General features: G+C 39.1%; 2 protein-coding genes across 2 annotated transcripts; both read left to right on the top strand.

Annotated features, from left to right (window-relative positions):
* The first annotated feature begins 73,417 nt into the window (after positions 1-73,417).
* On the top strand, positions 73,418-132,473 carry LOC149010896 (extra-large guanine nucleotide-binding protein 3-like). Its single transcript, XM_089161792.1, has 8 exons — positions 73,418-74,849; positions 74,939-75,076; positions 86,414-86,518; positions 86,624-86,809; positions 93,139-93,316; positions 93,834-94,078; positions 113,731-113,900; positions 131,306-132,473. The coding sequence occupies exons 1-8, from the start codon at positions 73,797-73,799 to the stop codon at positions 131,886-131,888; spliced, it is 2,658 nt and encodes an 885-aa protein (XP_089017918.1). The 5' UTR covers positions 73,418-73,796; the 3' UTR covers positions 131,889-132,473.
* Positions 126,110-128,707, top strand: LOC149010897 (uncharacterized). Its single transcript, XM_089160794.1, has 2 exons — positions 126,110-126,996; positions 127,151-128,707. The coding sequence occupies exon 2, from the start codon at positions 127,766-127,768 to the stop codon at positions 128,705-128,707; it is 942 nt and encodes a 313-aa protein (XP_089016920.1). The 5' UTR covers positions 126,110-126,996; positions 127,151-127,765.
* Positions 132,474-144,179: the final 11,706 nt, after the last annotated feature.

Raw genomic sequence — 144,179 nt, 5'->3', positions numbered from 1 at the left:
GCCCACTGCCTTCTTAATTTATCTGATATGATATTTACTTCTGTACTCTGATTATCTTTGGTATCTCATTTCTGAATTCTATTATTATCAATTGTTAGTTTAATATTGATTGTTCATAATTGTGTTATCGTCGATGTGGATGATGTGGTCCCTGAACTACGGATCTTCGGGGCTTGGGATCACATCCCGGGTATGCTAGATAGGGTACCGGCCGGGTGGATGTGACAGGGCCACTAATAATAGAGAATATTTGGTTGTGGCAATCAATTATTTCACTAAGTGGGTCGAAGCCGAACCCCTCTCAACCATTACTGAGAAGCAAATGCAGAATTCTTCCAAGAAAGGATTATCTACAGATTTAGAATTCCAAAGATCCTTGTGACTGAAAACGGAAAATAATTTGTCGGAGCCGATTTCAAGCCTTTTTGTGAAAGGTACCATATCAAGCATAGAACGTCATCTGTGGCATATCCACAGAGCAACGGGCAAGTTGAAATAACCAATAGAACGCTTTTGGATGGAATAAAGAAGCGTCTGGAGACAAGTCGGGCCAAGTGGGTAGAAGAACTACCTAGCGTCCTTTGGTCATATCGCACCACAGCCCGAACTCCTACAAGAGAAACTCCTTTTCGGCTGGGTTACGGCACGAGGGCACTTGTCCCAGTAGAAGTTTTAGCAGAATCGAAGAGGTACACAGACTTCGATGAAGAAGCAAACGAAGAAGGCTTGAAGAGTAACTTAGATCTTATTGACGAAGTGTGGAGCATGTCTACCGAAATCAAAGATATCAGAACCAAGTAGCTGGATACTTCAATACTCAGGTAAAAAATAGGAGACATCGTCCAGGTGACTTGGTACTTCGCAAAGTCGCGGCATCCGACCCAAGAAACCAAGGCAATCTCTCACCTACATGGGAAGGGCCGTATGTCGAAAAAGAGACGAAGCCAGGAACCTACAAGCTAAAAAAATTTAGCCATAGGTGAGACGATAGACCGAACTTGGAATTCCATGAATCTTCGAAAATTCTATTAGTAGGGTTAGTCAAGATATGTAGCACTTGCCAACAAGTCGAAAGACCATATGATTTTCAATAAAGTCTACGTCTCCATTTTTTATACCCTTTTTCTCAAGAAGAAAGTTATAGCGAAGAATACACAAGTATTTCTTTAAATCAAGAAGAACCCAAGAGAGTTCTTGACTTATGACAAGTTCAAGAACCCAAGAGCGTTCTTAAAGACTAAGAAGAACCCAAGAGAGTTCTTGACAAGTTCAAGAACCCGAGAGCATTCTTAAGATTAAGAAGAACCCAAGAGAGTTCTTGACAAGTTCAAGAACCCGAGAACGTTCTTAAGATTAAGAAGAACCCAAGAGAGTTCTTGACAAGTTCAAAGAACCCAAGAACGCTCTTAATATTAAGAAGAACCCAAGAGAGTTCTTGACAAGTTCAAGAACCCGAGAGCGTTCTTAACATTAGGAAGAGACCAAGAAAGTTCTTAACTTATAACAAGTTTGAGAACCCAAGAGCGCTCTTCAACGAAACCCAATAAAGGTTCCACAAAGGCTAGATTCCTCTAAGGCATTCCGCTAGGGGAATCACTCGGGTAGCCATTCGGGAGAATTTCACAACCTCTTATAAAACCAAGTAAGGCTTTCATAAGATAGTTTCATCCAAAGTACTCAACTCAGAATTCACTCGGGTAACCCTCAAGATAAAATCCAGGCATTTTTCATCTAAAAGAAGACTCAAGAGAATGCTCTAAGGCCTAACACTCGGGACGTCATTCGGGTACACATTCGAAAGAGAATTCACAACCCCCTATGAACACCTAAGAAGGTTTTCAAAGAATAGATTACTCTCATAAGTGTTACACTCGGGAAAAAGTTTAGGTAGACACTCTGGAAAAGATCTCACGAAATAAAGCGCCAAGGGTTCAATTCCGCTAGGGGAGTGACTCGGGTAGATACTCAGGATTCTTATCTACCCTCTCGGGACTTTTGGATCTGGGTCTTTTGGTTACTCTTGGTGGAGTCTTCTCTTGATCTTGTCGCTTCCTTTGAAGATATTTTTCAAGATGACCTCCTTGGATAAGTTTCTCGATCTCAATCTTGAGATTTCTGCATTCATCTGTATGGTGGCCGTAGTCTTTGTGAAAGCGACAATACTTAGTCATATTCCTATCTTCGGGTTGGGCTCGAAGCTTGCCCAGCCATTTCAAGAGATCTTTATCTCAGATTTGTAATAGGATTTCTGACCTCTTAGTATTGAGAGGTGTAAAGTCCTCATTCGTGAGTCTTTCCTTCCAACCTCCTTTTTTGTCATCCTTTCCCTGAGCATTTGAATTCTGACCTTTTTCTCCATTGTTCTTCTTCTCTTTCGCCCCTCTTGTGGATTCTTCTCGGGCTTCTATTACTTCTGCAACTGTAGCTTGCTTTTGGCATTTCTTGAGAAGGGCTCCGTAAGTCTTTGGCTTATCTTGGAGTAATACTTTTAGCAAGCGTCTTTGGGTTATTCCACTCCATAGTGCATTGTACGCCATCGTATCATCCAACTCCTCGACTTCGATAGCTACTTTATCGAATCTTAGGAGATAGTATCGAATAGACTCATTCAGCTTTTGTCTAATGGCGAAAAGGCTATCTGCTGTCTTCTTACTCCCAATACAACTTCGGAATCGAGCAATGAATTTTCTCCCGAGTTCTCGGAAGTTTCGGATGGATCTTAGCCGTAGGCTGGAAAACCATTTTATAGCTGGGCCTTTGAGAGATGCCGGGAAAGTTCGGCATAGTAACTCATCTTCTCAGCTGATCACGGCCATGACCGACTTGAAATAACTAATATGTTCACGAGGATTAGACTTACCTTCATAAGGAGTGAACGTCGGCATGATGAAGTTGGGTGGAAGAGGCGCTCTCATGACTTCCTCTGAGAAGGGCTCTTTGTCAATGACATCATAGTCGTCGTCAAGGTCCGAATCATCTAGCCTTCTTTCCATGGCATCTAATCTTCTCCCGGGACCATGCGCCTCTTGACATTCTTGTGGAGACCGAACACTTCCAAGATCAGAATATTGGGAAGTTGGTCCATGAGAAGATCCAGACTGACTGACTGATCCTCTCTGGTCATCAGATCTGGAATGACCTCTTCCTTGGCTTTCGCCCTCGTGTTCTCAAATTCTTTCATTTCGATGCTCTCTTCTTGGTAAGTCTTGAGTCTGCCTGAGACCAGCCAAACGGTTGAATACACTTCCCCTCGTCCGATCCCTTTGGGGAAGTGGTTCTTCAATATGAACTCCTTGAGACCTTTCTCAAACCTGTTCTGTGAAATCCAGCCCAAACCTAGCTCAGGTTACCCTATTTGTTTTGGGATAAAGAAAGACTTGTTTAATGTTAGACCTTGAAGTTGGACCTTGATTTCATTGTTGTTATACTTGAAAGCCTTAGGAGGCCATGTCCGGCCTTATCCTTACCCTGACCCGGCCCGGAATTTGTATTGTCTGTAGATCCAATGACCCGAAGTGGTGGGAAAAGTCCTTGTGGACCCTTTTGGTTGATGATTTGGTGTCGGAGCCCAAGCCCTTGGACATTGACAATGATGCCCCTCACTTGAGAGCATTGTCAGTGTTAGTTTTGAATCTGTGCACCGAAGAGGGGTGAATTAGTTGAAATACCTAATAAACTCCTGTGCTCAATCCGATTATATTTCCAGAAACTAGACTTCTTGATGGACTTGCAGGAGAAAACCCCACTCAATTTGACCCCATATAGCCCTCCAAATCCTTGTCCGAAGTTGCTGAACTATGTCTGGCAAATCCTGCTTGTGCATCGAAGAAGGTGAGCTTAGTTTGTGGACCTAATGAACTCCCATGCTTGATCCAAAGGTATTTATGGAAACTAGACTTCTTTATTGACTTGTAGGAGAAAACCTCACTCAATTTGACCTTGTATAGCCTTCCGAATCCCTGTTCGAAGTTGCTGAACTATTCCTGAAAATTCTGTTGAGACCCTGTTGGTCGATACTATCAACCCAAGGTAACGACCAACAAGCCCAGAATCGTGAAAAAGGTGCTTTTTGGATATTCCTTTCTCTTTTTTAAGTGAAACCTCGAACCTAAAACGTTATTTCACTCATTTCAACATCTGAGAACGTGGGAAAGCTCCTCTAAGCCTCCTCCTTGGCTTGGGTGTTGATCTTCTTCAAGAATCATTGTCTCTCTTCTCTAATCTCTTCTCCAAGGTATGTAATCTCTCACTCTCTCTCTAATCTACTTCTACCTCATCTTGTTCTTGCTACTGAGTTCGTGAAGAAGGTGCTGCAACCTTGCAACCACCTCTTCTACAAGCTCTTTTGATTTGATTAAACCTCTCTTCACCCTTTCCATGCTATGATTCTCATACATGATGTTCTTGCTTTCTTATTTTGATTTTTCTCTTCTTTACAACATGAATTCATCTCTTAATCTGATTCTCCCTTTCAATTAGGTCTGATTATATGTTAGTATGTATCTCTAATGTACTGCCCATCTTTCCCTTAATTGAATTCCTAAGTTCTCTTGCAATTGCAATTGATTTCATTGAAGAACATGATTCTTGCAAGTTTGAACCTAGGACCTCAATTTGAGGGTTTTCAATTTGACCATTCAATCATGTCAATTCTTGCTACATAGCCTCCTGCTACTGTTCCTAGCATTCCCTCCAAGTTTCGTATCGATCCGAGACCCGGAAGACCAAATTTGGGCCAAAACCCAAAAAGCCAGCTTGCTGTCCGAGATTCTTTTGGTCGATGCTTGTTGGTCGATACTATCGACCCAATGTATCGACCAACAAGGTTGCTGTCAGAAACTTTTGCCCAGTTTTGATCCGTTCGATCTCCGATTGTTTTGATTTCTTCTTTAATCCTTCATGTATGTTTGTTTAGGGCTTTAAGACTATAATTGGACCATTCTCTTGTGACTTCGGATCATCTTCTTCACAATTTGAGGTAAGGACGGTTATTGCCATATAACATGGACTGTATGACTTTTACACTGTTGTTGGTAACTTAGTAGACTTAACTTATTAGTTGACTTTAGACATCATATCACTACTGTAGTTACCTTATGACAGTAGCACCATGCTTAATTACTTGGTTTATCATGTTTACTTATTCTTGTCATTTATTTATACGCTATATTATGAGATGTTATGACATGTTTTCAATATGATAATGTATTGTTGATATGTAATGGATGGAAATAAGCATGTGATTGCTTAGGTATGATTTGGGATTGGGGAGTGCCCTACTGGTACTTCTGTCCTTGGACATCGGAGGGAATAGTATAGGATGTTCTCCGAAGATGCCCATCGACGCTTTCCTGGATCATTGGATGACATACATAGGACTTGTCTAGATGTATGGATAGGATGTCCCTGAAGGGCATTGAGACCAAACGACCCATGGTAGTAGTGTGGATTTGTGGGTGCTCAAGACCGGTAACCACTCCGTGAGAGGACATGAATTGCATTGCGGTTACCCGAAAGGGGTCATTTATTGGTAGGGTTGCAAATGGCTAGACTTGGGCTCACGGGCGCTCAAGACCGGTGAAATGATCCGTGAGGGGACGTGAGAGCTTCCCGTCTACTATTTGTGGATGACCAATAGGGTTGATGAGTCCAGTGAGTAATATCCGTGACTCTAGTGTGAAGGATACCGGAAAGGATCCCGAGAGGGGAGGAATGGACGTATCTGGAACTGACATGATATGACTAAGTAGATGACTTGCATTGGGCTAGGCTTTACCTTGACATGTGCCAATACTTAGACCAAATGGTGATGTGAGAGAGTGGTGACCGAAACCCCTAACCATGGATTTGTCCAAGAGGGATGCAGGACCCAATTCCCCCCGGTGATGAGTGAATGAGACTACCTAAAGAAGTATGGTGCTATGACTTAAAGCATGTCTACCCTAAATGACCAGCATACTTAGAGTTAGAATCATATATCATCATTGTCTCATATCATATTGCATCATGCTATGCTGTACATCATATGATTTGTGTTATTATGGAATAACTTTCCTTGCTGAGTTCTTTTGAACTCACTCCTTTTTGCAACATATTGTGTTAGACTTTTCTACAGGTACTACTACTGTTGATTATGACGGTCAACACTATGAGGACTAAGTTGGTGACTCATACCACTTTGGCTACGGTGACTACATCTGTGAAGGCTATCAGTTCAAGACTCATATTTGTCAGGAGTAGATCCGGCCTGGCTTAGTTTCTTATGATTATGTTATTGAGGAGACATTGTATAAGTTAGAAGAAACTATAACTTAGTTGCTTACCTTTTTATTTTCCTTCTTTGGAGATTTGGTTGTAACCTTTACCTTATTTCGATCTACCTTCCACACACATTTGTAGAGTATGTTTCCCCTATACTATATAGTTGTCTTTTATTTGGTACTTGTTATTCCGCACTCTGATTTTCTTCATGATCCTTCTGTGATCATTTCTTAACTTTTATTATTAGATTACTTGAATACCATAATTTGTTCTTGCTTTTGATTATATTATTGTGCTAGGTGGATTTGATTGTTCCTAAACTAGATCTGTTGGGCTGTGGATCACTCCCGAGTAACCCAGAATAGGGTACCCCCGGGTGGATTTGGGGTGGGATGTGACATGTTCGGCTATTTGTCTGGGGCCTTGGGGATTTCGTCTTTCTCAAACTTCATTCACTGGGCATTGCCTATCCCGAGTTTGTCGAACAGCTTCACGCCTCCGTCCTTCTTGTGTATTTCTAGGGGGTCCGGATGATACCCCTACTTGATGGACTAAGCCTCGAACAACTCCTTGGAGTTCCAACATTTGTTGTTGGACTTCCCTTTGCATATTTTATAAATCGGCCACTGTTGCTGGAATCGGGGGTTGATTCGAACCTCCTTCTCTAAACGGAGTTGGAATGGTTATCGGGGGATTCTTTGGAATCCCATCTCGAACTTCCTCTGAAATTGGAATTTGTCGATCTGGAGAAGGGAGAATTTGTTCTCAACAAGTCCGTTTTCTATCTTCCTTTCTCTTGCTTGAGTGATAACTTGATTGGAACTTGTCACCTGATGAGTGGTACGTCTTGTCATGATTTTTTGTGACGTTCCCACAGACGGCGCCAATTTGTTGCGTCTAGAACTTTTTCGAGAGCCGAATAGATGAATAATCTCTTGGAGGCTTCTCTAACTGAATAAGAATAGCTAAGATACCTGCACTTACAAAGAAAACAAGAACGGGCCAGCCAAGTTTTGGCCAGGGAACCGCCTCTAACTCCCAAGTTAGACTAGGCAACAATAAGAATTCTTGAGAGAGTTCTCAAGACGTAATGAATAACTGGTAAGATGAATCTCATATCTTTCTCCTTGTAGGATGTGGGTTTATATAGAAGATACCTGGAGGTGGCATTTCCTCGGATCTCGCATAGTTAGTTGAAGAGTGGGTGAGATATCTTCGGAATAGTGATCCCTTCTTTGGCGGGCTAGATAGAGCCGTTATCCGCTTGTTTATCCCCCCAATTCTCGGAACGGGTATGTTGAGTTGTTGTTTGTAACTAACTCTCTTGACTTAGTCTAGAAGGTCTTTTGAACTTACTTCAAGCATGGTTCCTAAGGGAAGAGAGTGCACTTTCCTGAGTGGGGTGTGTCTCTCCCGAGGAGGTCGTCTTGAATCTTATGAAGGAGGGAGACACACCTACCAGAGTGGGGGTGCGTGTCCCTCCTGAGGGGGTCCTCTTGACCCTTATAAAGGAGGGAGACACACCTACCCTAGTGGGGGTGTGTGTCTCTCCCGAGGGGCCCCTCGGGCTACATGCTCTCCACAACATGTATAAAATTGGCAATTGAATTATATGGGAGGCTTGGTTTAATGTCTTTTGGGGTGGAAAATCTAGGAAGGCCTTTAATCCAGGGATCATTCCAAAATGAGGATAGGTTTCCATCACCAATTTTGTAGATTACAGGATCCTTGAGTGAAGGCCCAACCTTAGCAAGACTATTCCATACACAAGGTCTTTTTTTTTTTTTTTTTTTTGGACTTTAGGATTGGAAATATTTTCCCTTTAGGATCTATTGCTCCAGAATCCTCCTACTCTGGTTCAACCAAAGGATGCTTCAAACTAGATCTGTTTTATTGATCATATTAGTAGTCAATCGCTGTGTTTTCTTTACAAGAGTTGTAACCTATCAATCTCTAGTTCTTTCTTCTTGAACATACCATGCTTTCTTCGAAAACCATTACTGATACATTTATGGTAAGTTTTGTTTCCTTATTTGTGTCTTTAGATTTTTTATCAATGATAGTGTTAGGTTTGTTCCTTAGCACTAGAATACTATCATGATAATTCCTTTCTTGTTTGGTGGCGATTTGAATCACAAAATTCGGATTTCGGATCAGAAATCCCTGTTTTTGTCTCTCACTGATCCTGTTGGTCGACTGATTGGTCGACTGGCAGTAGACCAATCAATCGACCAATGAGGATAGCAACCTCATATTTGGTCTGTTTTGGATGACTTGATCTCTTACCTTCTAGGTTTCTTTCCTAATATGATATATATACTTGTTTAGGACCTTCTTGCCAAGTTTGGGAAGATTCTCCTTGATCCTTGGAGATTTTCTTCAAGTTATATAAGGTAAGGATGGTTACTTCTATAATAGCATAGATTGTGTGATTTTAGTTTCTATATTAGAATGTTTCGGATTTGTTACCATAAATAGATTCTTGTATGGATATACTACTGTTGCACTTACTTTAATTACAGTAGCTTTATTTACTTGTATTCTTTAGTTTATGAATGTCTTTATTTGTCAATTGTATATGAGATGGATCTTATTATGGTATATTTTCTATATACTGTAAATGCATATGATATGATTGATTTGTGATTTTGATTGATTAATTATGGTTCGGGAAGCAGAGGTGTCCTTTTGACACTTCTGTCCTTGGACATCGGAGGGAATAATATTGACACCTTCCTGAATTGTTGGTTGTCATACTTAGGGCTGTCTAGCAGTGTTTGGCTAGGAATACCCCGTTATATCAAACCCGATTCGGAAGGGTATTGAGACCGAACGACCCGTGGTAGAAATGGGGATTCATGGGCGCTCAAGACCGGTAACCAACCCGTGAGAGGACATGAGAGCTTCCCGTTTACCATATGTGGATGACCTACAGGGTTGATGAGTCCGTAGTCAAGGACTATGACGACTCTAGTGTGAAGGATAATGGAAAGGATCGCCAGGGGCGAGGAATGGATGTATCTGGATCTGACTTGATAAAACTAAGTAGAAGACTTGCATTGGCTAGGCTTTACCCTGACATGCGCCAATACTTAGACCAATGGTGATGTGAGAGAGCGGTGACCTATACCCCCAACCATAGAATGTCCAGAGGGATGCCAGACACACTACCAAACGGCGTTGTGTGATGAGACCTCCTAAAGAAGTATGGTGCTATGACTTAAAGCATGTTTGCCAATAGAGACCAGCATACCTAGAGTTAGATTCATACATTCATTGTTTGTCTCATACCATATTGCATTTATGTTTTGCTTTGTAATCCTGCCATTTATGTTATTGTGGATTTAACCTGTCTTACTGGGTTTCTTTCAAAACTCACTCCTTTTGTACCATATCTTTTGTTAGACTTCTCTACAGGTTCGGATTACTATGACGGTACGTACGAGGAAGCACAGGGTGAAGAAGATGAGGACTGAAGAAGAAGAAGAGCTGACTGAAGATGTGGATTAGATTTCTCTTGTTTCTTCTAGGCTTATCTTTTACTTCACTTGTATTAGCTTAGAGCTTTACTTAGATTTTGATCTACCTTCCGCATATGTTGTGGAGTATATTTCTGCTATACTCTACAGTTGCCTTTTATTTGGTATCATGTTTTCCGCACTCTGATATTCTTAGTGATTCTTCTGAGATCTTTTCTTGAATTTTATTATTAACTTAGAATACAATGATTTGTTCTTGCTTTTGATTATGTTATTGTGCTAAATGGATATGATCGTTCCTAAACTTGATCTTTTGGGTTGTGGATCACTCCCTCGGGTAACCCAAATAGGGTATAGGCTGGGTGTATTTGGGCGGGATGTGACAGTTAGTCATCTACGTACAATGTCAGAATGATATAATTACTATCAGATCTCTTGGTGTAAACACAATGGTCTTCCTTAAGAATAGAAAACCCATTTTCCATCATAGCTTGGTGGAAGCACATATTCCACTATCTAGATGCTTGCTTTAAGCCATATATGGACTTCTTAAGCTTGCACACTTTGCGCTCAAGTCCATTAGCTTCAAAGCCTTGAAGTTGACCATATAGATCTCTTCCTCAAGTTCTCCATTGAGAAAACCAGTTTTACATCCATCTGATAAAGCTCCAAGCCCAACTGAGCAAAAATGGCTAGTATGAGGCAGATGGAGGCAAACCTAACCACAGGGGAAAAAGTTTCCTCATAATCAACACCCTCTTGCTGGGTGTAGTGTGAAATCCAGCCCTAGCCTAACCCTAACCCTAACCCGGAATCCTTGATGTTTGTAGGTCCAAAGACCTGAAGTGGAGGAAGAAGACAATTGTGGGCCCTCTCAGTAGAAGACATGGTGTTTGATTCCGAACCCATGGACATTGATGATGGTGCCCCATACTTGGATGCATTGTCAGTGTTTGATAAGAAACTGCACCTTGAAGAGAGGGAGTTTAGTTGATGTGCCTAATGCACTTCCGGACTTGATTCAAAGGTAATTCTTTGACCTAGACTAGTTGATTGAGTTGTAGAAAAAGCCCAAGTGAATTTGAGTTGATCTAGCCTTCCATTTCCCTGTCTGAAGTTGTTGTTCTTACTTGGTCGACTGGGATATTAAATACAAAAATTCTGATTTTTGGATTATTTTATGCCCTACTTAAGTGAACCTTGTAGTTAGAACCCTATTCTATGGCTAAGACCTCCTGAGAATGTGGAAAGAGCCTCTTAAGATCTCTCCTTGGTAGTGGTGAAGTATTCTTACAATATTCCTTGCCTCTCATTCCCAAGATCATCTCCAAAGTATGTAATCTCTCATTCTCTCTCTAATCTACTCTCATCTCATTCTTGCTGTTGAGACTATGAAGATGGTGCTGCAACCTTGCAACCACCTCATCTTTTGTTCTCTCCTTGCATTTGTATAAACCCCTCTCATTCTTTCAATGCTATGCTCCCTATATTGATTCTTAACCTTGCATTTTCATGATTTTCTTCATAGCAACATGATTTCATCTCCTAAACTGATTTCTATAGTATGCTAAGTCTGATTTCATGTTTGTAATTGATTCTAATCTATTGTTCATCATTCCCTTAATTGATTCCCTGATTTTCCTTGCATTTGCAATTGATTTCATTGAAGAACATGATGTTTAGCATTTAGAAGCTAGGGTTTCAAATTGGGGATTCTTAATTTGACTATTGATTGATGTTAAATCATTTCTAGATAGTCTTCATTTATTGTTCCTAACATTCCCTCCAAATTTCGGACTGATCCGAGTCCCAGAAACTAGGTTTCGGATAAAAAATCTCATTTCAGCTCCGTTACTGTTCACTTGGTCGACTACTTGGTCAACTGAGTCAGTGTCACATCCACCCAGCCAGTACCCTATCTGGCATACCCGAGTGTGTGATCCACAGTCTTGAAGATCAGTATCGAGGAAACAACCTCCCACATTCACAATAATATAATCAAGAACAAGACTAAATCAAGGTTAACAATGTAATTAATAAATCAAAGCAAAGTAACAAAATAATCATCAAAGTGCGGAAATGATACCAATATATATATATATATAATCAAAATGTAGAGTGAGGCGGAATCTCACTCCACGAGTACAATGGAATGTAGTTCAAAAGTCAAAAGAAGATTACAACTAGTTCTAAAGACAAGAAAGAAAGATATAACCAAACTAAGCTAGAGTCTATTATACTTTATAAAGAACGTCTTCATAAACATAGACTTCATCAATCAAGCTTGGATGCTCCCACTCCACAGTAGGGCTAATCATGGTACAAAGCATGATCACTCGAGGGATCATCAACGTAATCTTCATAGTTGCCAACACCTTGCGTGTAGTACACTTTTTCAGCTTGCGCTTCCTCATATTGGCCTTCATAGTCATCTACACCTGTAGGATAATCTAACAAAAGATATTGTACAAAAGGAGTGAGTTCAAGAGAACTCAGCAAGGCAAGTCATTCCATAACAACATAAACAACAGAGAGCATAAATATAGCATGATGCGATATGATATGAGACAGACAATGCATGAATGAGTCTAACTCTATGTATACTGGTCTCTATAGGTAGACATGCTTTAAGTCATAGCACCATACTTCTTCGGGAAGGTCATTCACTCTCCCTCAACCATCTTGGTATCTTGGGTTCTGCTGGTGGTGGTTGGGTCTTGCATCCCTCTCGGATATTCCATGGCTGGGGTTTAGGTCACCACTCTCTCACATCACCATTGGCCTAAGTATTGGCGCATGTCAGGGTAAAGCCTAGCCAAATGCAAGTCATCTACTTGGTTATATCAACTCAGATCCAGATACGTCCATTCCTCTCCCCTGGCGATCCTTTCCGGTATCCTTCACACTAGAGTCAACGTATCCTATGGCTACAACCAACTTGGACTACGGACTCACTAACTCTATTGGTCATCCACAAGTAATAGATGGGAAGCTCCCATGTCTTCTCACGGGTTGGTTACCGGTCTTGAACGCCCATGAGCCCAAGTCTACTAAATGCGACCCTACCAATAAATGGCCTCTCACGAGTATCCACAATGTGATTTATGTCCCCTCATGGATTGGTTACCGATCTTGAGCGCCCATAAACCCCCATTGCTACCACGAGTTACTCGGTCTCAATACCCTTCCGAATCGGGTCTGATATAACAAGGAATATCCTTGCCAAACACTGCTACACAAGTCCTAGGTATGACAACCAATAATCCAGGAAAGTGTCAAAGGGCACCGTTGGAAATATCCCATACTATTCCCACTGATGTCCAAGGATAGAAATGTCAAAAGGACATTCCCCAATCCCAAATCATACCTAAACAATCATAATCCCAATTTAGTCATATCATCCACGACAGATATCTCATCAAATAGAAGAGTATAATAAGACAAGATCAAATGAATAAGCAACATACATGAGTAAGTATTCATACATGATCAAGTACATAAAGTAAATAAGGAAATAAGATCCTACTGTACTTGCAGCATTCATATCATAATAGAATCTATCGTAACAGTAGCAAATCTAAGTAGTTCCCAATTTAGAAACTAAGATTCATGCAATCTATGTTAATATGGTAAAAACTGTCCTTACCTTAAATAGATTCGAAGATATTCTGGACAGACAAGAGAATGGATCCAAGGTTAGCAAACAAACCCTAGAACAACATCATACAATCATTAAGAAGTAGTCCTAAAAGAATAAGCATCAACGAATCAAAATGGACAAAGAAATCCCATTCTGTCACTACGGGTTGATTAGCTGGGTTGATTGGTCCAATCGACCCAGGCAATCTACCCAGTGAACAGTACGAGTCAAAGATCAGATTTTTGGTCCGAAACCTATTCTACACAATCCGGAATGCTACGAAACTTGGAGGGAATATCTAACACAGTATTCTAAGACTATCTAGCACATGTTAGACATCAAACGGTGATAAAAACCAATACTTACTAATTTAGAATCATACTTTCTAATTTGGTAGAAAACATAGTTTTCATTAAAAATATGCTATGAATGAAAGAGATGAACTAGAGATGATGAGATCTCATTCTAGTATATGAATACAGTAAATCAAGTATATGAATAATCATGGGGAAGCATCTATAATGCTAGAAGAAATCGAAATAAGAATATGATCATAGTTTTAAGAAGAAATCATAAGAATCATGTTGAGAATGAATATGAAGATCATAGTATAGAGAATGAAAAGAGATTGTAGAAAATATGATTGGATGCAACATCTTCATCATAATCTAAGTTCAGAGAAGAGAATGATCATAGTAAGAATAAATCAATAATATAATAGAGTGAATATTAACCTTTGATTGAAGAACAAGAGAGAGAACTTGCAAGTTTGCAAGGTTTGATCTTCTTCAACACTCTTGGAGGCTTGGAGAGGAGTTCCTTTCGTTCTCTAAGTGTTTTGGAGGCTAGGGATACTAAAAATACAAAGCACTATGGTATATATAGCAACATAGACCTAAACAAAAGATTCTACTTGAATTCTCTCTGCTTGGGTCGATTGGCTGGGTAGACTGGCCCAGTCGACCTAGGCTGTCAGCAAAGCCTGAATCAGGGATTTGAGGGCCTTTCACTTATCGGAATCAAACGAAACTTTAAACACATAAATTATTACTTACCTAGCATAGGAAAATGGCTTCAAATCATATCTAACCAAGCTCTAAGGTCATCAACCAATATTCTCTTCATCAAGGTGTAGTCTCTTTTCCAAATCCAACAAGGTCTTCAAGTATGGGGCATCATCGTCAATCTCCATAGGTTCATAGTCAAACACCATCTCTTCTACTGATATGGCCCATAGTTGACTTTCACTTCTACTTCGAGTCTTCGGACCTACAAACATAAGAGTATATGGGATAAGGTTAGGGTTGGGTTTCATAGTCAGTCAACCAGCCAGTCGACCAGCTGATTACAGCTTTGCTATATTTGTCCGATTTGATCCGTTTGACCTCTGATTTGCTTGATTCTTCTTCTTATATTGCATCTATGATTGTCTAGGGTGCAAGTACTAACCTTGGGACCATTCTATTTGATCTTTGGATTATCTTCAATTCGATTTAAGGTAAGGATGGTTGTTACCATAATTACGTAGATTATGTGAATCTTGCCTCTATGTTGGAAACTTAGTAGATTCACCTTCTTTGTTGTATTCTTAACATCATATTACTGCTGTAAGTACTTCAAGTACAATAGTACCATGTTTATACATTCTTTTTTTATCATGATTATTCATTCTTATTAATTACATATGTGATTGATCATGTTATGATATATCATTCTATATGATGAAGTATCATTTATGTATGATATAATGGAATTGGGAATGTGATTGGATAGGTATGATTTGGGATTGGGGAATCTCCTTTTGACATTTCTGTCCTTGGACATCGGCAGGAATAGTATGGGATGTTTCCAATGATGCCCATTGACGCTATCCCGGATGTCATACATAGGACTTGTCTAGTGGTATTGGTTAGGTTGTCCTTGTTGTATCAGACCCGAATCGGAAGGGTATTGAGATTGAACAACCCATGGTAGCAATGTGGATTTGTGGGCGCACAAGACTGGTGAGTCATTTCCATGAGAGGACATAGATCACATTGCAAATACTCGTTAGAGGCCATTTATTGGTAGGGTTGCAAATAGCTAGACTTGGGCTCACGGGCGCTTGAAACCGGTGAAATGATCAGTGAGAGGACGTGAGAGCTTCCCGTCTATTATTTGTGGATGACCAATCTGGTTGATGAGTCCGTAGTCTGAGTTGGTTGTAGCCATAGGATACGTGACTCTAGTGTGAATTATACTAAACTGAGTTGGTTGTAGCCGTAGGGGAAATATCTGAATTTGACTTGATACGACTGAGCAGATGACTTGCATTGGGCTAGGCTTTACCGTGACATGCGCCAATACTTATACCAAATGGTGATGTGAGAGAGCGGTGACTTAAACCCCAGCTGTGAAACCCAGCCCTAACCTTGACCCGAAAACCCTGTTGTTTGTAGCTCTGATGACCCGGAGTAAAGGAAGAAGTCAACTGTGGGCCATCTCAGTGAAAGATATGAAGTTTGACCCTGAATCCATGGATGTTGATGTTGGTGTTCCAATTATGGAAACTTGCTTAGAACTAGAAAGGAAACTGCACCTGACTGAAGATGAGATTAGTTGAAAGACTTGGAGTATTTATCTGACTTGGTTTGAAGGCATTTCTATACCCTAGTTATGTCACTTGATGTGTGTGTAAAAGCTCTTTAGGTTTGGTGTTCATTTGATCCTCCAAATCCCAACCTTGGCCTTGTTGTCCTGCTTGGTCGACTGATTGGTCGATTGGGCCAATTGACCAACCAATCGACCAATGAGATCGTATTTTGCTAATTAGGTCGTGGCTGCTCTATTTAAGTCCACACTTGTGATTATTCCATCTCCTCTGCCTCCTAAACCTCTGGAACGAGTCAGAGCTCCATTCCAATCAGTTTCTTTGCGCCCTAGGTTGGATTCTTGCAAAGAACTCTCGCATTTCTCTTCTTCTTGCATCGAAAGGTATGTCTACACTCTCTTCTTCTTCCTCATCTCTGTTTTCTTTTCTTTTTGGACTAAGACAGTAGAGTAGATGCTACATCGTCTATTGCAAACATCTCTCCACTCATCTCTCATGGTTTCCTAAGGATTAATGGCTACTATAATGATCTTGATCATGATCATTGCAAGCTTTTGAAGGAACCATGATCTTCTCTTTGATTTTCTTCTTTGATTCATCTCTTGATTTAAATTCTTATAGTCTTAGATCTGTTTATTGATTAGATCAGTGTTCAATGTGTCACACCCACCCAGCCGGTACCCTATTTGGCATACCCGGGAATGTGATCCACAGTCCAAGGATCAAGAATCGAGGGACCATGCCTCCCACATACACGATAACACAATCATGAACAATAATAATCAAGGTAAAAGCAACAAATAATAGATATCATGAATAAGATAAGATTCAATTAATCAGATTGTGGAGATAGATAATATCAATGTGTAAGTGTAATCATAAGGATGAGAGAATAAGTGAAAATCACTCTCTCAAAGCAGTGGAAATGTAGTAATAATCAAGTTAGTTACAATCCCATGTTTAAAAAAAGTAATCTAGAGAAGGTTAATTACATATCGAAATGTTTCATAATAAACCAGGGAAATGGGGCACTAGACAAGGGTTTCTTCTATCCTAATGATCGTCTCCTCAAAGGTGTGGACGAAGAAAGCCCAGCTCTGCCGCTCCCACACAATAGTGGGGCTAACCCTGGTACAAAGAGTAATCCTCTTCGGCACCAAAACTCTGATCTTCACCGAAGCTACCACCCGGAGGGTAGTATGAGGAATCAAAATCCATCTCGTAGAATGTGCCATCAGAGTCTTCTGTACCTGCAGGATAATCTAACAACATTTGCACAAAAGGAATGAGTTCAAAGAACTCAGCAAGGTAGTTATTCCATAATTTAAAATCATACAGATACAAAACATAACATAATGCAATGTGATATGAGACATATGATGCAAATATGATTCTAACTCTATGAATGCTAGTCTCTATGGTAGACATGCTTTAAGTCATAGCACCATACTTCTTTGGGTTGTCAGTCACTCTCCCTCAACCCATTCCGTATCTTGGGACTGCCGTGGTAATTGGGTAAAGTCCTCTCAAACCATGGTAGGGGAATCGGTCACCACTCTCTCCCATCACCGTTTGGTATAAGTATTGGCGCATGTCACGGTAAGGCCTAGCCCAATGAAGTCATCTACTAAGTCGTATCAAGTGAGATCCGGATACGTCCATTCCTCACCCTCGGCGATCCTTTTCGGTATCCTTCACACTAGAGTCGGTGTAATCCCATATTATAGACTCATTAACCCTATTGGTCATCCACAAATAGTAAACGGGAAGCTCTCACGTCCTCTCACGAGTTGGTTACAGGTCTTGGTCTTGAGGGCCTGTGAGACCAAGTCTAGCTATTTGCAACCCAACCAATAAATGGCCCCTTTTGGGTATCCATAGCATGGTTTATGTCCTCTCCTAGGTTGGTTACCGGTCTTGAGTGCCCATCAAACCATACACTACCACGGGTCGTTCGGTCTCAATGCCCTTCCGATTCGGGTCTGTCACGACAAGGACAATCCTAGCCACACAACTAGACAATCCTATGTATGTCATCCAATAACCCGGGAAAGTGTCGATAGGCACCTTCGGAGAACATCCCATACTATTCCCTCCGATGCCCAAGGATAGAAGCGTCAATAGGACACTCCCCAATCCCAAGTTATTCTTAGGCAATCATATATTCAAGTCCATCATTTCTCGTACATTCAATACATTTTCATGATAAAAGTTAAATCATAATATCGAATTGATCCTGTCACATCGACCCAGCCGGTACGCTACCTGGCATACCCAAGTGTGTGATTCACAACCCCGAAGATCAAGTATCGAGGTAATCAACCTCCCACATAGATAATAACATAATCATGAACATAAATAATCAATGTACAAAGTATAAACGAAAGATCCAAATAAGGGAAGAATAAATCATATATCATCAAAGTATGAAAGACAATCAAAATGTCTAAATCAATAAGTAAAGTGAGGCTGAATCTCACTCTACAAACAACGGAAAGTAGATCGCAAGTCAAAAGAAGATTACAACTGGTTCTAAAGACAAGAAAGAAAGATATAATCAAACTAAGCTAGAGTCTATTCTACTTTATAAAGAACGTCTTCATAAACATTGTCACATCCACCCAGCCGGTACCCTATCTGGCATACCCGAGTGTGTGATCCACAGTCCACAAGATCCAGTAGTTAGTAAAATCAACCTCCCACATTCACAACAATATAATCATGAACAAGACTAAATCAAGGTTAACAATATTATTCAAATGAATCAAAGTAAAGTAATGAGATAATCATCAGAGTGCGGAAATGATACCAATAGATTTATAAAATCAAGTATTGAGTGAGGCGGAATCTCACTCCATGAGTACAGTGGAATGTAGTTCGAAAATCAAAAGAGATTACAACTGATTTTAAAGATAAGAAGGAAAGATATAATCTAACTAAGCTAAGTCTATTCTACTTTGTAAAGGACCTCTTCATAAACATAGACTTCATCAATAATGCTCAGACGTTCCCACTCCACAGTAGAACTAATCTTGGTAACCAGTGAGACCACTCGAGGAATCCTCAAGGTAATCTTCATAGTCGCCAACACCTTGCGTATGGTACGCTTCTTCATCTTGCGCTTCCTCATATTGCACTTCATAGCCATCAAGACCTGTAGAATAATCTAACAAAAGATGTTGTACAAAAAGGAGTGAGTTTCAAACGAAACTCAGCAAGGCAAGTTATTCCATAATAGCATAAATAACATAGTAACATAAACAAAGCATAATGTGATATGATATGAGACAGACAATGCATGTATGAGTCTAACTCTATGTATGCTGGTCTCTATAGGCAGACATGCTTTAAGTCATAGCACCATAATTCTTTGGGTAGGTCTCAAATCACTCATCCTCGGTTGGCAAAGGGTCCGTCATTCCTCTCGGACAATCCATGGCTGGGGGTTAAGTCACCTCTCTCTCACATCACCGTTTGGTCTAAGTACTGGCGCATGTAAGGGTAAAACCTAGCCCAATGCAAGTCATCTACTTAGTTACATCAACTCAGATCTAGCTACATCCATTCCTCCCCTCTCGGGATCCTTTCCGGTATCCTTCACACTAGAGTCAGCGTATCTGACTCTCTCAAATACGGACTCATCAACCCTATAGGTCATCCACATATAGTAAACGGGAAGCTCTCATGTCCTCTCACGGGTTGGTTACCGGTCTTGAACGCCCATGAGCCCAAGTCTATCCATATGCAACTCTACCCATAAATGGTCCCCACAATGTGATTCATGTCCCCTCACGGATATAACTCACCGGTCTTGAGCACCCATGAATCCCCATTGCTACCACGGGTCATTCGGTCTCAATACCCTTCCGAATCAGGTCTGATATAACAGGGGTATATCCTAGCCAAACACTGCTAGACAAGTCCTAGGTATGAGAACCAATAATCCAGGAAAGCGTCGAAGGGCAACATTGGAAATATCCCATACTACTCCCAATGAGGTCCAAGGACAGAAATGTCAAAAGGACATTCCCCAATCCCAAATCATAGCTAAACAATCACATTCATAATTCAGTCATATCATCCACGACAGAGTATAATAAGACAAGATTAAATAAATAAGCAACATACATGAATAAGCATTCATACATGATTCAAGTACATAAAGTAAGTAAGGAAATAAGATCCTAATGTACTTGCAGCATTCATATCATAGTAGAAACTAACATAACAATAGCAAATATAAGTAGTTCCCAAATTAGAAACTAAATCTATGCAGTCTATGTTAATATGGTAACAACTTTCCTTACCTTAAATAGATTCGAATATATTCCGGACGGACAAGAGGATGAATCCAAAGTTAGCAAACAAACCCTAGAATAGCATCACACAATCATTAGGAAGTAGTCCTAAAAGAATAAGCATCAATCGAATCGAATCGGACGAAGAAATCAAATTCTGTTCTTGCGGGTTGATTGAGCCAGTTGATTGAGCCAGTCGACCCAGGCAGTCTGCCCAAGAGCAAATCCGAATCCAAGAATAGAATCTTGATCCGAAACCTATGCTACACAAACCGGAATGCGACGAAACTTGGAGAGAATGTCTAACACAGTAGTCTAAGACTAAAAATCATAATTTAGACATCAAACAACCATTAAAACTATTACTTACTAATTTGAAATCATAGTTTCTATTTTGGTAAAAATCATGGTTTTCATTGGAAAACATGCTATGAACGAAAGAGATGAACTAGAGATGATAGGATCTCATTCTACCTCATTTCCTCCAAGTCTTCGTCCAATTTAAAGCCCTTATTTGTTCTAGTGGATGAGAAAAATGTAGAGATTGGCAAGAAGTTGGAGTTATAGGGGATTTGGAACAAATATGCTTTTTATGAGAAGTTTAGAGGTGTTTCAGATTTGCTATAATTGGCTCAAAACATTTCTGGTTGTACATGTATCTGATTGCATTTTGTTATTTGTTTCTTTGTTATAGATGGGTTTTGTTCTATTGCATTGAACCATTAACTTAAATTGCTCTTAGGTTGCAGTAGTGGATTTTGGGATTTTCAATTTATCATACATTAAAGACAAGTGATTTATTGTGTTGGTACCCTTCAGCCATACATACTCCATTTGTAGTACTTTTAATTGTTTGTGTATGAAAATGATGTTTTGTACCCTAAAGATACTAAATCTTTTGTCCTGTCATAAACTAAAAAGTTGTGTGATGTCCTCTACTTTTGACAAACAAATGTGCGTTGTTACTTTTACTCTGTGACTAGGACATATGTATGGGTCAAAATATAATTTATGAACTTAAAAATCACAACTTGGATTTACTCCAAACTTTGGTCGACTTTGGTTTGATAGCCACCAACGAGCCGATCTATATCTAAAGATGGCACAAATAAGGTTGAAGGTTTATATACTTATTCATTGGAATTGGAGCTATTTCTGATCTCTGTTGATCCATCATTCTGAACCACCTTTGAATCCATATGTTTGAACATGAATTGGAGATTTAAGCAACACCTGTACTTTTCCTTTTCATTCGATTTGGTTATTGTTGTTAATTGGTTGTATTTGGGTTTCATTCATTTCAAGTGTAACACACTGTTTACAGCTATGAAAGATCGATGTATTCTTAATAGGTTTCTTAGACTTCACCTCTTATATAGTCTTGAGATCTCTAACTGATACAAAGAAAATATAATCGAACCGGGTTCGTCCTTGGTTCGACCCTCGACCTTGGTTGGGACAAAAGGAATCGACTCGCTTCCGAGTGGGCCGGGTTCGAAAGGTAGCTTGCTGAGGAAGTAAACTGACTCAGTCAACAGGCACGCCCGAATCTGCTATGATTGGAGGGGACTAATCGTCAAGGAGACGGTTAGCAACATTTACGGAAGATACCGACCATTATTATATGGATAACTACCATATAACGCTCATATTATCAAAGGAGTTATCTATTAGCCCAACCTCAAACGGATCTATTTGTTAAGATCAGCGACCAGGAAGGTTGGAACACATCATCATTTAACCGAGGGCGCTTTCTAGAAGTAGCACCCTCGGCCTCCTCAGAAACCTCCACAACAGTTGGAGGGTTGGAGGAGGATGCCAAACAAGCACTAGAGGCAAGTTCGGGAACCCAAACGATAACCGCAGGAACCACATCTTCCTAAGAAGACCGAATGGTCTTCATCATGGAAGAAGACGCCAACGAAGCGTTAGCAGGGGTTTAGGCAATGCGAATAGCTACAGAAGGATCCACATCCTCCTTGGGAGACCGACGGTCTCCATCAACGAAGGAGATGTGGGAGAGGCACCAGCGGAAGCTACAACAATCTCCCCGCGTTTAGAAGATTCACCAACAGCAATCTCCTTAGATGGAACAACCTTTGTCAGCATTGGAGCAGTCTTCTTGAAATATTTCGCTCTAATATTATCCAAGTTAACTCTTGGAGGCTCTACAAAGGAAAAGAAACCATCGTCAGTACGAGAGATCAACCAAAAATAAAGAAGAAAAGGGAAAACCCTAGATTTCTGAAGAACATACGAAGCAAAGAATATCCAATAGGGAACTTCCGGAATGAGTAAACCCCAAGTACACTAATGTGGAGATTACTCAGGGAGAAGAAGTTCATCTTAAAACTGAATGACAGAGGAGAAACTCACTTGTTCAGGTTCTGATCGAGGTATCGTCAGAGGATAAGAGTACAAAGGCAGCGAAGGCAAAACACTACTTTGCAAACGATGAAGATAAGAACGACTTGCAAATAGCGAAGACAATGATAAAGCACGCCTGAGGAAATTAAATACCCTCAGGGAGTGATGTGACGGTTGAAAACCCAAGTAAATCAAGGGTTAAAACAGAAGGGACGTTTCGAATTCCAAAAAAGCAGAATCAACGGTCAGGAGATAACGGCGCTTCAAATTCGAAACTTAAAGGTTGTCCTAAGTTTCCACGTGGAGCAACGTGCACTGATACGAGGATACTGCCAAATACCAACCATCGCACCAGTACTAAATAAGAGAGTATTCCTAATTCCTTGGGAAGAACAATTTATACGCGAATATGAGGAAATAGAGAAAATCAACTCCCTCTTACGTTTGGGCTCCGTCATAAAGAGGGAGCAATCGGGGGAGAAATGCGCCAAGCATCATAAAGGGTTTGGTAAGAACCAAATCAACGCTCCCGAGCGTATCCCTCTGATGTCCCAAGCGTCATCTTCAATTAAGGTACAAGTTTATCTTCATAAGAGCTTATCTCATTCCTAAACGTCATTCTACGTAAGGGAACAGAGAAAGTTCTCTAAGTGCACTATGAGAAAGTATTATCATAACTTTATAGCAATCATTGAAAGAGTTCGAGAAGGAAGGAGGCAAATGTCTATTTCATTATCAACAAGCCATGGGGGCCAACCCTTACAACAACAACAAAAAAACAAGAGATATCTTCCTATTGTTCTTTAATAGTTTGAGCCGAAGGATCCTTGCCTGAGGCAGGCTTTGGAGGTTCTTCGGGAAGAGGCGGCGAATCACTAAGATACTTCTCGATATTTGGATCCGCTAGAATAGGGTCCTCTTCCTCTCAGACCCAGTCTGGGAAAGGCAGCTCAAGCTTCTCAAAGACTTCCTTGTGGAAAACACTCTGGAAGGGAGTTGTGTCAAAGGAAGGGTTAGCTTCAAGCATAGCCTTCCAGACGTCATTCTGCCCCACTCGGTAAGCTTGAAGGTTGAATGAAGTCATCAGATCGCTGAAGGGGACGCTGTTCAAATACTTCTGAATGCAGTCTCTTCAAAGATCTTGAGAAAGATGTCCAAGTTTGCTGGGAACTGCCATCCCCTTCAGACACTCATTCTCTATGGCTTGAAACTCGAGTCTGTCAGTACTCTCGGTAGCAAGCATTTTCTGCTTCTTAGCCTCGCGCTCAGCAGCAGCAGCACGACTGATTGACAAGTCAAGATCTTTTTTCAAAGAGTTGATAACCTTGTCATTCTCCTCTTTCGACACTTTGGCTGCTTTCTTTAACCGGTCCACCTAAGAATTGGCCTTCACCAAATTCTCTTCAGAAGTCTGTAACAAGGAGCTGTTACGACCAACTCGGCTCAAGGCCTCCATGTGTTGGTAGAAGGTCAGCATGGCATTCCTGAGAAAGCAGGCAAATTATCAAAAATCATAGGAGAGATTACAAAACAAGTAGCAAAAGACCAAGAAAAATAATACCTTGTGGAGAGACGAACGAGAGAGCCATCTTGCAAGGTTTCAAAGGCTTGGCGATCGGCCGGCATGAGGCCGAGAGAGCTCCACTCGGCAGCCTTCTCATGGTCCTGCATGACCCAGTCCAGCACTACCAATGACCATTGAGGAACGAAGACCTCCTCAGAATCTTTGTTCTTTTTGGATTTCTTCGGGGCAGAAGCATCGACCGAGTCATGCTTCCTTTTGGATCGAGCGGGAGAAGGGACTTCGACCTCTTCCACCATCAGTCTTTTCCCTCTCCCCGAGGCCTCAACTATTGGCCTCAAGTTTCTTATACCCTTATAGGAAGGGTCTGGAGGAGGCATAGAGGCCACCTGGTCTGTAGTCAATGCTCGAGGAGACAGTTGCTCTGCAGTCACAACGGCCTTGGCAGCCTTAACCCGAAGGTTGTCTGGGTTAATTCTTGGAGGCACTGCAAAGAAGGACAAAAGTCAAAAAGTTGAATAAGGTTGTAGTACACTCAAGAAAGATGAAACGTGACAATTAGAAAGCTCACATTGAGCTAGCCCCCAATATTGAAGAATGGTGGTGTATTCCATCTCATAACCATGTATCTCTTGATACCATGGAATTGACTTGATCTTCCTGACAGCTACTCTACTGCCTTCGATAGTGGAGGGACTCGGTTGCCCTAAAAATATGAAGTGAACAGTTTCCAGGTGGACGGGAAGTTAAGGTCTGATTGAGGCGCTAGGCAAAAGAAATACGGCTTGCGCCACCCCTTGTGATTGGAAGGACAGGTTCTCCTGGCAAGAATGTTGCCCGACCAGTCAAGCTCAACTTTGTTGCGCTTGGAAAGAACAACCCAACCCGGAGGGTGAGAAAGAGACAGAACATGAAAATGTACAAAATGAGGAAGAGAAGGTGTGATGCCAAGTTCGAAACATAAACCTAGAAAGCCGACGATGAGACGCCAGCTATTCGGAAGGAGCATGCCAGGACAAATCTCCCAATGATTTAAAATGGCAGAAAACAAAGTATTGAAGAAGGGAAAGCAAACTTTGCTTTCCAGAGTATCTATATACAAGGAAAATTTGCCAAGAAGGATCGAATTAACCCTCTCATCAAGAGTGGGGGCTCTAAGGTGGTACGAAGAAGGAAAGTCGAAGCAATCGTTGGCCGAAGGAAGGTTCTCCTCAGTAAAGGAGGAGGGAACAGAACCAGGTTCATCAGTGGACTTGATAGGTTGTTTGGACTGCCCAGAAGATTCGGCAGTCGCCTTTGGAGTTCTAGATGGTCCAGACTTAGGAAGCGCAGAAGGAGCCTCAACACTTTCTTCTGCTCTTTTCTGTTGGCTAACTTCTTCGAAGTCACGCCAAAGAGCAGTTAAGGTTTTCTTTTCACTATCTAACTACTCAGGAGGGACGGAAGCAAAGGCCTCATCACCAGAATCGCCCTTACCGGCACTATGTTCAGAAGGAATTTCAAAGGAAACCCTACCACCTCCCATCATTGTAAAGGTCTGGTTGTGGTCTTTAACAAAAAAGAAATTGGAGACGAAAGTAAAGGTTACAAAGGAGTCAATAGACTTACTGAATCACCGAGGCAGAAGGCTTAAAAGCAAGAAGATCATTAGAGCGTGAAGAAGAAGACGAAGTTTCAAAATTCCAGACAAAGAGAATGAAACCTACGAAGACAACGAACCACTTTTAAGCACTCACACAGATGATCAGGGATGTGTACGATCGAGGTGGATTCAACATCAACGATCGTGATTTGAAGACGTTTCGAAAGTTTGAACTCACGAATCAAAATAGACGATACATAATCCGTTGTTTCGATTTTGTGAGCAATGATGATTTTGGCTGCAAAGGACGCGTGGCGTCACCCCCATGAAAAGTGAAGACATTCACGACACTCGGAAAAAAAAAGCAATACAGCTGCATTAAATGTGATACGACATTTAATAAGCTGAGGATTATGCAAAGCCCTCTTTCAACAGATTACCAAGTTCAAAACCAATCCCTCGGAATTGCCCGAACGCTTGGTCTGGGGGGCTCGTGATACGAAGAAAATATAATCGAACCGGGTTCGTCCTTGGTTCGACCCTCGACCCCGGTCGGGACGAAAGGAATCGACTCGCTTCCAAGCAGGCCGGGTTCGAAAGGTAGCTTGCTGAGGAAGTAAACTGACTTAGTCAACAGGCACGCCCGAATCCGCTATGATCGGAGGGGACTAATCGTCAAGGAGATGGTTAGCAACATTTACGGAAGATACCGATCATTATTATATGGATAACTACCATATAACGCTCATATTATCAAATGAGTGATCTATTAGCCCAACCTCGAATGGATCTATCATTAACGGATATATTCGTTTAGATCTGACGGCTATCCGAAGAAAGCTCAAATACATCCAACGAAGGAGATTCGAAGGTACACACTATATAAGACATCACCTGCCCACAAGGTAGAGATATATATACACACAATCTGAATCGTATTCTCAATATTCATTCTTTAGCTCTGTGCTCAAGCAGAGCCGTTTATGATCAGTTCATTAACTGACTTAGCCTTTGGAGGTGAACTCCTAACCCCAGTGGTCGGGCCACATCTGACATTCGTTTTTGCAAGTCATCCATAGGAGATCTAAGGGCTTAGCAGATTTTGGACGCATCACTGACATTATTCTTTTGTTGCACTGAATTGTCTGAAATTTGGATTCAAATTTCTATTTGTGGGACTTCAACGGATAAATTACCCCCTCGCTCTGTTTAATCTGTAATTAGATATTGAGATTTCCAATTCTGCTTTTCTTCTTTCAAGTTTCACTTTTTCTTTTGGTTTTCTGGTTGAAATTGATTTGAGACCCAATTCCTGTGAATGCATTGCTTTATATTTTAGTAGAGACTACATTAGGCATGAGCCATTTGATTTAGTGACTTTAAAATATCATTTCTATTTGGGTCATTAAAGATGTTTGTTCCCCAGTTTTGCCTATTTGATTTCTTCCCTTCTATTTTTCCTATAATTTGTGCCGTAGTGGGTCATTCTATTTTTTGACCTTAGGAAGATGGCAATCCTTTCATGCTTAGAATGCTTGTCTTCTCTCTTTACTGTTGTCTCATCCTTAGAATTATTATTTGTTTTGTTATACTTTACTTTCATTGTCATAATATGTTGTTTATCTAACATGTTTTGTGATGTATGCAGCAGTTACAATTATCTACTAGCATGGCTCCAAAAGCTGCCCAGGCAAAGGGAAAGGCAAAGGCCAAGGGGAAGGGAAAGAGAAAACAAGTTGTAGAAGATGAGGGGTCATGGTTTAGAGATGATGATGATGCCCAATCCGATTATAAAAAGTTAAAGAAGCAAGCAATAGAAGAAGGAAGGGATGTAGACATTCGTTCCTTCGAGGGTGTAGGTGTATCACCAAGATTTAGAGAGATTGGGTGGGAGAGCATACTTGAGGTAAATACCAACTGTTATGAGCAGCTAGTGAAAGTCTTTTATTCAAATTTATTGTTCCGAGATTAGGGGGAAAGGTTTGTAGCCATCTCCAGACTTAAAGGGGTGGAAATTGTGTTAGATATTCCTACCCTAGGTCAGATTCTTCAACTCTCAATTGAAGGACATTGTGTATTCTTGGAGCCTAGGAAGAAGTTCAAGCAGCTAATTGATGTGGATGCGACATATAGGGATATAATGGTGAAATATACGCGTTACACCAGCCACATCAAGCTCAAGCAGCTGAAACCTGTTCCCCGCGCCATTGCATACATCGTGCAACACAACATTGTTCCTCGCTGTGGTCATCGCGAAAGCCTAACTTCATTTGAAGCTTACATGACCTATTGTGTTCATATGAGGACGGCTCTGAACCTATCCTACATCATGCTTAGAATGATGCAGTATGTGAGAATGGCACATAATCGTGCTCTCCCGTACGGTAAACTCCTAATACGCATCTTTACTTTTTATGGAGTTGATCTTACAGGGGAGGATAGTTCAGTCGGGAAGAAGAAGAAGAATGATGCTAAAATATCTACCACTAATTTTCATTTTGGAGAACAAGTGGCAGATGCAGGAGCACATGGTGCTAAGGGTTTTCAACAACAGGTGAATGATAGATTGTCAAAACTAGAGGAACAAACCGCACGAAACAGAGGTGATATAAGGTATATGTGTTGGTGCTTAGACCAAATTGCTGAAAGTTGCAGCTTCCAGAGCTTTCGGAGCACTCAAACTCTTCATCAGAATCTAAGAGATCTGCAGCAAATTCTGAGTAGGTTGAGGATGTTGTTGATTTGTTAAATGTGATGTGAATGTTATCTGGAGGGGATTTGAACAATTGGGTCAACAATGTGTATATAAGGGGTTATGAACAATTTCTATGTTTTTTTATATTTTGTTATTTGACTATGGATGTGTGAAATAGATTTAGAATATCAGCGTTTGGTTTTATTTGGTGAACAATGTCTATGTGATTTATTTCTTATCTTTTGTTATTTGACTATGTGTTAATGACTATGAATAGAATCAAGTGGAGAAAAAGGATCCTTCTAGCTGACCCCATTTGTTTGGGATGATGATGAGTTTTATGAACTTTTTCTATTCATATTGCCCTATAATGGAAATCCATATAGTTTCTTACTCTGTTATAAGATAACAAATGAATTATTCTTAAACTTCATCTTTGATTTTGTCAATGCTCAATGTACCGAAAAAGAATGAAGCAATGCTCACAGGAATCATGCAAGGTAACATTTGATTGAATTACATACCCATGAATTACATGCAACCCTCCCTTTCATATTGTATAACATACAGAGACATACAAACATTTATAATGTCAGTAGAGCTAGAGTAGCACAATAATGTCTACATTGACAACGTGTTGCCTTTAAGTATACCAAATTAAGAAGATAAGAATCACAAATTCCTGAGAAAGGTGATCAAGCAAAAGAATATGTTGTCTAGAGGATGAAAATTGGATGTGCCAAGTGAGAGATGCCTCCTATGTTCTATGTGATCCACATATCCTATAAAGCTTAAAAGAAAATATTTATAAAGCTGGGTTATGAACGGCCATGTTGTATGCTGGCACTTAAAGCACCAATCTTGTCAATCACACGTAAATATTTGAACATTTTAAACACTTGTTTGAAATATAGTTTAAATTTAACTTGTCTTTTAACCAAGTTAGTAAAGCCGTCGATGGGCGTACACCCAGGGAATTCACGAATGCGATGTGTTATTGTTTCAAACTCATTTTGGAGGAAATCGAAATATTTTGAAACTTGGTAAAATGGAATGGTTCTGTTCTGAAGCTACTTGAAAGGGAACCATTCCGTTTCATGAGCCTGACCACAGTGATGAAACGGAGTAGTTCCGTTTAAAATGGAACCATTCCGTTTCATCTCTGTGATTAGTCTGATGAAACGGAATAGTTCCGTTTAAAAAGGAACCATTCCGCTTCATCTCTATGATCAGTCTGATGAAACGGAGTAGTTCCGTTTAAAAGGGAACCATTCCGTTTCATCACTGTGATCAGACAAATAAAACGGACTAGTTCCGTTTAAAAAGGAACCATTCCGTTTCATTACTGTCATCACAGTGATGAAATTGAAAATTTCCGTTTAAAAAGGAACGTTTCTGTGAAACCCAGCCCTAACCTAACCCTGACCTTGACCCGGTAACCCGGTTGTTTTTAGGTCCGAAGACCCGGAGTAAAGAAAGAAGCCAACTATGGGCCATCTAAGTAGAAGACATGGTGTTTGACTCTGAACCCATGGATGTTGTTGCTGGAGTTCCATACTTGCTTGGATGTCTGTGTAGATTTGGAAAGGAAGCTGCAGTTGTCTGAAGATGAGATTAGTTGAAGGACTTGGAGTATTATCTAACTTGGTTTAAAGGTATTTCTTCACACTTGACTTGTTACTTGATGTGTATGCAAAAGCCCATAAGGTTTAAAGCCCATTTGATCCTCCAAATCCCTGATTATTCCTTACTGTCTGCCTTGGTCGACTGACTGGTCGAGTGGGCCACTCGACTAAGCACTCGACCAAAGGAAGGTGAAATCCGAGGAATTGTAATTTTAGGGTTTTTCACTCTTATTTAAACCCTACTTCGTATTTCTTTGTTACGGCTACCTCCTAAACACTTTGTGAACGTGAGAAGACCTCTCCGAAACTCTCTCTGGTGAATTCGAAGATTCCTCTGCAGATCTGAAACCTCTCTTCTCTGTTCTTACAATTCAAGGTTAGTATCTCTTCTAAATTTTTAATTCTCTTTTCTTGGTCTTGTTCTTGATTGAGATCAGGAAGTTGATGCTGCATCCTTGCAATCATCCCTTCGTGATCTCCTTCGTTTCTTTGAGATATATGATCATCATCATGATCTCAACCCTAGCCGAAGGTTTTCTTGAAACCCTAACCCTTGCTAGAGTTCTGGAAACTCTTGTTAACCTCCCATGCGAGGGAAACCTCATGGGTAATATTTCTAGTAACCTAAATTAGTTTTCCTATGATTTTCTTATTGCCTTTGGCCAATTATTTAATTTTCTTTCATTCTGTGATCTCAACCTTTTTATGGGAACCATAAGGTTGAAACCCTAAATTCTTGGGTTAAAGCAAGAACCCAAATTTTCCCCATGACTTGATGTTTTTATCTTACTATATGATCCTAATATACCTTAGGAAGTTCCCCTTCGAATTTCGGATCATTCCGACTTCAAACGAAGAAGTTATGGCCAAAGCGATCAGACAATTCCGTGCGACTTGCTTGGTCGATCGTTTTGGTCGATCGGGGCCGATCTACCAAGCACTCGACCAAAGGAGTCAGTAGCTTCGTTTTTCGCCCGAATTGATTCGTTTGCTCTCTGATCTTTTAGGCATCTTTCCTAATGTTGTATCTATGATTGTTAGGAGTCTATTTGCTAAGTTTGGAGTTGCTCTCTTTGATTTTTGGATCATATTCTTCGATAATCAGGTAAGGACAGTTGATTCCTTAACTACATAGATTGTTTGTTCTCTGGTTTCTACTTTATGAAACTATGAGATTACCTACTGTTGTTGTATTTTAATTCTAATCTCCTACTGTGAGAACAGTAGCACTTATTTATATTATCTTTTTCATTATTCATGTTATTTGAGTTACTTATTACTGCTTAATCTGATTTTGCTTTTACATTCTCTTGCATATGATGAACTGTTGGTTGTGTATGTCATGACTGATCTGAGAATGTGTTTGCTTAAGTTTGGTTTGGGAATGGGGAGTATCCTATTGATGCTTCTGTCCTTAGACATCGGAGGGAATAGTATGGGCTGTTTTCCGAAGATGCCCATCGACGCTTTCCCGAATCAATGGTTGTCATACCTAAGGCTGTCTAGCAGTGTTTGGCTAGGATATACCCCTGTTATATCAGACCCGAATCGGAAGGGTATTGAGACCGAACGACCCATGGTAGCAATGGAGATTCGTGGGCGCTCAAGACCGGTGAAAAGATCCGTGAGAGGACATGGATTACATTGTGGATACTCGAAAGAGGCCATTTATTGGAGGGTTGCATATGGCTAGACTTGGGCTCATGGGCGCTCAAGACCGGTGAAATGATCTGTGAGGGGACATGAGAGCTTCCCGTTTACCATATGTGGATAACCAATAGGGTTGATGAGTCCGTAGTCAGGGACTATTAGGACTCTAGTGGAAAGGATACCAGAAAGGATCGTCAGGGACGAGGAATGGAAGTATCTGGACCTGAGTTGATGTAATTGAGTAGATGACTTGCATTGGGCTAGGCTTTTTCCTGACATGCGCCAGTACTTATGCCAAATGGTTGTGAGAGAGTGTGTTGACTTAACCCCCTACCATGGTTTGTCCCGAGGGATGCAGGACCCATTAGCAACCGGCTGCTCAAGACTGGTGAAATGATCCGTGAGAGAATCCAAGATATCTTAAATGGTTGAGGATGTGAGTGGACCTTCCCAAAGAAGTACGGTGCTATGACTTAAAGCATGTCTACCATAGAGACCAGCATACATAGAGTTAGATGCATACATTCATTACTTGTTTCATACTGCATTGCATCATGTTATGTTTTGCCACATGTTATCTATGATGTTATGGATTAACTTGCCTTACTGAGTTTCTTCGAAACTCATTCCTTTTTGTACATTTTCTTGTTAGATTATCCTGCAGGTACAGAGTATTATGACGAGCAGTACAGCGAAGCACAAGCTGATGAAGCGTATTACACGCAAGGTGCTGGCAACGATCAAGCTTACTCTGATGATCCCTCGGCGGATCAAGCTGCGTACTACTTTTGAGAATGGCATAGAGTTAGAACGGATTCATTGGATTGATGAAGTCCATACTTATGAAGACGTTATCTATAAACTTGAAGACTCTTGATCTTAGTTTATTTCTTAGTACATTTGTTTCAGTTGTAATCCCTTTTGATTTTCATACTACGTTCCGCTATTTTTGGTAAAGTGAGTTTCCGCCTCACTTTACTCCTTTTTGATATCATTGGATATCTGGTATCTTTCCGCACTCTGATTATACTGATTGTTCATTTCTTGTTTTGAACCTTGTTTATAATATTAAAACTTGATTTATTTCCTGTTTATGATTATGTTATTGTATATGTGGGAGGATGATTTCCTCGATACTTGATCTTCGGGGCTGTGGATCACACTCCCGGGTATGCCAGTTAGGGTACCGGCTAGGGGGATGTGACAGTTTCCGTTTCATCAGACTGATCATAGAGATGAAACGGAATGGTTCCTTTTTAAACGGAACTACTCTGTTTCATCACTGTGATCAAGATTATGAAATGGAATGGTTCCTATTTAAATGTAACTATTTCGTTTCATCACTATGATGATAGTAATGAAACGGGATGGATCCTTTTTAAAAGGAACTATTCCGTTTCATCACTGTGATGATACTGATGAAACGGAATCATTCTGTTTCAAGTAGCTTCAGAACGGAACCATTCCGTTTTACAAGTTTGCATAAATGTTAGTGCATTCATACATACCAAATCTTCATATCTTCATATTTTGTTGGTAAATTGGAATAACCACTGTACATACCTACTCTTTGTTTCATCAAATTGTTATGCTCACTGCAATTTCAAAATGAAGAGTTACAATATCACCATGTGTATGGTACATATGTGTCTCATTGTTTTATACAACTTAGTATCACTATCCATATACAAATTTAAGGGATGCTCATATGTTTCAATATGAAGCTCATGTTTCAATTATTTGTTTCATCAGACTGTAATTGTCATATGGAAAATTGAAATGAAAAATTCAATAATTGAATGTCTAGAATATAAAATATTAGAGGTAAAATTGTTTTCAAACATACTTACAACAACCCTTGAAATACAATGTAAGCCTTGTCCTCTTGTCTAGCTTACAGTACTGACACTAAAAGTAGGGCCTTTACATGTTGGTTGAATAAAGTACATAACAAGAAAGTAAAAAAACCCAAACACATAAGAATAATAATACATGATACAACATTGTGATTCGGGCCAACACTGATTGATTGTGCACTTGATGAGTAGGGGCTCGCCATGCAGCACCGAAATTCAGCTAATTGCCTAGTGGGTCGTCATATATTTTTGGCGATCTCACCTCCTTCTTACTATTCACATTGTCATACAACGTTGAAGCTCTAGAATGTACGTATGTTGCTGCTTCACTGCCACACATCTTATCTACCCAAATAAAAAATTGTGGATGCTTTTCACCATTTGGGCACCTATAAAATCTGCGACCTGGATTTTTTGTTGTGTTTGAAGTGAGCAGCAACATCCTCCCTTGCCCACAGTAGCATAATGGAGTGGGTTGCTCCATATTGAAGACTGGTCTTCACAATAGCATCTGCCCATGATTGATAAAAGATAACACAACTGCACCAAATTCACAACTCCTCAAGCACAAAGTGAGTCAAATATGGAGATCTACAATTCTAACCCCTTTCTTAAGTCAAAGTTTTATGATCAAGTATGTCAAAATAAAACAAAACAAATATGATCAAACAATACAAACTTGCAAAGATCATCGAAAGTCTTCAACCAATATCCTACAATCAGTGCAATGATACAGATAATATAATGCCTTCTTCCCCACCACAAGTCACAAAATACTAATCCATACACTAAGTAGGAACTTATATTTTTAATTAAAAAATCATTCCCCACCACAAGTCTGTACAAACCATAGAATCAGATTATATATATCATATGGAATGGCCCCTACAGCCACTTAGGCCTGACCAACTTTGGATTTAACATAAAGCTCCAATGATTATAAGAACATTCTCTCAAATGGAGATGAAACCATTTAATTTAAACATGAATTGTTTGTGTGCTCTCCATGGTAATTACATTTAAAACATATTTAACCAATATAGTAGAGAGTTGGAGTATGGTCAATTAAACTGACGGTGAGACCATCTCCATTTAACAATATATCTGATCTCAGCTAAAATTGCACATTTATATCAACAATTATTAGAAAATCATTAATGTATGTCTACAGCAAGTTTATAAAGATGGCTCGGAAGCAAAACTATAGTTTCAAAGGATAGGAAACAACAAAATTTCAGTCATGTAGGAAACAATCACATTATATACTGATATACATTGTAATGGTAAAAAGTATCTTAATCTCAAGTAAATGATATCATACCAGAGAAGAAAAGCATTCAATAGAAATTAATATTGGACTAAAAGCAGTGGAGATGATCATGGATGAGCAGCAGCTACCCTCAGATAACTCAGCCTCTTACCTGAACATAATAATCGGGCTTCTTCTTCATCTTATTCCGTGTGAAATATCAGATCTTCTTCTTCTTCTTCTATTTGGTCAGAGCTTCTTATTCCCCACAATCAATTTGCGTTGAGTTAAGAAATAATCGAAAGGAGAGCAACCAGTCCTGAACGATTTGTCTTCTTCTCACGATTGTTCAAGCTTCTTCTTCAATCGATCACGAATCTTCAAGCTTCTTCTACAACAGCTCATGATTCCTCAAGCTTCTTCTCCAAGCGTTCTTCTGACATTCAGAGCTTCTCGAAATGAGAGTGGGAGAGAGAGAGAGAGAGAGTGGGTTTGAGAATTCAGCCAAAAGGGTGCTCTAATATTTTAAAACGAAATGCTATCCTATGTTTTTTCAATCAGACCGGTTTGTGGTTTTCAATCGAACCGCTGGTTTTCCAAATGGTCTGAGCTGATTATATTAATATAATAGTCAAAACAACAGTTACTTCAATGGATTCTTATGCCGGTTTGGTTCTGCGCAAACCACCAGTTCGAGTTGGGCAGTTGGAATGAAATGTGCATCACACAGAATAAGACGGAACCATTCCGGTTCAAGTAGCTTCAGAACGGAACCATTCCGTTTCTTCAAAGTGGTCACAGAGGTGAAACGGAATGGTTCTGTTCTGAAGGTACTTGAAACGGAATGATTTCGTTTCATTAGCCCGATCACAGTTATGAAATGGAATTGTTCCTTTTTAAATGGAACCATTCTGTTTCACCCCAGTCATGAATATGATTACCAAGGAATGGTTCCTTTTTAAACGGAACCATTCCGTTTCACCCCGGTGATGAATATGATAACCAAGGAATGGTTCCTTTTTATACGGAAGCATCTCGTTTCAACAATGTCATGACTATGCTAAAACGGAGTGGTTCCTTTTTAAACGGAACCATTCCGTTTCACCCCGATCATGAATATGATAACCAAGGAATGGTTCCTTATTATACGGAAGCATTCCGTTTCAACAATGTCATGACTATGCTAAAACGGAGTGGTTCCTTTTTAAACGAAACCATTCCGTTTCACTCCGGTCATAACTATGATAACCAGGGAATGGTTCCTTTTTAAACGGAATCATTTCGTATCAACCCTGTGATCAATTTGATAAAATGGAATCATTCCGTTTCAAGTAGCTTCAGAACGGAACCATTCCATTTAATCCCTTTGATCAATATGATGAAACGGAATCATTCCGTTTCAAGTAGCTTCAAAACGGAATCATTCCGTTTTACCAAGTTTGCATAAACGTTAGCGCATTCATACATACCAAATCTTCATATCTTCATAATTTTTTGGTAAATTAGAATAACCATTGTACATACCAACTCTTTATGTGAAGTACTTTTCTATTCGAATAAAAAAAAACTATTCCATAATTGAGCAACCAAACATTGTGATTATGCACACTGAAATTTTCAAATGAAGAATTACAATAATGTGTATGGTCTATCATTGTTTTATACAAATTAGTACCACTATCCATATACAAATTTAAGGGTACTACTAAATGTTTCAATATGAATGTCATGTTTCAATTATTTGTTTCATCGGACTGTAATTGTCATATGGAAGATTGATATGACAAATTAAATAATTGAATGTCTAGAATATCATATATTATAGGTAAAATTGTTTTGAAAAATACTTACAACCCTTGAAATACAATGTGATCAGGCTTTTTGATATAGATACAGTACATAACAATAAATATGACCATTTACCAAACCACTGTTTACAACCCAAGCAAGGTTGCAACTTTTTGGTGATAAAGCAACATACTACAGCATCCTTCATTCCAGTTTACTCTTATACTCGATTACCCACTGACAACCCATGCTGAACTATGGCTTCCAACAAGTCAGCCTCTTACATACAGTCACAAGTTGGTAAGCCAAAGGTGATGAGGCATGTTCACTAAAAGATGAACCACCAAAAAATCAGCCAAAAGGCTGGTCAACTTATCATCACCCTATGCAAATCTAAATGTTCATATGTCCACCCAGTAAAAGCATCCCTACTAAAAAAGGAACCGTATAAGTGAAAGAGGGAAACATGATCTCCCCTGCTAATGAACAACAGTACAACACTACCACCTCAGCATTCCCAGTCACCAAGATATCAGTCCCTATTGGATAAAGTAAGTGAGCCACCCGGAACATGTGGAGCTTATCATAAGCCTTTGAATATAACTAAAATCCAAAGTAAGCTTGAATCATGCCTTGTTGTCAGCATGCTCTACCTCCATCCAATTAAAGGAACACTAACAAAGAACTTTATATCTGTTCTACAGTAAAATCAAGATGACTGGGTGTAATGTCATTTAAATGTAGATTGACCATTAAGTAAGAAATTAACCAATATATGAGACATATCCTGTACAAAAAACATACTATGATATGCTTAGTCAATTTGAGCAACCAACCACTATAATGCTCACTGAAATTTTAAAATGAAGAGTTACATTCATTGTGAAATGGTACATATGTCCCTCATTTTTTTTTATTAAAACTAGTACTACTATCCATATACAAATTCAAGGGGAATAAAGAATGCTTCAATATGATTTAAATGTATGACCGCAAACTGAAACTGAGACACTTGTGCTGCCTCCTCAGACTTTAAATTCTCTGTAAGCAACACCACCATGATGACAGCAAGCTTTCTATGAAACGGCACGAAAAGAGACCAAATTTGGGAAATGGATGGATTTGAAAGATAGCGCATCAGTGAATGCTCCTTTGCTTCATATACATACACCTTACACATTTGATGAGTCCCCAACTGAAAATTTTATGAAACATAATGAACCTACATTAGTATTCAAAGCAAAACTTTCATATAAATACTTAAATTTAATAGAACAACCAAATCTACTAGTACGAAGATAGAACGACACATCCCAAAGATCCCATATCTTATAACCTCTACTATACTACAAACCCACCTGTCAATAAAAGACACGTAACAAAACTATTTACAAAATTTATAAAGTTTTTAAACAATGCTGAACAAAGATATCAAACAAAAAAGATATTCACTATAGAGAAAAATACATGGTTGGAAGTGGAGACACCCAGCTGCAACAATGCATATTATCTACCCATCCTAAATGTACGCCCTTGAAGACTCTGACAACCGCACATGCTCAGAACGCTGACAACATTCTATTCCAAACCTGAGTGGTGGGCCTTGTAAGCCATGTACTTCCTATATAATCAAACAACAAATATATAAGAATCACTTTGAACTTAAAATAAATGAGCAATACAGAAAGAGATCCCTACATGCATTTACCTTAGTTGAACCAATGATCAGAACCCTGACCAAGATGTACTAAATTTTGGGAGGAAGGTACATGCTGTATAATCCAACAACAAATATGTAAGAATAACTTTGAAATTTAAATAAATGAGCAATACAAAAAGAGACCCCTACATGCATTTACCTTAGTTGAACAATGATCAATACTTACACCAAGTTGTACTGAATTGGGAGGAAGGTACATGCTGTATAATTCAACAACACATATGTAAGAATACATTGAAATTTAAATAAATGAGCAATACAAAAAGAGATCCCTACATGCATTTACCTTAGTTAAAAAATGATCAGTAGTTACACCAAGTTGTACTGAATTTTGGGAGGAAGGTACATGTTGTATAATCAAACAACAAACAAGCCTAAGATTAATTGTGCAATGAGGTAAAATAGATGTACAATACAAAAGGATAATATATGCATTTACATGACTTGACCATGTATTAAAACCCTCACACATTGACAAATAATCAGACTCTGGCAAGGTTACTTCAATGGAGCCCTGTCCTTCCACTAGCTGGACAGACCTCTTCTTTTTAGTTTTTTCATGCCAGGGCTTCATTCTTTTTCTTGATCCCCTTTTCTGAGACTCTTTTGGTTTTAACTATAAATTTTGGTAGGCTTCACCATTTTCTTCTGAGGGATGCTCAGTAGGTTGCACAGCGTCTACATGTTCGAGCTCTTTGAGAATCCCAATTACATGCTTACATAGTATGTTATAACCAACTCCCGTTTCACAGGCTTGGTTAATGACTTTCAAAAATGTTGGAGTAATCAGCCTATTTCGCTGTAAGCAACTTAATTGTCCATCAATTTTAATCCTTGCCTCCCCTTCTCTTCATGTCCTGTCAACTACTGACAATTCTGGGACTGATCTTCTCCATCTCAACAAAAAATATTTTATCGGAATGCACATTAGTTGGAGATAATTGAACACTCTTAAGATATGGACACAAAGGATCCCAACACTCTCAAATTTCTTACAACTACATGTTAGGCTTTCTTCTACTGTATTACGCAATACTCTGTATGCCTTCCTTGTATAGGAACCAGTCGCATTTGCCTTCAAAATCACATATTCAACATAAATATTTGAGACATTCTGGTTGTTGATACCATGACTATCCACCAACTCAAACTCCTTCAAAAATTCTTTGAATATAGTTGAAGTATATAACTGGTAAGCTTGAATCAACATAGGTTTCAATGAATGTGCACCCCCAAGAACCTTATTTTGTGCATCAAATTCTTTTTTCAATTCATTTGCATGTTTTGCCTCCATAACATCCTTGACATGTCTCACAAACCTTACAAGATCAAGTTTGTGTCCAAGACATTGTTTCAAATCAGCATTCAAACTTTCAGCCAATTGTGTGCTCCTCACACCTAGTGTGAAACAGTCCTTCATGTAACAACAAGCTCATTTTTTCCTTATTTCATATGTTCTATCTAGCCAACCAGTGTTTACAACCCCATGATTTTCTTTTAAATTCCTCCATGCATATTCAAACTCCTCAACTTCTGTATAATTGTAGATGCATTCGTACAAAATTCTGGAGAACTGTGACTTCTCACTTATCAAATATCCATGGTGTTTCTTTGCATTTTGCCAGAGATGCCAAGTGCACAATGCATGGAGTGTATTAGGTGCAACCCCAGTTAGTGCCCTTGCCATTGTAGCGTCTTGGTCAGTGAAAATTTTCTTTGGCTTCTTTTCACCATTAACTCCAAAGAAAGTTCGAAATAACCATTCAAATGACTCAGTTGTCTCATCATAAAGCAAAGCAGCTCCAAAGATAACTAAAGTCCTATGATGATTAAATCCCACAAACACAAACAACGGTCTATTTTCTTTGTTTATGCAAAAAGTAGTATCAAACACAACTACATCACCAAATAGTTGATAATCACATTGCATCTGTGGATCCACCCAAAATATATTTGTCAACTTATCCTCACTGTCCATCTGTACAGAATACACAAATGCAGGGTTTAAATTTCGTTGATTGTCTAAATAAAACATCAAGCTCCCGGCATCCCCATATGCCAAATCACGCTACCGTTTGCTATTCAAATTGTTTTGTAAATCTTTCTTTGTGAAACCTAGATTTTCATTACCCCCTGCTTGCAAACCCATCAAATTATATGTCAATCTTGTCCCCATTCCAGTTATGTCTGCCATTTCTATTTTTGTGGCTTGGGTAGTTGATATTGCACGCTGGGAGCGCAACAAATGTGCAACTTCTTCAACCTGAAGAACATGGTTGTGTTCATCACAAAATTTATCAACTACTAATCGTCCATCATTATCTCTTTTTACAATCATCCTTTTTAAACAATCAGTTCTAGTCTCAGGACGTTGTACTTTGACATCTACTTCTTTTTCTCTTCGGTGTCCTTCTTTACTACACACGTAACACCGATACACGATGATAGTCTTAGCTATCGTGCTCCTGTGCAAATAATTTTTCCGAATGTTGAACCCACTCATACGCACATACTTATTATAACAGTCATATGCTTCTTCAAATGATTTAAATTCCATGCCTAATCGAGGTGTCACATTGTCATCCATGTCTGATGAAACTTTGAAGTTCACTACAAAGACACATTTATAAAAGTTAGGTATGAAAAACAGTAATGATTATTCAACAACAAAGATGAAGCCAACAAACATTATGAGATGACAACACTTTAACACAAACTTCCCATTGCATCGAACTCATATGTAATCAAATCGATGAGATAACAGGAACCTTACATCCGATCACACGTGGATCTAATGAACTCAATTACCACAACTTATATCGTCCTTCCTCTCTCCCAGCACCTTCTAAATCGACGAACTACATTGAAGCGCTAATCTAGTATTCTCAAGCATCTAAACTAAAAGAAAGACTCCAAAACAATCAAAAGCTAAAATAAACAACTTCAAAAGTTATAATTGCGAAAACGGATTCATGTCCTCGCATACCAAAACCATATTCCACAATTAATCAATACTGAAAATATCCAAATACATAAAAGATAGGAGGAACTGAGGAAAACTGATTCAATGGAACAACATATAAAAAGTGAAGCACGCTCAAATTGTCACATCCACCCAGTCGGTACCCTATCTGGAATACCCGATGGAGTGATCCACAGCCCAAAAGATCAAGTTTTAGGAACGATCATAACCACTTAGCACAATAACTTAATCAAAAGCAAGAACAATTCATAATTTTCAAGTAATTTAATAATAAAAGTCAAGGAAAGAATATAAGAAGAATCACAAGGAACATCAGAGTGCGGAAAAGATACCAATAAAATAAATAATTAAAATGTGGAAGGAGGCGGAAATCCACTCTACAACAACGGAAGGTAGGTCGAATAAAAGTAAAGGTTACAACCGATTCTCAAAAGAAGGGAAAGAAAAGGTAAGCAACTAAATTACAGTTTCTTCTAACTTATACAATCTTTCCTAAATAACAAATCATAAGAAACTAAGCCAGGCTGAATCTGCCCTTGACAAATATCAGTCTCAGACTGCTAGTCTTTATCAACGTGTTCACCACAACCAGTGTGGTACAAGTCACCAATTTGGTCTTCAGAGTGTTGACCGTCACAGTCAACAGTAGTAGTACCTGCAGAAAAGTCTAACAAAATATGTTGCAAAAAGGAGTGAGTTCAAAAGAACTCAGCAAGGCAGTCATTCCATAAAACATATGCCATATGATACAAGTCATAACATGATGCAATATGATATGAAACACATGATGCAAGTATGGTTCTAACTCTATGAATGCTAGTCTCTAAGGTAGACATGCTTTAAATCATAGCACCATACTTCTTTGGGTAGGTCTCAATCACTCAAGCCGGTGGGAATTGGGTCCTGAAACCTTCCGGACAACCTTCGCTGGGGTTTCGGTCACCTCTCTCTCACATCACCATTTGGTCTAAGTATTGGCGCATGTCAAGGTAAAGCCTAGCCCAATGGAAGTCATCTACTCAGTCATATCATGTCAGATCCAGATACGTCCATTCCTCGCCCCCGGCGATCCTTTTCGATATCCTTTACAATAGAGTCAGCATAGTCCCAGACTACGGACTCACCAACCCTATTGGTCATCCACAAATAATAGACGGGAAGCTCTCACGTCCTCTCACGGGTTGGTTACCGGTCTTGAGCGCCCGTGAGCCCAAGTCTAGCTATTTGCAACCCTACCAATAAATGGCCCCTTTCGGGTATCCGTAGTATGGTTTATATCCTCTCACGGGTTGGTTACCAGTCTTGAGCGCCCATCAAACCATACCCTACCACGGGTCGTTCGGTCTCAATGCCCTTCCGATTCAGGTCTGATATGACAGGGACATCCTAGCCAAACAACTAGACAATCCTATGTATGTCATTCAATAACTCGGGAAAGTGTCGATAGGCATCTTTAGAGAACATCCCATACTATTCCCTCTGATGCCCAAGGACAAAAGCATCAATAGGACACTCCCCAAATCCCAAGTTATACCTAAGCAATCACATACTCAAGTCCAACATCTCACATACATTTGATACATCATCATAATAGAAGTTCAGTCATAATATTGAAATGATTCATCATAAGTATAAGTGACCATAATAATTAATCATTATAACAAGAATATATGAAATCACAATACTACTGTTCTAAAGCATGTATAACAGTCCTATGATGTTCAAAAGTAATAAAGAGACCATGTTCACCAAGTTATGAAAGTCAAGGCATAAGCACATAGCCTATGTATTTATGGCGATAACCATCCTTACCTTAAGCGAGTCGAAACTAATACCAAGAATCACCAAGAATAGCCCAAAAGTCAGTGTTTGTACCCTAGACAACACATAAGCAACATTAGAGAAGAAAACAATCGAATCAAAGGTCAAATGAAGCAAATCAGCCAAGGACAGAGTTGCTGTCATATCTTGGTCGATGTCAGTCAACCAAGCAGTCGCCCACAGCAAACAGTAACAGGCATAAATGGAGATTTGGCCCGAAACTGATCTTCCGATGCTCCGATCGATATGAAACTTGGAGGGAATGATCATGGCAATATGAGGACACTACATACTAAATTTCGTCAAGATCCAGCGGTCCAATTAGGAATACCCAAATTGAAACCCTAGGTTCTATATGCTCGAATCATAGTTTTCAATGAAATTGATTGCAATTGCAAGGGAATTCATAGAATCAATTATGGGAATGATGAACAATAGATTAGAATCAATTACAAACAAGAAATCAGACCTAGCATACTATAGCAAATCAGTTTTAGGAGATGAAATCATGATGTTATGAAGAAAATCATAAGAATGCAAGGTTAGGGATCATGTATAGGGAACATAGCATTGATAGAATGCAAATGGGGTTTAGGCAAATCAAAAGAGATATTAGAAGAGGTGGTTGCAAGGTTGCAGCACCATCTTCATAGTCTCAACAGCAAGAAAGAGAAGAGGTGAGAGTAGATTAGAGAGTAAGTGAGAGAATACATACCTTGGGGAAGAAATTGGAGAAGAAGAATCAAGAATCTTGTAGGAGTTCTTCACCCACACCAAAGAGAGACCCAAGAGGTGCCTTCCCACGCCCCAAGAGAGTCCCAACAGTAAATGGGGTGAAAACCACGAAGTTCCACATAAATAGAACCCAAAATGACCAAAAAACCAGATTTTCTCGGGCTAGATTCCCTTGGTCGACTGGCTGGTTAACTAGCTAGTCGACCAGACAAGAATAGCAACTTCGGACAGGGATTCGGAGGGCTATATGGGGTAAAATTGAGTGGGGTTTTCTCCTACAAGTCAATCAAGAAGTCTAGTTTCCAGAAATACTTTCAAATCCTGCACAAGAGTTCATTAGGTGCTTCAACTAATTCAATCTTCTTCGATGCGCAGACAGGATTGGCCAGACATAGTTCAGCAACTTTGGACAGGGATTCGGAGGGCTATACGGGGTCAAATTGAGTGGGGTTTTCTCCTACAAGTTAATCAAGAAGTCTAGTTTTGGAAAATACCTTCGGATTGAGCACGGGAGTTCATTAGGTCCACCAACTAAGCTTACCTTCTTCAGGTTGCAGGTTCAAAACAATCACTGACAATGCATCCAAGTATGGAGCACCATCAACCATATCCATGGGTTTCGGGTCAAACACCATGTCTTCCATAAAGAGGGCCCACAAGGACAACTTCCATCATTTTGGGACATGGATCTACACTAAGGGAAAGATCGGACATGACTTCCTAAGGCTTTCAAGGTAATAACACTGAAATCAAGGTCCAACTTCAGGGTCTAACATCAAACAAGTCTTTCTTCACCCAAAACAATTAGGGTGTGCTGGCTAGGTTTGTGCTGGATTTCACACAAATAGTCCTCTTTGGTTGCATACAAAATTGAATAAGCTTGAAATACCTAGAAGGAATTGTCTATTTGAGAGACTAGAGTGCAGCAATCCAGGTGCAGTCGCAAGTGAGAACAATCTATTGGCAGACTCTTTATTGGGTTCTTATCAAACAACAAGAGAATCTTCAAAAACAGATCAACATGACATGGTTTCTAAGCAGAATTTAGATAACAGACCTAGAGGAGACCTTAAGGGCCTTTGGAGCCCAATTATTATTTTTTTAATTCAAGGCTCTTTATTGGGTTCTTATCAAACAACAAGAGAATCTTCAAAACAGATCAACATGACATGGTTTCTAAGCAAAACTTAGATAATAGACCTAGAGGAGACCTTAAGTGCCACATCCTCCCAGCCGGTACCCTATCTAGCATACCCGAGAGTGTGATCCACAGCCCGAAGATCAGGTATCGAGTAATCAACCTCCCACATAAACAATAACATAATCATGAACAATAATAATAAAAGTGCGGAAGATAAACCATAGATCCAAATAAGGAAAGAATGAATCATAAATAAATCAGAGTACTAGATATAGTCAGAGTGTCTAAATCAGATAAGTAAAGTGAGGCAAAATCCCACTCTACAACCAGCGGAAAAGTAGTTCTAAAAGAGAATAAGCAAGATAAAATCTAATCCCAGTAGCAGGTACAATGGGTAACTAAATTGTTCTCAACTTTATAGACAACATCCCTATAAGTATAAATCTCATAAACAGCACAAGGGCGCTTCCACTCTATGGTCGGACTAAACATCGTACGGAGCATAACCACTCGCGGGATCTTCAGTGTAATTGTTGTAACCGCAATCACCTTCCTGGAGATATGCCTCTTCTCCTTTCGCTTCTTCATAGGGGCCATCATAATATTCAAGACTGTAGAATAGTCTAACAAACATTGTACAATAAAGGAATGAGTTTCAAAGAAAAACTCAGTAAGGCAGTTAAATCCATAATAACATAAATGGCAGGATTTCAGAACAAACATAAATGCAATATGGTATGAGACAAACAATGAATGAATGAATCTAACTCTACATATGCTGGTCTCTATTGGCAGACATGCTTTAAATCATAGCACCGTACTTCTTTAGGAAGGTCTCAATCACTCATCATCAGTTGGTAATGGGTCCGGCATCCCTCGGGACATTCCATGGCTGGGGGTATAGGTCACCACTCTCTCACATCACCATTGGTCTAAGTACCGGCGCATGTCGGGGTAAAGCCTAGCCAAATGCAAGTCTTCTACTTAGTTACATCAAGTCGATCCAGATACGTCCATTCCTCGTCCCTGACGATCCTTTCCGGTATCCTTCACACTAGAGTCCTCATAGTCCCTGACTACGGACTCATCAACCCTACTGGTCATCCACATATGGTAAACGGGAAGCTCTCACGTCCTCTCACGGGTTGGTTACCGGTCTTAAGCGCCCGTGAGCCCAAGTCTAACCATATGCAACCCTACCAATAAATGGCCCCCACAATGTGATTCCTGTCCTCTCACGGGTTGGTTACCGGTCTTAAGCGCCCATGAATCCCCATTGCTACCACGGGTCGTTCGGTCTCAATACCCCTCCGATTAGGGTCTGACATAACGGGACATCCTAGCCAAACACTACTAGACAGTCCTAGATATGTCATCCAACAGTTTAGGAAGGTGTCCAGAGGGCATCTCCGAAAACATCCCATAATATTCCCGTAGTAGTCCAAGGACAGAAGTGTCAAAAGGACACCTCTCCTTTCCAAACCATACTTAAGCATACACATGCATCAATTCATATCATCACATATATGGTAACTTCATATATGGAAAGAAATCAATAACTACAATCAATTTGTATATAATTGGTAAGTAAATCATACATGAGTCAATTCAATATGAATAAGTAATGCTACTGATATCAAGACAGTACCACAGTAGTATAACATTATAAGAATCTAATTAAAGAAATAACTTAACAAGATTCAAATATAGAAACTAAGATATGCAATTGATGTTGTTAAAGAAGTAACCATCCTTACCTTTTATAACTCGCAAAGGAATCCTAAGAAATCAAGTAAGATCTTGGCAAACTTGAGAAGAAGGTCCTAAACAAGTGTATACAACATATTAGGAAAGATCCCTAACAAAAAAGATACCAAAACATCCAAAACAGACCAATTCTGGAGTTGCTATACTCATTGGTCGAGTGGATTGGTCGACTGGTCCAATCGACCAATGCAGACAGTAGCCTATAAAATCAGAGTTTTCAACTCTTCTTGAGTTCTAAATGCTTGGATGCAAACTAGAATGGTATGCAAGGTCATATGGAAATTTGAAATTTTCATGGAGTAACCCAACCAAATTAATGGTTTTGTTTCTTTAGGCCAAGAGAGGCTTACATCAACAGACTCATCTGGCAACTCTGCAACCTTGCCGGCACAACGGGACTTACATTCACTGCCCTTCACGGCTCTGCTGAGGCCTTTACCCAGTCCTTGACTGCCATAGCCTATTCCTCTGGCTTTATCAGATAGGGTCCTTTAACTCTACTCATTCTTTAAGATTTAAACAGACTTCCAGACCGTCAAGCACCTCACCGACTATTTCACGGGGTTATAAACAGTCATCTGAACTTCTGAATAATTCTTAGGATTATTTAACATCAGCTTTCGTAACAGTGTTTCACCAATCTTAGGAAGCACTAGAGTTGGGTCTCTTTCAACCTGTACTCAACTGCGCATACACCTAGTTTCGGTTATTACTAAAACTACTCATCTGGGATTATTATGCAGATGATCCTACATGAATGCAGTGGTGGTCGTCACCAAGAACAGAGGCACGACTGTAGGCATGTTCCACGGTTATCCACCTCGAAAAATGCATGCAGATGACATGAAATACATAATTAATCCACTACTACAAGCCCATATCTTAAAAGAAATAAAGAAAAGAACTTACAGAAGAAGACGCAGTCTTCCTACGCTTGGACCTTCTTAAAACGAGTGCAATGTTGGAATAAGGTACTTCATAAACATTACTCTCTATTTCAAGCTTACAATAGTACAATAGTTCAGAAACTCTCTGACTCTAAAAACTTCTCTCCCTTTACTTAAACATTGAAGTTCTTTATATAGACATCGGACTTCAAAGAAATATAAAAAGTAACTTATTAAAAGATAAAAAGATAAAAGGGAATCTTATCTGAACGCTGATTCGTTCAGTCTGGATTTCCTTTATCCTATAGTCACATCAAACTTTTGATGACGTCATTATGGCGTCAGCATCATCTTTATGACGTCAGCAGCATCTTTGCAGGAAGATCTTTGTGACGTCAGCAGCAACGTCAGCAATATCTTTACACAATTATTGTTCCTACTTCAAAATCTTCTGATGCAAGACTGATGATTTCTTCAATAGTCTCGTTGAACTTCAAGAGGCTGGTCGACTGATGATTTCTTCAATAGTCTCGTTGAACTTCAGAGGCTAGTCGTCCATCATTTCCATGATTTGGGATCTGCTTCTCCTCTTAGCTTTTTTAGTTACCTTTTCTTCATGCTTCCTTTCATACTTTTTTAGGAAACAGGCAGCTTTCTTATTTTTCTTGAACCTTCGTCCAAGTATCTGTCCATACTTATTTACCCATCTTGGAATGAGAAGATCTCCAAGTTCGGCAATAATTATTCTTCTAAATCTTTTGTTGTACTCATTTCTCCTAGAAAACCTTCTATGGGCCATCTGATCTTGTGGAACTGGACGAACTGGGTCCACCATCTTCCGCTGACATTAATTCTTTAACCTTCACCATCATTTCATCAATTGATTTGATATACTGTTGGATGGGAGATTCAAGAGCTTCTATGATCTGTTTTTCTGAGGGGGGGCTTATCTTTTGGGGCCTCATTTGTCCTTTTCTTATGTTTAGTGTCAAATGAAGTCATAATCTCGGATTCATTCATGCCCAAGAGATCTTTGGCGTGAAGCAAATGTGCTGTTAATTCTAATTTCTCGCTTTCAAGCTTGCGGTTTGTAAGCCTTAGGCTGTTAACTTCTTCAACAAGGCGTAATGCAGACACCCTGTTTATTTCACACTATTCAGTGAGATCTTTGATTTCCATCTTTGTGACAGAACACTCATCACATGCCATAAGTGCTCCTTTGAAATCTTTTTGGTCAACTTTTTCAATCTTTGGATCTTTGTAGAAGTTGATACCAAGAGTTTTCCTGGCATCCTTCAAAGCTTCAGAAAGATCAACATAGCCTTTGTACAGGGGCTTGTCAAAATTTCTGATACAAATAGAGACATTTGACCATTGTGTGTAAATTCCAGGAAGCTTTCCTTTAAACACAACATAATATCTATAGCTGGACTTTGACTTAGAATAAGCCATATTCATCTGATAATTTAAGCAATTCATGACTGAACTAAAGTAGTCACGTTTGCTTTTATCTGCTGAATCTTGGACACTCTGGTGATGAGAAATCCAAAGATTATCTAAGATTGTTTTATCTTGTTCTTCAACTTCAAGTAAGACCTTGAATTGAAATCTTTCATCTATGGTGTAGAGATATCTTTGCCCATACATAATCTTATTGGGTACATGCTTCTTTTTCAAGTTAGCACTTCCCATCTGTGGGACTTTATCTTTGCTGCTTCGGGAATTAACCACTGAAGCTATAATCTCTTCAAAAGAAGTATCTTTTGACTGGGATCCAGTCATATCTTTGAGAGCTTCAAGCTGAGATTCGGCCATATCTAATTCCTGCAAATTATTTTCCAAATAAGGATCTAGACAATCCATCTGCAAGGAAATTATCTTTACCATTAATATGCTCAAAAGTAATATCAAAACCTTTGTTAATAATAGTATCTCTAAAAATTAACCATCTTCTTTGGGAAATCTTTTTCTCATTTAAATTGTTATAGAACCTGACTATAGCTTGGCAGTCAGTTCTAACAAGAATCTTTTTGTTTTGAAGAAAGAGTTCAAAAGCTTCTAATCCTTTGATGACAGATTCAACTTCAAAATCTATTGCTGCTAGATTTTTGTTTTGGTGTAAACCAGAAGCATATCTGCAGACTTCTTCAATGGATTTGGGCGAGTATTCAATTGGTCTGATTTTGAGTATCGCACCCCATCCTTCTTGTGAACCATCTGTTTCAACAATGTGATAATAATTTTTGTTATCACATTGGCAGTCAATTCTAACAAGAATCTTTTTGTTTTGAAGAAAGAGTTCAAAAGCTTCTAATCCTTTGATGACAGATTCAACTTCAAAATCTATTGCTGCTAGATTTTTGTTATGGTGTAAACCAGAAGCATATCTGCAGACTTCTTCACTGGATTTGGGCGAGTATTCGTTTGGTCTGATTTTGAGTATCGCACCCCATCCTTCTTGTGAACCATCTGTTTCAACAATGTGATAATAATTTTCTTTTGGATATCTCATGGGTTTGATTGTAGAGACCAATTGTTTTACTCTTTAAACTAGCTTAATATCCTGCTGATTAAATCTTTTTTCAGCTTTAGTGGAAGTCTTGGCATAGAGAGGGCCTAAGATTTTTTCCAAATCTTTTATAAAATTTATGGCTTGGTTGACCAGACCAATAAAAGATTTAATCTGAGTTGTTCCTTCAAGGACATCTGGGAATTTCAAGATTTTCCTTGAGATATGATCTTGTAATGATATCAGGTATTTTCCTAAGACAAGACCCAAGAAATTAATTTGTTCTTTAGCTATTTCTAATTTCTTTTTAGAGATAATTAATCCGTGTTTAGCAAATAATTTGAAGGCTATGAGCAGGTGCTCAACATGCTGTTTCTCATTTTTGCTAAAGACTAAGATATCATCTATGTAGACTGCAATAAATTCTCTATAGTCTAGGAATATCTGATCCATTCTGTGCTAGAACACAGAAGGAGCATTCTTTAGTCCAAAGGGCATTACATTCCATTCGTAATGTCCTCTGCTTGTTGTAAAAGCAGTCCATGGGATTGAATCTTTGTGGACCTTTATCTGGTGGAATCCAGATTTAAGATCGAACTTGCTGAAAATCTTTGCTTTGTCTATTAGTGAGACAAGGAAATCTCTACTAGGGATGTTGTATGCATCGTCCTCAGTATTGTCATTCAATCTTTTGTAGTTTATTACCATTCTATTTTTTCCTCTTTTCTTTTCTGATTCTTTTATTACTATGAAGGCAGCTGATCTGTGAGGACTATTAGAATCTTGTACTAATCTAAGTTCTTTAAGTTCTTTAAGATGCATATCAAACTCTTCATCATCTTTGGGATTATACTTAGGGTTTCCTGTAACAATCCTCATATCTTGGTTTTTTATTTTCAACTCAATCATTGGCTTATCTATATGCCAAAATTCTAAAGGATCTTTATCCTGTATAATCTTTCATGTTTCTAATTTTTCTAGAACCTTTTGAATTGTCAGTTCATGGAAATTAGATTCAAATCTTCTAAAATCTAAATAATCTGTTTCAATTTCATAACAAGAATTAAACTCATATTCTTCTTCTAATAATTCTTGTTCTATTCTGAACTCAATATTTTCATCTTCTTCAATATCTAAGGCAATCTTACAGGAACCTGGGATTTTGCATTTGCAATCAGGAGATGGAAATGGTTTTACCTTATCCACCACGGTTCGCTCGCTACTCTGAGAACTAGAATAGGGGAGAGTTGGGATCATAATACTCTGCCTATTAATCTAGACATAGTGTTTATTAATTTGTAAAGTACCATTAAAGCTTAGAATAAAGTTGAATCCCATAAGTAGGTTATCCCACGGAGTGGGTCTTGGACAAACTTTACCCATCTGGAACCACTGACTTTGTCCACAATTAATTTTAAAACTAATTAACGGATTTTTCAGCATCTTATCTATTGTGTGGGGTATTCCATCTATTCCTCTACTGATAGTGGGGGGGTATATCTACTAAGAACTTTGGATCATTGAACCATTTAGGGTTCAGTGTACTAATTGTACAACCGGTATCTATTATTCCAATTAAGGAAACTATTTTATTTCCAACTTTAACTTGACACTCTACCTCAATGGATTTTAGATCATCCTTTGTTTGGCAGAGAGGAATCTGTATTTCATTGGGAATCTGGTCTGAGGTGCTTGGTTGATTTGTAGAACCAAAACCTCCTCTTCTCATAATTTCAGGGCCAATACCATAATTTGGTACAATTATGATTTGGGCAAGCTTTTCTCCTTCAGAGATAACTATCTCTTTATCACTGTGGTTCATCATACAAATTTTTATGGAATCTGTATAATCTGCATCTAACACACCTCCAAGGATTTGCACACCTTGTGATGCATAATAGGATCTATCTTTGGCTATCATTCCAACTTATTACTAATGGTGTAAGTAACAAACGTGTCAATGATAGTTAGCTTTTGGGGTTCAAGGATACAATCATATGGAATAAATATGTCATAGGACAAATATGTCATATCCTAAGCTATATTTTGTAGATTTTCGAGGATGCAAGGCTACCTCAGAAAACCATCTAATATCTAGGTTTGGATCTTCAGCTATTTTAGCATTGATAATTGCTAATTCATCTTGTAATAGTTCTAATTTAGTAGAATCTCGCTTTTCTTGTAATTCTGGGATGGTAATTTTACTTTCCCTTTCTTCAACAAGAATTACAGAATGATCTAGACAAAATGCACATCTTTCATCAAGGCAATTTCTGCATTGATATCTTAGGTCCAAACCAGGGTATTTTCTGCAACCTGAACAGGCTATGTGGTATCTTCCACCTTTGTGTTTCCAAAGATGTCTATCCTTTTCACACTGATTCTTAACCATTCTAATATGTAAAACTGAAGGATTAACTAACTGGTTAATCAAATCTGAGTATGGTTCATCATCTTCTTCTTGGGTATCTGGTATTTCTACTGATACGACACTGTATACTGATTCTTGATCTGACATCTCTTGATCTACTACAATTAAGCATTCATTGGTATTTTGTACCACCATTGCTCTTTTGCTATATGTATTAACTAATTTGGGGCATTCCTTTACCAAATGACTGGTATCTCCACAATTATAACATGCCAATCTAGTCTTATAATTCCTATTGGGATTATATCTCCTAGCATGTTTCTGAGGATCTAGGAAAGGCTTTTTCCTAGTGGATCTTCTTAAATACCAATTTCTTTTTTCTTGGTAATAACTCTTTCTAGGTTTTTCATAATAACCTATCTGAGGTCTTCTAGAAGCTTGGATATATCTAGGCTTCCTTCGAGGTCTATTGTCCTGATCCCTTTCACCAAATGCTTGTGTGGTGAAAATATCTTTACAGAATCCGAAATCTGTACTTTGGAATTGTCTTTGTATCTGTATAAAAGTACATTCTTCAACTAGCTTTGTAATAATATGTGTAATTCTTATACACACATTATCCTTTGCTAGATCACCATCTACTGGGGTCCAACTATCTATAATCTTTGTTCCAAGGGGTCCTGGTAGTTTTTTGAATAACTTATCCATTATCTCCTTAGTAAAAATATTACCACTTATACTCGTATAGTAGTAATATAACTTAAGGACTGGCTTTATATATCTGTAGCTTTGGAGGCTTAACTGTTCTAGGTTAGTTAAAGCCATAGCTTGTACCTTGGTTTGTGCACTATTTGGATCTTGTCCAGTACACATCATGTGGATGTAATTTGTAAAGTTATAAGGGTTTACTCCTAGGCTTACAAGTCCACTATATGTTTTAGGATATTCTGTTTTAAATCTCTCCCAATTAGCTTTCATGGATTCTCCCAAAAAGGTTTCCAAATATCTATACATTTCTTCTACCGTCCAATTACGAGTTTCTTTGAAAAACTCATTGATGACAGTCTGTTTCCAGACATCTATGACACTATCCCATCTCTGAGGATCATGGTGTCCTAAATTTAATAATCTTCCTGTTCCGGTGATAGAATCTATTCCTAATCTAACTGGAGGTTCTATAGGCATTTCTCTTCCGCGAGGCCTGATTATATCTCCTGGTCCAATCTTTTCAAGATCATAATCTAATTTTTCTACCTTATTTCTAGGTCTATCTCCAAACCTCATATCTAAATTACCTGGTCCATATGGCTGATTAGGGTCATATGGAGCTCCTTGCATGTTCATTCCAACATGATTTTCTTTATCTAATTCTTCACCAAGATCTTCCAAATCTGATGGAATTTGATTTATACCTACATCTTGCTTATCCATTCTAATTCTTATGCTGGCATTGGATGATTCAGGGATTGATTCTATATCATCCTTCTCAGTAGGCTCGTTATCTATTTTTGCCAAAAATTGGAATTCAATTTCAGCAGCTTCTGTATATATATTATCTTCAAATATGATTCCTCGTCTTTTGAGAACATCTTCTGCCATCAACCTCATTCTTTCATCTCCTCTTTTTATAGCTCTTTCTCTAATTTCATAGAGTTTCCTATTTTCTCTGTCCATCAAATCTACTCAAATTCTGATCTTATGCTACTACTATATTCATCTCTTCTATCTGTAAATACTCTTTGTTGGGTTTCCAAATAATTACGGAATCTAAGCAAAGTATTGCCTTGGGAATCTTGGTATAAGGTATTTTCTGTTGGAGTAATTACCTTATTATCTTTTTGGTGGATGAGTTGTGTAACGTCCCATTCTAATCCTGCCAATTTTATTGGATCAATAAAACTTGTTAAATTTACTTCTTGCATGTGTAGTTTGAGGAAGGAATTTCTGCTATTTGGATATTGAGCAAAATTACAATTAATATTAATGATGTACCTGTGGAAGGAGAAGTTGATCAAGATGTTGTGGTTCCACCATCTTGACAGCTGAATGAGAATCAATAAGTCCTTCATTAACCAAGTCAATAGCTATTCTTACAGCCCCTTTCCCAGTCCTCTTTCCAGATCGGCAACGCAGCATCCACAACCTATTTTCCTGAACCGTGATTTCGATATCCTATAAAGACAAAAGGAGACAATAGTTAGTTCAAGGGCAATATGAATAGAAAAAGTTCATAAAACTTAGCATCATCCCAAACAAATGGGATTAGCTAGAAAGATCCTTTTTCTCCACTCGATTCTATTCAGTCATTAACACATAGTCAAATAACAAAAGATAAGAAATAAATCACATAGAAATTGTTCACCAAATAAAACCAATCCCTGATATTGTAATCTATTTAACACATCCATAGTCAAATAACAAAAGATAAGAAAACATAGAAATTGTTCAGAAAAATTGTTCACAACCTCTTAATTACACATTCTTCACCCAATTGTTCCAAGCCCCTCCAAATAACATTCACATAACATTTAACAAATCAAAAACTCAAGCTACTCAGATTCTGATGAAGACTTTGAGTGCTCCGAAAGCTCTAGAAGCTGCAACTTTTCTGCAATTTGGTCTAAGCGCCGACACATATACCGTACATCACCCCTAATTAGCGCAATTTGTTCCTCAACTTTTGAAAATCTATCATTCTCCTACTGTTGAAAACCCTCAGCACCCTGTGCTCCTACATCTGCACCCTCTGCTCCTACATCTGCCATTTGTTCTCCAAAATGAAAATTAGTGCCACATATTTTTGCATCATTCTTCTTCTTCTTCTTCTTCTTCTTCCCGGCTTCACAATCCTCCCTTGTCAGATCAACTCCATAATAAGTAAAAATGTGTGTCAGGAGTTTACCATACGGGAGAGCACGATTAGGTGCCATTCTCGCATACTGCATCATTCTAAGAATGATGTAGAGTAGGTTCAGAGGCGTTGTTGTATGAACACAATAGGTCATGTAAACTTCAAATGAAGCTAGGCTTTCACGGTGACCACTGCAAGGAACAACATTGTGTGTCACGATGTATGCAATGGCGCGGGGAACATGTTTCAGCTGCTTAACCTTGATGTGGTTGGTGTCACTCGTATATTTCACCATTATATCCCTATATGTCACATCCACATCAATCAACTGCTTGAACTTCTTCCTAGGCTCCTAGAAAACACAATGTCCTATAGTTGAGAGTTGAAAAATCCGACCTAGGGTAGGAATATCTAACCCAATTTCCACCCCTTTAACTCTGGAGATGGCTGCAATGGTTTCCCCCTGATCTTCGAACAACAAATTTGAATAAAAAACTTTCACTAGCTTCTCATAACACTTGGTATTTACCTCAAGTATTCTTTCCCACCCAATCTGTCTAAATCTTGTTGATACACCTACACCCTCGAAGGAAGGAATGTCTACATCCCTTCCTTCTTCTATAGCTTGCTTCTTTAACCTTTTAGGATCGCATTGGGGATGATGAACATCAAACCAAGGGGCCTCATCTTCTACAACTTCTTTTCTCTTTCCCTTATCCTTTGCGTTTCCCTTCCCCTTTGCCCTTCCCTTTGCAGCCTTAGGAGCCATTTCAGTAGATAAAGGGTATTTGTTGCATCGATCAAAAAACATATTAGCTAAACAACATATTATCACAATAAAAGTAAAGTATAACAAAACAAATAATAATTATAAGGATGAGACAACATTAAAGAGAGAAGACAAGCATTCTAAGCATGAAAGGATTGCCATTTTCCTAAGGTCAAAAAATAGAACGACCCACTACGGCAAACAAATTATAGGAAAAATAGAAGGAAGAAATCAAATAGGCAAAACTGGGGAACAAATATCTTTAAGACCCAAATAGAAATAATTTTGAAAGTCACTAAATCAAATGGCTCATGCCTAATGTACTCTCTACTAAAATATAAAGCAATGCATCCACAGGAATTGGGTCACAAATCAATTTCAACCAGAAAACCAAAAGAAAAAGTGAAACTTGAAAGAAGAAAAGCAGAATTGAAAATTTCAATATCTTATTACAGATTAAACAGAGCGAGGGGGGTTTTTATCCATTGAAGTCCCACATACACAAATTTGAATCCAAATTTCAGACAATTGAGTGCAACAAAAGAATAATGTCAGATATCTCAAGACTATATAAGAGGGTAAGTCTAAGAAACCTGTTACGAATACATCGATCTTTCATAGCTATTGTCACATCCTCCCAGCCGGTACCCTAATTGGCATACCTGAGAGTGTGATCCACAGCCCCGAAGATCAAGTATCGAGGAAATCATCCTCCCACATATACAATAACATAATCATAAACAGGAAATAATCAAGGTTTAATATTATAAATAAGTCTCAAAACAAGAAGTGAATAAACAATATAATCAGAGTGCGGAAGAGATACCAGATATCCAAAGATATCAAAGGAAGTAGAGAGAGGCGGAAACTCACTCCACAAAATACAACGGAACGCAGTATGTAAGTCTAAAAGAATTAACAACTAAATCAAAGGAACAAAGAAAGTTAACTAAACATAAGAGTTTTCTATTCTATAGATGACGTCTTCAAAATAGTGGACTTCATCAATCCATTTGAGACGTTCCACCTCCACGTTGTCTTTAATCGTAGTACGCAACTTGATCAACAGAGGGATCATTAGAGTAATCTTGATTGTTGCCAACACCTTGCATGTAGTACGCTTCATCGGCTTGCGCTTCATCGTACTGTTCGCCATAGTAATCAGTACCTGTAGAATAGTCTAACAAAACAATGTACAAAAGGAATGAGTTTCGAAGAAACTCAGTAAGGTAGTTAATCCATAACAACATAAATAACATGAAAGCAAACCATAACAAGATGCAATGCAATATGAAACAAATAATGTATGTATGCATCTAAACTCTATGTATGCTGGTCTCTATTGGCAGACATGCTTTAAGTCATAGCACCGTACTTCTTTGGGTAGGTCACGCATACGGCTCCAGTTGGTAGTGGGTCCGGCATCCCTCAGGACAAACCATGGCAGGGGGTTAAGTCAACACTCTCTCTCACAACCATTTGGCATAAGTACCGGCGCATGTTAGGGTAAAGCCTAGCCCAATGCAAGTCATCTACTCAGTTACATCAACTCAGGTCCAGATACCTCCATTCTTCGCCCCAAGCGATCCTTTCCGGTATCCTTTCCACTAGAGTCCTAATAGTCTCGGACTACAGACTCATCAACCCTATTGGTTATCCACATATGGTAAACGGGAAGCTCTCATGTCCCCTCACGGATCATTTCACCGGTCTTGAGCGCCCATGAGCCAAAGTCTAGCCATATGCAACCCTCCAATAAATGGCCCCCACAATGTGATTCCCGTCCTCTCACGGGTTGGTTACCGGTCTTGAGCGCCCGTGAATCCCCATTGCTGCCATGGGTCGTTCGGTCTCAATACCCTTCCGATTTGGGTCTGATATAACGGGGACATCCTAGCCAAACATTGCTAGACAGCCCTAGGTATGACAATCAATAACTCGGGAAAGCGTTGATGGACAACCCCGGAAACATCCCATACTATTTCCGATAATGTCCAAGGACAGAAGTGTTAAAAGGACATCTCTCAATCCCAAATCATACCTAATCAGATACAATCTCAGATCAGTCATGACATACATAGTCAACACATCATCATATAAAAGAGAATATACAGTCATGATCTAATCATTAACAACATGATAATAACCAATTCATATAAGTATGAATAATAAAAAGATTACCTAAACAAGTGTTACTGTTCTCACAGTAGTATATCAGAAGTATAAAGTATACAAATAGTAAACAAACTCATAGTTTCATAAGATAGAAACCAGAGGTCCAGTGACCCGAAGTAAAGTAAGAAGTCAGCTTTGGGCCATCCCTGTGGAGGACTTGGTGTCTGGCTTTGAATCCATGAGAGTTGATGATGAAGTTCTATTTATGGAAACTGAATCTTGATGAAGATCGGATTAGTTGATGGACTTGGAGTGCTCTCTATCATGGTTTGAAGGCATTTCTACCTATTAGGTAAGTCACATGATATGTGTGCAAAACCCCTTTAGGATTGGATTTGATCTGGGTCTTCAATTCCCTGTTTTGGAATTGCTGTCTGCATTGGTCGACTGATTGGTCGACTGGACCAGTCGACCAATCCACTCGACCAATGAGTGCTGTCTTTGGCAATTAGGTCTTGCTTGCTCTATTTAAGTCCAATCTCAAGTCTACTTCGTATTTTCTGCCTCCAAACTCTTTGGAACGAACCAAAGACCTCTGCAAGTCATCTCCCTTGCATCCTTGGTGATTTTCTTGATGGATCTTCGTCAAAACTCTTCCTTTTGCATCAAAGGTATGTCTACACTCTCTTCTTCTCCTCCATCTCTATTTTTCTTTCCTTTTTGAGTTGAGACAGTAGAGGAGATGCTGCATTCTCTGTTGCAAACATCTCTGGACTTGTCTCTCATGATTTTCCTAAGGATTAATGGCTAATGCAATGATCTTAACCATGATCATTGCAAGCTTTTGAAGGAATCATGATCAAACCATGATCTAGTCTTTGTTTATCTTTTGATTTGAATTCTGATCTCCTTAGATCTACTATATTGATCATGTTAGTAGTCAATTGCTGTGTTTTCTTTTCATGATCCATGATCTATCAATCTCTAGTTGTTTCTCTTCTACCATACCATGTTTTCTTCATGAATCATGATAGTTACATATATGGTAGGTTTTGTTTCCTTATTTAGATTTATGCTCTTAGCCTATTTTCTTGAAGATCTAAGTATGCTTTTCATGATACCTTTACCTGAATCAATGATCCATTCTCCTATTGTTCTTGTCTTTGATTTCTATCTTGAATTCTTCAAGAACCATGATTGATCTAATTATGGTAACTTTTTGTTTCCTAATTTGGATCTTGATGACTTGATTTGATTAGTGTTTTGAGATCCCCTATATGTTAGGATACTACTAATGTAGTTTACCCCTTGATTAGTACCCTTTTGAACCACCAAATTTGGATTTTATATCTCAAAACTCTGATTTTATAGGCTACTGTCTGCATTGGTCGACTGATTGGTCGACTGAACCAGTCGACCAATCCACTCGACCAATGAGTACAGCAACTCCAGAATTGGTCTGTTTTGGATGTTTTGGTATCTTTTCTGTTAGGGATCTTTCCTAATATGTCGTATACACTAGTTTAGGACCTTCTTCTCAAGTTTGTCAAGATCTTACTTGATTTCTTAGGATTCCTTTGCGAGTTATAAAAGGTAAGGATGGTTACTTCTTTAACAACATAAATTGCATATCTTAGTTTCTATGTTTGAATCTTGTTAAGTTATTTCTTTAATTAGATTCTTATAATGTTATACTACTGTGGTATTGTCTTGATATCAGTAGCATTACTTATTCATATTGAATTGACTCATGTATGATTTACTTACCAGTTATATACAAATTGATTGTAGTTATTGATTTCTTTCCATATATGAAGTTACCATCTATGTGATGATATGAATTGATGCATGTGTATGCCTTAAGTATGGTTTGGAAAGGAGAGGTGTCCTTTTGACACTTCTGTCCTTGGACTACTACGGGAATATTACGGGATGTTTCCGGAGATGCCCTCTGGACACCTTCCTAAACTGTTGGATGACATATCTAGGATTGTCTAGTAGTGTTTGGCTAGGATGTCCCGTTATGTCAGACCCTAATCGGAGGGGTATTGAGACCGAACGACCCGTGGTAGCAATGGGGATTCATGGGCGCTCAAGACCGGTAACCAACCCGTGAGAGGACAGGGATCACATTGTGGGGGCCATTTACTGGTAGGGTTGCATATGGATAGACTTGGGCTCACGGGCGCTCAAGACCGGTAACCAACCCGTGAGAGGACGTGAGAGCTTCCCGTTTACCATATGTGGATGACCAATAGGGTTGATGAGTCCGTAGTCAGGGACTATGAGGACTCTAGTGTGAAGGATACCGGAAAGGATCATCAGGGACGAGGAATGGACGTATCTGGATCTGACTTGATGTAACTAAGTAGAAGACTTGCATTTGGCTAGGTTTTACCCTAACATGCGCCGGTACTTAGACCAATGGTGATGTGAGAGAGTGGTGACCTATACCCCCAGCCATGGAATGTCCCGAGGGATGCCGGACCCATTACCAACTGATGATGAGTGATTGAGACCTTCCTAAAGAAGTACGGTGCTATGACTTAAAGCATGTCTGCCAATAGAGACCAGCATATGTAGAGTTAGATTCATACATTCATTGTTTGTCTCATACCATATTGCATTTATGTTTGTTCTGAAATCCTGCCATTTATGTTATTATGGATTTAACTGCCTTACTGAGTTTCTTTGAAACTCATTCCTTTATTGTACAATGTTTGTTAGACTATTCTACAGGTACTGAATATCATGACGGCCCCTATGAAGAAGCGCAAGGAGAAGAGGCATATCTCCAGGAAGGTGATTGCGGTTACAACAATTACACTAAAGATCCAGCGTGTGGTTATGCTCCGTACGATGCTTAGTCCGACCATAGAGTGGAAGCGCCCTTGTGTTGTTTATGAGATCTATACTTATAGGGATGTTGTCTATAAAGTTGAGAACAATTTAGTTACCTATTGTACCTGCTATTGGGATTAGATTTTGTCTTGCTTATTCTCTTTTAGAACTACTTTTCCGCTGGTTGTAGAGTGGGATTTCGCCTCACTTTACTTATCTGATTTAGACACTCTGATTTTATCTAGTACTCTGATTTATATATGATTCATTCTTTCCTTATTTGGATCTATGGTTTATCTTCCGCACTTTTATTATTATTGTTCATGATTATGTTATTGTTTATGTGGGAGGTTGATTACTCGATACCTGATCTTCGGGCTGTGGATCACACTCTCGGGTATGCCAGATAGGGTACCGGCTGGGAGGATGTGACATATGTAGTTAAGGAAATAACTGTCCTTACCTTCTAACTCGTAAAGGAACTTAGGGAGTCAAGTAGGACCTTGACTAAACCTGAGAAAAGAGTCTTAAACAAGTGTATACAATATGTTAGGAAAGATACATAGAAGGAAAGATCTTAAATCAATCAAAACAGACCAAGAATGGGGTTGTTGTACCCATTGGTCGACTGATTGGTCTACTGCCCCAGTCGAACAATGAGTCGACCAACAGAGTCAAGAGCCTTCAAGAATCAAAATTTTTAGAATATGAATCCGAATTTGGTGGTTCAAAGGGTACAAAATAAGGGGGAAACTTCAATGGAAGCATCCAAGTCTATAGAGGACATCAAACCATTAATCAATTCAAGTTTCCAGGTTACAACTTAGGAACCAGAATGTTAACCTAATTAGGTTAAATCATGGGTCATGAAGGGAATATAGTATGGATAAAGGATAATGAACTAGAGGATGATAGGTAATGATTCTAGTAAAGAAAACACATTGATTGGCTGTTAACAGGGTCAATAACATATATTCAAGAAATTAGGGTTTCACCCTTTTTGGCTCCCATGAAAAAGGTTGAGATCACAGGAGGGAGGGAATTAATGATAGGCCAATTACAACAAGAAGAATTATAGAATATTAAATTTAGATCAACCCAAAAATTTACCCATGAGGTTTCCCTCACATGGGAGGTTACCAAAGGTTCTCTGAATGACCACACAAGGTTAGGGTTTCAAGGATTAGGGTTTCCAGGATTCAACTGGCTAGGGTTAAGATCATGATGATGATCATAGATCTCAAAGAACATGATGAGATCATGGAATAGATGGTTGCAAGGGTGCAGCATCTTCTTCTTGATCTCAACCAAGAATAGAATAAAGAAAAGAAAAATCAGAGATAGAGAGGAAAGAGATCATAAACATACCTTTGATGCAGGAGGATGAAGATCACTTGAGTTCTTGCGAGATATCAACCAAGGATGCAAGGGAATTGATTAGAAAGGGGTTCTAACTCGTTCCAGAGGCTTAGGAGGCAGATGAGGCGGAGTATTCCTGAGACTAAACTTAAATAGAGTAGCCACGACCTAAATTTCAAAAACAGAATCAATTGGTCGATTGATTGGTCGACTGGACTCAGAACAGCAACTTCAAAACAGGGAATTGAAGGCTCAGATCAAGTCCAAACATCAAGGGGTTTTGCACACACCTAAAGTGACATACCTAGTAGGTAGAAATGCCTTCGAACCAATACAGAGAGCACTCCAAGTCCATCACTAATCCAATCTTCATCAAGGTGCAGTTTCCATAAATGGAACACTGACATCCACACTCAAGGATTCCAATCCAGCCATCAAGTCTTCAACAGAAATGGCCCAAAGATGACTTCTTGCCTTACTTCGGGTTGCTAGACCTACAAACAATAGGGTTTCCGGGTCAGGGTTAGGGCTGGGTTTCACAGCTGTAAACAGTGTGTTACACTGGAAATGACTAAAATCCAAATACAACCAATTAACAAGAATAACCAGATCGACTGAAAAGGAAAAGTACAGGTGTTGCTTAAATCTCCAATTCATGTTCAAACATAGGGACTTACAAAGAGAGATACAAAGGTGGTTCACAATTATGGATTAACAGAGATTAGAAATAGCTCCAATTCCAATGAATAAGTATATAAACTTTCAACCTTATTTGTGCCATCTTTAGATATAGATCTGCTCATTGGTGGCTATCAAACCAAAGTCGACCAAAGTTTGGAGTATATCCAACTTGTGATTTTTAAGTTCGTAAATTCCATTTTGACCCACACATATGTCCTGCTCACAAAGTAAAAGTAACAAAGCACATTTGTTTGTCAAAAGTAAAGGACATCACACAACTTTTTAGTTTATGATAGGACAAAAGATTTAGGATCTTTAGGGTACAAAACATCATTTTCATACATAAACAATTACAAGTAATACAAGTGGAGTATGTATGGCTGAAGGGTACCAACACAATAAATCACTTGTCTTTAATGTATGATAAACAGAAAATCCCATAATCCACTACTACAACCTAAGAGCAATTTAAGTTAATGGTTCAATGCAATAGAACAAAACTCATCTATAACAAAGAAATAAATAACAAAATGCAATCAGATATATGTACAACCAAAAATGTTTTGAGCTGATTATAGCAAATCTGAAACACCTCTAAACTTCTCATAAAAAGCATATTTGTTCCAAATCCCCTATAACTCCAACTTTGTGCCAATCTCTACATTTTTCTCATCCACTAGAACAAATAAGGGCTTTAAATTGGATGAAGACTTGGAGGAACTGAGGAAAACTGATTCAATGGAACAAGATATAAAAAGTGAAGCAGACTCAAATATTCAATTCTGCTTGCATACAAAATTTAATAACCTTGAAATCCCTAGAAGGAATGGTCTATTTCAGAGACTAGAGTGCAACAATCCATGTGAAGTCACAAGTAAGAACAATTCTTTTAATAGAATGCTTGCTCCTCAATATCACAAACGAAGAAAACGATTACCACTGACTCATGTCATCGTGGCGTCTGTCACATCCACCCAGCCGGTACCCTATCTGGCATACCCGGGAATGTGATCTATAGTCCAAGGATCAAGCATTGAGGGACCATGCCTCCCACACACGCGATAACACAATCATGAACAATGATAATCAAGGTAAAAGCAATAAATAACATATATCATGAATAAGATAAAATCAAATAATCATAGTGCGGAAATAAATGATACCAAGTGTATAAGTATAATCATAAGAATGAGAAAATGAGCGAAAGTCACTCTCTCAATGGTAGTGGAAAAGTAGTAAAATCAAGTTAAGTTACAATCCCATGTCTAAAGAGTAACTCAAAGAAAGTTAATTACATATCCCAAATGTTTAACAAAAATCCAGAGAAATGGGGCACTAAGCAAGGGTTTCTTCTATCTTAATGATTATCTCTTTAGAAGTGTGGATGAAGAAAGCCCAGCATGGCCGCTTCCTCACTACAGTGGGGCTAACCCTGGTACGTAGAGTAATCCTCTTCGGCACCATAACTCTGATCTTCACCGTAGCTACCACTCGGAGGGTAGTATGAGATATCAAAGTCTGTCTTGTAGAGTGTGGCATCGGAGTCTTCAACACCTGCAAGAAAATCTAACAACATTTGCACAAATGGAATGAGTTCAAAAGAACTCAGCAAGGCAGTCATTCCATAAAACATATGCCATATGATACAAGCCATAACATGATGCAATATGATATGAAACACATGATGCAAGTATGGTTCTAACTCTATGAATGCTTGTCTCTAAGGTAGACATGCTTTAAGTCATAACACCATACTTCTTTGGGTAGGTCTCAATCACTCAAGCCGGTGGGAATTGGGTCCTGAAACCTTCCGGACAACCTTGGATAGGGTTTCGGTCACCGCTCTCTCACATCACCATTTGGTCTAAGTATTGGCGCATGTCAAGGTAAAGCCTAGCCCAATGCAAGTCATCTACTCAGTCATATCATGTCAAATCCAGATACGTCCATTCCTCGCCCCCGGCGATCCTTTCCGGTATCCTTTACACTAGAGTCAGCATAGTCCCAGACTACGGACTCATCAACCCTATTGGTCATCCACAAATAATAGACGGGAATCTCTCACGTCCTCTCACAGGTTGGTTACCGGTCTTAAGCGCCCGTGAGCCCAAGTCTAGCTATTTGCAACCCTACCAATAAATGGCCCCTTTCGGGTATCCATAGTATGGTTTATGTCCTCTCACGGGTTGGTTACCCGGTCTTGAGTGCCCATCAAACCATACTCTACCATGGGTCGTTCGGTCTCAATGCCCTTCCGATTCGGGTCTGATACGATAGGGACATCCTAGCCAAACAACTAGACAATCCTATATGTCATTCAATAACCCGGGAAAGTGTCGATAGGCACCTTCGGAGAACATCCCATACTATTCCCTCCGATGCCCAAGGACAGAAGCGTCAATAGGACACTCCCCAATCCCAAGTTATACCTAGGCAATCACATACTCAAGTCCATCATATCGCATTCATTTGAAACATCATCATGATAAAAGTTAAATAATAACATCGAAATGATTCATCATATATACAAGTAGCAAGAATAATAAATCATTATAACAAGGGCATATGAAGTCACAATATTATTGTTCTAAAACATGTATAGTAGTCCTATGATATTCAAAAATAATTAAGAGGCTATGTTCACTAAGTTATAAGCATCAAAACATAAGTACATAGCCTATGTGTTTATGACGATAACCATCCTTACCTTAAGTTGAGTTGACGACGATTCAAGAGTTACCAAGGAATGATCCAAAAGTAGTGTTAAGACCCTAAACAAACATAAATAAGGATTAGAGAAGAAATCGGGAAGATCGGATGTTGAACGGGTCAAAACTAGTTGAAGTTGTTGTCAGCAACAAGTTTGGTCAATGCTCTTGGTCGATGGCATCGACCAAGGATGATTGACCAAAATAGTCTCGGCATAATGGGTTTTGGGGGTTTTGGTCCGAAATTGGTCTTCCGGGGCCGAAACTTGGAGGGATGCTTAAGAACAGTATAAGAACACTACAAATCAAGGAATTAACATAATCTAATGGTCTAAATAGAAAGCCCCAAATTGAGCTACTAAGTTCAATAGACAAGAATCATAGCATGGATTGAAATTGATTGCATTTGCATTGGAAAGGCATGCATTAGCTAGGGAAACTTATAGGAATTTGATTAGGATCATATGCTAGTGGTAACATAGATATATCACACTATATACCTCAGTTTTAGACAAGAAAGCATGAAGTTAAGAAGAAAATCAAGGAATGCATATGCAAGGCTTGAAATGAGAGCATAGCATCAATGGACAAGGGAGAGAATCATAGGTTAAGCAAGAGTGAACACTTGGAGTGATGGTTGCAAGGTTGCAACACCATTTCCAAGGTTTCAACAGCAAAAGAGGGATAGAAAAGAATAGAATAGAGAGTGAGAGTGATGAATCATACGGTGTAGTTGTTGATGGAGATAAGAAACAATGATTGACAATGATTTGGGTGGAATCTTCTTCACTAATGCCTAGGAGGTGCTTTGGGAAGCTCTCCCCACGTTCTTAGGAGTGATAATGATTAGAATAGGGCTCAAAACACGTGGCTAGTATAAATAGAATAGGGAATATTCCAAAGAATCATTAACTTCGAGTCTGGGCAACTTTGGTAGATGGTCTTGGTCGATGGCATCGACCAAAGAGGATCGACTAAAATAGGTTTCAACAGAAAATCCATAATTAGTTCAGCAACTTCGGGCAGGGATTCAGAGGGCTATACAGGGTCAAATTGAGTGGGGCTTGCTTCTACAAGTCAATCAAGAAGTTTAGTTTCGGAAAATACCTTCGGATTGCGCATAGGAGTCCATTAGGTGCTTCAACTAAATCACTCTTCTTCGATGCGCAGATTCTCACTAAACACCGACAATGTACTCAAGTAAGGGGTATCATCATCAATGTCCATGGGCTCGGACTCTAACTCAAAATTATCAATCAAAAGGGTCCACAAGTCTCTTCTACCAACGCTTTGGGTCTTCGGACCTATAAACAACAATGGATCCGGGTTAGGGTCAGGGTTAGGATAGGGCTGGATTTTACAGCGTCACTCATGCATCACAACATGAAAATAATCACCACAAAAATGCAACATAAAATCATCCAACTTTGGGCCTGGAGCAGCAAAGTATCATATGAAAACAATCACCACACAACAACTTTAGTGGCAAACCCCCATTTGTTTCACTTTATTACACTCTACTACCATCATATGTAACAGGTCAGTTCCTGTGGTGTATAGCTAATTAGCTAATTTCAACTTTTGATTCACATGACTAGCTTATACATAAATGGTCAGAGTGAACTGAAGCCATATAAATATTGGTGGAAAACTTGAGCCAAAACTCAAGGTATTCAACCTTCATAATATCAAACTCAAGCTCCACCAAGATCCAAGTCAACCTTGGTTGGTATGGAGTTGCAACTTTACAAGATTCATAGCATCAAAGAAAACAAAATGTATTGAACAAGAGATTGCTATTGTTTCTCAACTCAAGCCCTTGGTGTCACGTCCTCCCAGCCGGTACCCTATCTGGCATACCCGAGAGTGTGATCCACAGCCCGAAGATCAGGTATCGAGTGATCAACCTCCCACATAAACAATAACATAATCATGAACAATCATAATAAAAGTGCGGAAGATAAACCATAGATCCAATAAGGAAAGAATGAATCATATATAAATCAGAATAATAGATATAATCAGAGTGTCAAACAGATAAGTAAAGTGAGGCAAAAATCCCACTCTACAACCAGCGGAAAGTAGCTCTAAAGAGAATAAACTAGACAAAATCTAATCCCAGTAGCAAGTACAATGGGTAACTAAATTGTTCTCTACTTTATAGACAACATCCTTATAAGTGTAAATCTCATAAATGGCACAAGGACGCTTCCACTCAATGGTCGGACTAAGCATCGTACGGAGCATAACCACTCGCGGGATCTTCAGTGTAATTGTGGTAACCGCAATCACCTTCCTGGAGATATGCCTCCTCGCTTTGCGCTTCTTCATAGGGACCGTCATAGTACTCAGTACCTACAGGATAGTCTAACAAACATTGTACAATAAAGGAATGAGTTTCAAAGAAACTCAGTAAGGCAGTTAAATTCCATAATAACCTAAATGGCAGAATTTCAGAACAAACATAAATGCAATATGATATGAGACAAGCAATGAATGAATGAATCTAACTCTATGTATGCTGGTCTCTATTGGCAGACATGCTTTAAGTCATAGCACCGTACTTCTTTAGGAAGGTCCGCTCACATCCTCAACCATTTAAGATATCTTGGATTCTCTCACGGATCATTTCACCGGTCTTGAGCAGCCGATTGGTAATGGGTCCTTCATCCCTCAGGACTAACCATGGCAGGGGGTTAAGTCACCACTCTCTCACATCACCATTGGTCTAAGTACCGGCGCATGTCAGGGTTAAGCCTAGCCAAATGCAAGTCTTCTACTTAGTTACATCAAGTCAGATCCAGATACGTCCATTCCTCGTCCCTGACGATCCTTTCCGGTATCCTTCACACTAGAGTCCTCATAGTCCCTGACTACGGACTCATCAACCCTATTGGTTATCCACATATGGTAAACGGGAAGCTCTCACGTCCTCTCACGGGTTGGTTACCGGTCTTGAGCGCCCGCGAGCCCAAGTCTAACCATATGCAACCCTACCAATAAATGGCCCCCACAATGGGATTCCTGTCCTCTCACGGGTTGGTTACCGGTCTTGAGCGCCCATGAATCCCCATTGCTACCACGGGTCGTTCGGTCTCAATACCCCTCCGATTAGGGTCTGACATAACAGGACATCCTAGCCAAACACTACTAGACAATCCTAGATATGTCATCCAACAGTTTAGGAAGGTGTCCAGAGGGCATCTCCGGAAACATCCCGTAATATTCCCGTAGTAGTCCAAGGACAGAAGTGTCAAAAGGACACCTCTCCTTTCCAAACCATACTTAAGCATACACATGCATCAATTCATATCATCACATATATGGTAACTTCATATATGGAAAGAAATCAATAATTACAATCACTTGTATACAATTGGTAAGTAAATCATACATGAATCAATTTAATATGATTAAGCAACGCTACTGTAATCAAAGTTATGCAACAGTAGTATATCATTGTAAGAATCTAATTTAGGAAACATATCAATGATATTCAAATATAGAAACTAGATTCATGCTATCTATGTAATTAAGGAAATAACCATCCTTACCTTTTATAACTCGCAAAGGAATCCTAAGAAATCAAGTAAGATCTTGGCAAACTTGAGAAGAAGGTCCTAAACAAGTGTATACAACATATTAGGAAAGATCCCTAACAGAAAAGATACCAAAACATCCAACACAGACCAATTCTGGAGTTGCTGTACTCATTGGTCGAGTGGATTGGTCGAGTGGTCCAATCGACCAATCAGTCGACCAATGCAGATAAAGAGCCTAAAAAAAACAGAGTTTTAAGATATGAAATCCGAATTTGGTGGTTCAAAAGGGTACTAATCAAGGGGTAAACTACATCAGTAGTATTCTAACATATAGGGGACCTCAAAACACTAATCAAATCAAGACATCAAGATCCAAATTAGGAAACAAAAAGTTACCATAATTAGATAAACCATGGATCTTGATGAATTCGAAATAGAAATCAAAGACAAGAACAATAGGAGGATGGATCATTGCTTCAGGTAAAGGAAACATGAAAACATACTTAGATCTTCAAGGAAATAGGCCTAGAAGCATAAATCTAAATAAGGAAATAAAACCTACCATATATGTAACTACCATGATTCATGAAGAACACATAGTATGGTAGAAGAGAACAACTAGAGATTGATAGATCATGGATCATGGAAAGAAAACACAGTAATTAACTACTAACATGATCAATATAGAAGATCCAAGGAGATCAGAATTCAAATCAGAAGTTTAACAAGATTAGATCATGGTTTGATCATGATTCCTTCAAAAGCTTGCAATGATCATGGTTAACATCATTGTTCTAGCCTCTAATCCTTAGGATGATCATGAGAACAAGTCCAGAGATGTTTGCAACAGAGAATGCAGCATCTCCTCTACTGTCTCAACTCAAAAAGGAAAGAAAATAAGAGATAGAGGAGAACAAGAGAGTGTAGACATACCTTTTGATGCAAAAGGAAGAGTTTTGACGAAGATCCGTCAAGAAAACACCAAGGATACAAGGGAGATGACTTGCAGAGGTCTTTGGTTCGTTCCAAAGAGTTTGGAGGCAGCAAATACGAAGTGGACTCGAGATTGGACTTAAATAGAGCAAGAAAAACCTAATTGCCAAAGACAGCACTCATTGGTCGAGTGGATTGGTCGACTGGCCCAGTCGACCAATCAGTCGACCAATGCTGACAGCAAATCCAAAACAGGTAATTGAAGACCCAGATCAAATCCAATCCTAAAGGGGTTTTGCACACATGTCAAATGACTTACCTAATAGGTAGAAATGCCTTCAAACCAAGATAGAGAGCACTCCAAGTCCATCAACTAATCCGATCTTCATCAAGATTCAGTTTCCATAAATAGAACTTCATCATCAACTTTCATGGATCCAAAGCCAGACACCAAGTCCTCTACTGGGATGGCCCAAAGCTGACTTCTTACTTTACTTCGGGTCATCGGACCTACAAATAACAAGGTTCCCGGGTCAAGGTTAGGGCTGGGTTTTACACTTGGAGTTTAAAAAGACACCAAAATGATGTAAGGTTTCCAAGAGGGAGTGGTCAAGAATACTCAAGCGGCTACAGATGCCAATCTCATCCCGGCTTGTCTTGATGAAGTTATTCTGCCATAAAAAAATTCCTCTTCAATTTCTCAAGGCGTCCAAGCTTAAGCATAAGTGATCCCAATGGGAGCTCTTAATGTTTCGCTTTTCAATAACAACACGGTCTAGTAGCAGCGGCACCACCCCAAAAACGGTTCTAGTATATCAAGAAAAGAAAAAGAAGAAGCAGAAGAAAGTAGACGAGGGGGATGAGGAATTTTGGCTCTCACAAGTAGGGCTGTTAGCCCTTAATCCAATCAATCAATTGGGTAAAAGAATCTTTGGCTACTAAGGCCTTTTGTATAATAGGATGTTGAGTCAGAAAGAAAATAGAGTATGAAAATTAGGAGATAATGAAAATAGCAATCTCCTTTACGAATTGGATTTGCCATACATAAATTAGAATTCTAACACCTACAAGCTACCCCTGACCATGGATTTCCAGCCATCAAAGTTACTATTCCTAAATCAGTCTTGCCTAGCTCCAAGCACATGGTTAAGAGAATAAATAAATGAAATACGTGAGTTGTAGAAAAAGGACAAACCCAAGATATGATCGGAAGAGCCATAATCTACAACTCGAACTAAAACTCTTAAATTTAGTTACTTTGCTTCAAGACTTAAATTCCCTGCATTCATAATACTAGGTATTCAATATAGTAAAGAAAGATATTTTCCATCATACAGGTTCCCCCCGTCTTCCTTCATTGATAGACTACATAACACATTTAACCTACAAAACAGTAAGGTTTTATTTACTTTGTTTCACCATATTCAACATCTATTTCGTCTCATATGTTAAAAGAAAATTCAATCAGTTGAAAAGAGTTTTACTAATCAATCGGTTTATAGTCGAAACACAGATATCATATTTTATTTGTAATGAACTCAAAAAATAAGAGGCTTCTTCCAAGGATCAGTAAAATAAATGATCCTATGTACATCAACAGTTAACTCTCTCTTCGCAAGGTTCATATCATGCTTTCAAGGATCTTACTAGCTAGAAGTGCTCTAGTTCAAACAGTGGGTTGGGAATTCTAGTTTCAATCACTGCAACCATGGTATATGTAGAAACAAAATGAGGGCATCAAACCAAAATGCTAATAAGGATTTCAACTACAATCAGATCATCTTGTCCAAAGGATAATACTCAATATTAAAATTCACAGCAACCACAAATATTGTAATGCTACCAAAAAGCTTTGCAGGAGGCAAACATGAAAAGATAGTCTCACACTATAAAACTAATAAGAAAACTGCAACTACAGATATTGTAATGCTTTAAAAAAATGAAGAATAAATGACACTTAGGTTATGGAAACCTGGATTACAAGAGATAGTCCAAGTTATAAAGGGGAAAAAAACCTTTGTTCAAAGATAAGCATAGAAGATAGGGCACAAAGTCCTAAGAATCATATCTATAGCACTGAATCTCAAAAAAAAAATCATTTAAATGAACCACAGCTTGAACCAGTTCAATTTAAAAGAAAAACACAAAAATAAAAGTAGGAGTGGAACAAAAACAGCTATCTCGTTTGCAACACTATACTTAAGGTTCATAAAAATGACCTATTATATAGGAAACCATAGGATCAAATGCCCAACAAGTATAGAATACCTAATAAAACAAGCTTATTTTCATAATCACAGACACCGGTTTTCATCTACTCAACAACACCCAAAAGAATATATGGTAACATTCCAATAACAAACAAACATCCAGAAGGTTGAGACGAAATGTTACCTGTTAACACCAGAGAGATAGAGAAGAAGCACGAAGTAAGAACTGCAACAAAAGATGGAAGAACCGAAGAGGGTTTTGAGGGTTTCTTCTTTCTTCTGCTTCAAGATTCTTCTTCTCCTTCAATCGAAAACTGGGTTGAAAACCTGCGATTGAATCTGCTGCTTCCTGCTTCAAGCTATAACTCTTCTGCTTCGATCAAAATTGGGAAGCTTTCAACTCGTCAAGTTGCTGCTTGCATTCGTCTTCGTCTTCTCCTCTGCAAGTTCGTATATAGAAAGTTGGGGCTTTTGATTTTGAAATGAAACACGAGTTCTTTGTCCCGCTTTTGATGAAATTTTGAAAAAGTATTTGTCATTTTCAAATCGTATATACGAAAACAATTGTATGTATGTTGTGTTTTTAAAACGTATTAACCAATTGGTATGGAATACCAATACTTCACTTATATATATCACTCGAACCGCCCAACTCGGACCGCTTGGTAACATTTGGACCGGACCGGTTTGAATTTTTAATGTAATAATGAATCCAGCGGTCCGATTAGACCAGACGGCTGGCTTGACGGTGACCTAAGCAAAATTACCGCACGAACAGTTAATGCGCAGGACTGAAGCAAAATCGCAATGTAAGGACTGAAGCAAAATCGCAATGTAACTACCCAGCAGTAGAAGACAGCTGCTTCGTGAATCTGCTCCAATAGTGGCGTGACGCACGTCTGTGGCGGCTTTTTGTTCGTAAGAAGGTTACGTTTTCATTTCATCGATAATGACGTCAAATTTCACGGAACCTCGACACCACAAAAGTACCAAACCTCCAGTTAAATAGAAAACTTCCGTCTTTGTCTCTTTCAACTAGTCACTGGTCCTAACTTCCAAGCTCCAACTCCTCTTCTCCTCTCTTTCATGGATTGATTGATTGACCTCTCTTTCATGGATTGATTGATTGATGTGATTCTCATTCCGTCTCTGGTTTCAGTGAAACCCTAGCTATGAGCTTCTTGGACGGGGGATTGGAGTGGAATTTGATCTTCTATCGATTGTTGTAGACTAATCTTACTGGTTCTGGCAATGGCGAGTAAATCAGCGGAGGATAAAGAGTGGGAGGAGACGTTGCGCAGAATGCTACCTCCGGGGGCTCCTTTGCCGGACGAAGAACACCTTGACTACTCCATCGCTATTGAGTATCAGGGTCCTCCGGTCCCTTATGAGGTTCCCAGGGTTGATCCTCTCGATATGGATTCGCTTTCAATTCGAACATCTCATTTGGTCGCTGCTGCCTTCGAGGCTTCTTCTTCACCTTCCCCCAAGGCCTCTATTCCAGTCATGCCGGTGGTGTCGAACGCCTCAAGGTTTAGTAGATTTTATAATGGAGGCTCAAGTTCTGGTTCAATGTCTGTTGGAACTTGGAAGTCGTTTTCTGCATCGAGAATGCAAATTGAATCGAAGAGAGGGGAGTCAGAAGAGTCTGATCGCGGAGATGGAGGAGGAGATGAAGCCGAACGTTCGTCAGCGGTTCTGGATCCGAATTCAGTGTCTGCTACTGCCGTCAATGGCTCGCCACCGAAGCAGAAGCGAGCTGCGGTTGTGACTTTCAATACTGAAGACGAGTGGGACAAGGATGATGAGTTGTCCTCGTCCAGGTCCAGTGTAGCAGATCAGGCACAGTCACTCTCCCCTGTTGTGGGTCGAGATCGGGGGAAGGGAAGGAAGAAAAGAGTGTGTTGCAGATGTGGGAAAAGGAGCAGGTTGAAGGAAAGGGAGGTTTGTTTAGTGTGTGATGCTAGATACTGTAGTAATTGTGTGCTCAAGGCCATGGGTTCCATGCCTGAAGGCCGCAAGTGTGTGGGCTGCATTGGGCAACCCATAGATGAGTCTAAGAGATCGAGTTTGGGCAAGTGTTCTAGGATGTTGAGCAGACTTTGTAGTCCGTTGGAGGTTAAGCAGATCATGAAAACGGAGAAAGAATGCTCGGCAAACCAGCTTCGACCTGAGCAACTTATTATCAATGGAAGGGCACTTAGGCAAGAAGAACTGGAAGAAATTTTGGGTTGTCCAACCCCTCCCCTGAAGCTGAAACCAGGGAAGTACTGGTACGATAAGGATTCTGGGCTTTGGGGGAAGGTAGAAATATAATTCCTTGTGTTGTTTAAAGGATCAGTTCCTTGGTTTAACTTTGGTTCCTGTGGTTATATTTATTTGTTGGATTGCAGGAAGGTGAGAAACCAGATAGAATCATAAGTTCGAAACTGAATGTTGGTGGAAAGCTCCGGTTAGATGCCAGTAATGGAAACACAAAAGTTTACATCAATGGCCGTGAAATCACCAAGACTGAGCTCAGATTGCTGAAGGTAAGGTTTTGGTCGACACCCTTATACTTACTTAAAACATAGGAAACATAATCTTTGGTTGTATGAATACTTAGGGTCATTTATTTCATTTCCTTTTAGCTGGAAAATAAAAAATTCCCAACAAGAAAACAATTTGACTTGGCTACGCTGGAGGATATTTATGCCAACAGAAGAATAAGGGTGTGCTCTGTCGCTGGACAGCCTGAACAGGCAATATAAACCCTCTATTTTTGATAGAATAATTTGAAATCTAATGGCAAGATCAAAGTTACCGAATGATTTTATTAGATTTAAGAACCTCAAACAAGACAGAAACTGGTTTCAGAACAGACTTCAGGTAGTGAAATAGTAGAATGATAATCACAAAGTAAAATTAGAAAGCGGAAGTGGAGATATATTACATAGATTCATGAATACTGATTTAATAACTCAAGTTGAGAAACCATGATTTAGCAAGTAGTCTGGCAGTAAGGTTAGAAGAAACTAAAATGGAAATAGAAATAGGAATTTAGAATGAGAATTGGGATAACCCAGTCATGGCTATTAGGACTTATTTGATAACACACCAAGTGTTTCTGCTTTAAGAAACACCAGAAACAGTTCTAAGTGAGTTAGAAGAAACTAAAATGGAAATGGAAACATGAATTCAGAGCACTGTACAAAATTTGATTGAAACATGTGAAATTTCGGTCAAAATTTTGCACTTTTGGAACCTCGAAATGAAATTTTGGGTGACCCAAAAAAAATCCCAAGTTTCGATCAAAACCATCGAGATTTCATCAAAACCTTGAAAGTTGTTGAAACTTGGTTCAACCCAGCTGGTTCATGAGAAAAAAGTTTCTCAAATTTCGTGGGAAACATGGGAAATTTTATGGAAACATGGGAAATTTTGTGGAAACATGAGAAATTTCATAGAAACATGTGATTTTTTCTTGCAAGTTTTGTAGTTTTTCCAAATTTTTTATTTTTTTGTTTCGTTCATGTTTCCCCAAATACCATGACAAATACTCTCTCCATCAGAATTTTCCTATCCAAATTATGCATTCCCTCAGACTGGTTATCTTAGTCATGTTGATGACCAAACTTATAAAGCTGCAGCTGTTGATTACCTTGACAACCATAGGCATAAAATGTTAAGGGATGTCTATGTTCGTTGGTTGGAGGAGAGGATATCACAGGCACAATACAACTTAGCTTACGGGATGGATCCATTGAGGCACTCCTCTTGGCGCTGAGTTGTACTTTTCTTTTATTGTTAGTTACTTTGTATTTGATATTTTGAACTTAGAAGTTATATATTGAATGTTATGTACTTAAGTAGTTAAGCTTATAATGTACTTCTTGGACAACCCTACATTAATGTTATGTACATTGAATGACATATCTACATTGATTTTTTTAGCGAAATGCATATGCCAATGTGTTTTTTATACTCTAATTAATTTAAATGCAGAGTCTCACCCTAAAATACTCCATAAAACTTGTTGAAATTTGATGTCAAAACTTGCACGAAAAAATCTTAAGTTTTGTCAAAATTTCCTAGTTTCCCACCTAAATTTCCCATTTTCACCTGGTCGAAACTTGAGTTTCCCTCAAATTTTTTTCTATGATTTAGAGTGAGAATTGAGATAAAAATTGTAGGTTATATTCTATATCTTTATACTCGAAATAAAAGGGGAAAGATCCTTACCTGGATTCACGTTCCCAAAAATATAATATTTGTAGCGGAAGAAATTTGGATCCACGTCCTCGTTCCTCCACAATCTCGTCACTGGTTTGATTCCACAATCATGAGGAGAGGGAACTAATTCCACAACTCAAATGCCTTGTGGAAGGATGGTATTGAGATCCAAAGTAAGGAGAAGAAAATCCTCGAATAACTTCTCCTTCTTGCGTTTCTTGGAGAGAGAGAGAGAGAAAGGGAGCTGCCTGTTTTAGGAAAAACTCATGCACAAATAATCAATCACACAAGTGATACGGTGGTTACCAAAATATATAACTCTATATTTTGTAACCGCCTTAAAAGTGATTTTCTAATTTTGCCCTTGGGCATATAATTATATTAATAATTAATAAATCCCAACATCTCCCACTTGCACAGGGGCAAGTGTTAATCCTTTTGTCACAATGTGTCCCAGGCACATGTATATCCTAGATATACACATTCGATCTCTTTGGCAAGTGTTAATCCCTTTGTCACAGTGTGTCCCACGCACATATGTATATCCCAGATATACACATTCGATCTCTCTATCACAGTGTGTCCTAGACACACATGTATATCCCAGATATACATGTATTGATCTCTTTGCCATGTATCCCAGATACGTAGACCTCTTGTGTCCCAGACACTAACATCCACAAGTCATATTGGCAAATGGGTTGGGCGACCGGTGATATACCTGCACGCGTGAGCCCCAAACTAGAAACCTTCCCAGAAGGCCAGAAAGACACATCACTCAAAGAAACACGTCAAATAAGCATTAATATACCACAATATCCTAGGTTTATTTAAACTCACCAGACTAAAGGTATCTCGATCCCTCTGAGAGATCACCTTCTTGTCCTTAAAATGTTCACTACCGTAACACATACAGTTGGCGCCAGTAAACACTTTTAGGGTGCAGTTGAATCAAACCTTTCCTTTCGCCCTAGACCATCATTACACTTAGGATTGACTCCTTTCCCGGTAATGCCCCTTTAGGTCGGATCAATCATGATCATAAGTAACACCCCAAAGTAGCCACATCAACCCTTCGTTTCATGATCTTGTCGAAAGTCACTAAGAACACTAATGGACCATAAGGTCCAAGACTCACACAATGAAAGGAGCAGGGATCTATCCTCTCATTTCCAATGATCACTAAGCAACATAGTATGATATACGTGTTATAGTGGAGCATTCTATACACAATAGAACGTATGTCCCTCTTAACACCATACAGGTCTTAGTCTAGACGCAACCTCTTGCACCTAACCCGAGTTTCTTTGTTGTTGCCACCCTAGCGCCACATAAAGTATTCGCATTGGCTTCTATAGGCAACATGAATAGTGGGAACATTCATGTTGATTCTCTTCACAATAGAGAAACTCATCTTGATTCCAAATTAAGGCGACATCATGATTATGAATTGACCTACACAAAGTCGTTCACAATCTGTCTCATCTCTACTCGCCTCCAAGGTGCTAGAGGCGAATGCTCGTGTGAGTGAGCCATTCTCTTGCCTATTGAAATATCTCGTTTTATGCTAGAAGAACACAATCATATAGAAAGTGAAAAATAAATGCTGGAATGAACTTATATTACTTAATAATAAGAAAGTTTCAGTGCAAAAGTAAGTCACAATCTACGCAAGCCCAAGGGTTTTACATGAGAAATAAAAACATCCTTGGCTATAGGTTTGGTAAGAGGGTTAGCTACCATCTGACTAGTAAATATGTGCTTAAGTACAACTTTCTTCCTTGATATAATGTCTCCAACAAAAATGATATCTTAACTGTATATGTTTGGTCTTCCCATGATACTTGGGGTCCTTGACATAGCTAAGAGCTGCTGTACTATCACAATAGACAAGGGCAGCCTCTTTGGATGTCATCACAATCTAGTATGTCGTAGGAATCTCCTCAACCAAACAGCCTCTTGAACCGCAACTGAGCATGCCACATACTCTGCTTCCATGGTCGAGAGTGATATACAAGTCTGCTTCTTGCTACACCACAAAATGGCCCTGCCATTCAACAAGAAAGCATATCTAGAGGTTGATTTGTGCTCATCAATGTCTCCAGCCCAGTCAGCATCGTTATAGCCAACTAACCACAAATCCGATCCTTGGTAACACATCATGTAGTTACTCATTCCTCTGAGATATCTCAATATCCTCTTGACTGCTTTCTAGTGCTTTATGCTTGGGTTTGATTGGTACCGACTAACCAAACCCACTGCATAACAAATATCTGGCCTAGTAGACATCATAACATACATAAGGCTACCCACTGCACTGGAATATGGAACTCTTTTCATCTTGGTTTTCTCCTTTGGAGTCTTAGGACCCATATCAAGGCCCAAATGCAAACCCTTCTCCACTGGAGTATCTATTGGTTTGCAGTTGTGCATCTGGTATCTCGTTAAGACACTGTCAATATCGGTCTCCTAAGATAAACCTAGTAATCTCTTTTGCTTATTTTCTGACAATCTTGACACCAAGCACATAGCTTACTTCACCCATGTCCTTCATATCAAATACGGAGGACAACCATTTCTTAATGGTTTTTAATAGCTCATTGCTATTACTAGCCATGAGTATGTCATCTACGTATAGTGTTAGAATTACATAATTACCATAAGATCTCTTGGTGTAAACACAGTGGTCTTCCTTAAGCACGGAAAACTCATTTTCCATCATAGCTTGGTGGAAGCGCACATTTCACTGTCTAGATGCTTGCTTTAAGCCATATATGGGCTTCTTGAGTTTGCACACTTTGCGCTCAAGTCCATTAGTTTCAAAGCCTTGAGGTTGATCCATATAGATTTCTTCCTCAAGTTCTTCATTGAGAAAAGCAGTTTTTACATCCATCTGATAAAGCTTTAAGTCCAACTAAGCAACAATGGCTAGTATGAGGAGAATGAAGGCAAACCTAACCACAAGGGAAAAAGTTTTCTCATAATCAACACTCTCTCGTTGGGTGTAGCCCTTAGCCACTAAATGAGCCTTCAATCTCTCTATAGATCCATCCGCCTTTCTCTTGATCTTGAGAACCCACTTGTTTCCAATTGCCTTTCGGCTCGGTGGTAAGTCAACCAAGTCCCAGACATGATTAACTTTCATCGACTCCAACTCTTCCTTTATTGCTTTCAACCATTCCTTTGAGCTTGTCCCCGTAAGAGCTTCCTGCACGCTCTTCGGTCATGCTCATCGACTGGAGTCATATCACAGTCGATCTCTTTAGGAGTTACCATGTAGGCTTAATCCTCAATGTCAAAACATCGACGAGGAACTAGCCCGCGCCCACTACGGCGCAAGTGCATGTCAGATTGCTCACCCTATGAGGTAGGTATCACATCTGCACTCCCACTCCCACTCAGATCTTCTGGATGAACCCTAGGTTCATTATCCAGAGTTTGAATCCCTGGAGTGACAAGATCACTATCTTGTATATCAAAGAATTCCAATGATTCTTTGTTAACTCCTGAAAGATATGGAAAATCATTCTCTAAGAATGTTGCATCCCTAGACTCAAGTTCCGTTCTCCTCTCACTCTCATCTAGTCCAATGAAGACATAACCCTTTGAGAGTTCAGAATATCTTACAAAGATACACTTTCTTCCTTTGGGTCCAAGCTTTCCATATTGGTGAGAAGTAGAGTTAACATATGTTGCATATCCCCCTGCATGCAAGTAACTCAAATCTAGCTTCCTTCCGGTCCACAACTTATATGGTGTGGAAGGAACCGATTTGGTTGGAACTTGGTTGAGGATATAGTCTATGAGCTTGATTCACAGGAATCTTCAGAAATAAAGTGAAAAACAAGCACGAAGAAGAAGATAGGGTAGTCTCTCTTCAGGCTAGGATCTCTCACCAATTACCCCGACTTATTTGGCCTCCCTCCAATGACATCTCATCTTACTCTCATAGAGCAAATCACAAACCTATGTTTCTTTTTCAGAATCTTGTTAATCAAAGTAATGTCCAAGTAGACTCTTCCAAACTTATATGGAAACCCAAAAACAGACTAAAACAAAATACTGTTTTCCTACTTTCTATCCGTACTTTACACACATTAAGATGTGTATTACAAAAATAAAACTCATTGGATCAAAGGCGAAAAACCAGAAAACTCAACTGTATGCATATTTCCAATAAAATAAATTATACAGCAAGGACACTACACAGGGTACTATGGAAAGTCTGGCAAACACAGGGTACTAATAAAGAGAGCACTAATGTTTGAATCCTGATGGAGTTGAACCACCATACCCTGGTTTATCTTCAGGTGCTCTTCCATTTTGAGCTAAAGACTCAATATAAAAAAATGAAAAAATTTAATAATCCCTGTTATGAAAGTCTAATATAAGAAATACATTTAGTCTATTTATTTATTCAGAGTTAGTCTCTGGCTTTCAATAGTTTGATTCCTGTGATGCTCACAGCTTTCTACATGCGGATATCCACCAATTCAGAAGACAAAATCTTCTTTACATACTTAAATAGCACTCCAGTTGTAAATTTCTGCAATTCTCATATACAATTCTCTTGACATCTCAAGAACAGTTAATCATTTTAAAATTAGTCAAGAAACAAAGGCAATGGAAAATAAAGGACACCGTCAATTTTGTTCATAAACTTAGTTCATCACACAGTGGTGGTAGATATACATGTATTGCCTTGAAGATATGCAACTCTGCACAAATGAGCAGCAATTCAGATTGCAGCACTGTCAACAAGGCCAACCATAGGATAACCACATTTGGAGTCCATACTCCATGCCTTCAGAATTTTGTTTAGACATTTCTATACTTTGCACTGAGCTACAATAATCAATAATTGCGACAGTGTGTGGAGGATGCCAGCAAAAAGGAGATTTAAGGCACACATCCCTTCGAAGCATTTCTTTGTTTTTCAGTTCTATTTGATTCAAATATTAAACATTTATTATCTCTTTATGATCATCATAATTCATAAGGTTCCCAGCCATTTCTATAATAACAACACAAGGGTTCATATACTGCTTTCTAACTCTTCATTAAATAACAACCACCACTAAGCCTTATTCAAACTATTGCATGGGGCCAGCTACATCTGTGAAGATAACACATTAGGAGTTAAAATAAAGAACAAGAACACCATAGAGTAGGAAACAAGGAGAGGACAAAAATTTTATTACAGCCCAAGGGTCCTTTTCAACCCCACAACACAGTGTGGCCTGAGCTCTTAGGACATAGGGTTCCATTCTGTTCCCAATTTAAATAGACATTCATGAATATTAAAAATTTGTTATACATGAGAAACTGTACAAGGTTTAGAATGGAGAAAATCCATCGTGGAAGGAGAAAGCTTGATCTTGTCTTTCCCAGAAATTTTGACCAACTATACATCATCCACATCAAAAATTTTTGCAATGAAATCTCACATCATTGAATGAGTATGATAAAAATGTGAACAAAATTGGAGTTTGTATCATTTTACAAAGTAGAAGTAATTAACACAGTTAGAAAACTCAGGACACCACAGATAACTAATGGAGTCAAAGATTATATCCCCAATAAGTAACAGAGAAACTCTGATCATCCAAACTCAAACTCTTGCAGTAATCACTAACTAATAAAAAGGAACAACGACAAAATACCAAAATTGACTGCAAAGATGAAACACTAGTGTAATTGGTTACAGGGAGCCCAACCAACAGTAAAGAGCCCAGCTTCCTTAATAGAGGTATTACTCTGTTTGTTTACTCTCTTAATCTTCTTATTCTTAGTCTTCATTCCAACATTCTCCAACTTCCCAATTTTACTTTTCTTATTCTTCCTTGGTGGATCAGCAACTGTACCACTGGTTTTATCAACTGCTGCTTCTTGATCCCACTGGTTTTAATCTCAGTAAAGCAATGAGGTAGCCACTCCAATTCCATCAGAAAAGCAAAATAAACGTAATCATCTAAATAGATAAAGAAAAACAGAAGAAACTCAACCACTAACAAAAATTAAATGAAATAAAACAGGAACTCAAGTTGCAGAAAAATAAGTTCATATCATTCTTAGCATTAATTGATACTGTGAATGACTCCAAAACTCCATTTCCCGAACTTTAGATTCCTCACAACAAGGTGAAGATACCAATGCCTAGAAGTGGAAACCCTCAAATGATCGTAGACTAACCTGAAGTTGCTGCTTCGGTTGCACACACACGGCTTCAATATACCCTTGATCAGTTGCAGAGAGTCGGTTGTAGGGTGCAGAGAGATTTAGGGCTTGAGAGAGACGACAGAGACGAAATAGACGAGAGAGTCACGAGATTGTCGAGAGAGACCAGAGAGATGAGAGAGAGAGAGAGAGAGAGTCACAGATAGTTGAGAGAGACCAGAGACAAGAGAGAGGAGAGAGCAGAGAACATAGGGCAACATTGAAAACATAAGGGAATTTATATCGATATCCCTAAGCGCCGTCACGAGCCTGTTGTACCCTGCATTTTGGGACAGAATTGCTTCTGTGCCCAAGAAGCTCCAATTTGGAGCTTCTTGGGCACAACCACTTTGTGTGCCAAATGCCTGGTTCAGCACACTTTTGCTGAACTGGCACACACTAATTTCAGACCGGTTTACCATACAAGATTTTAGTGACTTCTGTGCCAAAATGGGCAAATGACACATAATAAGTGTACTAGAATCGTTACCATACAAACCCATAAATGCTGTTTTTTGTGCATTTTTTTTCCCACTGATTCTAAAATTCTATATATCTTAACATGGTGAAACATTGCTAAAAAACAAAAGTGTGAAAATGTTCATTTATTTTTGAAGTCCAAATAATATTTTCATTTAGAGTAACTTTGACAACCTTCACGCTCACTGAGTAAGGTTAACTAGGTCATAAGTCACTCAATATAAATTAGACCTAGACAATCTTGGATTTGGTGGGAAGCTTTGCTTTTTTACTATACAATTTGATTTTTTAAGTATTTTTATTGGATGCATTTGCTTTGTAGCAGAATTAAAGTTAAAAAAGCTAGAAATAATAGAGAGCTGAAGGAAGAGAGAAGAAGTGATGGAGAAGAGAAGAGATGGAGGGAAAGGAGAGTTGTGCAAGCTGCAACTCTCCCCCTCGGCCATGTATTTTCTATTGAAAAGTTTCCAGATTAGAGAGATCTTCAAATCTCCCTCAATTTGGTTACAAGATCTTCAACTATCTCCAAATATTGCTATCCTAAAATAGACTTGCTTATACGCAAGTAAAAATAAGGAAAGAAAACAAATCTCCCTATGTATTGCATGCTAGTCAAGCCACATAAAAATAGAAAGTGCAGAAAAGAGAAAGTAATATCTTAATCTAATAAAATAAAATAAAACCTAATCCAATCTGGTGGACCCCACATAATGTGGTTACCACTGAAGTGGTAAGGCATGCATATCTTGACATGCTTATTAATGACCAATGCCATAACTTCTTAAGTGAATAAAGTAAAAATACAAAAGCAATTGCTAAAACTTATATTAGCCATAAATAGTGTCTGTCCTAGCTTCCACTAAGTCATACTTTTAGGTTGGACTTATCTTTCCATGAACATGATATTGTCATCATGTTAAAGATGATTAAAATAGGTGTACACTAGGTTTCAGCTCCATCCCCCATCAAAAACCTTACCTGAGATAGCCATCGAGTTGGGCAAGAAGAAATGTACCAATTCAGCGAGGTCTCACCTAATTTGGTTTTCTCGTGCAGTGAGTTAGGCCTTTCTTTGAACCAGAAAGGTTACTTCTAGTGTATAAGTACTTCCAAGTTCCAAAGAAATGGTATGCTGGAGTGTAGCTGTATCTGCATAAATGAGAACAAACAAAGGGTCCAAGCTTTACGAGTGCTCAATTAACTCTTGTACCCTTTAATTACAAGCTCCTTCTCTAAGATTGATTGTGCGTCTCCCCCTCAAGCAATTGAGTCATGTCAGGTCATGGAGAATTAAAGCCTTCTTTTTGGGGTGTGTGTTGCAGCTTATCAACTTGATCCTCACGGAAATCCTGTTTTGTGCTGGGGTGTTCAAGCTTCAAAGGAGTTTCTGCAAGATGAGAGAAATTTGCTAGATTGGGTCTGTGCAGGGTTCAAGACTGGAAGAAGGCTGGTCTAATTTGTCATATATGGAATGTTGCAACAATTGAATACTGCTACTGGACAATGTGGATGAGACAGAGATACTTGTGGCAAGATTCCATTTGGATAAGGGAGGGATCTTTCTCTAAGTTGCAAGGCTAAGTTTAAAGTACTTCATTGCTCATAGTAGGGACTCATTTTTATGGTTGGATCTATGGCTTCTTGAGATGAGTTTTGAAGAACTTCAGTGAATATGATTGAGGTTATTGTGCAGAACAGTCCTGAAAAATGGGTGAGCTTGTGCGTGACAATGTGAGTTGAGGCTTTTGATTAGAAAAGGCTTGAGAAAAAGAGCCCTTCCCCATATGGTATCTTCAAGCCCAGTGGCCACTGGTCATAATAGCATTTTAATGACTCTTGGAGTAAACAGTTAGGATTTGGTGTCTTGGAAGGATCTTTTAAGTAATATTACTCTTTCTATGGCTTGGGATGCTATTTGCAAAAAAATGAGGAACTGGTCAAGGGGAGTGGGCTTATGTTCTTTAGGCTAAGAATCCCAAAGTACAGATCATAACAAATCAAGGCAGGGTGTGCGCTTGTTGTGATGGAGCAGAACACCGTGATCATCTTTTATTTGATCTCCCGTACTCAGCATTTGTGTGGGAGGAAAGCTTGTTGTCATGGAGGTGTTTCATGTGGATGCAATATTGTGCTGCTGAGTTGGTGAAGCTTATCCCTAGTGATGCTCAGAGAAGAATTTAGGGCCTTCGGAGAAAAAATCATCCCTATGGTGCTTTTTGGGGGTGTTCAGCCCCATCTTCTGTGGGTCCTTTATTACATGGTGTTCCTGGGCCGTGCAAGTTGCTGGTGGATCTTCTTATGGAGATGGTGCTGGGTATGGCTCTGTGGTTAGAGATAGTGCAACTGGAAGAGTTGCTTGGTATCTTCTGGGCTGGAACCAGAATCAGTAAATGTTCAGAAGTTAGTAGCAAACATTGATGGAATTCTTGTGGCAGAATCTTTGGGTTTCAGTAGGAGAAAGTCCAAGTTGATTCTCTCAATGAAGTGGACTTCGTCACAGTGAAAAGCAGGTGCCCTGGGATAGCTGATTGTTGCTAAGTGAACTGAACTGTCTTTAAGTCAGTTTTCTAAGTTGATGACCTCTCTTGCAAGATGTATGACTGTATAGATAGGGATGTCTAAGGATGCAGATATCTGAATGTAAATTAGCGTGTTTCTTCCATCTCTCCCCCTTTTTACTCCTATTTAATATATTGCCTAGTCCTTTTCTTTCTCTTCCTAAAAGAGAAAAACATGCTGTTGCTATTAATAATATATGCTCTCTCACCCTTCTCATTTGTTTCCTCCCCATCTCAGGCCCCTGTCCTTGCCTTCTCCATCTCTCAGTTTGTTGCTCTTTTTCTTGGGATATATGTGTTATTGAGATTTGTCTATATTCTATTTTAATTTTATACTCCTTGTTTCCTTATTTTGGGATATGTTCTCTCCTACAAGTGTGGTCTCATTGGTTTTTGTTTCAGTTGGCCAAGGTCCAGTGCCCCCAGGATACTCATTTTTGGTTGTATGATGATGGCTCTTATGAGGAAGAAGGTCAGAATAACATAAAAGGAAATATATGGGGCAAGGTATAGTTCCATTTCTGGTATCAACCAATATTTTAGTAGGACCTCATTCAACAGTGGTTATAAAATTGGTTTGTTAAACAGTTGAGACTGGTCTTTGCTAGGCAGGCATCAACTCGTCTCATTTGTTCATTATTATCATTGCCTGTACCACTGGGAAATACTCATGGCCCAAAAGAAGATGTGACTACCGTTTCAAGTAGGTCAGTGCCTGAATACTTAGAGCAGAGAAGAATCCAGAAACTTCTGTTACTTGGCCTGGAAGGGACTGGTACTAGCACTATCTTCAAGCAGGTAGATCTCTGCTATTTAAACAATTCTTCTGGTTTTTCCATTTTGTTCAGTGAAGGAGATCACATTGACATGTACAGTGGTTCTTGTTTCTACTTTAATTCAATGTATTATAACTTTTCTGTTTTATTGTGTTATTATTGGTGGTACTATTTTTACTCTACTGTGCCCATGACATGGATATATAACTCATGTTAGTTTCCTCTGTAACTCGTGGATACATTAGTTAATTTGGCTACTTCTTCCAGTGGGATAGATTGGGAATTTTCATAAATACATGGTGTATATTTCTGAACTGGAACTTATTACCATTGGAGAGTTTTTAGGTACCTACATTCCCCTCCCCAAACTTCCCCAAGAAAAATAAAAGAATTAAAAAGTCAACTAGAGTAGAATGAATAGGAAGTTCTGAAGTTTCATTATTGCTGGCTACTCTTGCTTGAGACACTTAGATTGGTTCAATTGATCTATCCTCACTTTTGCTCTTTTTCGGTTCTCAGATTCTATTCCCAGGTATGATCTTTCCTTCATTTCAGTTAATTCTCTTCTTCCTCTCTGTTTCTAGTTCTGGACACTGGACAGATACCTGCTCTCTTGCCCATTCTGCTGTTTTCAGATTTCATAACATGTCTCTTACGCTACTGTATGCTGTGACACCAAATTGGTCTGTTTTTATGAATTTTCTGCAGCTGATCCATCAGTCCTCCCAAGGCTTCATTCAAATCTCATTTCCTGATTTGGATTTAGTCATTTGAACTGGATGATACTACTTTCAAAGCCCCCTTTGATGTAACCACGGTTGGCTCCCCCCCCCCCCCAAATAAGTGGGCCCCAAAAACCAGACCCAAAGAAGACATCTTAAAGCTGGCTGAATACCCCAGGAGTATTTTGGTCTTTTTCCTTGCCCTTTTAGGGCTCAATGTGGGTCTAGTTTGAATCCCCTTGATCCAAAGGTTATGGATCTAATTTTATTATTATTATTATTATTATTATTTTTTTTAAAATTTTGCTTAGTAAATTTTGAGTTTTGAAGAGTCTAACTCCATTATAAGTTAGTTAGTTGTGGTTTGACTTGGTCAAAGTTGGATGTTTTGAGTCCTTGTTTGTCTTAATTAGCAAGTGTTTTAATCAAGTAAGAGTCCATGTAAGGTGCTGTACCCCAAACTATAAAGGAGATCCACCTTGAGTCCAATTCTTTTATTGGTTGGAGTCCAAGTTAAAGAGTTAGGTCAGTAGTTGGATCCTTATCAGTCAAGTTGAGTCCAATTGTCATGTAATTTGGCTATAAATAGCCTCTTTTATTTTGAATAAAGTAGGTTGGATTGTTTGAGTAAATCAGAGGCTTGGGCCGTGGGGAAGGAAACCATTGCGGCCTCGGCTAGAGAGTTATTCTCAAGGTATTTCAGAAAATTCTAGTAGCATCTTCATCTTCTTCAAGCTCTCAAATTCAGTTCTGTATCCCGCAAGCATCTCAGCCTTCAAGCAATAGTACCAGCCATCAACAAGTAAGTAGGAAACCCCCACCACCCATTGCAGCCTTTCCCTTACCCTCTCCCCCACACACAAGATACCCTACTCCCTCCCCTGTTCGGCACATAGCAGGAACACCACCCCCACAAGCCCTAGAAACACCTTCCCTTGCTGTTTCAGACCTTTAGGCACCCTCCCCACCTTCCTGCAATCTTCCCAGTCCATTCCCCTTCAATCCCACCACCTGCAGGTCATAGTAAACACCTCTCTCATTCAGCACCCTGTTTAGGAAAAATAGTGAGACAGAAAATTTCTGCAACTACTTTAACTCTTCTGAGGTCTGAACCCTAACTCTATTGCTGTCCAGAACCTTTCTTTGATCAGAGTCATTAGGATAAAGTGCACCTAAAGGCAGCAAGCTTAGCCCATGTTCAACCCTAACCGAACTACCCAAGAGCCCTAATTTGTGCTGGTTCTTACTAAAGAGGATCCTAGAAGATCTAACCCAAACCCTGGGTTACATTACATGTCTAGGAGAGTACTTTGCTTGCAATCGTATCATACTCAAGTGGGGTGAGTCACGTCCAAATTGCAACCACCATTCAGCTGCAACAAACATAAACTCCAAGTCATTTCAATACTTGAATAACTAAGTTAAAGATATGATATAATAATTAAATATATAATGAATGAACTTACCCCCAAGGGCGAATTCCTATCCTGATACGGCCATGGAACGACCAAAGCTTCTAGTGGCATCCTTATATGCCTTTATGTAATATATAAAGAAACAAAAGAATAACTAAGTTCATAATTTAGTATAAAATTATGAATTGTGAATATTAAATCACTATCTAAGGATGGTTGCTTGTTTAGATGGATCCGGTTCCAACTTCTCCACTGCAGTTTGGATGGCATCCATCAAATCTTGTCTCATCCCAAGATTGTCCTTGTAATGGTACTTGGGATTTAAATAGTATGCTGTGTAAGAAAAAGAAGAAATAATAGCGAATAGTTAATACTTAAATACTTAATAGTGTTATAATATAATGAAAATTAAATTGAATTATAGATTTAACAACTCACCAGCCTTATGCAGTGGATGTTGCAACATAGGCTCCCATCTAACTTGGATGATGTCGAGGACTTTCTTGTTGCCGTGTGGGTAGACCTGAGCAACTTGCTGATTCATTTTATTTACTGAAGCCCATATGTGTGGTAGAGCAGGTCTTTTCTGCTGATCTGTCATCCTCAACCCATGCACCACATGCTCAAGCATCTTCACCACTATCCTCACATTATGCCAGAAACTGTCATCGAGTATGATCAACTGTGTTCCATAGTTGTCACGGCGACGAGGCGATGCAAGGCGGTTTAGGCTAATTGAGGCGATGAGTCGACGAGGCGCCCTCCGAGGCGCTTTTGAGGTGGTTGAGGCGTTTTAAGTGAAATTTTTAGTGTACATCTCATTCACTCTAAATCTATCATATCTTATACAATAAAAAAACTAATATCAGACTACCTCAAGTCATCCAACATACTACAAACCACACATAATAGGTCCTAAATAAAAAGTCGCAAGAAGAAAGGAAGAGAAGAAGTTGCTTGTCACTGACCACTGCTTGCCGGAGTGTCGCTGCGGGAATGGAAAAGAAGAAGAGAGGAAGAGAGAAAGAGATTAGGGATTAGAGTGAGAGTGAGAGTGTGAGACTTGAGTTAAGAACTTATTCTCTTTCAATTTTGTTTGTTTTTATTTTTATTTTAACATTTGATCACATGTAGCGTCATTATACATATGCATATAGGTTCAAACAATAGATACTTTACAATCGGAATCTAATAAGCATTTCATTATATGCCTTCGATTAGGCATCTTTCTCGTGATTTAAAAAAGAAAGAAAAAAAAGCGGACGCCTTATTGCCTAAAAATAAGGCGACGCCAATTTGAGGCGCTCCGAAGGAGCCCAGACGCCGAGGCGACGATTAAGCTACGCCTTGACAACTATGCTGTGCTCTCCTTTCTCCTACGGATAAAGAACCTAGAACCTCCTAGTTAAACCACTGCTCTGATGCAAACATGCTCCTAAGACCAGTCTTCCTACTCTCAAAGCTCTATAGTGCTATCCAATTAATAGCAAATCTGGTTAAACTTGGCCTCACTAAGTCAGCCAGACACTTGTCCCTCATCATCTTTAATGCATATGTGTGGTTATAGATGAGGTGCTAACTTGTCGGGCTTGCTCCACAGTCTTCTTCACAAGCTTGACCTTTCCAATGTCCTTTAGCATTAAATCAATGCAGTGAGCAACACATGGACTCAAAAAGAGCCTATATTTTTCCACCCATCAAGGCATTAATACAAAGTTATAAAGTGTACATGTAATGTAAATAAATGTATTTAAAAATGAAAATTAATACTAGAAGTAGAAGCATGTTTTGATACCTGGGGTTCCCCTGCATCTTCAACCCAGCTTTCTTGTAGCTGGAGCCATTATCAGTCACAATTTGGATCACATTCTCTACTCCAACCTCCTTCACCACTTGCTTTAACAATTTGTAAATGTATTTTGCATCCTTCTTCTCACCGGATGCATTTACTAACTTGAGGAACATTGTCCTCCCATCACAATTCAACATGAAATTGATGATGAACTGTCTAGTGGGACCAGTCCAACCATCAACCATCATAGTGACTCTATAATAAGCTTATAAGCCCACATGGGCTTTAATCCATTAATGTTCTCATTTAACTCCTCCTTACGCTTAGGTAAATAAAACATTATATATCTTATATGGAGTGGGTCCCTGTACACCACTCCCAGCCCTGCCTATATCCTTAATCATATGCATATCCTTACTCCTAAAGCTCTATAGTGCTATCCAATTTGTAGCAAATCTGGTTATATCGGGCCTCACTAAGTCACCCTGACACTTGTCCCTCATCATCTTTAATGCATATGTGTGGTTATAGATGAGGTGCTAACTTGGGCTTTAATCGATTAGTATACTCATTTAACTCCTTATGCTTAGGCACGTAGACATTATATATCTCATATGGAGTGGGTCCCTGTACACCACTCCCAACCCTGCCTATCTCCTCAATCGTCAATCATATCCCTATAGTAGGGCCCTTGGGCTGTATGTGCTGGAATACTATGGTAAATGTGATATGTTTGGTGATTTGTAGGTGTTGCGATGGTTGCAAAGGTGAAGGTGATGTGAAGATGAAGTAGAAGAAGCAAACTCTGTGACACCTAAGGAAGGAGAAGAAGCAGACTCTGTCGATGGTTTTGTTTTTTGTTTTTTTTCTTTTTTCTTTTCTTTTGTGCTCTGTGATTGGGAGAAAGGAGAGAAAGAGGTTAGTGTGCATTGATGGATCGAGATGGGTCTTGATACCGTGATGAAAGAGTTGAAGGAATTTTGGCTTATATTAGTGTGACATAGCAAGCTTTATTTATAATAATAGTTGTGCACGAGCAAGTACAATGATATCCTATGGTGAGATTAAAAACATAAACAATAAAAAACTTTCTACTAGACCAAACTACCCCTTGGACTTAACTTATGACTTACAACAAGTATAAACAACAAAAAACCATTGTTTCCTTGTTGTAGCATGAAAACAGTTAATAAATGAAGTTCTAACTAAGCAGAAGAACCAGACTTTGTGACACCTAAGGAAGGAGAAGAAGCAAACTCTATTGATGGGTTTTTTTTTTTTTTTTTTTCTTTCTTTTCTTTTGTGCTCTGTGATTAGGAGAAAGGAGAGAAAGAGGTTGGTGCGCATTGATGGATCAGAGATGGGTCTGATACCATGTTGAAAGAGTTGAAGGAATCTTGACTTATATTAGTGTGACATAGCAGGTTTTATTTATAATAATAGTTCTGCACGAGCAAGTATAATGATACCCTATGTGAGATTAAAAACATAAACAATAAAAACTTTCTAATAGACCAAACTACCCCTTGGACTTAACTTATGACTTACAACAAGTATAAACAACACAAAACCATTCCTTCCTTGTTGGAGCATGAAAACAGTTAATAAATGAAGTTCTAACTAAGTTCGCTAGGTTCTACATTACTTACTATTCTTCTGGTGTTCTGATGGTTTGTTGAACATCATTTATGATTGGAGTGTAAATTCTCTTCAAAAAGAAAAAGAAATTTTAGAGTATAGATCTTTTAAAGAAATTATGTAATTGGACATAGTGTAGCAGAAGTGATGATGCCAAGATGGATGAGTGGCAAAACTAGGAACGATGAGATAAGGAATGGTCATATTAGAGTTGGTCTGGGAGTTGCTCCCATAAGTGATAAGCTTCGGGAAAGTCGTTTGAGGTGGCATGACCATGTTCAACGTAGACCCATAAATGCCCCTGTATGTAGAAGTAATATAATCCAGATTGAAGGAACTAGAAGAGCTAGGGGTAGACCTAAGATAACCTTATGAGAAGTGGTGAGAAAGGATATGCATAGCTTAGGCCTTGTATCTAGCATGACCTCAAACAGAACTGATTGGAAGGCAAGAATCCATGTAGCCAACCCCATTTAGTTGGGACAAGGCTTATTGTTGTTGTTGTATGTAATTGGACACAATGCATTTGTTTTATGTTGTAGTAACATCTATATTCTTTCCTTTATGCATCTGTATTTTTCCTTTTTTTGTTTGGTAGGGGTGGGGGTGAAGGGAGGGGTATTATTAATTTGTCTCTTATCCTTTATGATTGCTTCCTGCAGTTCTAATTGTCTTCATCTTTCAACTCGAAGGATTGACAAATGATTCATACTTTTTTTAGTTTCTCATAGTGGAGTTCTTCTTTTCAACAAAATTACATATATCATCCCCTTTTATTGAACAGGCCAAGTTTTTATATGGAGATAGATTTTCTCCTGAAGAACTGCAGGATATCAAGCTTATGGTTCAAAGCAATATGTATAAATATTTAAGTATACTACTTGAAGGCCGAGAGCGTTTTGAAGAGCAGGCTTTTATGAGTAAGAGAGAGGCTGCTTCTGATGCTGAAGAATCTTGCTCAGGTTCGTTAACCGATCACTTTCACGATTATGTATTCTCTTCTCCATTTCACTTACTGCTGGTGGAAATGTTATTTCTCTAACTCTGATATCTGTACTGAAGCTGCTTATCAAAAGCCTATAGCTTCTGTTTGAATGCTTTGCTCCTGTGAAAGTGCCTAGTTATTTATTTTTTGAGGCAACATTTTGATGCAACATTGCTACTCTAGTTTTTACCTGTTAGTATCTGATTTCTGTACTTGCACTGATTTCCATTTTGCATAGGAGATTAGGATGCAAATATAGCTGAGTGATTGAATCCCTATTAATCATTCATTATATCTGCTCTTAACAAATTCTTGCGATTAGGTAATCTCATATGTTTCTAATTCTACAGCACTGTACTCGGTCCAATTTATTAGTTCTCCATTATTCTTCAAATTTAGCACCATCTGTACTGATTTCTATAGCCAAGTTGAAGTTGTTAGATATATATGTGAAGAAAATCTTGATTTTATATCAGTTGTGTAAATGGATCCAGGTGAAAGAGGAGCTGTTGAACATAAGCAGTGCATTTATTCAATCAATCAAAGGCTGAAACATTTTTCTGATTGGCTTTTGGAAATTATGGCTATGGGAGACTTGGAAGCTTTCTTTCCTGCTGCAACACGTGAATATGCTCCTCTTGTCGATGAGGTTTGGAAGGATCCTGCAATTCAGGAAACATACAAGAGGAGAGATGAATTGCACCGTCTCCCAGATGTTGCCAATTATTTCTTAGATCGGGTATCCAGAACTGCAGTCTTTTTGTTCCCCATTAGCAGTCTGACATCTCATTTGTGCATCGGATATAATTCTCTTTTTTAGATTTGCTATGCTAAAAGATGAGGCTTTGTGAAGTGAGATGAGCCTTTTGGTTATAGTCATTATTGCCTTTTCAGGATATTTGATTCATTTAAGTTGTTTAAGTACTTCTATCAATTGGTCAGTCATTTGACGGTCCATTGGAATTTGATCAATGTCAGCGACTCCATGTTGCAACGTTCAAAAAGGATTTCCTGCTTATTTGGCTGCTACTCTACTTCTATATACATGATAACAAAGGGCCTGAGACCAAGGTAAAAAATTCGATCGAAATGAACATTTCGACCTTGGAAAAGGTCGAAATTTTGAGGTTTCGGCCGAAATTTCGACCGAAACTGGATACTTTTTTCCTGATACTTGAAAACTCAATTTCGAGCCTCAAATGCACTCAAATTGATTTGGATTTTTGCATACTAGCTATTTCAAGCATAATAAACACTATAATAACTACTAGTTTACTAAAAAACTACTGAAAATGTAACATCCAAGTATCCAACATTCCAAGTATATAGTACATGAATCAGAGAAGAAGCTGCATTGTTATTACTTACAAGTTACAACTTACAACTTACAAGTCTATTCTGTTCAAGCCTCAAGGTCTCCCTCTTCCGTTTGCACCCCATACAAATGACAATAAACTCCCATGATATTTGCCCCCGCCCCATATAGTTTTGGACATAGTCAAAAACTGCACCTCTGTATGTGGCCTCATCCACATGCATAAGATTCCCTAACGGTGGGAAGTTGTGAATCTCCAAAGGAACTGGTGGTGGTGGGCCTTGTGGCTGTGGAATAGTGTGGAAGATCTGCTCAACAAATGAAAGACCACCCTGCCCCTGGCTCTCAGGACTAGGAGAAGGATAAGGATACTGATAAGGTCGCAGTGGCTAACTCCGATAATCAACAGTGGGAGGGACACCATAAGCTCCATAGGCCGCTCCATAACTATAAGGCTCCAGTCGTGGCTGACTGGCCTGACCCTGAATCTGATAGCCAGGAGGGATACCATATGGTCCATAACCATAAGGACCATAACCATAAGTCGACTTAGTAGAACCAATACTCTCCACAGCAGTATCATATGAGGACTCTGCAGGCCTATGCCATCCGGATCCTCTGGAGGTGGAGGAGTCTCTAGCATCATCAATGCTCATCGATCTCATAGATCCCACCAAGCTCTCGGCATCGGATGGACGGTAGGACCCATATGATGGTGTGTCCTCTGTGCTCCAGCCATGCTGTCTCCCCTTCCCCTTCCTCGAATATGTAGAGGAAACATTTTTGCCTCAAGATGCAGCTCCAGTATGGTCTGAATCCTGTGTCGCGTGGGTTAACTGACTCTCTCCTGTGAATCTTGGTGGTCGTCCTCCCCCCCCTTGACTCTCACGTCCAGCAGGTGGTGGTGGTGGTGGTCTCTCCCTAGGATCAGCTGAATCCTGATCACGAGGTCCCACACCCTCCTCATCCCCTCCATCATCACCATCACCGTCATCATCACCACCATCGTCGTCATCGCCGGAGGCCTGAGTCACCTCATCCTGAGTGTCGGACCAGAAAATCAAATCCTCACTCTGGGTGGATGCACTAGGGTGTGGCACGAAGGGACGAGCGGACTCTGCATGTGGCCTCCCCTCCTGGACCATGAAGTCCCCCACATCAGCCCCCATCTCCTCTGCAATCTGACTATTGGGAAGACCTCCATCCTCATCCAAAGAATCCGTCTCCACTATCCTTGATCCAATCAACTCTCGGGTTATCATCATCATCCATCTCAAATATGTCGGCCAACTCGATATTGGTGCTCTCTCTGTCCATCCCCTGTCTAATATGATCCTCTCTCAGTCTCATATTATAGTGTAGGTAGACAAGGTCCTTTAGACGCTTCACACCCAATCGGTTGCGCCTCTTCGAGTGAATGAGGCTGAAGGTGCTCCAATTTCGCTCACAACCAGTGGTAGAACATGTTTGGGAGAGCACTTTGCTTGCAATCCTACTCAAGTTGTGTGAATCACGTCCAAATTGCAACCACCACTCAGCTGCAACAAACATAGACTCCAAGTCATTTTAATACTTAAATAACTAAATTAAAGATAGAATATAATAATTAAATGTATAATGAAATAAATGAATGAACTTACCCGCAGGGGCGGTTTCCCGTCCCGATACGGCCACAACACGACCGAAGCTCCCAGTGGCATCCCTAAAAGCCTTTATCTAATATATAAAGAGAAAAAACAATAACTAGTTAGTACTTAGTAGTTACTAGGTTAATGACTTAGTATAAAACTACGAATTGTGAATATCAAATGATTCTAATCACTATCTCACCTCCATAAGGATGACTGCTTGTTTAGCTGCATTTGGTTCGAACTTCTCCACTACAGTTTGGACAGCATCCATCAAATCTTGCCTCATCCCAAGATTGTCCTTGTAATGGTACTTGGGATTTAAATAGTATGCTGTGTAAGAAAAAGTATGTCATAAAAGGGAATAGTTAATGCTTAAGCCTTAATAGTGTGATAACATAATGAAAATTAAATTAAATACTAGACTTAAGTACTTAACAACTCACCAGCCTTATGCAGTGGATGCCGCAACATAGACTCCCATCTACTGTTGATGATTTGAAGGACTTTCTTGTTGACGCGTGGGTGGACCTGAGCAATTTGCTGCTTCATCCTATCTACTGCAGCAAATATGTGTGCTAGAGTAGGTTTTCTTTGTTGATCTACCATCCTCAACACATTCACCACAGGCTCAAGCATCTTCACTACTATCCTCACATTGTGCCAGAAACTCTCATCAAGGATAGTCAATTGAGCTCTTCTTCCTCCCACTGATGAAGAACCCTCCCAGTTAAACCACTCCTCTGATGCAAACATACTCCTAAGGCTAGTCTTCCTACTCTCAAAGCTCTGCAGTGCTATCCAATTAGTAGCAAATCTGGTTATGCCTGGCCTCACTAACTCACCTTGACACTTGTCCCTCATCATCCTTAATGCATAGGTGTGGTTATATATGAAGGTGCTAACATGTCGAGCTTGGTCCACCGTATTCTTCACAAGCTTGACCTTTCCAATCTCCTTCAACATTAAGTCAATGCGATGAGCAGCACAAGGAGTCCAAAAAAGCCTATATCTGTCCATCCATCAAGGCATCAAGCCATCAATACAAAGTTATAAAGTGTACATGTATATGTGTAATGTAAATATATGTATTTACAAATGAAAATTAATACTATATGTTTAGACTTTAGATACCTGGAGTTCTCTTGCATCTTCAACCCAACTTTTCTTGTAGTTGGAGCCATTATCGATCACAATTTGAACTACATTTTCCACTCCAACCTCCTTCACCACTTGCTTCATAAATTTGTAAATGTATTTTGCATCCTTCTTCTCACCGGATGCATCTACTGACTTGAGGAACACTGTCCTCCCATCACAATTCAACATGAAATTGATGATGGACTGTCTAGTGGGACCAGTCCAACCATCAGCCATCAGAGTCACTCCATAATGATTCCACATGGGCTTTAATCCCTTAATGTACTCATTTATGTCCTCTTTATGCTTAGGCAAATACACATTATATATCTCATATGGAGTGGGGCCCTGTACACCACTCCCGACCTCGCCTATCTGCTCAATCATATCTCTCGTAGTAGGGCCCCGAGCTGTATGTGCTGGAACAAGATGGTAATGCGCCCATTTGGAGAAAGCCATCCCCACTTTCTCCTTCACACTCCCCCATAAGTGCTTCAACTTTCTCTCGTTTATGCTCAGGCCTCGCAAATAGGGCCGGATCATTGTGAAGAATCTCAAGATCCGGATCTGTAGGATGTGCTGAGGAAGCTCGACCCCTTGTAGGGGCCCGTGGGATAGGAGCCTCCTGCCTTACACTCTGAGACCTCCTCATAGGGACTTGGGAGCCACCTATGCCTCCCATACCTACTGGCTCTCTAGAGGACCCACAACCCAGACCCCTCTGTTGCCTCCTGATGTCATCAATCCTTTGTTGCTCCCTACTCATCATCATCGCCCTCCTCAGCTGATCGGCCCCTGGATCAGGGTCACTATCTCCTGGCTCATCCCTACCATAACCCTCAGGATCTGGAAGGTCATCTAAGCAGGCATCCTCGAACTCATCCCTCTGTGTTCTCTTCTCTTTCCTCTTTTGCTTTCCACCACTAATATATGAGGCCATTGCCTTCTTGACCTCTACAGGCACCTTTGGGCACCCTGTTACATCCCTGTTGCCACCAGCTAGATGCACCTTCAATCTAGTGGCCCCACCTCCTCCTATTTGTTTCTTGCGGTAATTACACTCACTCTTCCTCTTATCAGCTGTCAGTGGCCTCCCATGATCCCAAGCTATGTCTGAATAGAGTGCCTGATACAAGAAACACACACTAAGTATCTTGAAAAGCTCCACAATATGCTCCAAAAATGACATACATGCTTCTAATAATAACCTCCTATTTTTAAATATATAAAAAAAATATGTATAACTATATAAGTATTTTTTTAATATATAAATAATTTTAAAATATATAAAATACACACTAACTATCTTAAAAATATCCACAACATGCTCAAAAAATTGCAAACATGCTTCCACTAATACTCTCCTATTTTTAAATTTAAAACAGAAATTAATTATTTTTTAATATTTAAATATTTTTTTAATTATTTAAATATATATTAAATACAGTAAAATTACATAATTAACAGAAAAAAAATTAATTCAACACCATCACAGCAATATGGTGTCCCAACTCTCACATACATCCATTTGAAGCTTATACATGTACTATACATAAACATTTTTAACAATATACATAATTTAGTAAATAATTTTTAATAACAGAAAAATAAAAAAATAGTAGGAAGAATCAAAAAATAATTTTGACACTACAAATTCATAGATCATCACTCTAAAGTAAACATATATAAATTTGGAAGCAATCTAACATGATTTAAGGCACAAATGAAACAAAAATCAAAAAATGAGGAAGTTGGTTACTCACCTTGCAAGATTTGAGAAAATGCACAAATGGAGGAGCAGATCAAGTGTTTGAAGGAAATGGAATACTAGAAATTAGGTGTAGAATGGGATGAAAGCAAGAGAAATCAGCAAAAAATGCAAAATCAGGTCGAAATCTCCTGGGCGATATCGCTCGAAACAGTCGAAACTGAAGGTAGGTCGAAAATGAGCTCGATTTTGGGTATTTTAAAGCCTAGGCAAGTGTCTTTTCGGCCCGATATGGCATCGGGCTGAAATTTCGACTCGTATTGACCGAAATTTCGGTCGATACGAAACGAAATGGATACTTTTCGTGCCTACTACTGAATTTCGTTTCGAGTTGGATTTTTGCAGGCATTTTGATCGAAATTTTGACCATTTCAATCGAATTTTCTTCCATGCCTGAGAGTACGGTATATGAACTAAGGCTCACTGACCAAGCATTTTTTTTCCCAAAACCCAAAATCAGGCCTGTGTTTCAGCTAAAAGCCATTGGGATAATATTTATTTATCAACTCCCTTTAGGTACGGTTTGTTTGCTAGATAACAAGGGTTGGGAAAAATAAACATGTGACTATGTGAGAGCCACATGTAGTGGGGGGTGAGGGAATAGGAAAGGAAAAAGAAAGGAAAGGATTTTGTGGAAAAGTTACAAATATGGGTCCCATTTTTATTATATACCTCAGTTTCCCACCAAGCCCACTAAATATGTGGGACCTTGAAAAGGGATGTGGTGGAAAAAGTGACCTGCCATGTCAATAAATAGGCTTCCTTAATTTAAGAAAGCCTATCTGCCCACTTTTCCATGCCATTGAATCAAGCAAACCATTTTTGGGATTTCATGGAAAAAATTACTTTTTCCCACCCCACTTCAGTTTCAGCGAAAAAACAATGCCTTTAGCAAGGTTTTACAAATGCTTGAACTATTATTATGCTTTAATTGGTTTTGTCATCAAGAGTTAGTTTGGAGTGACCTTAGTATATATGCCAGTTCAACTATGAACCAGCACCACAGCAGGGTTGATCTACTGATACCCTCAAGCCTTCGTGTATCAAACATCAATTCTAGTGGTTGACTCCATCTTTCAAATGGTCTTCAGCAGATCTGCAACTTTCAGGACAGAACTCTCACTGAACTCAACTGGAAAAAGGGAAAAAAGAAAAGAAAGAAAGAAAAGAAAATAGAAGGTAGAAAAAGTATAGTTTCGAGTAAGCCTCTCATTTTCTTTTGGGTCAGTCCCCAATCAAAGGCATCTCACTCTCTCAGGGAATGTTCCCTTCACTGTGTCTCACAGCATTCATTGCTGTCAAATCGGAAGTCTCTCTTCTCTCTAAATTGTTGGCTATTCTGTCCAACCTATTTCCTTTTGTTGCAAAATTAATTATGTCTTATAGTTATGCTCAAAAAAAGTGCAATCCTATCTGGTGACAAGATAAATCCTAATTGCATAAGAATCTAAGTTAAAATAAAAGTTACCTTAAGCTTACAAAACCCAGGCACAAGTAACTCTCTTCCTTGAAATCTAGGGTTGAATAAGTTGTAGAATCCTCTTCCGCACATGCCCAAGTTATCTTCAATCTCTATCTCCCAGCTAGTCGGCCAGGGGCCTGGCACAAATTGATCATTCTCTCTCCCCACCCCAGTTGGCCTATCGTTGCCCTCCTAGGCTCCACAAGATCTGGTAGATCCCTAAGCATTCAGAAAATCAGTAGCTAATAAATTGGGAAAATACTGCTTCCTTAGATCAGCAATCTTGCCTCTTGTTTGGACAAAATTGATGGCAGAAAAAACACCGGTGCCATAGGATTCTGTGCAAGCAGTCCCAGGGGAGGGGGGCAATTTGTCTATGCAGTCTTACCCCATCAATTTTTTGCTGAGAGGCTGTTTTGATGCCGGGGTTATGCGCCAATCCCGCCCCTCTACAAAATTGATGTCAGAATGTGACCCAAATAATGGACCAGGTCCATGCTATCTGATGTTTCCAAATATGGGCCAGATTTGGAACCAATTTGATGCCCAAACATAGGACCTGATCTGCATCTAACCATGATTTTAAGACTTTCCTGTAAGAAGATGAGAAGTTGAGCTGAGCTCAGTGAATAATTTAAGAAGAGTGCTGTAATTGCTTTTGTAAAAGATGCTGTGGTCTTTTAGTGTAATTGGGGTGTACTGAGTAGATGTAAATCTGAAAACTGACTTTTGATGAGCCCAAAAGTAGACAAGAAATGAGGCAGGTTTTTGAAAACCTCAATTCCCATTGACATTGTGCACAATATTCCTTCCTCACTGGTTGAGCACTTATCATAAATCATTTCTTATTCATAGTTCAGACAGCCTTTAATAAGGCTTGACTTTCACACCTAGATGGTTGATGCCTGATGGAGATACAGAACCAGAGAATAATTTACTTGATCCTATAATCCTCAATTGGGGGGGGGGGGGGGGCTGTTCACCCTTGTATAGTTGCAACCATGGGAAAAGATTTTGGGAAATATTGCCGATATTTTTGTGAATTTTGGAATATTTGACCCCACCTAAATGAGATGTGAAATGGAAAAGAAATGACTGATTTTTCGATCGAAATCTCACGAAGTTTTGATATTTCGGTCCAAAATCTTGATTTCAGAAATTTTGCTTGACATTTTGGAAATTTTGGAAATTAAGTCACTTCCACTCGAAGGGAGGTATTAAATAGATTTTTGTGGTGCACATCTTTCTGCTACCTAACCTGCCTGCTTTACATGCTACCGGTGGCATCATATGACTTATCACAATGGATCAAGGGGTTTCTTCACAATTTGGAGACCCATATCCTACAGTTGGTACTTGAAGAATAATGCATGTTGTTTTTCGATATTATTCTCCAGCAGCTTCTATTTTGGCTACTTTCTGATTTTCTTATTACTTTGTTGACAAGTAATCTCCTCGGGATAAATTTCTTTCTTAGTAGATGAGAGATCCTATACAATATGTGATTTTCCTTTTTGTTTGTAACTCAGTTTAGGAAGGTTTTCCTAAACTGAGATTTGGTTTTATATTAGAAACAAAGTACTAGGGAGAGCCTCAACATACATGCAAGCTCTCTCTCTTTCTCCTTCTTCTATTCTTCTTCATGTATCTGAATTTCCTTTCAATCCCTAGGATGATTTTCAGACACTGAAATTCTAACATGGTACCAGACCCTCTGTAGTCAGCTTGGGGACCTCTTCTTTCTCCCTCGACTGCTCTATTTTATGCTTTTTCCCCCCCTTATCTGGTGCACAGCCCACCCTTCGCCGCCTTAAACCATGTATTGAGATCCCTCTTCGACAACTTATTAGGTAATTTCTTAATACTTTATACATCTACAAAAGCCCAGAGGGATTTTTTTTCTTCTTTTTTTGGTGGTCTGAAGTTGCAATCTGAGAAAGACTTTAGGATCAACACAAGCAACTTTTTTTTTTTTTTTTTTTTTTTTTTGGGTGGGGATGAATAGATCAATGCAAGTTGCTGATCTGATGCTATTATGTCTACATTGTCGAAGCCCTCTGGGATACCCTTTTTTTTTTCCCTTCTCCTACTGATGAATTCTAATCTGCACTATGGAGTACCGAAGACCCCTGTACAGTTGTTTTCCCTGGTAAACTTATGTGAAATTTTCTGCTACAATTACTACAATACGGTGAGGTATTCCCTGTCCTCTTGGGTTTTTTATCATCCATTCCTGCTGCAGTTTCTGGTTTTATTGTGACTACCACTGCTGCCATTGCCTAGATTGCTGCTGCCCCTGCTTCATTGAGTCTTAATGTTTTGAAAAAATTCCATTGATGCCGTACTGGATTCTGCTGCAAGATGTACTACTGCTGCCACTATTTTATTGATATTTTCTGTTCTGGAGAATTCTATTGCATGTTATACTACTGCTGCCCCTTGTTTTTGGAATTTTTCTGCTTTGAAATTTTTTTTGATGATGCTGTATTGGCTTCCTAGTGCTTCTATTACTGGTTTCCAGTACAAGAAGTGTGTGGAAAAACTTTTTGTAGGGTAAGGTTATTCTATATACTAGAATCGACTTCAATTGTGTTTTTCTTCTGGTAAATAGGGTTGCTTTGTGATTGTCGATACTTGTAGCTGATTGTGAACCACAGGTGCTACTGCTGTGTAGATTACTTGTAGTCCTGTATCATCAAATAAATAAGACCATGTCTTATTGCTAGTGCAACATTGTTGCTGCTGGTTCAGTAACTCTGTTGATCTAATTTGTTGTTGTTTTGGATCTTTGGGATATACTACTGATTACCAGCTCTTCCTCTGTTGCATTCACTACCTTAACATTGGTTGGTGCTTCCATTATTGCTACATGGTTTACTGCTGTTATGTTATGTGTACTACTTTTGCTGCTGTTCCATTTGAGTTGATGCTGGTGGTTCAGACTTTTCTATTGTAATGACTTAAGTTCTTATTCCTGGTTTCATCAAGTACCTAAATAATTCTTCAGTAGAGACTTTGATATGCTGGTAGTTGGTTGTTATTATTTGTCTACGTGTAATGTTGCACATGAGAGGGAGATTGGAATCCTATAACTGCCTACTTGATCCGGAGTAATCCATACTACCTTTATCTACCTACTTGGCCTAGAGGAACCCATACTACATTTTATCTACTCTTTGGTTTGCAATAACCTATACCGCTTGTTGCTCGACCTACTTGGTCTGTAGTAACCTATATTGCCCTCGCCCTCTTACTTGGTTCATAGTATCATATATTCGACTTGTAGAGACCTTTGTTTGAGGCTCTATTTGTGCCTTTGGTTGAGCAGAATTACTACCTATTACCTAATTGTGGGGACATTGGAGCTGCATATTTCATCAACTTGTGTGGACATTGGAGCTACATATTTACCTTCTTTTGTGGAGATCCCTCCCTACTACCTGAATTATTTGGATAGGGCCCTTGATGTTATTGTAGCTATAATCTTATGGATATGGTTCATTTTCACTACCGCGTATTATTCTTATTATTAGGTTGTTCGTTTGGTGTGAAACTTATTTATTTAAGTTGAAGTTGATTATCTCTTGGGTGCGGTTCTTTCGATGTTTGTTGGCGTTTGCTATTGCTACTTATCCTCAAGATTGATGAAGTTCTATTGGGATATGTTTTGCCATTCCACCCCTGGAGTCCTTAATTTAAATGCTCCAGCTTTAGGGGGAGTATTGACAATATTATGCTCCAACAGCTTCTATTTGGGTTACTTTCTAGTTTTCTTATTACTTGGTTTACAAATAATCTACCTAGGATAGTTTCCTTTAATAGATTTTGCAGATTTTATGCAATACGTAATTTTCCTTTTTGTTGGAATTTGAAGAAATTATTGCTCAGAAGGTTCATTTCATTCATAGGCCGCAGTGGGGGTATTTATAGTTACAATTTGAGTAAATCCCACTCTTAAGTTTGAAAAGAAATACAAAAAACAAGTAGAGCAACTAATCATAGACTTTTTAGTAGACCAATCTAACATCAAATGTGAAACCAATACAAAAAATATAAGATAATAAAATATAATTAAAATAGGGGATTTAAAGGGGAATCCTATTCCAATTAGGAAATGTCAGTCATACTTCCAACGCTCCCCCTTAATTTGAGGCATGGATATCACACATGCTCAACTTGGTCAAAGTAGGATGAAACATCTGTCCAAGTAACTATCTGCAACTTGATCTTCCTACTTCACTAATTAATGACCACTTTCCAGTTTTTCTTTGATAAAATGTCTGTCAATTTTCACTTGCTTTACTTCATTTATGCCACAACTTTAGGTCTTTAAGGAAGAACATCCAATGAAAAAGGTAAAATCTTCAAATATCGAGAAGACCAATTTTTGCGCAAATTTGCGGGGAAATATATTTTTGGGGGTAACAACTGTTAGTGTACGATAGGAAAAATGAAACTTTAGATCTGCAGCAATGTTAGATTGCTAAAGGGAAAATTTGCCAAGGTAAGGGGCAATCTCCAAAGGTAATAGAGATTAGGTTCTGCACATGTTAAATGCCAAATCTATAGCAATGTTAGATCTTTGGAGTGGAAGATTGTTAAGATAAGGGGCAAATCTCCAAAGGTAACAGAGATCAGGTTCTGCACAACAATAAAAAATTTAAACTTCAGATCCACTGCAGTGTTAGGTCTTTAAAGGGGAAATTTGCCAAGATAACGGCATATCTCTAATGGTTAGAGATTGAGTTCTACACAGATCTCAAGAAAGGCACTCAAACAAGAAGAAAACTGATTGGATTTAACCCAAATGAAACAGAAACACAATAGAATAAATCTAGGAAAAAAATTATAAAATCTGAAAGGTTCATGTGAACCCTAGTTCATCTTCCTCATTGAACTAGGGTCTAGTTCTTCAAACTAGAAAATTAACAACTCTCAAAATAACGCTCTATCGAAGGCTCTGATACCTTGTTGGAATTTGAAGAAATTATTGCTCAGAAGGTATTGTTTCATTCATATGCCCCAATGGGGCATTTATATTTACAATCTGAGTAAATCACACTTTGAGTAGGAAAAGATACAAAAAACAAGTAGATAAACTAATCTTAGACTTATTGGGAAACCAATCTAACACCAAATAGGAAACCAAGCAAATGAAATATAATTGAAATAGGGGATTTAAAGGGTAATCCTATTCCAATTAGGAAATCTCAGTCATACTTCCAACACTTTTTGCTGTAATTCAGTTTAGGAAAGTTTTCCTAAACTAAGATTTGATTTTATATTATAAATAAAGTACTAGGGAAAGAGCCCCAACATACATGCAAGCTCTCTCCCTCTTTCTCCTTCTTTTATTATTCTTCTTCTTTCTCAATTTCCTTTCAATCCCAAGGGTGATCCAGGCACTAAAATCCTAACACATGTTGATTCCGTCAAACTTTACTGAAGTACTAAACAATTGAATTAAGCCTTTAGGAGATTATGGTGTGATGATGAACTTGAAAATTATATACTAAATTGATATGAATCTTTGACAATATGTTATAATGATTCACTTCATTACTTGTTTAAAATTTTAAATTGCTTATTCTTTATGCTCCTGAGTACTTAAACAATGGACAAATGTGTAATTAAACATGAGCATTCAACATTGTAATGCCAATCAAGGGTGAATAAAAATCACGTATTTGGGTAACTATTTTTATAGGGTTTCCATGAATGTGAATTTATACTCAAGAATGTTTAGATGTGTGAAAGCACATTGAGATTTGACCACATAGAAGCAAACTGGAGCACAAATCCAGAAGACAATTGTGGGTTGTCTTTCTAATTGAACTAACCATGGATATATTTTTATTGGCCCTAAAATAGGTTGTTCAAGAAGAACCAGATCCAAAAAATACATAAAACCTGCCTAAACTTACAACCTAAACCTAGCAGAGTTTGTACCAGGTTTCAACGACGTTGTGTCTGAAATATTGTTATCTTGGTTATCTCAACCCCACCAAGATACAGAGATGAAATGAGATTTCAAACTATGGTTGCAACTGGTCAACTCCTTTTGGCCTACATTTTATGGTTAGCAGAGGGCAATTTGATCCATATGCCAGACAAAATTAAGATTCCATTCCTGATTAAGAGGTAGATACTCACATTTCACACATGGATTTACGTCAGCTTCGTCAATAATCATTCAAGCTCATAAAAAACCACTGATCCAAAGCCAAGCCTTCTGTTTTGGATGGCTCGAATCAAGGAAGCCACATAATTCAATCAGAATAATGCACCGAAATAACTTTCCTAAGAATAATAATGATAGAGAACGTGCAAAAATTAGTATAGAAGAGATTCAACTGAGAACCACTTTACAGTAGTGTAGGTAATTGTTGGTGTGATCAAACAAAGCCTCATTAGCACACCTGTTCAAATGGAAGTTTTAGCATAGTTTAGCACATCAGGCACATCAGTTCGATGAACGAACGATCACAACTTGATGTTCTTTTTCCGATCAATAAGCAGCAACATGACAAACTCCAGTAGGGATCAAGTAAGACCAGAAATGGAAAACAACAGAATGAAAAGTTAGGATACATTAATTTAGCCCTCAACAGCGTACTTCTTCAGCCCTAGTGGTTTATCCCCCACTCAAGGCCCCTGTCCTTATCACTTGACATGTATGTAGAGCATAGGCTCTTGGACTAATATTAGAAACCACTAATTTTATAATTAAAAACTGCTTTGTTGAGGAATCTAATTTTCCCAACAATTCAGATTTTCTTCCTCAACTCGGGGCTACAACTCAAAGTTTATTAGTGGTCATTTGTGGCTGAAGCTTATTGGCCAGTTTATTTCATGCCTTCTGAACACAGTGGAGGTCTCAGAGTTATGGAAAACAATAATGTAAATGTGAGTCCCACTTTGGACCCTCAAGTTGGAAACTACCATGCTGAAGTGAAACTCTAAAATGGCCTGCTGTACAAATCAATACATCATATGCTCATGTATTAATGCTCAATGTTCAAACTTCAAATTCAAACACGTTTAATACATTACAAATGTTCACGCTCAAATGATAATCCAAAAGGGAAAATTAACAACTGGACAGTTGATATACATCATATGCTCATGTATTAATGCTCAATGTTCAAACTTCAAATTCAAACACATTTAATACATTACAAATGTTCACGCTCAAATGATAATCCAAAAGGGAAAATTAACAACTGGACAGTTGATACGTGCTAACCATTAAACACTGTGCCACCAACTCATTAATCACTAAGCATAGGGGTTGCCTTCTTATAGATTAGGCTAGAAATGGGTGGAATTCTAGTAAATGTGCTATAGAAGTGCTAGTGATCATCTCCAGCAGCGGCTCCACCCAAGAATGTAGCAAAAATTCTGCTAAATTTGGTGAGGTGAGGTGAAGTGAAGTGGCAAGCAAAATCCGGTTATAGGGTTGAATCTCTCTGTCTCAACCAGATCAATTTAAGATATCTCAACTCAATCAAGTTAGAGATCCTTTTAAAGCCTAGGTTGGACAGAGTTGGTTTGAGTTTTCAGTCAAACCAAGATCTTGATTGAGTTTTACTGCATTTTTGTATTGGCCTCTGTCTCATCTAGCTAACTGAAAATGAGAGATATCAAGATCTCCCAAGTTCTCGAGGTATGAATCTTAGCCAAAAGTCACCGTCTGAAACCCTTTTTAGGTTAGGCCTCCTTTACCCTTGACAAACATGTTCAGATTCTGTTGAATAAATTTAAAATGTCAATTTCTCCACTTTTCCTGAACCATGTTGCTTCCATTTTTTTTAATAAATCTATGTTAACTTCCTCGACCATCATAATAGGAAAATTAGTCCAATATACCTTTTCTAACTATATCTATTCCTACAACCACGTTCTGGTACGAAATCTTCCCTGGCAGCATGCTACCTAGGATATGAATTTTTTGACATACCAAATCGATCAAAATTTGATGAAACTTCCAGGGGGTTCATCATGACACACATATCACATTTAATAATTTTCTCAGACCATTAAATCTTGATAATCATCTCAAAACTATGGTGTATAGTATGAACAACCCAGGTTATAGAGTCAAAGTTTAAAACCTATCCCACTATCATCATCTCTCAAAGCCAAAATTTGGCATGATGTTTTATCTCATACCTAATTTCATTGTTATGTAGTGGTCTTATTCATCTTTGACATCATTTAGATTTACTGAAGAGAGGGGATCGTCTTAGAAAAACCATGCAATTCCTTTCACAAATAAAAAATTCAAAAATAAACATACCTTGTGATTTTGTGTTACAAAGCTCTAGAAATTCTCTTTCACAGGCCTTCCTCCAACATTCCAAATCCTAATTCTTTCTGCTTCATTGTCTGTTTACTTGGGCAGAAACAGGGCCTTCTTCTTCCTTCGACCATTCTGTATCATAGTTCCCCCCCCCCCCCCCCTTGAAATTCAGAAAGAATCTCCTTTGCAAGATTTCTGCTTCCTTTCTCATTCCTTTTTCTGCCTCTTCTAGCTCATGATTTCTTATTCTTCTTGTTCCGCTTTTTTTCTTTGATCTCGCTCCACTTCCCATGTAGGACTCTAGTCACACTCTATCCTCTAAATCCACAATTTGCACTTCTCTCCTATGTTTTCTCTTTCTACTTTCCTAACTTCCTAATTTCTTTCGGTCTTTAAATCTCGTAGCAAGGTGTTATTTGAGGTTTTGAAATTAGTTAACAAGTGGAGGCCACCAAGCTTCCCACCAAAAGAAAAAATTCTTTACCTCAAGAATATGTCCTCTGATCGCTTTACTCAAATATAATAGCTTAACCACAAAGCTAACTACATTAGATGTTAATAATCTAACAAATAGAAATATTTAAGCCATATTTGGCCACATTGGCAAAGCATTGAATAATTCCAATGCATAGGCAAATATTATGTCATCTAACCTCAAATTTATTAGTTATGCATTAAAGTTTAAGATACTCAGGCACACCTGCCAGTACAAAATCTATGGGGAAGGTGAAAAGCCCAATTTTGACTTTGGGCATGGATATTGCAATGTACGACTTCTTTGCTGGTCTAAATGTGGAGTAGGATCATATCCAAACCTAAGTCCAAAATTTTGACCCTCTTCCCTTTCTAGAGCAGTTTTATGCTTCTATTCATCCTGAGGAGAGTGAAGTGTCGATGAACTGCCATACTTTCAGGCCTTTCTACTTGATTGATCATTGATCAGGTCACTAAACCAGCTCTAGAGTTTGGAGTTTCGAAAAATGATGCACTTATTCACCCTACTGGTCATACTTTTGGTTGTGCTTCTATGATATGTGAGTGCTGTGGGAAGTAACGTCACATGAAAGAGTATTGCTATAAACTATATGGTCATCCTCTTGTGGATGCGGCTGAGGCTGAGGTCCTAGGCGATCATATTCTAGCCATGCTCATCAAACTAAGGTCGCCCAAAAAGACTAGTTTTCACAGGATAAGATGATGATGCTGAGCTGCATTGACTAGGCCAGACAATTCCACTCCCACAACAGACCATGTGACTAGCTGACGCTGGCCTGAAGACCTACATCTACAGAAGGAAGTATAAATGTGGTCCTTGAAGCTGCTACCTGCAGTTGGGGCTACTACCCAGCAGTATTATTATTTGTAGAAAACTAGAAGTAATTTGGGTGAACTTGGTGCCAAAAGCTTCCGCACACAAAGTCCCACCGGGGGTGGGGCAGTTTTCCTACGCAGTCTTACCCCAACAATTTTTGCCGGGATGCTGTTTCGATGCCTTGACCTTGGGGCTACAACTATGGTCCACCAACTGTTGTGCCAAGGCCCGCCCCTTAATAGAAGTATTTTCAATATGCAATTTATTCTCCATTCTTTTAATCTTCTAGAGTCTCTTCTTGTAATTTTAATTTTTTGAATAAGTCCTAGGCTCTATTTAAAGCCTCAACATGTGGAGGATCTATTTAAAATCATTTGTATGCGTCCTATGTCAAGTAGGAGTCCTATGTCTAGCATGTTATTAAGTCGTATTCTCAGAACGAATCCCATTGTAAGGCTGATTAGTCATCTATTTAAATCTCTTGAATCACACCCCCCCACCCAAAAAAAAAAAAAAAATCGACGATTGTATGAATTCGCTACTTGATTGTTGCTTAGCTTTGACCTTTGGCCTTTTTTTCTGAGATTTGTTTGATCCGTGTCTAAGATTGGATTGGTAGCTTTGTGTTAAAAGTCCAAGAAGCCCAAGGTAACTGCAGTCAATCCATTACTTCTAGACATGATGAAGAAACATGTTAACACAAATGGGGAGTTAGTCTTACCTCAAAACAGAGAAACAGAAACCTTTTCAAATATAAGAGTAGTGATCACCATGGTATGAAATCTTGGTGAATTTTGCCAAGATCTCGATAATTTTGAGAATTTTTGCAAGCCAAAACAAAACAGGTGGTTGAATAAAAAATGGACAAAAACTAGACAAGAATTTTGAAAAATTTTGGTATTTCAGTTTAAAGTCTCGTGATTTCATATTTTGGTTAACATCCCAAACATTTCAAAACCTTTGGTTGAAATGTCTGAAGTTTTGAAGGAATGTACTGAATTGACTTTTGTGGATGACATCTTCTCCTATCCAGCCCACCATCCCTACATGCTACTAGTAGCACGATTTGTATTAAAATGGATCAGGGGGTTTCTTCTCAATTTGGTGATCCATATCCAACAACAGGTACTCAAAAAATAATGCACTTTAAGTTCTATCAGACTTTCACCATGTACTAAACAATTGTATTAGGATGTGTGGGTAGTACTGTGATAATATCCTAGAAAATTGGGTACTTAGTTATTTTGAATCTTTTGACAATATTTATTAATTATTCGTCGCATTAGTTGTTTAAAAGTTTGATGTATAAGTGTGTAGTTATACACTTATACATGAGGATCCAATAGTGTAATTTCAATCAATGGTGCAAATACAAAACACCAATTTAAATAACTATTTTTGCAAGACAATTATTTAAGGCTTGTGCCCTCCATTTCCTTGGATTTGAGTTCAAAGTTAGTTACTTTTCCAATTTCTGATTGGTAGACAAGATTTCATGGCGCAAATTGAAACCTTGGTTTTGAGGCCCAAAAAGGGTCTTTTGACTTCATCTTGGTGGTTCAAGATCTCCGTTTTGGTTGCTCTCTCACTAGGCCAAAAAACCATTAGGAGATCCTGCTAATAGGTAGAAGTATTTCTTTCAAACTTGATGGCCCAAGTGCCCAACTCTGTCAGTTTTAAGTGTCTTCTAGGGCTGAGATTCTGGCCAGCCTACAGGCAATCAAATCATAGGTTTGGCGTTAGATTTAAAAAAAAAGTATTGCATACGTGAGTTCCATTTTAGGGCCTAAGTCTGAAACCACTACACTAAATTTGCACCCTCGATGGCCCCACTGTGAACATTATATACTCAATATTATGAATACATTAATCTTCAATCTTGAATCCTTCCAATGGATGGAGTAGAAGTGATATTGAGCACGTGGAGGAGGTGGTCCGACCAAGATCCCAACAAAAAATGCAGAAAAAGCTGAAGATTTAAAGAACTAGAACATAAGAGGCAAAAGTCAGACATGTCTCTTGAGTTCTGTCAAGTTTTTGTCACTCGTGAGATATAGGAATCATATAGGTTGAACCATGGTTGTGAAGGCAATGCTAGGCGATAGAGGGCAACAAAAACCAAGGCGACAAGGCGGCCGCTTGACAACCTTGGGTTGAAGTGTTGAACCAATGCCGGCTGAATATCTTGAATTCTTGACTAGATTGGGATTTAATACCTTTCATCTCGTCTCTTCCCTCTTTCTTTCTTTTTTTTTTTGCTCGGGGGGGGGGGGGGGGGGGATGGGTGGGTTCCCCATTTTTTTTTCAAATGGTACTACTGGTTTGGACCGAAGTTTTCTAGTGTGCACTAAATATTGTTTTGCGCTATCCCTACTTTAAACATTGATGAGATATAATTTGGCTATTGCAATTGTAAAACAACAACAACAACAATAAGCCTTTTCCCAACTAAATGGGGTTGGCTACATCGATTCTTGCCCTCCAATCAGTTCTGTTTGAGGCCATGCTAGATACAAAGCCTAAGCTATGCATTTCCTTTCTTACCACTAATCTTAAGTTTATCTTAGGGCCCCTATCTCTCCTAGTTCCTTCAATTTGGATAACATCACTTCTCCGTACAGGAGCATTTATAGGCCTCCGTTGAACGTGACCGTGTCACCTCAAATGATTATCTTGTAGCTTATCACTTAATGGGAGCAACTCCTAAACCAATTCTATTATGGTCATTCCTTATCTTATCTTTCCTAGTTTTTCCATTCATCCATCTTAGCATTCTCATTTCTGCTACACTGAGTTTATCTACATGATTCTTTTTAACTGCCCAACACTCTACACCATAAATTGGGTATGGGGAATACTAGTATACGACATTTAGACTGAATACAACATGGAATTTCTTGGCTTTGTACGACTGTTTCTTTTTGTGGATCTTGTCCTAATGCAGCACATATGTGCCCATGAACACATTTTGTTCCTTACTGTAAAAATAGGAGGGTTGGATGAGTACAAGAATGCAAGCTGTGTTAGTGTTTAATAAATAGAGAAATCCACAAAAGTGGGAAGAATCAAGTAGGCCAGAAACCTTCCAATTTAAGTTTCTGGCAAAATCCTAAGGAGCAGTGTTGAACTTCCAAGATCAGGTCTCAACTGAAATTTGTCAAATTATATATATGGTTTGACCAAAACTATTCAAACTTGGACCAAAGCAGTATCAAACCTTGATTTCAATTCGGCTAGTGTCGTTACTGATCACTGATACATCTATCTTTTCAGTTCATGTCAAACCTGAAACTTAAAAGCATGGATTGGTATCTGTGGTCTGGATGGGTATATCCGTAAGGTGACATTATTAGACTAGTAATTGATCGATGTCTGGTCAGAGAATTGTAGGAGGGTTTGTTTGACAGTCATCAACTATTTGGGCTAATGCTATGGATCATCACTTAAATGTCTTTTATGTGCAGGCTATGGAGATATCAAGTAATGAGTATGTGCCCTCTGAGAAAGATATTCTATATGCTGAAGGAGTGACACAGAGCAACAGCCTTGCCTTCTTTGAATTCTCGCTGGATGATCATAGTCCGATGTCAGAGATGTACAATGACAATTTCGATTGCCCTCCTCCACAGACCAAGTAAACTCTCTTTCTTCACTCAATCCCACCCATCCACTCAACCTGAATTAAGTCTTTCTTGAAGGCTATGTTACATGCCACATGCCAGCTTACATGTTATCAAACATTTTGGGCATGGATTTTTTCACTTATTCAAGTTTCTGGTCCAACGTATCAGCACAAAATTCGGCTGAGAGAAAGAAAGAAGATAAAGAATAGAATAGGAGAGGTATTGCAAGAGATGTGTGAGTAGGAAAGCCAGCAATCGGTAATTTCTCTATTGCAAGCACTCTCTCCTTTTATAGAACATAATTCCCTAAAAAAGAAAGATTTGGTTGTTAGGAATTTATAATATTAGTCTTAACACCCTAACTTGATGAAAATTACAATTAAGGACAAAAAAGAAAAATAATAATAGGAAAAATCGAGAAACTAAACTTGAGTTACTAGGACTCCCCTAGTTTCCAAGACTCCCACTTAAGCTGGAGCATACAAGTCACCCATGCTCAACTTGTCACAACAAATGTGGAAAGTAGGAGAAAATAATGACTTGCAAACAAATCTGCTAGCTGATTTGAGGAACAAACAGTCAGAGTCTCATCACGCTTTCTTGAAAGAGCATGTCGTACAAAATGAAAGTCCACATCAATGTGCTTAGCCCGTTCATGATAGATGGGTTGCTAGCAGTTTATATGGCTGCCTGGTTATAACAGGACATCTTCGCAGGCATCCTCCTGGACAAATCCGTTTCAAGAAGAAGAATCTAAGCCACATCAACTCAGCAGTAATATGAGCTGTAGTTCTGTACCCTACTTCACTCGACCTAGCAATCAATGTTTGTCTCTTACTTTCCGAGTAGATTTCCTCCAAACAAATTTACAATAACCTGTGGTCGAGTGGTAATCACTAGCTGACCTAGCCCACTCAGCATCATAATAAGAAACAAATCCGCATGTCTATGTGGTAGATTAATCAACCTTATACCAAGGGCACCCTTCAAGGCCCATTCCAATGAGCTTTTTTAGGAGTTTGCCTAAGCTAACTAAGACCCCAATCAAATGATATATCCAGTCTGGTAACTGTAAGATAGATCAAACTTGCCCATTAGACTTCTGTATTTTGTACATCTAAGGAACCACCACCATATATTCCAAATTTCTGATGAGGTTTTGTAGGGATGCCCAGTGGCTTAGATGTAAGCATGCGGGTGGTAGACAAGAGATCTAGAGTATACTTTCCTCTAAAATAAGCTTACCCCGTTACTAATTCTCTCACCCTCAATGTCAAGAAATTAGTGAAGATCACTTAGATCCTTACTCTGAGAATGTTTCTACAAATGCATTTTGAGTTTTGTAATATGATTATCAATTATAATAATGTCTTCCACATAGACACAACTAAACAACTGCCTTGTAATTTCAGTGATGAACAAAGACAGATTGATCAAAATAACAGTATGCTAGGCCACAAGACAAACTCTAGTACTTATGCTTAACTGCATTCTGGATGACTGTTTGAGACCCTAGATACTCTATAGTGTATATAAAATGAAACTTCGCACGGCCCTTCCCAAATTGTAGAATTACAAGACTCTTGGTGTTTCTAGTCAGAAGGCATCCATTTCAACATGTATTACAACTTCCCAGCAAGGATGAGATAGCAGGTTAGTAGTTCATATTGTGTTTAGGCACAACTGTGGTTGTTAAGGACAAGGAAAAATTATGAACAGGAGAAGGTAAATAGCATAAGGAAACAAACTTGTCTATGGAATACATGACATTAGATTTATGAGTACAAGAGCATGTACCTTAGCGCAGAGCTGCTGGTAAGCCAGTAGCTAATGAAGGAGTTGGATTGTCACCAAAGAGACACTGGGAGTAAGGGAAACTGTGGAATTGTAAGAAACACACTCAGGGCTGTGGTCTTGTCTTGTTGCTAATACACCCATAATGGGGGGTGAAAAAGAACCAAAGTTAGAATAGGAGGGGACAAGACACCCTCCAGGTCATCCAATGGATGGTGGAGAAAAATAAGAACTACCCTTAGAAAAGGTGACATCAACCCTTACAAAATGCTACGAAGAGACATGGTCAAAAAATTTGTACCCTTTTCAGGTACAAGTATATCTAACAAAAACACACCTGATAGACCTTTAGCAAGCTTGTCATTGGAGAGAACAAGGTACCCCTCGGAAAACCAACAGAAAAGGGGATTTATTTGCAAGAATGGAGGAAGGCATGCAATTAGTCAAATAACAAGCAATTAATATGCCTTCACACAAATAATGCTTTAGAACATGCATATGAGATATAAGAGTCCAAGCAACCTCTATAGGTGCCTATTTTTGCGTTCAGCAAGTCCATTTTGTTGTGGGATATAGAAACAGCTAGTCTAATGAATTATATCATGGTCAGCATAAAGGAAGAGGTATCATTTTGGATGTAACCTAGTGCCATCTTAAAATGGAAATTAATAGATATGCCTTGTGGAGTTTTTATTTCATTATAAAAGTCTTTAGAATTAGCTACGAACTTGGGATGATCCTTTATAAGGTACAGCCAAGTAAGAAGTAGATAATCGCCAAAAAAGGTGACAAAATACATAATCCTTTTTTTTTGTTACACTACATGGAGCCCGATGTTTGAATGCACTAAATCACATAAAAACAAACTACAAGCCACAGACTAAGGATGAAAAGATACATGGTGGTTGATATGACATGAGCAGTAATAAACGAAGGAATATGAAAAGGAGAAGGTGGTGGAGAGAACTAGGTTGCATTGGAATTTGCAGCCCTCTTCCCACATGGTTCATATATATTACAACACCAAAATAGAAAGAAATCTCCTAATCTAATAAGCAGAAGCTGGGGAAATAAAATAAAATCTGGGCAGAATAAAATCAGATCTTTAGCCAATCTGGGTTGGCCCCACATAGTGTGGTTACCACTAAGTGGTAAATCACACATGTCTTAACACTTTCCCTCAAGATGGAGTATACATATCAAAGGCTCTAGCTTGAAATAACAGGGACATATATTAAAAACTTCATAATCTTGAGCACGAGTAACAATAATAAACACTGATAAACACTCAGAGAACTTCACCGGGAGATAACAATAACTTTAATAATATTCATATGGAACAAACCCTCCAACAATGAGAACAATAGGCTGCAGTGAACATGAACCACGATAGACAGGTAGTAGGCAGGAATCTCCACAGGAGAAGAGAAAAGCACAGCTCTGATGTCCACATAAATAGATGGCAGGTGAAGCTCCAACTGTAGACAAGTGGATAAAAGTGCAGCTCCAATGCCTGTACATAAGCTCTTCGCAAAAAGGAAAGTAGTAGGTAGTAGGTAGAAACTCTGCTCAACCAGCAGCCAAAGAAGAGCTTCAAACAAAGGTCTCGACGAGTCAAATATAGGTCACATATAACCAAATAGGTATTATAGGTTACTGCAGATCATGTAGGTATGGAAAAGGCATTATAGTTACTTTGAACCAACTAACCAAGTAGGTGGTGGTTGCTACTGTAGTATACCATCTTAACAGTAAAAGTCTTTAGCTGATATAGCATTAGTCTCCAATCTCATGCCTCACGCTTAGCCATTACACATGGATAAATAATGACAACCAATTACTGTATCTCAAAGTATGAGCGCCACAAAAAAATCCAGTAAGCAAAAGTAGCATTGCAACTAGATAGTAAAATCCCAAGCATTGATTTCCAATGCTCTCCTTCATGGTATAAATAATCTCCAAGCATGTTGATCCCAAGAAATTATTTTGGTGCTCCCCTCATGGTGTTGAATGATGTAGTATGGTAATACATGATGATGATTAATGATATCAATAGTCCAAGGCAAGGATTTATGGTAAGATGGAATTTAATGTGAAGGTATGCAAAATATGGACAAGGAGGAAGAGGTATAGTGAGCATAGATGGTCAAAAACATTGAGCAAGCATCCGATATGTTAAATCTGAAACAGTACCAAAGGTGGGTGGGAAAATCTGTTAAAAACAGTGGGAGGCAGTGGATGAAACATCACTGACATTGAATTTGCAGGTCTGAGTTTGTTTGGGGTGGGGTGGGGGGGGGGGGGGGGGGGGGGAACCCACTAGGAGAAACATATCAGCAATAAGCTTTATGAAAAAAAATTGTAGAAAACCGATTCCATCCGCCATACAAGAAATGAAGATCTTAACATGCAACATATCAATGATGGGGTTTTTATTCAGTCATACCAACGAAATCAAGTAGGACAAATAGTAAAAAAGAGACAACAGAAAAACATTAGGAAAAGAAAGGGTTCATGGTAGTAGCTCGATTTGAATCAAATAGGTCGACATATCTCTAGAACTCCTGGGCTTTCTTCATAGTATTATTGATCCTTAATATGTCTAAGAAGGACAATCATTCGCATAATTACTGCAATGAAGGTTGGAACTGCCTAAAAAAAACCGAGCAGTCAAGGTAGAAGGAGTCCCTACTCCCTACACTGATTAAAACTGCTTTGGTACCATGTTAGGATTTCAGTGCCTATAGTCAGCCCAAGGACCAAAAGAAAATTTAGAAAGAAAAAGAAGAGAGAGAAGATTTGGGAAGAAGTGAAGGAAAAAGCAAAAGGGAGAAAGCTCACATGTATTTGAGCCTAATTTGAAACTAATCTTAGTTTAGGGAAATTTTCCTAAACTGATTGACAACAAAACAAAAAGTAAATATTGCATAAATTACATAAGATCTGCCAAATCTACTAAACAGAAAACTCTTTTAGGGAGAGAAAAAAGGTAAATTGAAAGTAAACTATACTAGGCAGCTACTGAGCTGCACATGGCCAAGATTATTTTCCAAGATATCTTGACCATGCTAAGATGTAATTGTCAACAATATATATAGGTGAAGTAGTACCCAATCTTCCCAAATAGATTACAACACCAAAATAGAAAGAGATGTCCAAATCTGATAAGTAGAAGCCGAGGAATTAAAATAAAATACGAGCAGAATAAAATAACACATTGGCGAATCTGGGTGGATCCAGCATAGTATGGTTACTGTTGAAGTGGTAAATCACACATATCTTAACAGTGGTGTCTTCCTAACTCACAGGCTTCATGCTCTAACGCAGATACAGATTGAAATGATGAAAATATTAACCTTTAATTAAGTAAAAAAAGGACCTAGATGAAAATTCCACTGAAAAGTTTCTCTGTGCTAACAGATATAATAGTCAGCTTGTTTACAGCCCGATAATCGATGCAAAATGCTATCATCCATCTTTCTTCTTCACTAGCAGCACCGGACTTGAGAATGGGCTGAGGCTGGGGCAAACTGCAGACAACATTTCTTTCACCAATCTTTTGATTTCATTTTTTGGACAATTAGGGTACCAATAGAGCTGAATGTTAGGGTGCTGGGTCCCTTCAATGAGTCGGATGGTATGGTCATGTTTCCTTTTTGGTGGATGTGTGGTGGGCTCTTCAAACAACTGATGGAACTCTTCAAGTAGAGGCTGTAGAGCTGCAGCCGCTTCTACATTCAATGGTTCATTTGTCACATTACAAGTGGGTAACCAGAATCCCTCATCACCAAACCTGATTGTGTTCCAGGCTCGTCGGCAAGGTCTCCGTTTGAGTAGAGAAGGGTCCCTGTTAAGTTTCAGTATCTGCCTGTGCCACTCAAAGTTCATTGTGTGTTGACTCCAGTTGCTTTGAATCTCTCCAAAGGTTGGGAGCCATTCCATGCCCAAGATAACATCCATGCTGCCTAACCTAAGTGGCCGCAGATTTTGGGTGAAAATGATGCCCTAAAGCTCGACCTCTACCGCCAGAGAGAACCCATGGCCCTGTGTGTATTGGCCATCACCGAGCATCACTCTGAAGTTGCATTGTTGAATGGAAAGCGCAAGTTGATTCACGATGTGGGTTACGAAATTGTGAGTGCTGCCATTATCCATGCTTACAGCCACCTCCTGCACTTTGATTCTCCCCCTAAATTTCAAATTTCTTGGTGAATCTAGCCCTTCAAGCAAGTGATTGGAGAGTTCTATTGCAAGTGATATCATATTTTCCTCCATCTCAATCATCTCACGCTCTGGTTCCTCAGCGGCATCTTACATTTTGTCTGTGCGCATTAGAAGACACTGCATCTACTCTGTGGCACATTGGGGAATAGAGCTCGTCACTCTGGAAGTGTAAACCGCATTTGAGCTTGTTCTAGAGTTCCTCCGGGTCAACCTTTTGAACCTGGAGTTCTGCCGGGAGGGGTAAAGGTCCCTTTGTTGCCTTCACTTGTTGGCCCACCAGTGCTGGCTTTTGGAGGTTCTGTGCAAGCCTCATAGACGTGCTGAAGGAAGAAAAAAGCGTTACAGTGGATTTCCGGTTATACCTCTACTCATTAGTTCTTAGGTATTGGCTGAATTGTATTTGATTTTATGGGCTCCTGCTTGTGCTTCTACAAGCCTGGATTGAGCTAAATAGTCCTCTTTGGGGTCCAATTCTTGGATGTGATTGATTGGGCCATCTTCATAACTTTTTCATTTTCATCGGTCTGAACAATTGCACTTTGACTTGAATCTCTTCCTTCAACCGCATAGTGATCAAGCTCTTCAGCCAGACTGGATCCATCGCCTAGGCTGCTACTGACAACCTCTCAAACCACTCCCTATATTCAGCCACTGGGCCTTCCTGCTTCAAGTTCACCATCTCTTATTGGAGAGTCTTCATTTGTCCTGTCACAAATCATTGCTGCAATGCCTCTTTCATTTTGTCCCAAAGTTGAAAAGGCTTTCACATTTCACGGATTGCAGCCAGCATGGCACTGCACCTTCGAAACACACCATTGCTGCAGAAACTCGTTCATCCTCCATGATTCAATTAAGGAGGAAATAGAGTTCGCCCCTGGCAACCCAATCTATCGGGTTGTTGCCAGAGAAAATGGGTAGTTCCAGCTGCCTCTGTGTTACTTTTCTCCTGGTTCCCTAAATTTCAGTTTGTGTTGCTTCTCTTCTCACAAAACATATAATGAAAATAACTAACCCCTAGCTGACTCCAAAACACAACCATTACACCTCTGACCCATAATTAACTGACCCTACTCACTGTTGACTCCCCTGTTTCAGGTCTTCTTCCTGGTGTAGACTCGAGCAATAAGGGACCTATCATGCAGTAAATGAGAACAAACATCAGAGAGAAATATAAAGCTTTAGTTAGCTAACAAATAGATAGTAGACTAAAAGGAAATTGAGGAACATGTAACATAAAGAGATGACTATTACTGGAAGTGAGAGTCACTGTATCACCTTCAGTAACAGGAGCTTTAGATCCATTAGCCATTATTTTTAAAGAAAGTTGGGATGCATTAGAAAAAGAAGTAGATTATTAAAACGTACTAGTCATATGAGATGAGGTCCACAGTCAAAATGATCCCAGGAAGAAGAAGTTGTGGTAAAGAAGGCTGGCATACCTCTTGAGCAAGGGTAGCAGTGGAAGGAGAAGTCCCAGAGAATGTAAAACTGGCTGCCTTGTGACTTTGTAGTCGATATAATAAGTAAACGGTGCTTGAGCACCGACTTGGTCTTTTAGCCATATCTTGCTGCTGATCTATGACTACACTTTTCACAAAACAGAAAAGGTTAGATACTTAAAATTGGTGGTCCCCCACTATTGAAACGGATCCTTGAATTATGATGCGTGGTTAATCCATAGGTTTGCAACCTATCTGATGGCCATTTTGCTAAGTTTAGCTCTCTAGTTGGTTAATTTTTCACTCTGTAAATAAGCTTATCAACAGCCATTCAAGGAAGACCCTGCCATATTTCTGTTGACTGGAGGACTTGTTGTATATCCATTTTGTCCGATTGATGGTGCACCCTGTGGATTAATTTCATAATTATGTGCTGTGGAAGTACAACTTGTCAGTCATCCATCTTTTATTTAACTAATAAACTTCCATGTGCATGGGTAGCCATATAGGAGGGAATAGAAAAATATTAGATGGAGGAGTGGAGCAATATAGCTCATATATATGGCATGGTAATTCATTTCTACAAAAAAAATAAAAAAATAAAAAATAAAGGTTAATTAATTACTTTTTAGATTTGTGCACAAACAACAACAACAACAACAATAAGCCTTGTCCCAACTAAATGGGGTCGGCTACATGGATTCTTGCCCTCCAATCAGTTCTGTTAGAGGCCATGCTAGATACAAGGCCTAAGATATACATATCCTTTCTCACCACTTCTCCTAAGATTATCTTAGGTCTACCCCTAGCTCTTCTAGTTCCTTCAATATGGATTATATCACTTCTTCGTACAGGAGCATTTATAGGTCTCTGTTGAACGTGGCCGTGCCACCTCAAACGACTTTCTCTAAGTTTATCACTTATGGGAGCAACTCCCAGACCAACTCTAATATGATTGTTTCTTATCTTATCCATCCTAGTTTTGCCACTCACCCATCTTAGCAGCCTCATTTCTGCTACACTGAGTTTATCTATATGATTCTTTTTAACAGCCCAACACTCTGCACCGTACATCATAGCTGGTCAAACAATGGTCCTATAAAAATTTCCTTTAAGCTTTAATGGAATATGCCGATCACATAAGACCCCGGACGCACCTCTCCACTTCATCCACCCTATTTTAATTCTTTGGGAAACCTTATCTTCTAAATCACCTCTTTTACTTATGATTGAACCTAGGTACCTAAAACAATCACTCTGAGTAATCTCTTTATTGTCAAGTATCACCACCTCATCATCTGCCCGATCATGACTAAAGTTACAACCTAAATATTCTGTCTTCGATCTACTAAGTTTAAAGCCTTTTGATTCCAAAGCTACTCTCCATGATTCTAATTTGGTATTAATCCCCACTTGGGTCTCATCAATCAACACAATATCATCCGCAAAAAGCATACACCAGGGGACCTCATCTTGAATGTCTTTGGTTAATTCATCCATTACCAGTGCAAATAGATATGGGCTTAAAGTTGACCCTTGATGTAGCTCAACTGTTATCGGGAATTCATTACTTTGTCCCCCCATTGTTCAAACACTAGTCACCGAACCATCATACATATCCTTAACTATATCTATATATTTACTTGCAACACTTCTTTTCTCTAGTACTTGCCAAATTAACGCTCTAGGGACTCTATCATAAGCTTTTTCTAGGTGAATAAATACCATATGAAGATCTTTCCTACATTCTCTATACCTTTCCATAAGTCTTCTAATTAAGTAAATAGCCTCCGTTGTAGATTTTCCCGGCATAAACCCAAATTGGTTCTCCGTAACTGTAGTTAAGTGTCTCAAACGGGTTTCAATTATTCTCTCCCATAATTTCATCGTATGGCTCATCAATTTAATGCCCCTATAGTTATTACAACTTTGAATATCTCCTTTATTTTTGTAAATTGGAACAACAACACTTCTCCTCCAATCATCTAGCATTTTCCCTGTGCTCATAATCTTATCAAACAACTTAGTCAACCAAACTAGTCCATGGGTTCCTAAGCTCTTCCATACTTCAATTGGGATTTCATCAGGACCTTGTGTCTTGCCGAGTTTCATCCTCAAAGCTTCTTTTACTTTGGACATCGAAATTCTACGTATATAAGTTCGGACATTGGTGCCTTGGTGAAAAGTGTAATCGTCCGAAACATAAGTGCTTGAAGAATGCTCATTTAGTAAACTAGAGAAATAGGTTTCCCATCTTTTCTTAATATCCTCCTCACAAACTAATACTTTACCATCTCCATTTTTAATACATCTAATATGGTCAAGATCTCTACTCTTCCTATCCCTCATCTTAGCTATCTTATAAATAAATTTTTCCCCTTCCTTTGTGCCCAACTTATTGTATAACTCTTCATACTTCCTTTCTTTTTCCCGCAATTTTCTTAGCTTCATTTCTATCAAACCTATCCTTTGAAGATCCTCAACATCCTTAGTTCTTTGTCATGTCTTAAAACTAGCTTTTTTTATTCCTAATGGCAGCTTGAACCTCACTATCCCACCACCACGTCTCTCTATAAGAATGGATCTTTCCTTTTGATTCACCTAGAACATCTTTAGCCACCTTCTTAATACACATAGCCATCTCATTCCACATTGCATTGATATCCCCTTTAAAATCCCATTCTCTTTGTTTGACTACTTCATTAACGAAGGATTTAGAGTACTCTCCTTTCAAATTCCACCATCTTATTCTGGGATAGTTTACCTTGGACCTTTTATGCGTTCTTAACATGGTGGGAGATCTCGCCTTTTTAGAAAGGCGAGACGAGATCTCTGGCGAGATCTGTGAGATTGCAGATCTCGCTTGAGATCTCGCCCATCTCGCGAGATCTCGCCAATATTTCGGCGAGATCTCGCTAACGGTCCCATTTTCCACACTTTAGGGGCTTTTTAAAGCCCCTATCTCGCTCGAGAGAGGCATCTCTCGCCTCTCTCTCTCTCCTCTATCTCGCTGGAAGCCCATATTTGGCCAGAAAACTTCATTTTTGGCCGGAATTTGTTGGGGATTCAACATAGCAACATCATCAACTGATCTACAACAACAAATTGAAGCATATTTGTAGTGATTCAAGCATATTTCAAGGGATCTTCAAGAAATGTAAGATTTTCCCCCAAATTTGATTTTTTTCAAATATAAGGTTCTACAATGATTGTATGAGTGTGATATAAATATATGTTGATGTTCAAGCTTAGATCTACACTTTCATGGAAAAAAAATTTAATTTTCTGTTATTAATTTTTTTTTGAATTTTCGTATTTAAAAAATATATTATCTAAAAAATTAAAATTAAAGATTATAAATAAATACTTATGATATGAATGTGATTATTATTTATGTTAAACTACATTTAGAGGGCTACAATCTCATGTATTAATATTTTGATGATCATGCTTGCTGTATTTTTTTTAATTTTTTTTATTTAAATAATTAAATAAAATAATTATGAAAAATAATATTTTATTAAAAAATTATCTGTTTTTTTTTTTAAATGATGCTTATATTATGTAGTTTATTTTAAAAATACAAACATGTCTTATTGAGCATTGTATATATGTTATCTTAGAACAAAGTGTGTGTTTTGTTGTTTTATAAATTATTTTTACATAAAATAATTATAAAAAATAATATGTTATTAAAAATTTATCTGTTTTTTTTTTGAAATGATGCTCATATTATGTAGTTTATTTTAAAAATACTAACATGTTTGTTTGAGCAGTGTATATATGTTATCTTAGAACAAAGTGTGTGTTTTGTTGTTTTATAAATTGTTTTTACATGTTTTTATGTATCTAAAAATTATGCTAATGATTATTTGGGAATATTCATGATTCATGTATGTATTTCAGACTTTCAGTGCTATACATTTGAATCTTAAATGGCAATTAGTGGGAGTGGCGGCATTGGTAGTGGGACTCAGGACATTGCTTGGCAACATGGGGATCCACTGACTGCTGACAAGAAGAAATCCCGATGCAAGTATTGCCTCAAGACTTTGAATTTTGGTGGTTCAACCAGATTAAAGCAACATTTGGCTGGTGGTTATAAAGATGTTGCCAAGTGTCCCAGGGGTTCCTTATGAAGTCCAAAAAACAATTGCAACAACTTTAAGGGGAGGGAAACAAAAAAAGGAAGAGATGGCACAAAAGCAAAGGGAATTTGAGGATATAGTGCTATCTAGACCTACTCTTGATGTTGATGAGGAATCAAACGATGATGAAGAGAGGAGGGTTATGGGTGTTGAGTCACGAGCCGAATGGAGACAGATGAAGGCTGCAATGGAAGCTAGCAGACAGTCCTTACATGCTGATAATGTGAGGCAATATGAACAAACAAGGGGAGCAGGTGGTTCGGGGTCAGGGGCATCCATGCCACCTAGACATAGTTTTCAGGGAACTGAGACTGAGAGGACCGAAAGGAGGAGGAGGAAGACTACACATTATGATTACACATTTGACCAAGACCCCTCCCTCTTCAACCAACAAGACATCTATCAAAGAAGCATTCCCTATATGTTTGCTGGAGGTAGAGAAGGCAGTAGGGAGGAGGAAGCTAGGTTATTAATCAGCAAATTCATGCTCTATAACAACATTGCACCCAATGTAGCCAAAACACCATACTATCGGGGGATGATCAATGCGATTGCTAGGGCGGTGTAGGGGTTAAAGGCCCAACAACTTGGGAAGTAATGAATAAATATTTACCCAAGGTAAAGCAAGAGGTGGATGAATACATTGAATCATTAAAAGAAAAATGGAGTACATATGGTGTTACTGTGATGGCTGATGGATGGACTGGTCCTACTAGACAGTCCATCATTAATTTCATGGTGAGTCTGCAATGGAAAGACATCCTTCCTCAAGTCAGTGGATGCCTCAGATAAGATCAAAGATACTGACTACCTTTACAAGCTTCTTAGGGAGGTGGTCCTTGAGGCAGGGCCAAAGAATGTTGTCCAAATTGTCACAGATAATGGTGCAAACTTCAAAAAAGCTGGTGAAATGTTGATGAGGAAGAAGAGCAGCAGGATCCACCTCTTTTGGACACCATGTGCTGCTCATTCGATTGATCTTATGTTGAAGGACGTGGGGAAAAGAAAGTCAATCAGTATTGTGGTTGAGAGGGCTAGAAGGGTAAGTAATTTTATTTATAACCATGGTTATGTGCTGAAGATGATGAGGAACCACTGTAAGGGTGATCTAGTCAGACCTGGATTGACTAGATTCGCCACCAACTATGTAGCTTTGAAAAGCTTCTAGAAGAAAGTGGTGGGTCTTCGGCACATGTTTGCAAGTGAGGAGTGGTTTGGTTGGCGTGGATCTAGCCATCCTGATGCAAGACTAGCCCAACAAACCATTGCTGATGATTCCTTTTGGAGGTAGCTGAATAGGACACTGGGCATTATAGAGCCTATTGTGTTTGTTTTAAGGATGGTGGATTCGGAGAAGAAGCCCACAATGCCCCACATATATGCTGCCCTCCAGCAAATGAAAGAATTGGTTAGAGCTGCTGCTCCTAGCACCTTCAAATCCTACGAGAGGATCATCGATAATAGATGGGAGATGCACTTGATGCATCCTTTGCACTTGGCTGGTGAGTCACTTTTAAGTCTTTAAGTTTTTGTTGTATACTTTAATTTAAATTCTTTATTTGTTATAACTTATAACTTATAATTTATAAACAAGTAAGTTAGTAAACAACCAAATCACTGAGTCACTAACCAAATTTTTTATTTCCACAATGCAAGCTTACTACCTCAACCCAAAGTACCATTACAAGAATGATCTGGGGCTTGATGTAAAGTTGATGACTGCGGTGCAAGAGGTGGTGGAGAAGCTTGTGTCAAATCCCGTCATACAAGGGACAATTAATGGAGAGGTGAGAACTTATTCAATTGTTTCTTCAAATTCTTGCATTAGTGCATTAAGCATATACATAATACAATAATTGAAGAATTGGTGTACAGATTAGGGAGTTTAGGGATGCCTCTGGGAGTTTTGGAAAGCCTTCTGCAGTTGCAACTAGGAAAAAAATTGATCTTGGTAAATAGTTCACTACTCTATAAGTCATTAAGTCTACAAGTCTATAGACTATAACTTTATAAATGATAACTGATAAGTTATATAAATATAAAGATTTGCTTGCCTAATGCATTCTTATTTTTGGTTATGCAACTGACTGGTGGTTTCTATATGGAATTAGTGCGCCAAATCTCAGGGACATAGCAATTAAAGTACTCTCACAGACTTGCTCATCCTCTGGTTGTGAGAGGAACTGGAGCACCTTCTCGCTCATCCATAGTAAGGTACGGAACAGATTGGGGAGTAAGAGGCTCGAGAACTTGGTGTATGTGCATTACAACATGAGATTGAGAGTAGGGCACATACAAGATAATATAGATGACAACAATCGTGAACCGGTTGAGTTGACTGATATATTCCATGAGCCCCCCGCAGAAGATGAGGAAGATGATGTCATATATCAGTGGGTTAGGGATCGAGGTGGCCTAGTGCTGGATGGGCCAGAAGGGCAGCCTGATCCTACCATTGCTGCTGCTATGGGCCCAGATGCTGTGGCTGAGCACCTATCTTCTGATGAGGGTCAGGCTGCTGTAGCGGCATTAAAAGGATCAGCTGTACCATTTGTGGAGCCACCTGGTCGACTTCAGACAACTGAGGTGACAACTAGTAGTGGGGATTCAGATGGTGATGCCAATGATACCACTCATACCAGACGGCCAAGTGGCCCAAATCAGACATCGAGTTCGAGTCATGGAGGCAGTCAGGCTGGTCGTGTTTCTGGTGGAAGTCAGCGTCAACAAAGGGAGTCACCTGACTCACCTCCACCAGGTCTGAGTCATCCGACACATGTGAGCCACAGTTCCCCTATCTCTCGGACTTATAGTAGGAGTCGGAAGAGTAGATCAAAGCAAGGGCAGGGGCAACCGAATGATGATGCGAGCATGCATGATCTTGAATTGAACATGGGAAGCATGAGCCTAGATCATAGTGATTCACAACAGCAGAGCCTGTCATCGGGGTACCAATATGGGGATCACAGCACCGGGTCAGATTACAGTGGGTATTCTTCTTATGGAGGTCATACTATTCCTCAAGACCCTTCACCTGGAGAGTATGCATATGGGAGTGAAGGTGGGTTGTTACATGAGTGGTTTAGAAACCCGTGCCAAAATACTCAACAACTATATGAACAACAACAACAACAATGGCTCTTTCACCCACCCACGATTGACGGTTATCCCAGCATCGCTATTCCTCCAAAGATTCGACATGCAAACATATAATGATCATATAAACCGATATGTGACATACTTCAGTGATCAATTGACTTGGGAGTCATATGTGGCCACCGTTTAGAATCAATTGATGCGGAATGTTGAGTGATACTCTTAGTCTTGTAACTTGTAAGTTGTAAGTTGTAATCTTCTTAATTCTTATGGAGTTATGGTTGTAAAATTTTGAAGACATTTAAGTGTTTAACAATTTATTACTTTGAATCTTTGATAGTTTGAAGTTTGAACTTTGATCACTTGTTGACATGATTCTTGAATACTTGATGTGTAATGTTATTGTATATTTGTATTTGATACTTGATGGTTGATAAATGATAACTCATTAACTTGAAGTCTTGAATTACTTGATATCTTTACATAATTACATTACATGTTGTCTCTAACTCTCTAAGACTCTAACTCTATATCTATAATCTCTATTCTCTAAGACTCTAACTTTGCATTTCACAGAATTTCGGTTTTACACATAGGGTCGACGTCGGAGACATAGTTAGGGTTATTTTCTCACAAATCTAAGGCCACCAACGTGTTCAAAAGGCCTTAAATAGGCTAAAAACCAAGTTTCAGCCCAACCAGAGCCCTAAAACTCACCGAGATGGGCTACCGAGACTACCGCCAATTTTTTGGCATATCTCGACCGAGATCTCGCCATCTCGGTCGAGATCTCGGTATTTTTGAGTGGCGAGATCTCGCTCGAGAGCGAGATCTCCCACCATGGTTCTTGAGACTAAGCACATATCCAAGACCACAAATCTATGTTGTGCAGTTAAGCTTTCCCCCAGTATCACCAAATGTCTGAACTATATAGACAGAGTATTATGAGATTTATTAGTAATTTTGTGCACAAATCCTTTTTCATGGATTTGTGCACAAAATTACTAATAAATCTCATAATACTCTGTCTATATAGTTCAGACATTTGGTAAAACTTGTCAAAATCAGGTTGGGTCAGCTCTCAACCAGATAAACCCATCCTAAGTAATACTCATAGGTGACTATTAGTTATGAAGTAGTTAGATGTATTATGAAGTGTTTACCAAAAAAAAAGATGTATTATGAAGGCAAATAATATTTCGAACTATATAATGTGAAGTAGTGAATACAAGTGAATTAAGTGAGCACAAAAATGTTTAAAATTGTGATGTTTATTAAAAATGCTAATCACATGAGGTGTTTTTAGAGTACTTCATTTATTTTTTTATTTTTTCCTGATAATTTAGAAATAGTTTGTTGATAAATTATGCATGATTTTTTGGGAAAAGTTTCAGGGATACCCCAAGATAATTGGCAAAAAGCATAGATACCCTAAAACTATGCCAAATATGCAATCCCTCCCCCCCCCCCCTCTTTTTTTCATTAGAAACGTTAATTAGTTAAAGGAAATGGCGAATATACCCTTAGTTGTTTTATTCTATATTTTATAGTATAAATGGCGAATTGAGGAAGAAGAAGGAATTCATGAAGGAAGAAATAAGATGAAATTTAAGATTCAATTTCTTTTAGGGGCAACATCGTAAAGTCACAAGAGAAAGGATAATATAGGAATTATGAAATATCTAACCATGACTTAATGGAATTCGCTAACGGGAGTGTACTATTGGGAAAATTTAAGAAACATTTTGGGGTCTCTACCAAGTTGATATATCTTTTTCTATGCTTTTTGCCAATTGCCTTGAGTTGTCTTTGAAAATTTTCTTTTCTTTTTAAAAATACATTATGCATGATTGAGGATAATAAATAATCATACAAATCTGCATGTATAATCAGAACGTTAATGGCTGTTGTCTCTGGTTATTCTGTGTATAAGATGATTTTCAAATTATCTTTTTCTTGAAGAAAAAGTTTGATATACTGGAGGCAATTGAGATACTACCAACCTATAAGAAGAAGATCTCAATTAAACTTTTATTTCTAATTTCATAACAATATGAACTAAATTAAACTATTTATCTTTAATGAGTTGAATGATTGTCCAAATCCTTTAATTACAAAATTTCATATATTTCAATATGCATATTAGGTGCTTCTTGACATGTTCTTTTTATCATAAACTGTAATTTTGAAGTATTATTATATTAGAATTAGCTGAATAAAGTTACAATTTTGCAATTGTGGAGCAAAGTTGTATTGAAATTGTTGTTAACCTAACAAGAGGACTTTTTAGTGTTTATTGATATTCTAATTTTGGTTAAAAAATTAGATTTTTTTTTTCTTCCATAATAGTGTGCAAGTAACTTCTCTCCTATATTGGAGAGGAGGGAAAAGAATAGCTAATTAGTTAAATTAAACACAATGATAAGAAATGAAAAGAACATTATATTACAAAAATTAATTAACATAGAAAAAGGAAAATGATTATCAAGTAATTATGTATTATTGAACATGCATGGGGTTGCATTTAATATTGATCATTATTGTATTGTGAAATAAATTTATTGTTTTGGGTATTATTTATTATTCTATGCAAATCAAATGATTAAGGAATTTTGAGGAAATAGAAATGTAACCATTTCTCTTGAGTTCATGCTTTTATAATAGTAGTATGATAGGATGATTTACTGATTTTTTGAGAAATTTTCATTTGCATAGGTACCAATTAATTCGGGTAAGTTCAAAAGGACTGAATGATGGCTGCAAATGGTTGGAAATGTTTGAAGATGTTCGGGCTGTTATCTTCTGTGTTGCTTTGAGTGACTATGACCAAGTGTGGACGCAAGGAGTGGGTCCAATGCGCAACAAGATGCTGGTGAGCAAAGAACTGTTTGAAGGTGTAGTTGCACACCCCTGTTTCAGGGACACTCCCTTCATCCTTCTCCTCAATAAGTATGATGCTTTTGAAGAAAAGATTAATCGTGTTCCTTTGAGAGTTTGTGATTGGTTTGGGGACTTCAGCCCTGTGAAACCTCATAACAGCAAGCAGGCACTAGCGAATCAGGCTTATTACTATGTTGCAATGAAGTTTAAGGAACTCTATACCTCTCTCAGCAACCGAAAACTTTTTGTGTGGCAGACAAGGGCCCATGAAAGGAGCACAGTGGATGAAGCATTTAAGTACGTTAGGGAGGTTCTGAAGTGGGAGGAAGAGAAGGATGGAAACATGTATGGAATCCATATCGACGACTCGTTTTACAGCACTGATGTGAGCTCATCACCTTACATTAGGCAAGAGTAAATCATTATTTCCCCCAGTAGTGAGCCTCTTTTTTGTGCTTACTACAGTTTCAAAAAGATTTGAGGAAATCAATTTTTTGTCTAGAAATATTCATAGCTTATTCTAGGGTTGTATGATTGCAATTGATGAAGGTAGGAAGCAGGAACATGCTAATTGCCTTTCGAGGGCTAGGGGTTCATTCAGCACATAAAAGTAGCTTTGAGGTCAAAAGTGAGGTGTAGATCTCTGTACAGTTAAGGTTCGTACCAGATTTTCCAATCACTTGCTTCTTCTTTTCTTTTTTTTTTCCGGGTCAGCCTCTTTATTGTAGGTTCACGTCGGAATGTTGGATCTCCTTGCCTCTTGATAAAAAGAATAAATATATTTGTGATGATGATCGTTGCCATTTTGGTTTTTGTATGTGTTTGGCAAAATTAATAAATCAGGCACTTCAAGTTACTATTGTAACCACCTTTTTTTATTGGTGGGATGGAGTTGGGAAGGGTGCTGAGCCTTCCGACAAGTCTGATATGGTGGATCATTAAGTTGCTGCTGCTGTTCTTTCTACTCCCCATCCATGCGGTTCTTCGTTTGTTCTTTTTATTTCAGTAACAGCGCCACCAAGGAGAAAGGGGGGGGGGGGGGGGGGGTGTTGTATGTGGTAAGCATTCCGGCTAGCCTCTATGGTAGATATCATGTGAATTACGCTGCTTCTGTTCTTCTTATCCTTTTCTCCATTTTTTGTTTAATTTTTAGCTTCTTCAGTGTTGCTGTAAAACCCAAAAATATCATGCAAATATCATGCAATCAGCCTAGGATCTATTTTTCGCTAGACCTCCGGCCCTCCAGCATGGTTGGTGATTAATATCATTAATTGGGAGAGCTTATCCCTGGATATGGTGTCTTCCCTTCAACATGGAGCATGACTTCAGATTCAAGTGATTGCACCCTACGTTTCCAATTTCTAACAGTTTTACTCATAAGAAATCCGAACTCTAGTCAGGATGATTGAAGTTTCATTAATTTTGTTCTTTTTTTGGGGATGCAACTGTACCTGATACGGAGAAAATATGATCGAACTTGGTTCATTCATGGTTCGACCTTCGACTCCGGTCGAGGTGAAGGGAATCGACTAGTTTCCGAACGAGCCGTGTTCAGGAGGTAGCTTGCTGAGGAAGAAAACTAACTCAGCTGCAGGCACACCCTAATCCAATACTTATGGAGGAGGTTAATTAACCTAATGACGGCAGTTAGAATTGGGCGGCTGTCACTTATTACTTTCAGAAGGATAATCATCAGATAAACGATCGGATTATCCTAGGAGTCCCCTACTAGTCCAAACTAGTAGAAGTCTATCACTCAACGGATCTATTTGCTGAGATCCAACGGCTATCCGAAGAAGGCTCATATACACCCAACGAAGGAGATTCGAAGGTATATTCTATATAAACATCGCCTCCCCACAAGGGAAAAAAGATCTAGATTCACACACTTGAACGTGAACACTCAGATGCTTACTATCTGAATCGTATTTCCAGTTATTCATTCCTTAGCTCTGTGTTCTAGCAGAGCCGTTTGTGATTAAGTTCATCAACTGACTTAGCCTTTGGAGGTGGACTCCTGACCCCAACGGTCGGGCCACATTTGACGCTTTGTTTTGCAGGTCATTCTCAGGAGATCTAAGGGCTGAGCAGATTTTGAACGCATCATTTGGCGCCGTCTGTGGGAATCGTTTCAGAAAGCTATGGTGACTAGATTAGTGGTAGTAGCAGCCATTGCTGCACAGCAAGATGCTGGTATCCAAATTCCTGGAGTAAACAATCCGGATATTCCCCAGGGAAGTAGTCGGCCGCTCGAGGTAGATGGCGGTCAAGGAGGTAATAATCCTCTAGAGACACTCCAGCATCAATTGGATCAACTAAAACTCCAGATGTTGGACATAAGTCAGGCACTCCGTGCACTGACCAGACAAGTGGTGATACCACCAAAGCTTGATTGTCGTGATACGGGAAGGCGCGCATCACAACAACGAGTAATCGACGAACAAAATGTCGGTCAAAACTTTCGTGAAGAAGATCGAGTACCTAGGAGAACTGAAAATCTCCCTAGACGTGATGATCGTTTCGATGAACCACAAGGGAGTACTACAGATTCAAATACAAGGTTGGTAACCGGAGTGAGAACTCACTCACCAACCATGAGACGAGTTGTTCGTGATGATTGAGCTGTTCGTGATGATCGAGTTGTTCATGATGATCGTGCTGTTCGGGATGATCGAGCTGTTCGTGATGATCGAGCTGTTCGAGATGATGATTATGTTGTTCGAGGTCGTGATCGTGTTGCTGAAGATCGATCGACGCACATTGGTTAGGAACTGGCTAATAACAATTAGAAGCTCGGGCAATCGGCGAAAGGTAGGATAACTGATGATATCTATTTAGTTATTCAAAAAACTCCATTTGCCGAGCCCATTGTTGGATACCAGTTTCTTCACAACTTCCGTCTGCCAACTTTTTCTATATTCGACGGCTCCGGAGATACTACGTCCCACATCGGTTATTATCAACAAACTATGGCAATTGCAGGTAATTCTGATGAAATTCTCTGTAGGGTCTTTGGTTCATCTTTAACTGGAGCGGCACAGAAATGGTTCTCGAACCTTCCATCAAGGAGGATCGTGAATTTCGACGAGTTGGCACGAAAATTCATAGGGCATTTCCAGAGTGGAATTCAGATCAAGAAGACTGAAGAAACCTTGTTTACTATTAGACAAGGGAAGAATGAATCAATTCGGGAATATCTGAAAAGGTTCAACAAAGTTACAATGGAGATAGAGAATCTAGATGAGCAAGTAGCTAAAACTGCCTTGTTCACTGGACTCACTAATCGAAGACTCTTGGAGCTATTACTTCAAGACATGCCCACAACTTATGCTGAGTTGGTACAGAGATGCCAAAAGCATGCAGAAGTCACGGAAATCTTGGACGTGCGCCAGGGAGACAATAAAGTCTCCGCAAAAGAACAAAAGGCTCCTGAGAACAAGCAGAAGCCCAAGCAAAACATTTGTGATCGAGTCGGAAAGCCTTATCAGGCGTGGCGACAGATATCTCCTGAAAAAAGTGAGTATACTCCATTAAATACTCCTCGGGCTGATATTCTAAACATTATCAAAAGGCGGAATATCTTGAAGTGGCCTCCGAAGATTCCTTCAAAACCAAGGGAGCAGGATATAGAAAAGTATTGACGTTTCCATAAAGATTACGGTCATTATACCAATGGTTGTAGACATTTAAAGGCGGATATCGAGAGATTGATAGCCCAAGGACATTTGTCCAGCTTCGTCAGTAGAAGGCGAGAGGAACCACGCGATACAACGGTAAAAAGAGACCATTCGGTTAGCCCAGATCAACCGAAGGAGGCTCCTAAATCTAAGAAGGGTAAGGAGGTAATTGATGCTACTCGATCACCGATCCTTACAATCTTCGGTGGTCCCGAGCTTGAATCACTCCGGAGGCTGAAAGCAAAATTAAAATTTGTTGAAACCAGAGAGACGCAGAAGAGTAAAAGACCAAATGGTGAGGGTTCGATCACCTTTGGAGAAGAAGATGAGAGAGGCGTTTGTCTGCCTCATGATGATGCCATAGTCATCAAGGTAGAGATCGCACGTTGCGAAGTAAGTACACCGGGTGTTAGTTGATACCGGATCTGCTGCAGATCTTTTATCTTATGTAGCTTATCAAAAACTTAAGGTGGGTGAAGACTTGATGGAGCCATCATCCACACATCTATATGGCTTTGCAGGATCATCTGCAGTTGTAGAAGGATCGGTCCAATTGGACCTATCAATTGGAAGTTTCCCAAAGGAATCAACTATTCGGGTAAATTTCTTGGTGGTTCGAGATCTCCCTGCTTACAATGTGATTCTTAAATTACATTACAAAAAAAGGGGCCAGCAAATCCTGTTTGGGAAAGCCTACTCCTCTATTTGGTCTTTCGTCACCATAAACTATTCCACTAGCGAGACCGTCGTTGTCGAAGTTAGGTGCTATCGTTTCAACGAAGCACCTTAAAGTAAATTCCCGACTGAAATGGGAGTCGGTCAGGTTTCATCCGACCAAAGAATTTCTCAGCAATGTTATGTTGCATATCTGAAGGATAAGGAAGGGCCGAGAAAGACAACGGCTTTGCTGATTGAAGTACGAGACGATCGGGATGAAGCAAAAATGCAAAGGCCCGAGCTAGTAGAAAAATTGGAGCGAATCCAATTGTATCCCGGTGATGAGAAAAGAGTTACTTATATTGGATCTAAGCAGCTGGAAGAATTCAAGGGGGAGTTAAAGTCTTTTCTTCAGCAAAATAGTGATGTGTTCGCATGGTCTGCAGATGATATGCTGGGAATCGATAGGCAAGTTGCAGAACACAAACTTTGGCTAGATCCCAAGGTGAAACCAGTTATCCAACGAAGGAGAAATTTCTCCGTGGAAAAATATGAAGCCGTTCGAGACAAGGTAGAGAAACTAAAGAGTTCTGGTTTCATCGAACCAATTGAATGCCCCGTCTGGCTGGCCAACGTAGTGATGGTCAAAAAGGCAAACGGGAAGTGGAGAATGTGTACAGATTATACATACCTCAACAAGGCTTGCCCTAAAGATTATTACCCGTTGCCCAGGATTGATTTGCTGATAGATGCAACTGCAGGATATGAAACCTTGAGTTTCATGGATGCTTACTCAGGGTATAATCAAATCTTCATGAATAAGGAGGACAGAAAATTTACGGCTTTCATGACTGATCGTGAAAGTTTTTATTATAAAGTCATGCCTTTTGGCTTGAAGAATGCAGGGGCTACTTACCAAAGAGCTATCAACAAAATATTCAAGGATTTGATAGGGAAAAATGTCGAAGCTTATGTTAACGATATGCTGGTGAAAAGCATTGCAAGAGCGAGACATATTGAAGATTTAACAGAGGTATTTTAAGTACTACGAAAATACCAAATGAAGCTGAATCCGGAGAAGTGTGCCTTCGGAGTCTCGTCAGGCAAGTTTTTGGGCTTCATGGTATCACAAAGGAGTATTGAGGCTAATCCAGCCAAAATACAGGCCTTAATTGACATGGAGGCCCCCAAAACTATTCGGGATGTACAATGCTTAATGGGGAGGGTAGCCGCTTTGAACTATTTCATCTCACAATCAGGAGAAAAATGTCTACCTTTTTTCAAAGCTCTCAAAGACCTGAGGGGAAGCAAGGAGGCCAAACGAACTAAAGAGTGTCAGAAAGCTTTCGAGGAACTGAAGGAGACACTAGGGAGACCATCGCTATTGTCTCGACTCGAGAAGGGGGAAGTTTTACAGATATATTTGGCAGCATCACCTTCAGCGGTAAGTGCAGTTCTTGTTTGGGAGAAGGATAAGAAGCAATGGCCAATATATTATGTCAGTCACGTATTATTGGACGCGGAAACTCGATATTCTCAGATTGAGAAGCAGGCTTTAGCTCTTATGATAGCAACTAGAAAACTACGGCCATATTTTCAAGCTCATTCCATCGAGGTATTTACTACTTTTCCTCTTAGTAAAGTTCTTCGTAAACCTGATTTATCTGAACTAATGGTGGCCTGGTCGGTTGAACTCAGTGAGTTCCAAGTAAGCTTTAAGCCTAGAACGACAATCAAAGCTCAAGCACTAGCCGACTTTGTAGTAGAGACTACTGCACCCATAGAAGAAGTTATCGAGCCCACCATCCCGACTATCTGGGAGGTATATGTGGATGGATCAAGTAACAAAGGTGGGGCAGGAGCTGGAATTCTCATGAAAAGCCCGGCAGGATTCATTATTCGATATGCACTAAGATTTACATTCGAAGCAAGTAATAATGAAGCAGAGTACGAAGCCCTAATAGCTGGACTTAGATTGTCAAAAGCATTGGCAATAGCAGACGTAACTATTTATAGTGACTCTCAGCTTATTGTCAACCAAGTACAGGGGGAGTATGGTGTTAAGGAGCCTCCGGTTACTGAAATATCAAGAAATTGTGCAAGTATTGCAGAAAGAATTCAGAAATCTGAAAGTATGTCAGATTCCGAGAAAAGAAAATACAATGGCAGATGAGCTATCCCGATTAGCCAATGCCAAAGAAAAGAATTTAGACCCTTTGGTCTACATCAAAGAGATAACATTCCCAAGTTATCACAAGAAGGAAATTTCCTATATTGAAGCGGAGCGTTGCAGGATGGATCCCCTAATTGAATATCTAAGAGATGATAAATTACCAGAGGATCTGAAAGAGGCAAGATTAATCAAACTACGGTCGACACGATTCATTATGCAAAATGGGAGGCTGTACAGAAGATCTTACTCTGGACCCCTCCTGAGATGTTTGGGTCCTAAAGGATCAGAGTCGGCCCTGGCTGAAGTGCATGAAGGAATTTGTGGTGCTCACATGGGTGGTCGAGCCTTGGCACACAAAATTTTGAGGCTTGGTTTATACTGGCCTAAACTCCAACAGGCTGCTATGGAGTACGTTCGTACAAGAGCAATAGCACAAACTCAACATTACCAAAGGAGAATAGCGTCACATTATAATTCCCGAGTAAAAAACCGTCGGTACTCAGCAGGAGAAATGGTATTGAGAAATACCTTAACTTCAGATCCACGCCATCAGAAGAAATTGGACCCTTCATGGGAAGGACCATATATGGTTGTCAAACCAGTCGGTTCGGGAGCTTACAAGCTCAAGAACTTGACAACCCAGAAAGAGTTGGATCGTTCGTGGAATGCCAGGCATCTGAAGAAATATTATCCCTGAAGATTATCAATTTCGTTCACGATGTAACAAATTTCCAACTCAATCAATACAATTTTCAGTTTTTCAACATACTGTCTTTTGATTGGGGGCATCATACAACACATTCGAGGAGCAGATCCAGCGATAAATCAAAAGGCATCGGTTTAAAAACCGTGTGGGTCCTTCTACAAGGCATCGGTTTAAAACCCGAGTGAGTTCCTTCTCAGACTTATTGAATTCTCCGGAAATCTTTAAGTAAAGGCATCGGTTTAAAAACCGTGTGGGTCCTTCTACAAGGCATCGGTTTAAAACCCGAGTGAGTTTCTTCTAAGACTTATTGAATTTCTCCGGAAATCTTTAAGTAAAGGCATCGGTTTAAAAATCGTGTGGGTCCTTCTACAAGGCATCGGTTTAAAACCAGAGTGAGTTGCTTCTCAAACTTATTGAATTTCTCCGGAAATCTCTAAGTAAAGGCATTATAAGACCTACTGCAACAATGACTCAAGCGACTAGCAAAGTTCAAAGATGAAGTTCAATTCTTTATTTTGACCAAAAGAGGCCAACCTTTACAACCAACATATAAACAAGTGTTGGAGTACAATCTTCACTCGGTCAAAAGAGAAAAACATCATCAAAAAGTTAAACAAGATCGAAAGAGCTTTGCCAGAAGTAGTACAGAGTCAGGAAGCAACATAGATTCAAGAAGAAGAAGAATAGAGTCGGGAAAAAGCATGTTATCAAAATCCTCTGCAATTCCATACTCTTTATCCAGCTTGACCAGAAGAGGCCTGATCGTTGATCAAACCTGTATTCAAGGCAAGCTCTTCATAACTGAATCCTTGGAGAGGAGCATAAGGAGGGGAATCATCGAGATAATGCATGATATCCGGATTTGGAGGTAGAGGGTCGTTCGTATCCTTGGACCAATCAGGAAGGGGAAGACCCAGCTTTGCAAACACTTCAGGACAACTAGTGCTGTAGGGAGTCGTGTCGAAATGAGGATCTTTCCTTAATATCGATTCCCATACTTCATTTTCGCCATCCCGGTATGCCTGCAAGTTATAAGCGTTCAGCATGTCAACAAAGGGCTTATTGTGCAAATACTTGAAGATGCAAGCTCTGCGAACATCAGTTGGAAGGGATTCGAGCAAGGGAATAGCAGCTTGCCTTTGGGGTAACGCTTCAGATCCTTTTGGCCCTAACTTTCCTGCTCCTCGTTCCAGCCGCCGGATCTTCTCCCTGGCATGATCCAAATCCGAATGGAGACGGTCGATCATAGAATTCCTCTCTTTTGCAAGCTCCCAGGCTAGGTTTCCAAGACGAGCAATTTCTGCGTCTTTGGCTTTGGAGTCTTCCCGAAGCATGGAAACTTCATCACTCAGTGTACTGAGTCTAGAGGCTGCTTCCACTTGGTTGTGGAAGTTGCTAGTGAGACTCCTGCAACAACTTCCGAGTTAGTCAGGAGCCACAAAAAAAAAAAATCTTCAGAATCAAAAGGTAATGAAGAAAAACTTACATCACCAATGACTTCATAAAGTCATCGTCTGGAAGTTTGGAAAGAGCTCTACTATGGGTAGGCATTTGAGTAGCAGTACACCACTCTAGTGCCTTGTCAAACTCGCTTCGCACCAAAACAGGTTGCCTCGAAGAAAAACAAGGATGAGCTACATCAAGAGAAGGATGAGCTACGCCAAGAGAAGGATGAACTACATCAAGAGAAGGATGAGCTACATCATCTGCCAACCTAGGGCGCTTCCTAGTGGCAAAATCCTCCGGCTCTAGAGAAGGAGAGGAGGAGGATGCCAAACAAGCACTAGAGTTGGAAATAGAAGCAGCACCTGCAGGGACCACACCTTCATCAGATGCCAACATAGTTGCCTCAAATGTCCGAAGGGTGTCCTTCAGAGAATCCCGAATGGTTTCTCCAGCAGAGGCATCAACAGTACAGGCAGCGGCGAAGGGATCAACATCTTCCTGGGAAGACCGAGCGGTCTCTTCAGGCAGAGGGAGTGTCGGAGAAACATCAGCAGAAACTGTGGGAATCTGATTTGAAGATTCACCAGCAGCAATCTCCTTACGTTTAGAAGATTCACGAGATGCAATCGCCTCACAGGAAGCAACCTTCGTTGGTACTGGGACAGTTTTCTTACAAGAATTCGCCCTAATAAAGCTCAAATCAATTATGGGAGGCACTGCAAATACAAAAAAATAGTGTCAGTACGAAGATCCTACAACATACAGAAAAGGGGAAACCCTAGGTCTCTGTTAAAGCACAAACTGTTCAGAACTTCCTTAATAAGTAAACCCAAAGTATGAATACTATGGGTGTCACATCCTCCCAGCCGGTACCCAATCTGGCATACCCGAGAGTGTGATCCACAGCCCGAAGATCAGGTATCGAGTAATCAACCTCCCACATAAACAATAACATAATCATGAACAATAATAATCGATGTGCGAAAGATAAGCCATAGATCCAAATAAGGAAAGAATGAATCATATATAAATCAGTGTACTAAATATAATCAGAGTGTCTAAATCAGATAAGTAAAGTGAGGCGAAATCCCACTCTACAACCAGCGGAAATGTAGTTCTAAAAGAGAAGAAACAGAATAGAATCTAATCCCAATAGCAGATACAAAAGGTAACTAAATTGTTCTCAATCTTATAAACAATATCCCTATAAGTATAAATCTCATAAATGGCACAAGGGCGCTTCCACTCTATGGTCGGACTAAGCATCGTACGGAGCATAACCACTCGCGGGATCTTCAGTGTAATTGTCATAACCGCAATCACTTTCCTAGAGATATGCCTCTTCTCCTTGCGCTTCTTCATACGAGCAGTCATGATACTCAGAACCTGTAGAATAGTCTAACAAACATTGTACAAAAAGGAATGAGTTTCAAAGAAACTCGATAAGGCGATTAAATCCATAATAACATAAATGGCGGGATTACAAAACAAACATATATGCAATGTGGTATGAGACAAACAATGAATGTATGAATCTAACTCTATGTATGCTTTGGTCTCTAATGGCGAGACATGCTTTAAGTCATAGCACCGTACTTCTTTAGGAAAGTCTCATTCACTCATCATCAGTTGGTAATGGGTCCTTCATCCCTTAGGATATTCCATGGCTGAGGTATAGGTCACCACTCTCTCACATCACCATTGGTCTAAGTACCGGCGCATGTCAGGGTAAAGCCTAGCCAAATGCAAGTCTTCTACTTAGTTACATCAAGTCAGATCCAGATACGTCCATTCCTCGCCCCTGGCGATCCTTTTCGGTATCCTTCACACTAGAGTCCTCATAGTCCCTGACTACGGACTCATCAACCCTATTGGTCATCCACATATGGTAAATGGGAAGCTCTCACGTCCTCTCACGGGTTGGTTACCGGTCTTGAGCGCCCGTGAGCCCAAGTCTATCCATATGCAACCCTACCGATAAATGGCCCCCACAATGTGATTCCTGTCCTCTCATGGGTTGGTTACCGGTCTTGAGCGCCCATGAATCCCCATTGCTACCACGGGTCGTTCGGTCTCAATACCCCTCCGATTAGGGTCTGACATAACGGGACATCCTAGCCAAACACTACTAGACAGTCCTAAATATGTCATCCAACAGTTTAGGAAGGTGTCCAGAGGGCATCTCCGGAAACATCCCATAATATTCCCGTAGTAGTCCTAGGACAGAAGTGTCAAAAGGACACCTCTCCTCTCCAAACCATACTTAAGCATACACAAGCATCAATTCATAACATCAAATATATGGTAACTTCATATATGGAAAGAAATCAATAATTACAATCAACTTGTATATAACTGGTAAGTAAATCATACATGAGTCAATTTAATATAAACAAGTAATGCTACTGATATCAAGACAATACCACAGTAGTATAACATTATAAGAATCTAATTAAAGAAATAAATTAACAAGATTCAAATATAGAAACTAAGATATGCAATTTATGTTGTTAAGGAAGTAACCATCCTTACCTTTTATAACTTGCAAAGGAATCCTAAGAAATCAAGTAAGATCTTGACAAACTTGAGAAGAAGGTCCTAAACAAGTGTATACAACATATTAGGAAAGATTCCTAACAGAAAAGATATCAAAACATCCAAAACAGACCAAATCTGGAGTTGCTGTACTCATTGGTCGATTGGATTGGTCTCTCGTCCCAATCGACCAATGGAGACAGTGGCCTACAAAATCAGAGTTTTAAGAATAAAGAACCGAATTTGGTGGTTCAAAAGGGTACTAAACAAGGGGTAAACTACATTGGTAGTGTCCTAACATATAGAGGACCTCAAAACCTTAATCGAATCAAGTTTTCAAGTTACAAATTAGGAAACAAAAAGTTACCATAATTAGATCAATCATGGTTCTTGAAGAATTCAAGATAGAAATCATAGACAAGAACAATAGGAGAATGAATCATTTATTCTGATAAAGATATCATGGAAGGCAAACTTAGATCTTTAAGAAAATAGACCTAAGAGCATAAATCTAAATAAGGAAACAAAACCTACCATAGATGTAACTGTCATGATTCTTGAAGAAAGCATGGTATGGTAGAAGAGAAACAACTAGAGATTGATAGATCATGGATCATGTAAAGAAAACACAGCGATTGACTACTAACATGATCAATATAGTAGATCTAAGAAGATCAGAATTTAAATCAAAAGATGAACAAAGACAAGATCATGATTTGATCATGATTCCTTCAAAAGCTTGCAATGATCATGGTTAAGATCATCGCATTAGCCATTAATCCTTAGGAAGATCATGAGAGACAAGTTCAGAGATGTTTGCAACAGAGAATGCAGCATCTCCTCTACTGTCTCAACTCAAAAAGGAAAGAAAACAAGTATAAAGAAGAAGAAGAGAGTGTAAACATACCTTTTTGTGTAAGAACAAGAGTTTTGACGAAGATCCGTCAAGATAAACACCAAGGACGCAAGGGAGATGACTTGCAGAGGTTTTTGGTTCTTTCCAAAGAGTTTGGAGGCAGAAAATACGAAGTAGACTCGAGATTGGACTTAAATAGAGCAAGCAAGACCTAATTACCAAAGACAGAACCCATTGGTCGAGTGGATTGGTCGACTGGTCCAGTCGACCAATGAGTCGACCAATCAGTTCAGCAACTTCTAAACAGGGAATTGAAGGCCCAGATCAAATCCAACCCTAAAGGGGTTTTGCACACATACCAAGTGACTTACCTAATAGGTAGAAATGCCTTCAAACCATGATAGAGAGCACTCCAAGTCCATCAACTAATCCGATCTTCATCAAGATTCAGTTTCCATAAATAGAACCTCATCATCAACACTCATGGATTCAAAGCCAGACACCAAGTCCTCCACTGGGATGGCCCAAAGCTGACTTCTTACTTTACTTCGGGTCACTGGACCTACAAATAACAAAGTTTCCGGGTCAAGGTTAGGGCTGGGTTTCACAATGGGGTTTACTCAGGGAGAAGAAGAGATGAAGATTCGTGACAAAAGACT

The sequence above is a fragment of the Hakea prostrata genome, chromosome 7 (genome assembly GCF_041222555.1).
Source record: "Hakea prostrata isolate BN-2017 chromosome 7, UWA_Hpros_2, whole genome shotgun sequence".
Taxonomy (NCBI): domain Eukaryota; kingdom Viridiplantae; phylum Streptophyta; class Magnoliopsida; order Proteales; family Proteaceae; genus Hakea; species Hakea prostrata.
This window is presented reverse-complemented; position numbering and strand designations above follow the sequence as displayed.

Bases quoted from the DNA above. Each gene is read 5' to 3' on its own strand.
- LOC149010896 (XM_089161792.1), top strand. From the start codon at position 73,797: ATGGCGAGTAAATCAGCGGAGGATAAAGAGTGGGAGGAGACGTTGCGC. The intron at 86,810-93,138 runs GTAGATCTCTGC...TTTATTGAACAG, and splicing joins CTAGCACTATCTTCAAGCAG to GCCAAGTTTTTATATGGAGA. The intron at 113,901-131,305 runs GTAAACTCTCTT...TCATTTGCATAG, and splicing joins TGCCCTCCTCCACAGACCAA to GTACCAATTAATTCGGGTAA.
- LOC149010897 (XM_089160794.1), top strand. From the start codon at position 127,766: ATGAGATTGAGAGTAGGGCACATACAAGATAATATAGATGACAACAAT.